The following is a 144,179-nucleotide window of genomic DNA, read 5'->3' as shown; positions in this document are numbered from 1 at the left end:
CCAGAGAATAAGGTCGGCTTGCCGTTCCGATCACAGAGTCGCAGAGACCAGCACCAGCGCGCCGCTCGTGCCCACAACAACCGCTTCGTCGTCGTCGGCACCAAACAAGGCTGTCGCGCGGCGCTAGGCACGTGGCATTATTCCCCCCCGTGAAAGAAAACATCGTCCCGATGACAAGTTGAGGGGAAGAAAAAAAAATGAGGTGAACTGTACAATAACGCAAGGTTTCACTTGCAGGAAGCGCTCAGTAGCGCGAAAAGTATGGCTTTAAGCGCACCACATGCACAATTTCAGGCCGCTGGCGTCGAACACTGACGGTCACAGTTCCATCTGGAATGACTTCGTAATTAACGTTGTTTAAGCGGCGCAGGACTTTATAGGGTCCGAAATAGCGGTGGAGTAGTTTCTCGCTCAAGCCTTTGTGGCGCACGGGGGTCCACACCCACACTTGGTCCCCTGGTTCGTAGTGGACTTCCCTGTGCCGGAGGTTATAGTGGCGAGCGTCGGTGGCATGCTGCTCCTTGATGTGCAGGCGGGCCAGCTGACGGGCTTGCTCGGCCTGTTCTGCGAAATGGGCGGCATCGGGTTCGACCGCTTCTTCCCCGCACGGGAGCACCGCGTCCAACATCGTGCGGGCCTCTCTGCCATATACGAGACGGAACGGCGTAAACTTCGTGGTTTCCTGCGGCGCCGTATTGTAGGCGAAGGTGACATACGGCAGGATCTCGTCCCACATTTTATGTTCGACGTCGATGTACATTGAGATCATGTCCGCCAAAGTTTTGTTTAGTCGTTCCGTTAATCCATTTGTCTGAGGGTGATACGCCGTTGTGCGATGCTCGGTATGGCTGAGAGTTAAGGTGTCCCGCAGTAGCCGAGCTGTAAACGCCTTTCCTCGGTCAGTAATGATGGTCGACGGTGCACCGTGTCTGAGCACAATGTCGTTCATAAAGAATCGAGCAACTTCGCCAGCAGCACCTCGGGCAAGGGCCTTCGTTTCGGCGTAGCATGTTAAGTAGTCTGTGGCGACTACGATCCACTTGTGTCCGTTCGAGGATAAAGGAAATGGGCCTAAAAGGTCCATGCCCACTTGCTCGAAGGGTGTGAGGGGTGGTTCAAAAGATTGCAACATACCGGATGGCTTGAGCGTGGGTTTTTTTCGCCGCTGGCATTGTCGACAAGTCTGTACGTAACGTCTAACGCTCGGAGAAAGATGTGGCCAGTAATAGTTCTGCCGGACTCGGTTTAGGGTGCGTGTAAAGCCAAGATGCCCTGAAGTTGGTTCGTCGTGGCAGGCCAGGCGGATTTCGTGCGTTAGATCAGCCGGTATGACTAGGAGGTATGTTTTCGCACTCGACGTAGAATTCTTCTTATAAAGCACCCCATTGCGGAGGCAATACGACGACAACCCCCGAGCAAGATACCGGGGTATTGTAGGATGCCCACCTTCAAGATGGTCAATAATCAGTCGCAGCTCGTCGTCGGCACGCTGTTTGGAGGCGAGATCGGTTGTAGTGACTGCTCCGAGGAAGCTATCGTCGTCGGTGGCATCTGACGAAGGAGGGCCGACGGGCGCGCGCGACAGGCTATCAGCATCGGTGTGCCTCCGGCCAGACTTATAAATAACATCGAAATCGAACTCCTGTAGGCGCAATGCCCAACGTGCTAAGCGGCCACAAGGATCCTTTAAGTTTTTCAGCCAACACAAGGAGTGATGGTCAGTGATGACACGAAACGGTCGGCCATAAAGGTACGGGCGGAACTTGGCAGCGGCCCATACTACCACCAAACATTCTTTTTCAGTGATGGAATAGTTACACTCTGCACGGGAAAGTGCACGGCTGGCGTAGGCAATTACTTTCTCGACCCCGTCTTGGTGCTGAACTAGAACGGCACCAAGGCCGACGTTGCTCGCATCCGTGTGTAACTCTGTGTCGGCATCATCGTCGAAATGTGCCAGGATCGGGGGTGACTGGAGCCGGCGTCGTAACTCGTCGAAAGCCATCTGATGCTCGGCGCCCCAGGAAAATGATGCGTCATCTCGAGTTAGGAGAGTCAGAGGGCTGGCCATCTGTGCAAAGTGTTTGATAAAGCGACGATAATAGGAGCACAGCCCCAAAAACCGTCGGACTGCTTTTTTGTGGGCGGGGACGGGAAAGGCAGCAACGGCAGCAAGTTTCTCAGGGTCAGCTCGGATGCCATCAGCACTCACGATGTGCCCAAGAAACTTCAATTCGGTGAACCCGAAGTGGCACTTTTGAGGCTTGAGAGAAAGGTTGGCAGACCGGACAGCTTCTAGAACAGTTCTCAGGCGGCGCAGGTGTTCTGTGAACGTCGGTGAAAAAATTATCACGTCGTCGAGATAAACAAGGCATGTCTGCCACTTAAGACTTGTGAGCACTGTGTCCATCATCCGCTGGAAGGTGGCAGGAGCACAGCAGAGCCCGAATGGGAGGACGCGGAATTCATAGAGCCCATCTGGTGTTACGAAGGCAGTTTTTTCACGGTCCCTCTCATCAACTTCAATTTGCCAATAACCACTCCTGAGGTCAATGGAGGAGAAGTACTTGGCTCGGCGAAGTCGGTCGAGAGAGTCGTCAATCCGTGGCAGCGGATAGACGTCCTTCTTTGTCATACTGTTAAGTTTCCGATAGTCAACGCAGAAACGAAGTGTTCCGTCTTTATTTTTAACGAGGACTACAGGCGACGACCATGGGCTGCTTGAAGATTGAATGACGCCATCGGCGAGCATCTCCTTGACTTGCTGTTGAATAGCGTCTCTCTCCCGAGGAGACACACGATAGGGCTGCTGATGGATGGGTCGAGTGCCTTCATGCGTGATAATCCGGTGTTTAATGACCGACGTTTGCTGCACTTTAGATGAAGACGTGAAGCACACACGAAACTCCAGCAATAGATCTTGGAGTTGCCTCTTTTCAACGGAGGAAAGGCTAGAACTGATGTCGACAGCGTGTACGGCATCATCCGGTTCAGTACTAGGCGTAGCTTCCTCTGAAGCAAAACATTCGGCGACTTCGTGCAGATGGTCGACGTAAGCGATGACAGTGCCACGGAACAGATTTTGATGTTCATTGGAGAAATTGGTGACAAGCACCTGCGTCTCTCTTCCACGAAGGAAACAAAGACCTCTTGCCACAGAAACTCCCAAGGCGAGTGAGAGGGAGACATTAGGCTCAACAACCCGGAGGCCGTGATGTGGCTCCTCACAAGTAACTCTGGCGAGGATGCTGGCACGTGGTGGCACTGTGAGGCTATCATCGGCGACTCGCAGCGTGGAGTGGGACCCGCGGTACTCATGCCTTTCAGTGGCCAGTTTGGCGGAAAACATCACCAAGCGGTTCGGTAGATCTATAGTGGCACCGTGCTCACGAAGAAAGTCGATGCCAAGAATAACATCACGAGAGCATTCGCGTAGAACAAGAAAAGTCACAACAAATGTGCAGCCTCGCACCGTAACCCGGGCTGTACACATACCCAGTGGTGCAACCACATGTCCGTCTGCCGTCCGTATGTCTGGTCCGTTCCATGGCGTCACCACCTTTTTCAGTGTCCTTGTAAGCCGCCCGCTAAGGATAGAATAATCGGCTCCCGTATCAACTAAAGCGCTGACCTCCTTCGTGTCGACGATAATAGGGATGTCCAGGGAGACCCGGCCAAGACCAGGGCCTGTCGACGTCGGTTCGGAGTGAAGTGAGCGGTGTGGCGGCGGAAGCTGGACGGCGGTTGGGTGGTCGGCGTCGGGACAATTTAAGCGACACGGCGGTGATAACTGGTCGGCGATGCGGACGACGTCGGGGCGATCTGGTCTGTGCGGCGAAAACTGGACAGGAATTCGGCGTTCGACGTCGGGGCGAATGGAGCGGTGCGGCGGTGGAAGCTTTACGACGAATCGGTGTGCGGCGGCCTCGCCCCCAAAGGTCGCCGGAGCTAGTTTTCCCGATGAGGGCTCGAGGAACCATGGCGTCCAGCGGTATACCGTGGGCCAGAAGGCGAAGAGCGACGAGGCGAAGGCGAGCGCGACTCGCGACGAGGAGAATGTGGCAGACTACGCTGGCGGGTGACGTACTCGGCGATGTCCTGAGGCCGCTGAGCAGGCCGTGGACGAGGGCTGTCGGGGGAAAATCCTCTAAGGCCCATCTGACGATAAGGGCACTGCCGGTAAAGGTGACCTGCTTCGCCACAGTGGTAGCAGAGAGGGAGGTTATCTGGAGCGCGCCAGAGATCAGTCTTCCGGGGCGCCTGGCGCCGATCTGCCCAAAGGGGCAGCGGTTCGGCAGCGTGCACAGCGACCTGAGGTTGCGTGTAAGGCGAAGAGGTAGGTAGCAGGGCTGGGCGGCGTGCGACATCAGCATAAGTCATCCGCTGGGTGGGGCCCGGGGGTGGTGGTGGAACGACTGTAATTGTCGGTGGCGTGAGTGCGTTCTGGACCTCCTCACGGATGATGCTGGCCAGGGAAGCTGCACCAGGAGTAAATGATCCATGAAGTTGCTGGAGCTCCTCGAGAACCACGGTGCGAATGAGGTCGCGAAGGGAGCTCATATCTTGCCCGGGATTGTAGTCGGTTAGGTCAGACGGCGGTAGTGTGGAGATGGAATTCAGCGGCCGACCGTACTGGCTGCATCGCTGCTGTAGCAGTTTCTCCATGGTCACAGCTTCAGCCAGAAACGCCGCGACTGTGGTGGGCGGGTTCCGCACGAGGCCGGAAAAAAGCTGTTCTTTGACGCCGTGCATCAGGTGCCGCACCTTCTCCTCACTCATGGACCGGTCGGCGCGATGGCAAAGGCGCGTGACGTCTTCAACGTACATTGCGACCCCTTCGTTCTGACGCTGAACTCGAGAGGTTAGGGCACGCTTGGCATTCTCTCGGCGGTCAGTGTTGGCGTACGTACCGAGGAGCTGGCTTCGGAAGGCCGGCCACGTAGAGAATGTGGCCTCGCGGTTCTCGAACCATGTCCGAGCAGCGTCTTCAAGGCTGAAGTAGACGTTCCGCATTTTCGCAGCGTCGTCCCAGCCGTTAAACGTCGCGACCCTTTCGTAGTGAGCTAGCCAGTCCTCGGCGTCTTCAAACTGCTCACCATGAAATGGTTTAGGGGTGCGTGGGGTCTGAAGGATGAGACAGGACGAAGGGATGGAAGGGACAGTCATGGTACGGGCGGGCGGTGTCGTTGCCACAGCTAGGGTCTCTTCGTCAAGAGCGAAGGCCTCGGGGGGCAAGCCTCGGAGCCGTCGGCTGGTACGATGAACAGGAGTGGTCACGAGAGGCGGCCGCGTAGGATCGTCCGCAGGAGAAGGGATCATCGATGGCACCTCCACCAGTGTCACGACTGAAGTCACAGGGAAGGTACACGTTGCCGAGGACCAGAGAATAAGGTCGGCTGGCCGTTCCGATCACAGAGTCGCATAGACCAGCACCAGCGCGCCGCTCGTGCCCACAACAACCGCTTCGTCGTCGTCGGCACCAAACAAGGCTGTCGCGCGGCGCTAGGCACGTGGCATTATGTTGTAGACAGTAACGACAATTGTGATGATTTCTCACCGGTACCGAAACACCGATAGCCTTTCGTCGGCGCCATGTTTTTGGCTGCGTAGATTTATTACCCTTCCGCCTTCCTCTGCTCTCGATGCAATTGCCTGGGGTGATAAATTGACGTTGGTCATACATCGCTTTGGACGATGTGTGTGCGTGCTTGCGTCTGTGTGTGTGTGTGAGAGAGAGAGAGTGTGTGCGTGTGTGTGTGTGTGTGTGGTTCCTTTACGGAGGAAGAAGAAAAGGCAAAGGCCTTTCGACTCCAACCTAACGGACTACTCTCAAAGTAAGCAGACAGACAATTACGTAAGTCTATCGAATTTGAGTCCGGGAATGTTTCTACGCGTCGAGACGTAAAACGCCTGCTAAACATCCGCAAAACGCATGTAATTTTTTTTTTTTGTACGGCTACAGCGTATTGAAAGAAAATGTACTTTTGCCGCAAAAAGTGTCTAGAGGTATTTTTTTTTAAATATGCCCCATTTACGCAAGTTGCATAAAATGTGACATTTAGCGTGATCGAGAGTAGACAGTGTCAGTTTCGTTCAAGGCAAAAGCGTTATATGTCTCATTAGCACAAAACCGCCATAGGTTGGTGTGTATGGCATGATATTCCTCACTGACGTTACCATGCTCCGGCATGACGTCAGCATTAGACATAAGACGGTGACGTCTAGAGCAAATAAGAAAAAAATGAATTTCATGGGAAGGCGCGACAAATTTAACAAAATTCGTTCAGATTGCAAGCTGAGCATTAAACCCATAGGCCACAAAAACTGCTTACTTCTTGGCTAACCAAGGTGAAGCTAGTGTATGTGCTTCCTTACCACTCCATGCTAATGAATAACTGTGTCATTAGAAATGAAGGAATAGCCGCCGCGGTGGCTCAGTGGTCATTGCGCTCGGCTGCTGACCCGAAAGACACGGGTTCCATTCCGGCCACAGATGTCGAATTTTGATGGAGGCGAAATTCTAGAGGCCCGTGTACTGTGCGAAATTCTAGAGGCCCGTGTCAGTGCAGGTTAAAGAACCCCAGGTGATCGAAATTTCCGGAACCCTTCACTGCGGCGTCCCTCATATCCTAAGGCGCTTTGGGATGTTAACGCTCCATAAACCAAACCATGGTAATGAAGGAATCTTCAGCAAACCTTTCAACAGATCTTGCGATGAGACAACGCTTTCGCATTCGAAGCACGTAAGCAATCTTAAGTGTTCTCTGTAACTTTTTAAAATCTCAACACCTTTAACCCTTCTTAATTCTTTACTTCACGGTACGCTCCAGGACTCGACCCAGTAAAAGACTGCTAACGTGTTTTTCCTTGTTACTACCTAACATTTAGGCACATGCGCGCGCGCATTGTTTCTGCGGCTAGATAAGAACTCCCAATGACATTTCTTTTCCAGATTTTAGTTAGCAGTGTAAGGGCCATTAATTTCATAAATGTGCAAGTTGCACCTTACTCCTCTGAAGTACATAATAAATCATGCAGCTCATGCATGGACAAATTATACATGCTCAAGGAAAAAATGTGCCTTAATGCATTTCAGATAAGTTGGAGTAGTGATCGAGTCGTTCAGTAAACGTCCGTCCTTCATTTTAAGTATTTTAGCGAAGCCTCCGCTCTAGTCAATGCGCTGAAGCCGCATCGACTAGAGCGGCCGCATTGCTTAAAGAACGGAATGTCAGACTAGGTATAAAGATGTTGATGAGAGCTGCGGATGCTATGATGATGCAACAAATAGAAATTCTGCACTTGTCAAACGCAGCATTCGAAACCATAATCGTGGATTATGTTTTTGTGCACGCATTCAGATGCTAAGGTGACACTGAGGGCCATTCGATGTTAGCCTCTATCGATAGACTACGGCTTTATAAAGAAAAATAAAACACCCTCATTGAAATCGGACGTCCTGTTATAAAGAAAGGATCAAAAAACGAAATGCATCGCATCTGGCTAATTTCCCTCGCATGCTGCGTGCGGTGACACTAAATTTGAACACGGAACATATTGGCTATGCAGCACCACCATAAACACTAATATAACGGCCACCAGTCCTTGTCGGTGCAGACGTCAGGATTTTGAATCGATTTGTGGGAAAATTTATAAATGCTATTTTTTCTGCGGTCAATGCGATCTGTGCTGCCGAACTGATGTTAAGATACTCAGAAAGATCAAGATAATCTATTCTTGCTTAGCTCAACAAATTTACAGAGCTGCCCTGCAGTGTTCCTTTAAGTTGATTTGCCCAGCATTGAATAAGCAACCGATACGATTTCGTATAAAAAGTGAAAGGCTGAAAAAGCAAAAAAATTCAGCATATACAGATAATTCTACCCTCATAGATCGTCATTGTTGCACATATCCAAAATATCTTTGTCAACGCTCTTATATCTCTCTCGAGATCTAATCCGACCGTGCTGTATTATAATTCCTGCCTTCGGCGAGGTCACATCTTCGCAGATTTGTGAACCATGAGGAATTGTGGTGAAATAGTGGATTAGAAAGATAAGATAACATTCCGAGTGGCGGCGAGCTGAGACGTGATGAGAAGCCATTCGAAAATTTGCTACGACAAGGCGGCCGCTCCCAAAGCAGTGCAAGGCTTAGTTGGAGATCAATGAGAAGGGCAATTGTTTTTTCAGGAGGGGTGCCATCGCAGAAGATAAGGGTAATTACGCCGATAATAATTTAGGAGATCAGTCTGAATCTATCCTGCACTTACACAATAGATTACTTGCCCACAGACCAGTCACGTAACCCTTCGTGATGCTTAGTCAGCACGCTTATAGGATTCGCGGGCTTATCCTGTGCATCTTTGTTGGCGTTTTTCTTTTCGGCTGCAAAAGCCACTGGTGACTACTCTCATAACGCTGCCACTTTGTGACGACATACCAAAACGTGTGGCGATGTATGCGTATTATTACAGCATCACTTCTTTTCTAAGGCATTAGGCAAAGTGCAAGACACAGCAGCCCCTTTTTAGGCAAAAGCGTGGCTGTAAGAGGGCATGCGCCTTTTTAAAGTGACAAAGATAAAGAACCGATATCTTTGCAGAGAAGAGGGAAGCGCGGTGAGGGGGATCAGCACGGCTTCAGCCTGGACAGCTTCGTGTCGCTGGCGGGTTCTACTCTTAGGGCGATGAGAAGCTCTGGAGTTGACGCACAGGTGAGATACTGACGGATGGATCCCCAAGAACGATCAATATTACCGTCGTCACGCTCTAAAACTTTATGCTCCTTGCTCCATAGAGCCTTCGCGTTTTCCGGGGCAGACAGGAGTGAAGGCATTGTTGTATGCATGACTAAGTTTTCAGTTTTTGGTGAATGCTGCCCACTAAACTTTGGAGGATAGATAATAGAAAAAAAAAACACGTTTTGTTTGCAGAACAAACGCGATCACGCAATATGTGCACCCTTGAGCGAGCGCTGCAACAATCCTCCCTCATCTTCGGAGCAATCACCAAAGGTAGCGAAGACAAAGGCATACAGGTTAACACACGTGAGGAGGAGCGAAATGTATGCTTCTATTCAGATTCCCAAAACTGGCAGACCAGTCTTACCAAGGATTCTAGCCCATGCACATTTCGCCTTATCAAATGCATGTAGGTCCAGAATTGCCCTACTCTCCTAAGAAGCTGAGACGAAAAGCGCTGACACGAGATGCGCGTCATCATGGCGTTGCCTTTACACCTTCCTGTGTGGAATAGGGTCTGCCGCAATATTTTTGTGCGAATACATTCTTTACATCAAAAACAGTTTTGTGGTATGAGCTGTTGACATTTCATGTATTCTTCTTTAAGTAAGAAATTTCTTTAGCGCTGCAAAAACTTCTCCTATCTTGTGCTCGAAGTTCGCTTCCATGGCTAAGTTCCCGACTTGGCTTTTCTCGTTGACCATAGCCTAACGAAGACAAATTATGCGGCTTACACTTGCTGCACTGTATTCCCTTTACAGTCCTTAAACACTTCCCCTTTGATTTTGGTAATGAAAATGAACATGAGGAGAAAAAGAAAGGTTTTGAAACGCAAGCACGAGCAAACGCGTCAATGTTTGCTGTCTGTCGCTATCGCGTTTCGCAAATTACGTGTTTTAACATGCACTTATTGCATTTCTTCTCGTGATATAATCTTGAGCTCGAAGAGCGATCGATGCGCTACATGTGGGAAGGCACGTGGCTAGAAACTGGAATGTAAAATACGACAATTTTTTAAATTAATTGCGAGCCTGCCGTCTGGAGTAATTTCTCGCGGTTTTTCTCGCAAATGCAGAAGAATCTTCTGAAGTCCGAACTGCCATGATGAGCAAAAACAAAACAGCGCCGACGTCCCTGGAGGAAAACCCTTGCATTCGTCTGGCAAAGAGAGAAAAGAACCACTCGCTGACAACGAAGTCATTAGAGAAACAAACGACTGCCCGCACTTTTTTTTCCCCTGTCTCTTGGGAGCCCGCCGCCGGTACAGCGTGAAAATAGAACTGGGATATCCTATGTGCATTTTAACTTCTTTCTCAACTCTTACAGACATTTCCCACTGCTACGTGCGCACGTGCTGTCTGACTTCTCTGGACTACCGAACGAAGAAAAATGGCGAGTAACGAAGCGAGCAGAACTTTCTTTACCAAGTGCACTTTTTTAGAGGTTGTGTAGGTTTTTGTCACGGCTGCCTTGACGTAGAGGCTGGCGGCGAGCACAGTTGGTGACAGCCGGAGCACAAGAACACACGAACCAGAACACAGGTCCGCCAGCAGCAGCGTCGTCTTTGGCACGCGGCAATCGCACGTCAACTTTCTCTACGCTACACTACCTCCCCCTATAAAGAAGCATCGTCCCGATGCTAACCCGAGAGCAAAAATCAAGCGGCGCAAAACCCCACAGGGGCCCAAACATCTTGCTGGCCGATGTAGAAGGCAGTGGAAAATGCAGCCGATTATCGCGTGTAATACGGCTTAAGCCGGACAACGTGCACAATTTCAGGGCGGGAGGAACGGCGAGACGACGGTCGCAGTCCTTCGAGCAGCACCTCGTAGTTCAGCTCACCCATGCGGCGAAGAACCGTATACGGGCCGAAGTAGCGCTTCATGAGTTTCTCGGAGAGACCTCGACGCCGTAGCGGCGTCCATACCCATACCTTGTCACCAGGGTAAAAATTGACATCACGTCGACGGAGATTGTACCGACGAGCGTCTGTATGCTGTTGGTGCTGGAGACGGAATCGAGCGAGTTGCCGAGCTTCCTCCGCGCGCTCGCAGACTGGACGGGCATCATCGACTACGTCGACTGACGGCTCGTGTGGCAACATAGCGTCAAGCATTGTGGTGACCTGTCTGCCATGCACCAGCTGGAAAGAGGACATACCTGTCGTCTCCTGGACTGCGGTATTACACGCGAAGGTAACGTAGGGTAGTACCTCGTTCCAACTGCGATGGGAGACGTCTACATATATGGCGATCTTGTCAGCCATCGTCTTGTTCAGCCTCTCCGTCAGCTCATTTGTTTGTGGGTGGTACGCCGTAGTTCGGCGGTGGCTGGTGCAGCTGAGACGGAGGATCTCCTGTGTGAGCTGTGCCAGAAACGCGGCACCCCGGTCAGTGATCAAAACGGCAGGGGCACCATGACGGAGCACAATGCACTCAATAAATAACTGGGCGGTCTCAGCAGCCGTCGCAGAAGAAAGTGCTCGGGACTCGGCGTATCGGGTTAGGTAGTCAGTGGCTATGATAATGTACTTTTTACTCGATTTCGACGTTGGAAATGGGCCGAGAAAATCTATTCCGATTGTGTGGAACGGAGCATGCGGTGGGGCTAGCGGCTGGAGAAGACCAGCTGGTCGTGTAGAAGGTCTTTTCCGTCTTTGACACTCTCGACAAGTTTTGACGTAGTGACGGACGTACTTAGAAAAGTTGCGGCCATTTATACTTCTCTCGAATACGTGAAAGTGTTCGGCTGTAGCCAAGGTGACCAGCAGTAGGATCATCGTGACAAGCTTCAGGAACCTCGTCGCGCAAGTCTTCTGGCACAACAAGGAGCCATGACGTCGGGCTGCTGTCGAAGTTTTGCTTGTACAATACGCCGTGCAGAATCCGGAAAGTCGGCAGAATATGCAGGAAAACGCGGGGCACCACGTCTTCGTAGCCTTCCAGGTGTGCAATCAGCTGACGAATCTGGGCATCATTGCGCTGCCGAGCAGCCATACCTGCCGTGTCCAATGCCCCAATGAAGCCGTCCTCGTCGTCATTATCGCCCCCTGGCGCCGGATTCACGGGGGCTGGAGACAAACAGTCAGCATCATGATGTTTGCGGCCGGATTTGTAGATGATGGTGACGTCGTATTCCTATAGCCGCAGGCTCCACCGAGCAAGGCGGCCTGCGGGTTCCTTGAGATTGGCGAGCCAGCACAGGGAATGGTGGTCGGTAACGACGCGAAAAGGGCGACCGTACAGATAGGGCCGGAATTTGGTGATCGCCAAGCTGACAGCGAGACACTCTTTTTCAGTTGTCGAGTAATTGCCCTCCGCCTTCGAAAGAGCTCGGCTGGCATAGGCAATAACCCGCTCGGCGCCGTCCTGGATTTGCACAAGCACTGCCTCTCGACCTTTGTTTCTGGCGTCCGTGTGGAGTTCAGTGTCGGCATCGATCGAAATGGCCTAGTATAGGAGGCGCCACAAGGGCATGCTTTAATTGGCGGAATGCTGACTGCTGCTCCTCGGTCCACTCAAAGGCGACGCTATCCTTTGTAAGACGGCAAAGTGGCGCTGCGATCTGGGCGAAGTTGCGAACGAAACGACTGAAGTACGCGCAGAGACCGAGAAAGCTGTGGACAGTCTTCTTGTCGGGTGGTGGAGGGAAGGATTCTACGGCAGCCGTTTTCTCTGGATTTGGCTTCACACCCATTTGGCTGACGACATGGCCTACGAACTTCAGCTCACTGTATGCGAAGCGGCACTTCGAAGGCTTGAGCGTGTGTCCGGCGGTTAGGAGAGCTTGAAGAACCGCTTCAAGGCGCACAAGATGGTCAGCGAAAGTGCTGGAGAAGATGACAACGTCATCCATATGCACGAGACACGTCTGCCACTTCAGTCCGGCGAGCACAGTATCCATGACTCGTTGAAATGTCGCGGGCGCTGTACACAGGCCAAACGGCATGACCTTAAACTCGTACAGCCCATTCGGTGTTATAAATGCGGTCTTCTCGCGGTCGCGCTCATCCACTTCAATCTGCCAGTATCCACTCTTCAAGTCGATAGACGAAAAATAGCGGGCATGACGGAGACGGTCGAGAGTGTCGTCGATGCTAGGTAGTGGATACACGTCCTTCTTGGTCACCTTATTGAGTCGCCTGTAGTCGACGCAAAATCGAAGGGTCCCGTCTTTTTTCTTGACCAGTACTACAGGGGCGGCCCACGTACTGTTGGATGGCTGGATGACGTCGTCGTTAATGATTTCGCGCACTTGCTCTTGTATGGTTTCCCTCTCCTTCAAAGAAACGCGGTATGGCGGTTGGCGAATCGGGGGTGTCGCGGTATCGACAATAATTCTATGCTTGGCGACGGGCGTCTGGCCAACTCGGGATGTCATCGCGAAACAGTTGTGGTATACATGCAAAAGTGAGAGCAGTTCGCGTCCGTGGGAAGGCTCAAGCTTGGGATCGATGTCCAGGGGCAACGTTGTAATTTCACATCCAGCGCAATTTTGCATGCGCCTTGAAATGTTAAGCCTTCCGTGGTGAACAGAGCTCTTTGAGTTTCCTCATTGCGAATGCCTGCGACCAGTCTGTCTCGCAAGGCATCCTGCAGAAAGTCTCCGAAATTGCACTTCCGAGCAAGGTGTTTTAACTCCAGAACGAAATCTTCTACGCTCTCTTGCTCCAGTTGAACTCGGCGGTTAAACCTGCACCTTTCAGCAATGACTGAAGTTTGCGGGCTGTAGTGATTCTTCAGCAGAATCTTGATTTCAGCGAAAGTCTTTTCACCGGGAAGCGCTGGAACTACCAGGTTTTTGAGGACTTGATACGCCTCTGCGCCAAGTACTGTTATATAAACTGACAGTTTCTTTGCCTCCGAGACCTCATTGGCGCTGACGAAATGTTCAAACCGTTCCAAGTAAGAATCAAAATTCTGGACCTTGGGGTCGTACTCATCGATTCTGCCAAGACGCGACATCGCTTCGGTGCACAAACGTAACAACGTAAACGTAACAACGCTTCGGTGCAGTTACTTATCGTGTCGATGTCTTGCTTGGTGCGTAGGATCCGTCGTCAGCTGCTTGCCCCTGGCCGCCAGCCACTTGCAGTCCGCGTTAGTGGCTTCCGATGTGCGTCGTCCGATCTTGCCCAGACACGCTTGGCAGGCCAGTCCCGACGAATCCCATCCTCGTCGCCAGTGAAATAACTACGACCAGCATCGACGAAGGTCCAGAACTAAAAAACGTTTATTGCCAAGAGCATGGTGTTCTTATAGTGCGCCGATAGCGTGCCGTGCGCAGCTTATCAGCAGCACGGAATGACACGTCAGCGGCTCGCTAGGTGCTCACGCTATCACAGATACGAGCGTGGAGCAGATCTTCAGCATGCTGTTGCCGATGCTGGTTTGCAAATGTGCGTACCAGTTCGCTCTTGCATATCTCCCATGATGTTAGCGACAACTCGTGGTTCTCGAACAAGTATTTCGCTGTGGCATCTAAGGAGAAATACAGGTTCTGCAGATATTGGTCGGGTAATTATGTCTAGCTACCCGTTCATAGTGCTGGACCCAGTCTTCAACATCATCAAGTCCATCGCCACGGAACGGGGCGACTGATCTTGGGGTGACAGGCACGTAGACGATCCTCGGCGCAATCGCGGAGTCGGTTTGTTGTAACTGGGACGGCATGGTGGCGTTGGTCGTCCTAGATGTCCTCGATCCCGCGGGCAAGAGTCCAAATTCCGGCGCTTGGCCTTGCTGCCGTCGGCTAGAGCGAGTCTCTGTTTCTCCCGAGGGCTCCACGAAAACCCGACGGCCGGGACTTAGTACCGGGCTCGAATTGCGAGGCGGGGTGTGTGGCATGAGATGCGCACCCAGCACCTCCACCAAATGTCACGGCTTGCTTGACGTAGAGGCCGGCGGCGAGCACAGCTGGTGATAGCCGGAGCACAAGAACACACGAACCAGAACACAGGTCCGCCAGTAGCAGAGTCGTCTTCGGCACGCGGCAATCGCACTTCAACTTTCTCTTCGCTACAGTATATCTTCTATGGTTCCAAATAATTATAAATGCTTTGTGACAAGTCTATATGGCGAAGGAAAAAGAGATAGGCTTATAGGCTGCAAAGTGCAACCACAGAGCGGTAAAGCCACATGTAAATAATAGTTAACAGCAATAAAAGGGCCTGCAGCATTCGTGCACATTGGCGACGTAGTTAGCTCGAAGTAGAAGCGATCTGCGTTCTGCACTTTTTTTACATTGACACTGGCTTAGCTCGTTTACGTTAGGATATACGTAGTGAGAAGTACGTTTTCCTGGCTGAGCTTGTTGTGGTCACCGTATGTTTAGCAATGAGAGACATTGGGCTCCATCTCTGCGGCTATGCGCCTTCTATTGCGTTCGGCAGTCTGGCACCTATGTTTGGCAAGCTGTTCCTCTATCAGTTAGCCTTCTCACGCTCATTCTCTCTTTGGTGAGTATCCAAGTGCCAGGCGACAACCTCAGGTTCGGAAGAGTAAACCTTCTCTTGTCTATACCGCCGTTTAGCAGCAGCTGGAATCTCCTTCTCTGCATCCATGTCAAACGTTGTGATACAGCCGCCCATTACATCTACGCCTTTTATACGCAATGCTTCCATGCGAAGCGCGGTTCGCGTGACAGAGCAGCGTGCGGCGAGGCGGTGACGAAGCGCGCGACGCATCTGTGGGGCCTCTCTGGTTACCTTGGTATCGGCGCATGCGCACAACTGCTCATCCGCGTGACGTCACGCGCGGCTCCAACGGTGGAGTGCGCGCGGCCGCAGCGTCGACGAAGCGCACGCCGCCCCTTTTGTTAACCTCCGGTTGCCATGATAACGGCGCATGCGTACAACTGACCTTTCCCTGCCACCGCGAAATGCTCGAGTGGTAACCCAGTGTAGCTGTCGCTACAGAATCGCTGTCATCTAAAACTACGCTTTTCCAAAAGCATTCTTTGTGATCCATCATCATATATTGCTTCTACGATCAAAGGTGGCAGCGTCTTGCAATTTACAAGCGCTTTTTGAGTGAAAATATCTTTTGCGGATTTTATGTTTTTGACACATTTCAGTAAAACGCTTCATTGCGACACTCCTTGAACATACTACGCAGTAAAATGAGTCGCTGAATGAAGCGTGCATAAATTAGGTTTAGTGCGAAACCACTCACAAGTTTACGATCGCCAACCAATAATCTTGACATCTTCGTATCATGTGCCGTTGTCCAGCAACAGCGACGTCACTTTGAGGACGTTAAAAAGGAAATCAAATCAATATCCAAGACCGGGAGACCAACCCACGGCCACATGCACTGGGCGAGAGCATTAGGCTGTCGCCGCAGCCGGACACGCCTCTTGTTAAACTGCGGTATACTCTCGCGCTGGGCATTGCACTTCATCGTCTTTATCAAGTTTCATCTGTGTTCTTGCATAGGTGGCTCCCGTGTGTTTCGTGTATGTGTGTGTGTGGGGGGGAGGGGACTGTATGAAGGAGAAAAAACAAGGAGAAAAGATTTGTATCGAACTGTATTATTGCATCAACTACTGGATGAAATTGACTCGGAAAGACACAAAGGAAAGGACTCTTCGGTGTAAGCATATTCCGCGTTCCTTTCGATGCCACATGCTTCGTATCAGTCGAAAAATAAGAGCCACAGCCGAAGAAGCGAGATTGTTAATCACGCTTCATATTGTGACTAAGTGATTCATCCTTCTCTGTCAACAAATTAGTTACCCCTCCCCCCCCCATTCAGTACTAATCAAAAGACTGAAGTCTAAATTCAAGTTGAAGTCAGTTGTGTTATAATTGAAAACCAAGACAAAATCGCAATAAAGGGATGTGACGTGACGCCTAAGAATATCTGCGCTCCTCTGGGCCCTACAAAATGTTCTCTGAAACTGTGTACAGCATAGAAACTGATGCTTGCCCGCTGCCCTAAACATTTACGTCACAGGTGCAGCCCACATTGGTACTGGTGCAAACCAACTAAAAAGTATAGTAGGCAAATACTTGCTGCTGAATGCCGTCTTTTCATTCTAAAGAGGTGTCACTATATTAGTTACGTGTCGCTGAGTGCGAAGGAGAAATTTTTGTGGCTGATAATGGCTTTGTGCTTCTCAAATTTAAAAAAAATCGGATATGCATTTTGAGAAGAAATACTAAACTTATGTTGGTTTTCGCTGAGAATAATGAAAGCTGCGACTCATTGCAACGTCATTTCTTACCAATGATCACTTCTTTTGCAGAATCCCGGAAATGCTCTGCGAAACGTTGAACTTCGAGCGACAATGTAAACGCGATGAGAAAAATGAAGTGAGAACTAGGCAGCAGAGAAACGTTAGTTCTTTTTAAAACTTGGTTGGGTACATAAGCATTAAATTGCAAAAAATACAGTCCAGATACATCAAAAGGCGTTTTTGAAATGCTGAAGCATTTTTTTCTTAAGTGTTATCGAGAGCAGATGTCCCATCCAGTGGCAAATACGGCGAAATGTGTCTTACCTGAACACTTAAAAGCTAATTGGTGTATAAAGTCGGACGCTTTGGAAAAGTGAGGAGCCGAAGTGGTTCACTCATAGGCCTTTTCACGGGGCTTTCCTAGCATCCTTGGAAGTCCCAATTTCCAGAGAACCCAGAAAAATTCTGAGATGCTGGCTACGTATAACCAGCCTCACAGAATTTGCCTCAAGGAAACCCCAGGGGCGCTTTACTTTGACAAACACTGTACACCAGCCACCTGAGCGCCAGATAATTAAGATTAAGAGGTTGTCTTGTAAATCTGGACCGACATTGCTTTCTGCAGTACTAGCGACTTCCAACATTGCCTAACCTACGGAGATTGGCTCCTGTGGAAGTTACTCAATCAGCCAGGGCTCCTGAAAGTTCGGACGGTCATTGCCACTAAGTGAGCCAAAACAAGACAGCGGAGGCCAATTAAGTACGCCAGGTGGAGAAGGCACCGAATCACCTTCATGTAATCAAGATATACGCGGTTGAAGAGCGACAGCCTTTTGTTAGGAGAGCAGACAGTTGGGCGACTTGGTTGATGTGCATACTGAAGAAGTTGGCGCGGAAGACAAGCGAGACAATCAAGCTCTCGTCTTTGTTTGTCTCGCTTGTCCTCGTTTTTCGGCGCCAACTTCTTCACCCTTTTGTTACACCGTCCACGGTATTTTCTCAAGTTCCCTCGTCACCTTCGTATGGTGGGATATTGCGACCGCGGCGTCTACCGCAAGGCTTGATTAGGCCTTATCAATGTTTGTGTGCTTTGATTGCCACTGCATGTGAGAAGAAGCCGTCGTCAAACGCCAACATTGCTGACATGAACGGATCGACACACATTTTTATAAAGAAAAAAAGCGCATGACTGCGACTGTGCGAGTTTATTTACATTTTATCGCTTAGCCAATCGCACTTATTTGCGTCCAAAGCTAGGAGTGAAGTAAATTGGTTGGAAATGTCTCGAAGTGTGTTTATGAAAGAGAAGTGGGGATACGCCCGAGTTTCGCGAGGCCGGCTTGGAAGCAACGCGAAAAGGGAGGTAAACCTTTGAAATGGCCACCAGTAAGGAAAGACGACATAAGTTCTACCTAAATTTATTAAGCTCCGAAAGGTTACAGGATGTTCTGCTTAAGAGATAAAAAGCAACGATTGAACACAGTTTGTTTCTTTCAAAACAGTCCTGATGAGGGGGTTTTTCATCATCGACCCCAGTGGTGAACCTGGACGGATAATTACGGAAATTCATAATGAGGGGATGAGGGGAGGAGGTAAAGTTCAGCCTAGTCGTTTTAAGACATTATTACCCGCTGAAAAAAAAAATCTTAAATTTCTGAAGTGCTTGCACGCACCACGATACAGATACCATGACAGAGAGCATAAGAAAATTTTCCGCAGTCTGTGATGATAAGAAGTTAAATGGTGTCGGCACCTCATATAAATGTGCACATCCTCTCTACACTTTTTTCACGGTTCACATAACGCTTATTGTGGCTCATTTGTACGAGAAGTCATCATACAAACAAATAAATACTTCTCGGGGCTTTCAAAGCGTTCATCTATGCAAAACAAGAAAACGAAAACGCATGTTCCGCGGAGCCACGCAGGCGCTTATGTAGAATGAAGGGGTGTTAATCATGACAACAGTTTCCTTTCGTTACGCATGCCCGGCTTGAGAAGGTTGTGCATGACATGTCGAATAAGGTTCGAAATGTAACCGGGGCCATTTCCTGCCCACTGTGTCTAAGCAGTAATCTAAAACAACAGAGATAAAATTAAGCATACTCTTGCGACATTGTGACTGAAGTGGATGAAAGACAATGCCAAGGTTAACGTTAACATTAAGTAAAAGTCACAACATAACATGTACAGCATTTCCCCAAGGCATGAAGTCCAAGGCTTTTGCTTCTGGGGCATAATCTGTGGCTCTTTATGCATTGTATGCCTTCTAAATCTCGTGAATGTGAGAAGCACTTTCATCCACACTTCTCTGCAAGTTCGTGTTAGTACCAATGCTGCTCCGAGGGTCCACCTGCACGGCTTAGAAAGAAAACCTTTGGGCTCCAGACTTTTCACAAAGGTTGTTTTACTCGAGCTTCCGTAGCATTCATTAAACAATATTGAAACGGCTTATAGTTTCTTTGAGTAATTAAACACTAAAATGTATCGAACATCCAATACACTTTTTGAAAATTATAAGAATAGTCGCATATATTTGGAGACAAGTAATATTAGGTTTCGTAAGGCTAAACACTACTTGCCATGTTAGCAGAGACAGCGCAGTGAAGGACTGCTGGTATTGCTTGTTTTCGGCTAATCGTTGTTTTGCTGACACTAAACATCGGGCTCACCAAGAAATTATATGTTCTAAAGAATGCCATGCATTCTTTCAGCAAATAGTTCCTGTAGCGCATAATGGCAATTAAGTATTCTAAGATAACCTGCACGTTCAGAAGGGAACGTGAAAATGAACAGTTCACCGCGTTTTAGCCATGCAGCTCGGAAAGCACACTCTAAAACGTGCTATAAATAAAACGTGATGCCCGCTATTAATATTGCCGCGAAAACGCACCACGTTGTGAAACTACTGACCTCAGCCGTTTTCCACGTGAAAGCTTCTCTCGGCTGTGCAGCTGGTGCACACGGCACGTCAGGCAATGACCCTAATCAAAAGAGCAAAAGAGGGATCGCAAGGCTGGCGGTACTCTTGAGGGGGGGGGGGGGGGGGGGGGGTAAACCTGAGGGAAATTTACGAACGATTAAGCGATCGCAACGCGCTACAGCTAGAAATAAAAGTCATTTTTTTTCTGTGAAGCTTTCATAGATGAGCTATTGCTTGTGTGTTTGGTCCTTCGCCCCATTAGGTCGGGAGGCTCCGTTAAGCTGTGCACGCGCAAGGCTCGCTGCACTAACTTTCATGTTTGTTCACGTGTCACTGGCGCCCGTTCTGATCTCTGGCAACTTGCGTTTGGCGACAGGTGGGGAAGTGATTCCAAAATAATCTGCACAATACGAACGATTTAGGAAGTACAGGCTCGTGAGCACAAGGATGTATGTTTTTTCTTTTTTTTTATTTTCCTGAGTCGCACTTCTTTCTAGCCCTCAAACCCATTATTCTCCGTTCAAAAGCATTACGCTTAAAATTCGGTAAAAATATCGAGTGTCCACAAGTAATTACGCACCGAGCTTATTATATCAATGCTATGTGCATGTCTTCATCAAGTTCTACGAACCTGATTGGTTTCGTTTAACACCATTGTTTATTGAGGCTTCAGTAAAACTTCTTTTTGGGCTAGTTGGTGCATTTTGAACCAAGTGAAAGGAGCAGCGCAAAGGCATGCAACCACACCAGTGTCTCTTGTCCTTTCTTCTTGTGTGGTTGCATGCTTTTGCGCTGCTCCTTTTCCTTGGTTCTATTTATTGAGAGTTGCGAGTAGGTCAGGCATGTTGCTCATCCAAGCATCCAAATGATGATGTAAAGTCGCAACTCTTTCATGTGGGAGGCCTGCTTGCTGGAGCAGTCATAGCGAGTGCGATGACAACCCGTCTATCATTGGATTCTGAACTTGCTTTATTCTAGCCAAAATAGTATTCCAGTGAACAACGCAGCTTTTTAATAGTGCGTCAGCTGCATCAAGACATAGTTCAACGAACAACGAAGAAATTATTCGCCACTTGCCTTGGATGGGTGATGCCATCTGTTGAAAAGGCGAAAAGTCCGAAGCGCTGTGTTTTCAACAATTCGAGTAAACTTTCCAGAAAACTTGCAAGACGCTTAACCTTCACCTTCTAGAGTAGAACGCGACAGCCTTATCGGGCCGTAACCGCTAATCGGCAGTCGCTATCGACCGCTAATAGGGCAGTCGGCGATAATCGGCAGCCGCACCAGGAGAGGGAGCTTTGATGCGCTTTCTACGCACACAAACAGAAGCGCAGCGCCCCCCCCCCCCTCCCAGCGGGCTCAGGTACGGATGGATTTTTCCGGCAGACAGACAAAGCCCAAAGTCGAAGCAATAAGGCGTCACCACATGGGAGATCGTTCGGCTGCCACTTCTCTTTTTCATTGATTACCGATGCCCGAATCAGAATTTACTCATCAGTACATCAAACATACACACGTGTAAAGAAAGTACAATGAACCGTCCCACAAATCGTATTAGTCTGTTTCAATTACTGAATTACTTGGATAATACTCTCACGCAAAACAAATTCACACACACACACAGTACAGACTAGGAGACAACGGAGGGGCGCGTTTTTAAAATTTCAAGATGCTAAACCTCAATACTAATTAGCATACGAACAGTTGATTATGCAAGCATTAGTGCATGTCCATACGGCACCACACCAAGTCAGACAGCACAACGCATTCACCACATCCACCTCTCTCCCACTTGAACCAACGAGCGATTTTGGCGCTCGTATTAATAGCAGCGCAACTATCCGTGGTTTCCCCCTGGCACAATGTGAAACTAAGTATTTAGCTTATGGTGATGATGTCGCCATCTTTTGATGCGACAAAAAGACACATGAGGCATTACAGTTCAATTATCAGCTGCGGCAATTACTGCAGATAAGTACTAAGGATTTGGTTTGATTTGGTTTGCTGATTGTGGTGCGATGACAAGTCAATTTGGCGGCATAAACTGGGACTTCGGTGCCCTTCCGTACCTGGCAGCGATCTGCACCTAGTTCGCAAGAGTGGAGCCTAGTGGGACTCACAAAAAATATACATGAGGCGACAAAGCCAAGCTAGGGTGTGTAGTGAACTCTCAATGTTTGCTCCGGATCAGGTCCGCAATGTTTTTTTTATTTGCAAAACTTTCATATGTCCTGTTTGCTCTCCATTGCGCAAACGAGAAAAGTGCAGGTGACGAACAGAATATTCGCTACCTTCGTATGCCGCCTCCAATGGGAGCCCATGCGACTGGACAACCTGTTTCTTTCTCTAGCGCCTGGTGGAAGAGGCCTGGTTCACTTATTCGTGCATCAGCCTATTTCTCCCCTTTTCTTTATGTCAAACTGGCAAACCACACCTTTTTAATAGCTGTGCCTAATGGAATTGCAATTAGCAGTCTAGTGCTAAACAATTCGAAGGCGTTGGGTTCTTCTCATCCATAGGTGTTTTCGAACCATCTCATCGCGTTTGAGTAATTAAAACAAGAGCGGCGCAGGAAACACAAACGCGTAAATCAGGCACCCCTTGGCATGTTTTAAAGTAACGCTAGGCCTGGCAAGAGGAGATGTCAGTTTGTGCACAGTAATGACTCACTTAATCAAAAACACTAGACCTGGACTGGCCTGCTCGTCAGCCTCTGCCTATGCCGAACTAAATGTTCTGAATGCTACCTAAAGCGTATGTCCCCAAAGTGTTTAACGTAACAGTGGATGCTCTATTGTAGTTCTCTATTCTACGCGATGAGCAGCGCTTCCGTGGCTTTGTTCAATCCGACCGGCTAGGCGAGCCACAAAAGGCAGGCAGAAGTCAGAAGTACTAGCGCATCTGGTTGATTATCGCTGACTGCCGCATGGTCGATTGCGATGAGCGACCGGCCCTCCAACGAGCGTGTTTAGCTCAGCTATATTAAGGACATACCGCTATTGTTTCGCGGCTGGACCAATGCCGCTGACGGTGCTCATCGGTTTTCTTTCAGCAAACTGTTCCTTGTGCGTCACGCTTGAGAGCAACAAAAATATTACCATGCTAAGGGAAGTGACACCCAGGATACAAAATGCAACACAAAATCCTTAGTTCTGCCCTGAATAAATATAGTAGATTCGCGAATTATGTCCGCCTCACGGTAGGATCTAATATTGAAGCGCGAACTTCCCTACGGTAGGTAAAGCCGATTTCTCCGTGCGTTGCCGGTTGACCTTCAAATGGACCGGAGTTCAAATGCTGCTATAGGCCTTACCATATTTGGTCCACCATGGTGTCGCATCTCTTGACCTTTGACTCTGACCTTCCGACTCGCCGGTAGAGGGCGGTAGAATAGTCGCGTGATGTTGCGCGATGGAAAATGCCGTTGTGACGTCAGTCTGGGGGAATATATAAGCCGCACCGTTACTAGGGTGACCAACCTCTCGCGATCAACCATTATTTTAACTGCCACCTGCCAGGGTGGCAGGGTGGGCGCGCTGCCTATTCAGTGTGCGGGGCGCACTCATCGTTACAGACTCCAAGGCACGTCTACTTGCCCGATACACCACAACATTCGCTTTCTAACCAGGTTTAGCACCAGTTAAACAGCAGCTAATTTTCGCACTCTATGGCTTTAAAATTGAAGTCAGTTAGTTCGTCAGTAACTAACGTACTTCCAGACTAAAGAACTTGAAAATGCATGATAGTTTTTTCTATACATTTTCTACCTTGCAAAGAAAACTTTATTCAAAACATGTTTTCCAAGAATAGAACGCCATTATAGACAGTAATGTACATCTAGACTATCCTTATACAGAGTCAGCCGAGTATAGAACAAGCGTGCTTTTTTGAAGAAGGGTACGACGGACTGCACTGGCTCACTACGCCGCAAGGCGAGACTTTAAGCACACATTCAGCAGAACCCGTTCAATTCATCAAAGGTTGACTCTAGCTAATTACCCCAAGTGCTGCGGGCCTTTCCTCGAAAGCCTCCTTTTCATCTTCCTCCGCAGGGCTCAACAAACGAAGGGGACAACAATCCAAATGTACAAGCGACAATGCCTGCCTGACCTGCTGTGTTGATTTCCATCAGTCACTCTTAACACCTTCATGAACTTTGCAGCGTAGCTCGACTCTGGGCAAAGCTGACCTGTTACGGGATCTCATCGTATCGCCCCAGCGAGTTCTTCAAATAAGCCGGCGGCGTCGACCGCCTGCAGCTTTTTTTTTATGTGTGTGATTGTACGGCTTCGCCCTTGAAAGCAACTAATTGCGCGAGCCCCCTGGCTAACTCGTTTTGCATGATAAACTTTCTCGTGTAATTACGGAGTCAGATTGCAGTGTTCTGCATGAAGTTGGCGTGAAACTCTCCGGTGAGTTTCGCGCCTAGGGATCTGATTGCGATCACTGCGAGTTTTTCTGACGTTAGAAAGGCCGAAGCCACTCACTGAGGAACCGCGCGTGATGGCGTTGAAGGTTGGTTCGTTTGGTTTTGTTTGGTTTAAGGGGGTTGAACGTCCCAAAGCGACTCGGGCTATGCGAGACGCCGTAGTGAAGGGCTCCGGAAATTTCGACCACCTGGGGTTCTTTAACGTCCACTGACATCGCACAGTACACAGGCCTCTAGAATTTCGCCTCCATCGAAATTAGACCAGCGCGGCCGGGATCGAACCCGCGTCTTTCGGGCCAGCAGCCGAGCGCCATAACCACTCAACCACCGCGGCGGCTGAAAGTGGGTTCGTCGAAAAGTTTTAGACATTTAATGGTTTCTAATATGTGAAGTAAATTCTCTCTGAAGTGTACAAGAGTGAGAAACGCAGGCATGCCTTGTTAGTTTTACAGGGGTAAACTTTTAGGTAGAAGTATCGTAGAAACCTTCACGACTGGTACCAATGAGGGTTCGATAACCAGCGAATTTTTTACTGATCTTGAGTGTTGAAGTGTTGGCTGGCACTTTTGTCATCACATGCCAATAGGCTCTTATTATGATACATGTATTTAACCCACATTGGCTAGCTCTTCGCCCGTGAACTTCACTAGTAGTGGTGCGTCTATATGATAGTATTTCATGCTCTCGCTTATGAATGAGAAAGCATACCGACGTCACTCGAGGAGCCGATGGATATACATGGTCTTTCAGAAAAGCGTGCCACTACATTTTAAAAAATAGGTTTTTGAATTATAAGGGTGGTTTTGGCGGCAGGATATTGTCAGCGTCGGTGAACGTCCGAAAACAGGTGACTAAAGTTAAAAACTCAGCCGGTTAAAAAATTTCTGATAAGTAACTTTTTAAATATCACAGTAAGGCAACTGTCAGCAATTAGGTATTTTTACCCGTGGCGCTGTGGCCCAGCAAATTTTGGCTATTTCACCTAGTTACATACAATGCATTGGTTGCTTTGCCTGCATGCTTTTCGAAAGCGCATGTATTTTGGAATGATGCAGCCAAAATTTGTTTGGCCGCAGCGCCTAGAGTAGTCGCGTTTTCGAAATTCTATAAACTGATATGCTTATTATTAAAGACCGGTTAAAAATGTCTAACTGCAATCATTTGCTAATTGGGATTGCTAACATGTTAATTATCAGAAAGCATTTAACCAATGAACTAGTTAATTTTATTTATCTCTTTTCTAATGTTCGACGATACTGGTATTATTCTGCAGCAGAAGCCGCCTTCGTAACTCAAGAAGCCCATATTTTTTTAATTAGTAGCGTGCTTGCCTAAAACATATATTATATTGCTAATGGGAATATATGCCCCATTTCACTACAGTCGCAAACTTCTTGTGTGACAGTGAGCACAGGCGACAGATTGCGTCGTAGTAGAGAGGCAGGGGAGGAGGTGCAGGCCAACAAACGACGTGGTGTGGAGTCGCCATCTCCTAAACTTTGTATAGAGTGCACAGAGAAATAAATTCTCTGGAGAAGAAACTTGTAAGAACAAAGGTCTCTATAATTAGGCAACTGTTTCGTCGGGAAGATACAGCAGTCGCTGTAAAGCCACACTTCGCTGGTTCAGTCAAACAGGGCAACAGATTTATTCACAGCTTTTGATGAGGATTAAACACAGGAAGGGTGTTGAAGAGGTTAAAGAGGGAATAGCAGAGAGCTCAAACCACAACACACGCCAGCACGATAGAGACAAAAGTGGACGTAATATCGTCATTATAATCATACAATAACAGCATTCAGCATATATCATCGATTATTCAGATAACACGAGCAAAAGAAGCACACACAGTATGCACATGGGGAAAGAAACTTTTGCAGTCAACGTGGATCATGAACTGGACAAATAACGTTGTTGTACTGCGCCAACAGGATGGATATATTTACAGAGTGAACTTCATATGCTTGCGGCAAAAACACCTTTATTCAAAATGCATTGAAGTACAGCACACCATAATATAGGACAATAATTTCATAAACACAGAAAAACAAGTCCTCTGTCGGCGGCCGAAGCCGTCTGCCATGCCCGTTTAAAATAATCGCACTCAAGTACATCAACAAAGTAATATATTTGTAACTGTCAGGGTTACAAAAAAAATTACGTTTTGAGAAACTCTTGTCGAAAGAGCCTCCTGCTTGTTTTATCGTAAACACTTTTTCGGCTGTAACCAGAAAATATTTATTTTTCGAGTAAGTTAAAATATCACTTATGACCGGGTGAGGCAAGCGATTTCTCCTCAAATGGTACACTCTCCTTTGGACTGGCTACCATAGAGGAAAGCCTATATTTTATTGGAGGCACAAGCTCGTCCTCAACATTCACGTAAAGGCAGCCGTACAGTTACAATGGAAAGCTGCATTACTTTGCTGGAATATAAACAGCTGAATAAAAATTCCTTCAAATCCCAGCTTCCTCTATGGCCTCATGTCAGCACTTACGCGGATGCTAATGTGCATGTACTCCTTTGAACTGTAATTTTCTTTCGCAAGCAGCCGTGCCTCGATTCAGTCCATTACTTTGTACAAATTTCCGCAGCAAAATTTGCTCTCCAATGGGAACAGTGCTTATTTCCGCAGGCTCAAGTTCTATAGGGATAATAGCGGTTAAAAGGAAGGGAAAGTTAATCAAGGGCATGAGGTCGTGCGTGTATGTTTCGTCTCTGTGTGCACAACGAAGAATGTAGCGACAGGGCTTGATCTCTTTTTTCACAGCGCGTCGTGAGAATACTCGGCACTGAACAACAATAAGAAATATATATATATATATATATATCTTCAGTTTAAATGCAGGTCACGTGGTGCGCGACAAACAGCTAGACGGTAAACGTGTGCACGAGATCACACACTTTCTTAAAACACTCCCACACAAGGCAGAGCTGGCGGGTCCAGAAGCTGCACCGCTAGTCTTCTTGCTGGCTCCGCAGTGTCGGAGGTGTGAATGAGTCGAACACAGACGCACATTCAAGAACACGCACACACGGCACACACAGTTGCACAAGCGAATGTGCTCACACATGACGAACTTCCAGTAGCGCGGAAGCGAATGGCAGATCGCAAAATATCCACGCATAGACACAGGGAGAAGTTTCAAACAGGCACGTCCGGAGGTACAAGCCATAAATATTTAACCGCTGGTTACACTCTGTTAAGACTTAAAGGAGGTAGTAAAGGAAGTGTTCCGCAATGAAGCGTTCAGTCCGCACGGTCGTACGAGAAGTTTCATCTCGAGAACACTGTTCCAGGTCCTCGCATAGTCTCCTGAAAGCAACAGGGGTTTAGTGCTCTGCGAGGACATTAGGGGTACTAAGAGCTACAATGGGAGACGAGAAAAATTCACGGTGCTGAAAATAGTTGCTCTATATTCTGTCCAGTACTTGATTTTGTACCATGATTTGACTAGGCGTGCAGCACTGCCAGCGCTCCAGCTGCTTTACAAAAAATATTGTAGATCTTCGAAACGCCTAGACAAGCTCACCATGCCTCCAATGATGCGCTCCTTGGTAAGCTCTTTCCTTTTGTCAAATACACCGCACTTCTCTACGCAGTCATATGTGACGGAATGAGATCGACTGAAAAAGTTTTAGTAGCATTCACAATTTCTCATCTTATTTGAAAGACGCTGTGCGTGCAAGAGCAGCCCTATGTCTCCTGGCAGAGACTTATTTCCTGCGCCGATTTAAGGATGCGATCTTCCGGAGTTACATTTATTCTGCAAAGAGTGGTATTGTAAGGACAAGCATTTAGTTTGGTATAGGGGAAATAATTTCGTTGGAAGCTCAAAGGATTATGCGTTTTCTGGACCTAGCTACCCTCGCTTTCTATCACTTTCCTATTCGACGACCATCCTAGGGAGTTCGAGCAACACTACTGTAGCTCCTGAAGATTCATAACAGAAGAAGAAAAAAATGCAAATAAGTCCCATCTTACGGCAAGTGCAACTAAAAAAAGGTGGGTTACATCTCCAGTAAGCCTTGTTTCCTTTTAGTACTGAAAGCTTTTCGGTCTCTAGGCTTTCCAACTGTGAGAGGTTTTGTAGCAAATCGAAGAACATTGTGCAAAATATGCATCTCCACTACAATACCTGCTGCTGCAATCTTAAGGCTTTTTAACCCTTGCTTCCACAAGTTCTAGGCAATGCGCGCTCCTTTCGAAAAATTGCTAGCACTGTGGCTTGCAAGTGGGACAGGAAATGCAGTGATCGGGGATGTTTTCATATCATTTCCTTAGTATAATTTCATAATGAAAGGAAAGCATTACGCTGTTTCGAAGTTCCTGTTGCGCTACTAAACACTGGAGTTAACTAGAACAATCAGGACACCCCAATTACTCTTTTAAGAAAACGTTGCTTGATCTGTTCTTTCAATATGAATTCCTCTAACTCAATATAAACAGTTGTTTCCTTGCGGAGAAATTGTGTATGGGTGACTCTTACAACTGGAATCCTGTTTATTGGGGGAACCGAAAAACACTTTTGATTCTTGGCCCCCATGGAGCCGTAAAAACACCACACTGCAAAAATTTACCCATATATTCGCGGACTTCCCCGAGTTGATGCAAAGTTAACTTAAAACTGCAAAAGCCACAGATAAAGATGCCACCAACAGTTATTTAGAGACCGAAAAAAAAAAACGCTTAGCATCAATTTCCTCCTAGCACCCGCCTCGGCTTCAGGAGGTGGAGGGTTCGACTCCCACTGCCGGCCGGTAACCCACCGGTTTCCTCAAAATGGGTACAAGCTATGGCCCGGCCTGGTGCTCGGCTTGCTAGGGCTACATGGCTTGGCAAAGGAGCTTGCGCCTTGAAATCCCGTCCTTGTGGGATTGGAAGAGAGACAGCGCTAAGTCGGAAAGCTGAAGCGTGGCCTTGTGGTAGAGCATCCGCCTCGCATTCGGGAGGTGCTGGGTTAGATCCTCAGTGCCGCCGGGTACCCACCGGTTTTTAATGGTTACAAGATTAACGCCGGCTCTTCTGGGGTGAGATACTTGGAAAAAGGGTCTTGACCACAGTTGCCCTGACGGATCAGCGATAAGTTCCGCCGTCAACAACGTTAAATCCGCCTCGTGCGGTAGAAGCCCAAGTCGGACCACCGGAAAAACCGGACTTGCCCAGGACTGCAGTGATACTCGGAATCGCTTCTGACGAAAGACCTTAGTGTTGAATTTGACACGGGTTAGAGCGTACGAGCTTTGTGTCGAACTCTTCACTTGGGAGTGAAACACGAACAACCTTTGCAGGCTGATTGTTCAAAACTGAGTTTGCCCCCGAAGGGGCGCAGCGGGGTTGGCGGAGCCTCCTCCAAGCACACACCCCTGAAGAAGCCGGGCACCGGGCCGGGGGTTGCTTAATTGTACCCATTTTTACCGCCGGGTGTCCGGCGGTGGGTTTCGAACACACCACCTCCCGCAGCCAAAGCGAATTCATCCTGTGAGGAAGTTACCTATTAAACTTCACTGTTAATAATCAGACTCAAAAGCATAGCAACTACGACCGAAAACCATTTTCCTAAATTAAGTGATTATTCTCACCGCTAAAACCATTAGCTGAAGTTAATAATTATAATAATAACGATAATTGGTTTTGGGGGAAAGGAAATGGCGCAGTATCTGTCTCATATACCGTTGGACACCTGAACCTCGCCTTAAGGGAAGGGATAAAGGAGGGAGTGAAAGAAGAAGGGAAAAAAGAGGTGCTGTAGTGGAGGGTTCCGGAATAAATTCGACCGCCTGGGGATAATCAACGTGCACTGACATCGCACAGAACATGGGCGCCTTTGCGTTTTGCCTCCACAAAAACGCAGCCACCGCGGTCGGGTTCTTTTGCCGTTTAGTGTACTGTTGCACGATATAGTAATATCACGCTGGGTTGATCACTCTGACTTTTGTGTAACAGGATAAGAGGCACCTTTTGATGTTTTACCTGACCAAATGCGTTCAACAGACGATGATATACGCCATAGTTGTAAATAAGGAGAAACATCACCCACTACCGAACACCGGAACTCTTACGGGAGCCTGATTAATGCGAGAGGTGGGGCCGCGCAATATTTACTGAAATGTGGCTAGAGGGTTCTAGATATTAAAAGCGGTTACTTAAGGCTGCTTTTCTATGACCTTCCAGCCTGTAATTTTATATAGCATGTCCTGCAAACTGAATTATGAAAACACTTTCTCACGGTGGATGATTACGCTTCAGAAGCACCCAGCACATTGAACGCCCAGTGTCGCGGTTTGATTTTGACAAACAACTAAGGGCCAGACTGCCCGCTCTTTCTTAATGTTCTCGTCGGCCTTACAAGTGCATCTAAAAGCAACTGAACCTCCAAAACAAAGATGCGAATTGAGTTTTAATTCACTGCTTATTCATTTCTTGCAGATTCTACAGTCGCTCAAACGTCACATTTTATTTGAACCTTTGATAAAATTGTAAAAACATTCTCTACTGATTCAAGTGAGCCCTAGGTAAGCTCCTGCAAATCAACTGAGCCACCATTTATATCGCTGGTCAGGAATTACCCTATAGCTTAGTTCTCTCGGACCACCCAATAAGGGGTCGAAGATTGGTGTTGGAAATATACTGTTCAAGCACTGTTTCGGAAACATTGCATGTAGGTATTAAAACATTGCTGCAACGCGAAAAATACATCCAGACAAACAGAAGTCTATATGAAGCACAGGTCTAAAAAGTTAAGCCTTCTTTCTGAATGTTCTTTTAGTAAGGACTGACTTAAACAATTTAAAGCACTTGGCGTGTGGCAAACACACAATACGTAAAAAGCGCCGATATTCTTTCCGAAGTCTGTGTTTATTAAAAAATTACCGCTCATAGTAGTGGTACACCGTTCGTAGCCAATAGCGATTGTATAAACACGAGCGCAGAGACCAGAGGTATTATATGGGTATAGCCTAGTTATTATGTGTCGAAATGTCATTCACACGACCTTGTTATGTACTTCTTCTGGAGTGCTGACAAAAGGCTTTAAATAATCCTTTCGCTGGTTTTTTCAATAAAATATATTGTCAACATTGCAACGAAAGTTCTGCCAACACTGCTGGTTTGGCGGGTGCTTGGAGTGTATGCTTGTCGTTTCAGAAAGCTGAGATTTTCGGTCATAAAATTTGTTCTACAAATTGCTTCGCAAGTAAATAATTTCAGACTTTTTAGGCAAGGTTTTTGTACCAACATGTATCCAATTCGGTCTACTAAGATTTAATTGAAACGCAGAGCGTAATTTATTAGGTGAAATCAACTGGTGCTCATTAAGCTCTGTTTTTCAAAGTCGGAGGCCTACTTATTTAGATGCAATAGCCATTTTTGTAAGAGCTGCCCCTTCGCGAGTTATCTGGGCCTTGCCGAGTGGGTTTAGGCTCTGCCTCAAGCGGCGGTCCTTGGCGGGCAGGAAGCGACAGGACGCCTACAGGATATCGTTCGATATATTGGACGCCCTCGTGATGCACGTGCCCGTGGTCTCGCGCTCCGTCCGCTCCGCGTCGTCCAGCGTCCGCGTGCGTGCCAAGCACGAGCCACCGCCGCCGCCGACGCCTCCGGCGCCCGTCCGGTAGCAGAAGATGACCTTGCGGAAGCTCTTGCGGAAATTGTCCGACAAGAATGCATATAGGAAAGGGTTCACACACGAGTTGGTGTAGGCGAGGATCTGCGACGCTATCTGCACAACGATGCGGGGAGGGTTCATCGGCCTGCCGTAGAGGTCGACGCTCTTGAGGACCAGCACGACGTGCACGGGACACCAGCAGACGGCGAAAACGAGCACGACAACGACGACGAGTCGGGTGACGCGCTTCTTGGAGCGCACGCTCTCGGCACTCACCCTGCCGCCGGGAGTGACCCCCAGCCACAATCGCTTCAGCATGAGGACGTACAGCACAAAGATGAGAGCCAGTGGGACCACGAATGAAGACATGAAGAATGATATCTGGAAGGCGGCTATGTTGTAGCCCAAGTCGACACGGAAAGTGCAGGACGAGTACGTGTCTTCGATGAAGACCATGCCGTGAGAAAACAGCGCTGGGATGCAGGCCACCAAGATGATTATCCACGTGAAAAGGATCGCCAGGTAGGCGTTCCTCTCGGTCCTGATGGACATGGACGTGATGGGGTGAACGACTGCCAGGAACCGGTCCAGGGACATGAGGACCAAGGTGTAGATACTAGCGTAAGCACACACAATCACGAGGTACTGCACAATCCGGCACCACGTATCCCCGAAGGGCCAGTAGTTCAGCGTGTAGTCCCAGCCTGTGAAGGGAACACAAAAGACGATGAACAGAAGATCGGCCATGGCGAGGTTGATGATGAGGATGTTGGTGGTGGAGCGCATTTGTGGATTGCAGAGTACGACAACAACGACGAGGGCATTGCCGAAGAATCCTATGACAGCGATGGCTCCGAACAGGATTGGCACTGTGATGGCCAGTACTTCTTCGACCATCTTCGTTTCACCGTAGTCATCGTATTCGCCTCTGTCTTGTTCTAAAGATGACGCTCTAGAAGCATTTGCAGCTCCATAGTCTTCGCACTGCTGTCCAGTGCCGTTACAGGGAGGTACGGTGGAGAGGAATTTCGTTTGACTAAGGATTGTTAGGATTGTCGTGAAGGCCGCTACGGGGTGTGGTGTGGGGCTTGTGAATGGAGTCGAAGCCACCATGGCACCGCTTTTGTTGGCAGCAGTAGTAGCAACCGTTGACAGCAAGCTCGCAGCAGTCATCGTCATGGCAGGTCGCAGCTGTTCACCTTTTCTGCTAGGTTCCGAACCTCTTCAAAGCACCATCTGTAGAGAAAAAAAGTCGCAAAACATCGATATTAGGAAAACTGCAGCAACGCTTTTCCGCACAATAACCACCCTTGACCATGTATGCTTCCTCGAGTTACCCGCACTTTCAACCACCTCGCAATTTTTTAGCGTAGTGAGGAAATGGATTTTTGTTTCCAAATATTAACACCGTCCGATTTATCAGTTCTGTAGCTTAATATAAGAAGTTGAGAAAATAATACAACGCATTCTCTAAGCTATGCTGAACTTTTACCTATGACGTTCCATTTATTGCATTATCCAAAACATAGCCTAGCAACCCAAAGAAGTGTTTATCGCTCACTAGAACACAAGTTTGAACTCAAAAACCGTTCCACACTTCATGAAACCTTACCGTTCACACGAACGCTCATGGAGGCACAGTACTTTGCATAAGAAGTTCATTTGAGTACATAGTTACAGAGGACACCAAACTAATCAAAGAAAAGGCATGAAGAATCTTCATTGAAATCCCACTTCAACCTTAAACAACAACGCTAGTCCGCCCCAAATTTAACAGCACTTAAACTGACGTAATATGCAGCTGACCACCAAAGAATAAACATTACGTCTTAGCTCAACTACCGCATATACTGGAAACACACTGCTATTCTAAGAATGAAATATTAATACGGGAGACATTGTTATATAAGGCACATGAAGGGATTGTGGAGATGAAAGAGCAAGATTTTGCTTTCACCTCCAAGTTTGCTTTCCAGCTGACGAATAATAACAGAGCTGTTACCTTCGTTTTCGGAGCACGCGGTCCAGTGACTTCTGCCCCCGACTGTACATTTACGAGGCATTTAACGGCTGCTTTTCGTACCACCATCACGGAAAAGCCATCTAAGCCAAGCGACCTATCGTTTGAGTACACAAGTATCAGAAGCAATGAAACAATTTTTTTACCACCTGCTACGCCCCAAGAAGTGCCAAATATTATTCCTTTACCAGACACATATTGTCTAGCCGGCTCATCATTGTCTCTCTTTGCCTTTCCTAAATATGTTTTTTGTTAATATTTATAAGACCGTTGCACATATCATTAAGAAGTGCAGCATAGATCGCTTTCCATTGCAAAGAGAAATTTCCAATCTGATACGAAAGCAGAACAGTCTGAGGAAAGTGGTGCTTGAAATATGTCATTCCTTAAAATTTTTTTCTCTCATAACAAAGTAAACTCTGACGGCACTGAGTTTTCCATTTCATAAGCATTTGAGCCGACGTAACTTCTACGCGAAATAACCTTATAGCTTTGGCTTCGCTAATTTATAAAGCGGGTATACCAATTCAAACAATTCATAAAAATATTAATTACTCTGATCTTAATACTCACATTATAATACTCATATTACTAGTCACAGACGACATGATTCTGCTCAAACACGTGTTCAAGCATTTCCGTTGTGTGTTCGTTATTGCTTAAGTGCGCAGGAAATAATAGTCATTAAATTCGAAAGTAAGTGGCTTTGCTGTGTCATAATACGCCAGATAAAGTAATGTATTTTGCATCGATATAGGACAGGCAGGCTTAACGTTAGAAAACGTACACCAACGACGCGACTGCTCAAATTTCTAAGCGAAAAGAAATTTCGAAAAACTTGATTAGCTTCAAGCAGAGGAGTTGGCACTTGTTTAATCTGCATACACTGAAAAGGAGCCCAATGTTTTCAGCACACTAAAACGAAGGAAAAGTGGGGAAGTAGATGTATAGAATCTTAGGTTTGCTGTCGAACAGGAGCTTTGTTGGCTTTTATAACTAAGATGGCCCTTACAGAGAAGCAGAAGTAATAACATTCCTGATAAACTGTATTGTGAATTACACAAGTGCATGCCAGCCGTCAAAGCTTACAAGGAAGCTGAACTCACTACAAGTTTTTATTCCTGAACTTGAAGCGACGAATCTACGATAGAGCACCACGTGGTATTTGCTCTGCATATTGTATAAAAACGCTGCTTAAGATGTGCAATGATTTTTCAATGAGCTCATCATGCCGTATACAAAGTGACTGTGTACCTAATAGCGCCATCTTTGTTCTTTGTGGCACTCACAACAGTGTGCATACGAAATGAATGCAGGGTATTGGCAATGCAAGCCGAATCGGTGAACAAAATGCGCCATCGGCTGGATATATGTGTAGTTACACAGATGACAATCATCCGATAGAAGGCAGTTAAGCATTTCTATACGCGCAGAGTTAGCATCCGATGCCACGTAGGCGAACAAAATTATTGGAACTGGTCGTCATGAAAGAGGTGAAGCAAGTTAATAGCTTTCATGTAATAAATACGCGTTAAGTTCACTTCTTTGGTTACCATTACCAGGAGCAAGCACTGGGACGAAAACAATAAATTTAGAGATATTTCTTTCCGAAGTTATCGGGTAAAATCGGGGTTTTTGAGAAGCACCTTTGCTGAACAGATTGGGCTGAAAAAAATATATCAACTAAACTATAAGAAGAAAAATATCAACTAATAAAAACATAACATGCTTCGTTTATATGTATTTGTTATTATTACTTGTGAAATTCCAAATGAGAAAAAGTTTATTGGACGCTGGACAAGTAGTCTTAACGAGGTGAGTAATATAAAGTATACGGCCACAGTGGCAACTGTTGTGGTTGCAGTCTCCTTAACGCTTTATTAAGTGCGAAGTTCAGGAAAAGAGGATCTAAAGGAACGGTTCAAGTACCTCGATATATAAATCACTTTAAAAGACCTCACTAGGTGGCAAAAAAAATTAATACAACACCGTACATACCATTTAAAACTTGAAAGAACAGCCCAAATCCGCAGCACAAAAAAATAGAGAGAGGCATGCGCGGTGCTCTCTTAATCGGGGTGCCCTCTTAATTCAATTCAAAGGCAAGACACGCCATAAAAGAACAAAACAAAAGCAATTACCAGGCAACAAATAGTTAAGACCGAGTAGGAATGGAAAACGTACCAGCAGACTGCGCTTTACATTTAGAAGAGAAATTTTACGGCCTCAGATAAACAAAGCAAGTCCAACAAGTGGAGATTTTTTTTGTTTATTCCACTAGACTTCGCCCTTAGAGCAGCATAGCCTACTTTTTTTAACTATCTTTCACTCCCGTTATTCACTGTAAGGAAAAAAATAAATAAATAAAATACCGTTTTGAAGCTGTCAAGAACGGCTGCCTTCCTGTATGCGCCCCAAACAGTGAAAATCGAAGAAAACTGCTTCTGGGTGCGGATCTGGAACGGCGCTGGGCGAGGACGGCCGTGATATTGCTCCCCGTCGGTTCAGCGAAACTGTTGTCCAGCGAGCGCCTCGTCCCCTCCCCCCTTCCCCCCTTTCGCTTTCACCGTTCCAACTTTCCCCAGAACACGCGACATCACCGTCTGGCCGTATTACCAAAGTTTTCGCTGTCCGGGGACGTTAAACTTGTTCCGCTCGTTTTTTTTTTCTTTTTGAACAGAAGTTTCCCGCGCAGCAGCAAAAGAGAGACATTTATATTACCAAAGCCAGAACCGTCCGTTCTGCTTCCCTATTTTCTTTAAGTTTGACAGAAACGTAGGTGCGGGGGTCTGGCATCCCTTACAAAAATGGCCTATAGAAAGTCTATAGATCATTTATAGACTCTATTGCCTTCCTATAGATATTTCGTTCTGTGTATTCATAATCTATAGACTGTCTATAGACAAAAGTCTACCGAAAGTGCATGGCCATAAATCTATAGATTGTCTATCGACTGTCTATAGCATTTGTATTGCCTATAGACTGTTCTCTAGGGCTTGTCTATAAAAAGTCTATAGACTTTATAGACGGAAGTTTATACACAGTCTATAGAGTGTCTAAAGAAATTTTTGTACTGGATAAGGTACACCTGAGCGCTCGCTTAGTGATTGTAGTGTCACGTAGAATTAGATTTTCCTTTTTTTATGACACTCGATGATTTTTCTTCACAACATAACAAGCAAGATATTTATACTGTTTAAAGAATACGTGCGTCATGTTCACTTTAATCGTTATTTCGCCACACATGGGTAGCATTAATTGCAACAGGGCAGAAAATTGAGAATGTTGTTAAAGTTAATTGGTGGAAATTAAAGCGCTAAGAAACAACCTTTGTGCCGTTGTTTGCTAGCCCTTGAATTTTACTCACTTGGTAGCATTTGGTACACTTGCGTCATGGCTAAGTGATTCGAAATTTGATTCAGAAGTGTAAGTGTTCTGCTTCTTAATAGACTGCAAAATATTGTGACCAGCCAAGTCGGGTCTTTTGCGGCTGCAGCAGCAGGCATTTAAGAAAGCCCAAGCTGTTCACCGCAGATTGAAGCCAGAACTGTCCTCCTGTGGTAGTTAGGTTTTTGTTAAGCCGCACAAAGACACAGCACTCGGCCGACGTGGCCATAGGCCTCAATATTCGATTTTATTCCCTTTGTTTTCTTGATCCTGATATTGGTGAGCTGCCTTATTTTCTAAACATTTTCTCGAATTTCCTGACAATTTTATAAACCTGGGTGCCACCATCTCTTATTACTTTGCGATCAAAGCTATATCTTCAGTATCTTCTTTCGTATCTTTTGCATTCTTTGTAGAGAGAACACCCGTGTTCCGAGCAGCGGCTTCCGCTTTATGGGGAGAAAGCTTGGGTTTTTATTCTTAGAAGATGCTTAAACTTATTTCGTCATCAACGTCTGAAGAAACACAGACGTGCCTTTTGCACCGTATTTTGTGGACTTTGCTGACCACGGAACCACGTCAATTTTTTTTTGTGCGTGCATCCGCAAAGAAATTTTAGATGCAGCCACTCAAAGCGTATGTGCCTACCTTAACTGTCTTGTTAAGCTGGTTACATAACGAAAGAACCCCAAAACAAATGAAAAGTGTTTCCGCAGTGTCTACGAGCGCTGAATGTCAACCTGCATCAAACTAAACTGTGTTGGTTTTAGCATTTTGCATTGTGGTGCCTATGATTACAAATTGCTGAACGGGATACGGCAGTGGCTTCGGTGTTTATCTCATTAACTAGATATGATCCGGAAATCTTGAGTGATGTATGGATGGTATGGACAAACCCCCGTGCGGAGACTTCCTTTGTGAAAAAAGGACTCGATAAAACTGTATTTCTTCCTCTCAGAAGCCTGGTAACGCCTCCTTTTACCAAATGTTATTTTTCACGGCGCATTCATCACATTAACAAAGAAGGAGCAGTTTCTGCTGACAACAGATGCCGACATCAGGCGGTGGTCACCGGCATTTTCTTCGTCCTTGTCTTGCGTTTCTCTCTGTTGTAATGCTAACATCTCAAATCTTGTTGACTGACATAACATATTGAGTAGCTACCTATAAGAAGAGCACTTTTCTCAGGAGATCACCTATTGCTATACCTGATTAGATACCATATCGACGTCCCCCATGTTTACGGAGCATTGCGCCTAGTCCCTGTGGAGTTAACGCTGAAACCTCGTGCGGGCCACACGCCTTAAGCAGCGTCTCTCGCTATGCGCTTATGAAAGCAACTCACGTAGAGAAACTCCGGTCTAGACAAGCCTACATGAGTCGGAGAAAACTTACCAGAAGACTTCTCGGGAAAGCAAATAAATAAAATGAAATGCTTTTAGTTCTTCGCTGCGCCTAATGGGCATGCCTCCGTGCGGAGGAGACCCCATAATGTCTCTCTCTGCAGTCAAGCAAAAGAAAAAGAACACTCTGCCTGAGTCTTTTTCCTTTCATGTCGACCTGAGTGTCCTCTTTTTTTCAGTCGTCGCCTATTTCGGCAACACTGCGATCATCACCGCCACTTCTCAGGAGTCGGCTCCACAGACAATCGGCTTGAGTGCACCCCGGATGCCTACCATGGCAACCGGAGCGACCTCATACTGGCATTACAGCACCGGCCTGGGATCACCTGAGGAATGCGATAAGGAATGCGAACGCGGTTCTGGTCCCGATGCGCGAGAGAGAAAAAATACTATCTCTTTCCTTCTGAGTATCTTTCACTTGAGCGTGTACTTCACTGTCGGCTCGCCTAGCTGGAATCTGCTGCCGTAATCGCTTGCGCTTCTGCAGTGCTCCAATTTCCTTCGCTCGAAAAGCAGCGAATCGCCTGCATGAGCGGTGTAAAGTTCCTTCAGCGGCAGCTTGAATTCTTTTCTCGTAGTGCCATTCCAGACCATGGTCGCTCAATCTCTTGAAGCCCAACAAATAATCTGTGAAGTACTAAGCGAGGGCGCTTGTCATGGCCATATCTATGCCGACTTCAATCAAACCATTCCGAGCGTACTGATTGCTCTCTCTTCCTTCCTTTATCGTCGAAAGTCGATATTCTGCGTAATGTTACGTGTTATATGAATCGCGTATTATGAAAAGAAGGGATAGTGCAATATCACTGCTTTCCGTCATGTGCCCTGACGTCAATATGTATGAGCATGCGAGAGCGCCACAGCGCCAAAAAACATATCACAAAGTAAATAACTCTACCCGCACACAAGAACTTACATGCAGTATTTCTGTACCGAAGGTGGGCTGACGCTCTTACAGTGCTGTAACCGAAGCAATATCTTCTGTTCACAGCTCTGAACAGGGCAAGACAGTGAGTACAGGCTGGAGCCACGATTCTGTTGTTGTTGCTGTCCTCCAGAAGCTAATGGCACGTACCCACTCCCGGGGACTGGCCAAGACACAGGTTGCTCAACTAATGAACACGCAGTTCTTAGCTGCTTCGTTCGCTTTGTTTTGTTTTCAATCATGCGCCCGTGCGCACAGAATGTCACGTCTCGCTCACACCCGTGCGCAATGATTGAATCATTGAGACGGGGCACGAAAACTTTCTAACTCTCGTACTCTGCCTCGACTGGTTTCTCGTTTCTATGAACTGTGGCAGAATTTCGCGGTTGCCTCGGGTAGTTCTCTGCGACTCTGTAAAGTGCCTAGACGAAAACAGCGGCACAGAGTCGCACCTGCGCCCTTAAGAAGATTTCAGCGGTCATTGCACCGATGAGAGCTCCCAGGTCACCAGGAGAATTCCAGTTTGTGAAGAACTGTAAAGAAATTTCGGCACGGTAATGGATAGCAGAAAATTATTGTTTCTGACACACACCATTTGTGTCTTATGTCTGAGACCAATATTGCGTCCTTAACTCTAATTTCGCTACGGTGATTTCTTTGCTTCAGGACGTCAGCGATTCAGCAAAATAGCCCAGTGCGTTTCCTATTATACAGATTATTATACAGATTGACTCATTCTTTCCTAAAAAAGTGCTTTTTATATCATGGAAAAGGCGTTAGATCTCTTGATACCCATAATCACAATCAACTGCTTGCGAAAGTAATTAGCCGACTCATTCATCTATATTGAAAAGTAAACATTACCGGTCTCCTTTTAAGTGAATTCTTCCTCCTTTTATCCTCTCTTTTTTCCCTTTTATTGTTCTTCCCTTGTGCGCGAGGCCTTAAAGGGCACCAGCAATAACAGGCGGCCAAGCGGCTGTTTCATTGCACAAAGAAAAACTAGCGACGACAGAAATTGTACTATAGGCAATACATTCTATAGGGTATTGCAATAGTTTTTGGTGTTTGTGGACCATGGTGCAGCCGACATGGTCCACGAACGCAGAGGTAGCCTACTTTTGTATTCTGCAAAAGAGCGGACCTTCTGCCTTCTAGATATGCTCCGAAAGGTGGCGGCGTGAAAGCGGGCGGTGATGCCTCATCAGAGCTACCTGCTGTGCTCGCCAGGCTGCAGCATCGTGGGGGGCTCCGTTCGGCACAAAAGTCCCCATCGCAAGTTTGCGGCAAAAATATAAGCCTTTTGATGCAACCGCACACGAAAACAGACTCTAGCCAGCAGCCGAGAGACGCTGCTGTAACCAAGGCCTACGCATAAAAGAGAAGCGCCCGCAAAATATTTCCGCAGCCTTCCAAAGTAGACGCCCACCTCTGAATCTCCTTCTCACGAATGCGCCTTGGAGAAAATAAGGACAGCCTTATTCCGGGGCCTTAAGCCTGAAGCACATTCTCGTTTCGACGTGCGGAAAGTCCTGTACGAGGGCCGGCAGCGTGGGAGCTGCAACGGCAAGACGAGCTACGCACATCAGAAACACGGCAACCGGCGAGTAGAACTCTTCGCATACGCTCGCCGCCTGATTCCTTAGAAGGGCATCTCTGCTTTCCTCAACGTAGCTGTATACATTTCGCGTGCAAGATTTCTCCGATCATCCGTGGGGCAAACAGAGAGCGAGGAAAAGGTTTCGTTCTTGCAGCATGCGCAGAGAATTTGTGCCAACACCATTTGAGCCTAAGTCTCGCTGCAAGCACGGCAGGCGCTACTGCCTTGTTCTTCGTGGTTTTTGGAACATCTTTTTTTTTCCTTTCATCTACTCACCGATTCCGTGCTTAGTGCAAATCGACGTTTCGTGCCGGCAGCTGCCACACCCGGTAACAGCATACAGATGCCGGGTAGAGTGGCGTATCTCGGCCACTGATGTTTTTTCCGTGGCGAGCAGACCCAGTCTGAGGGCAAAAAAAAAACGTTATTTTTTTGCATTGGGCCCGTGAGGAAATAGAAACCATAGCTATGGCGTCTTCGCTTAGGCCGAGAAGAATGCTTCCAGACTGCGAGTGCGAACTGTTGCGTCATAGATGTGACCCCTAAGCGGGATGTGGAATAAGGTGCTTGCAGCGCTGTGATACATTAGGCGATCAGTGATCTCAGCTATATTGCATGCCATACTGTGGAGTCAGGGTGATGTGATCACTCTTCGCTTTCTGCCTCGCTCAAAGCGAACGGTAGTAAACATGAGCGATTAGATTGATTATATGATCTTATTGTAGAGTTTTAAGCTGAACTGCGAGGATTGATGGCACTATAAGTCCACCGAAAGCTAGGAACCGGAACCCTCACGTTACAAATACCACTGCTCTGCTGGTTCATGTCCTGAATAAGCGTATGCATGAACAAGGAGCTGCGGCTGCGAAATGTAGTGCATGGTCACCATGGTTACTATCGTGAAAAATGAATAACTGTAATGAGGTGACAGAAGAACGCGAAATGGTCATGTTGTAAACTATGTTGCCATTAGGCGAAACAGACTTAGCAGTGCAGTATTTCTACTTCAAACTATCTTGAACATGAGCTTAGAAATTAGTAATTATGAAATCATAAAACCTTAAATCTGACGTAGTCTAGAGAAGCATTGTATTCTAAGCAACGCACAAAATGATATAATTCAATTTTTCAGTCACGTCTAGAAGCTTAAAGATGTGAAAAACTTGTCGGAAAAAAAGCAACTTGGAATAGTTAAATCGATCTCAGTAAATCTGAAGATAACAAAAACCGCGCTCATTCCACATGCTGGTGAGAACACCTCACAAGGAAGCAACTGATAAATTACAACATCACTTCCTTCATATTATTTTACATAACGTTCCACTTGTGCTTCGCTACTTCGAACCAAGTTCGGGCAATATCCCCCAGGGTACAGCTGTAACGCAGTTTGTGTCGACAAGTACATTCACGGTCGGCGATTCAAAGACCCCGGCCGCATAATTGCGTAAGTAGAAAAACAACCAAAATCATTAGAAAACAAAACTTCCGCAGGATTAAATCTTGGCACTCGAATTTCTACCGCGACGTGAAATTCAATTCCACCAATCGCCACGCCCAAAGGTGTGCTGACTTCTGATTATTTTAGCAGATTCAAGGCAGCCAATGCTTCTTTCCAAAGACAACGCGCGTCAAGCGAGCTCTTTTCACTTATTTAAAGGTCACTGTTTTGAAAACGCGAGACCCGAGGCGCGAAACTCCCGGACTCCTAAATTCAGTTATAAATGTTGCAGTGGCCGGACCATGCGAGGCATTTCGCGAAAGATTCATTTATTTATTTTCTATTTTGCAGGACGTGACGAAAGGAATGTAAAGCAAAGCAGCAGAAAAGCGGTCGTTCTTGTTGTAAATAATAAATCAATCCTTTTTGTTGAAAATGTTTTGTTGCAATGAGAGGGACACTACGACACAGCAGGATAGAACAGGGTACGAGAGAGGATATTAGAGGGCAGCTGTTGGTGACTTCAGCGCATAAACGAAGTAATATTAACAGTCAATCATGTACCAATAGGTATAACACGTATATTTACATTGCCCATGCTTCCTTGTGCGAGTTTTAGATCATTAGATTTTTAATAATAATAAATATAATTGGTTTTTGCGGAAAGAAAACGGCGCAGTATCTGTCTTATATATCGTTGGACACCTGAACCGCGCCGTAAGACAAGGGATAAAGGAGGGAGCGAAAGAAGGAATAAAGAGGTGCCGTAGTGGAGGGCCCCGGAATAATTTCTACCACCTGGGGATCTTTAACGTGCACTGACATCGCACAGCACGCGGGCGCCTTAGCATTTTGCCTCCATAAAAACGCAGCCGCTGCGGTCGGGTTGTCTTCCGAGTCTTTCCGATGACAAATGGACACCACTGGTCGCTGCCGGAAAACCCCCAGAGATTTATAGGAGATAGATGTACCAGCTAGGTCACAAGACCTTGTGGCCTCGTCTCAACCTGCCCACCGAGAGGTTGCCCTAGGTCGCACATGTCCCACCGGTGGCAGCGCCTGCGATCGCAGGGCAGTCTCACATCGCTTCACCGCTGTACCACTGCGGCAGGGCTGGTACGGGGACTCCCAGGAATCTGTGAATGTTAAGTGCGGAATGACCAATTGTGCATACATGGGCTTTAACCCACGAGCTATAGCGTCACACCCTTAAAGGCTGGTTCACATGCAAGCGAATGAGCGATTGAGCGGCGCGTCGAAGCGAAAATTTCGAACTGTTTGGAACCTCCCCGCCGTGACGACTAATAATTATAATTGGTTTCTGGGAAAGGAAATAGTGCAGTATCTGTCTCATATATCGTTGGACATCTGAACCGCGCCGCAAGGAAATGAATAAAGGAGGTAGTGAAAGAAAAAAGAAAGAGGTGCCGTAGTGGAGGGCTCCGGAATCATTTCGACCACCAAGGGATCTTTAACGTGCATGACATCACACAGCACACGGGCGCCTTAGCGCTTTGCCTCCATAAAAACGCAGCCGCCGCGGTCGGGTTCGAGCCCGGGAACTCCGGATCAGTAGTCGAGCGCCCTAACAACTGAGCCACCGCGGCGGGTAACAGATTTTTTTCAAAATTTATAACCAAGGTAGGAGTAAAATGATGGCACGGACATGAGCGCTATCTAGTATACCATTCGTGACGACGCCATTAATTCCGGTAGCCAACAATAAGTGTCTGAGAGGCCACATGATCTGTGGTTATGACCGCACCTTCATCTGCGCTGCACCGGAAAACGAGCCATTGGCGCTGCGCTCTTAAAAACTCGGCAGATGAATATTTATCTTTTCTACTGTCTTTAGTGACCGCGGAACTGATAGCGCGGTGTCGACTGGAACGTTTACGTCAACTGACAAGAGATAAAAAGAGTTCGCCACGCCTTTTCAGTAGGAAAAAATATGAATAGCTTTAGGCATCAAATAGTTAGAAATAAACACTACAAAACCCAAATGGGAGAGCAAGGCGGTCATTTAAGAAGGTGTGTTCATTGAGAAAAAAAAGTGTTATGATTGGCTATAATACAGCGGGACCACGGGAAGAAGAAATCTAAAAAAAGTAATCCGCGCGAACGTCTTGTGTGCTGGCAGTGCGATGTCATTACAAATTTTCGCTACCTTTACAGGAATGACGTCACTTTCGGCCTTGTGACATTACTACCATACATCCAGTGATAATTATATGCTCTGGTGACGTAAATTGCCTTCAGCCAATGGGAGTTATCCGGTCTGATAACATCACTTCCCGCCAGCCTGTGGACGAGGTTTATGACTGAGGACACATTTACTACAGATAAGGCTTTCAATTTTATCACATTAAAAGCATAAAGGAGGAGAACTTTAATAATCTAGAATATAAAGCAAGGACGCATGCGTGCGACAGCAACGGCTTGTGGCACAAAGGACGACGCCCTCAGGAAATGCAACAGCAGCAAGCATGCATTTATAGTTCATTTCTTGTCTCACCACCTTCAGTTCGCTTTCATCTCTGTCAGCTGCGCGAGGATTAATACAGTCTAAAGCCCGGCAAAGCGACTGCCTTTAATACAGCATTTGCACAGATTATGTTCGATCGTGTCAGAAATGCGATACGCAACGCAATCGAAAGCTGTCACCTATACTAAACGGCAATGAGCATTGCTTTTCCAAAGCAAAGCTGTTCCGCAGGGGACGCAGGAAAGCTGCTTCATGCCACGGCAAACCTAAAGTAAACGGAGCCCTAGTTTAGAGTCAAGGAAATGCACGCGTGAGCTCGGCATCTCTATCATATTCTAACACGCATCCGGGATGTCCCGTGCAAGCTTTTGAGGTCTACGCGCTGCGTAAAATCTCAGCATCCACGCTGGCATATAAACAACCTCCTTTGAGAAGATCTTGCGGCTTCGCCCACGTAGTATTTACCTGTTGCGGTTCCGTGCAGTTTTAGGCAATCTTAAATTATGTCCTTTGAATTGCGATAGGACAATAATTTGGCTCTTAAATTTAGGCATTCTTAAATTATGTCCTTTGCATTGGGACAGGACAAAAATTTAGCTCCTAAAATACCACACGATATCGTACAATGTCATATCAAAGCCTATGATGCTATACTACGCAATACTATAGCATACCATACATTGCAATACATTAACATACCATCGCAATTCATTACATGCCTTTACAACAGCATGCTCTACCTTACCATACCGTGCTATATCATACTACGCCATATCATACAATGCCATGCGGCACCATACCAATCTTTGTCTTGTACAAGATATGAAGGCTCTACAATGAATTTGACTCTGTGATAACCATAAAGAACCGCAAGATTTTTACGTAAAGAACGCGATTGCCAGTTACATACGATTTGTTTAACGGATTGCAGATTTTCTTTTTAACAACCGAGAGGAATACGTTGATGCGGCCTGTGCAGATGGACTGTATAGCAAGGCGAACGTATGTACGTGATACAGCTCAGTAACTGAAAGATAAAATAAATCAAATAAATCGATCACCTTTCGTTAGCTTTAAGAGGCAGCCTCATATTGCTAAACGTGGTTGTAGTTAACTAGACGTCCAAAATATGTATTTGAGAACTCGTTGATTTGGCTTTCTTGCATGGCTTATGAAAAAACTGGCGTAGCTCGCATTTTTAATGCATCAGATATGAACGCCACCTGTGTATTTGAGGTTATAGGAGAAGGTACATTGATTTCGGCGTCCAGACTACGCGCAGTGACGGCAATTTATATTTACCCAACCCAAAAAGAAAAACACCGCCTTTAAATGGCGTATATTTGCCCTTAGAAATTTCGACCCACATTGCCAAATAAGGAAATTAAAAACAAGGCTCAACATTTTTGCTGAGAGCTTTCAATTGCCCAATATAACCTTGCCCCAAAATCCAAAATAAAGAAAATTGAATGGGTACGTTTGCTTAAATAATCGTGTAATTATTCAGCTGTCTCATGAGTATAACGTCCGCTTTGCTCTGCAGTATACCTGCATAGACCGCACCGATGCATCTCTCACGCTTTTTTTAAATAGGAATCTCTAAACGGTTAATAGTAAACATCCTGCTTACGCGTTGTAATTACAGGGGGCAGCAATTGTAGGCACGATTGGTTGAGCGGTACCATCAATTGAATTGGTGCATTAAATAGTTTCAATGGCCAGTTAAGATCATCTAAACCGGTGGTTGGTGTTGTTCTCTTTTACACCCTTTTCTCTGTTGAAATCTGTCGCCAATTCTTTGGTGCTTTCAATAGTGTGCCAAGACGTAATTCTTTGTTGTGGTCATTCTGCAACCAGTGGTCATCGGATCGCTATAGTACGTAAGTGGCAATTAACGAATAACCTTCCTTTTACCAGAAGGTAGGCCATAAGCACTCGTGACTACTATACATATGCATTGCACCGTCTACTAACCTTTCATCTTTACATCAGCGCTGCGCCCAAGGCGACATTCGCTTGCAGGGGAAAAAAGAAAGCTGCTGCCTGTTTTGCAGTGAAATTATATTCCGAGTCATTTTCAGTGCATAACAAAAAGAGTCCTGAAAACATAGTTTATGCAACAAAAAAAGTTACACTGCAGACATTACGTAGGCTTTCTAACCGCGAAAAGGCAGAGGCTGACCAAATTAGAAATGTGGAATTGTTGGTCAAGGGTATTGCGAAAATTAAGTGAACGCCGCCATATGGTGCATAGTGGGTTTAAAAAACAAAACAAAAAAATCACTCACGACGAGCTACCAACAGCAGCAGCTTTTCATCGTCTAAGAAGCAACTGCACAGGGCCGTGGCAGCTTTTTTTCTGTGCGCACTAAAACAATGTACAGTCCATAGGGGAACATTGTTGAATATCCTACGCTTCCCTTTGCTTTGCGCAAGCAAGGATCTTTTCCTTCGAGGCTAATTAATCTACACGAAGGAAAAAGCAATAAACAAGTGCGAATAGCTGCAGTTAAAGTTTCAGGCCGAAACACTGTTATCTTCTTTGCAAGCAGCTACTGGGCGCAGGCCACGGTCTCTTTAGGCGGGTTTCGTTTAAGCTCGCCCAGGGTGACTCTAATTCCGCATAGCTGAACTGTATACACAGTGTGGCGCGTCCATAGAGTTTGGTGATTAAATAAAGAGGGGAAAAAGAGGGCACCGTCTATGCTACTTTCGTATAGAGCACGTCGTATACAACGGGGATATGTAGAAGATGAGGTTTCGTATTTGGCTTGATTATTGTTGACCCTCAACCGAGGATTCTGCCCCCGAATCAGTAGCTGCGACGCGATGCTTTGTTGCGCTTGGAGATTAAATTAGTTTAATGAAATTAGTTTAGTTTCACTTCCTTGATAAACTGACCGCGAGTTTAAGGCTGGTGTGCAAACTTTCACATCGTTCCCTGGCGCTTTACATCGCAAAAAGAGTCACTGTGGCGGACAAACCCGCGTTTGAAGCTTATTAATAGCCAAGCTAAATACGAAACCTCGTCTTCCCGCGCGGCCAGCTTTCCCTTCAATAATATTGAGGGGATGTATGGGCGCGCTAGTCCGCCATCTTACTCTCCAAAGCAACAAAGTTATGACGGTATGCCACCCTTGTTGCATCTAGGGTCCGTTACAGGCGCCGCCATTACAGCGGTTGCTTCCTCAAATCGCTCCTTTTCGGCTCCCGAACTCCTCATTATGAGGGAACTACAACTACATTCAGTTAGACAGCTTAATTATCTGCACGAAAAAGTAACTGGACCGGTTATTACCAAATTACTGGACGTGTAGATAGCTGGCGCCATCTCCTGGTCACTGCAGAAGTAAAAAACGTCGCCTTTTTGAAAATAAGAGGAAAATTTTCACAAAACTTCGGTGTTTTCCCGACGCAAAAATACTTTGTGGCAAACATGTGCACTGGCTAAAGAAAAAAAAACGCAGGCCCGCAAAGGGCGAGAAAGTAATGAAAAAATCGACTTCTGTCGGCTCTCGATTCCTATCTGGAGCGGATGTGTTGGCTTCTTTGCACGAAATTGATGCTTTAAATTTACGGAGTAAGTGCGAGTGACGCACTGAAACCAAATTTGGAACTGCAGCCTTCGTATTACGCCCATATAAAAACTAGTGGCTCATTATGAGCGACGACGCTGTTTTCGGTCAGAAAAAAACGAGACCAATAATTTCGGCGATCTTTCGATCACCTCTACAGTTGTTTGCGGCCGCGTCATCAGGCGCGATCTGCATGCTGTGTTATACGCTGCGAGCCATGAAAAGCCAGTACAGACGCTTGTAAGCCGAACGGTCATAACAGCAACTGTGCCCTGCACTTGCATACGCAGCAATTCTGGAGAAAAGCATTTTTGAGCGGGACAATGTTTATAAAAGCAATTTTTTTCATATAATATAAGATTTCACTATAAGAATCAATATATCCGCAGATCACCCGACGGCAGTCTCGTATTCTTTTCTATTCACGTTTTTGCTATCGCCAGAAGCGTCCCCCATTGGTTTTCAGTGGTAGTTCTAACTGTTCGATGCGATCGCTGGAAACACTTTAAACGAAAGATTTTACTATATGTCAGAATAATGGCTTATTACCTTCAATATTTCCGTAACAGTGTCTTACAATTTTCGAATTTTCAAAAATTTTCCCGGGAAAAGCTGGACTTGATGTTCGCCGTAAGAGCGGAAGGAAAAATCCTCACCCTTCCCTTCCAGTGCGTGACGTAGTGCAGTCAACTTCGTACTGTTTTCTGCTTATTAAGGCGAAAGACTAATATGGCCGATCTGAAAAGAAACTCTGTGCCCGGCGCGCAGGGTAAGTGGTCCACAAAACCCCCAGGGACGTCATCAGTAAAGATTAAAGTTTCTGTCGAAGGTGCAGGAAATTTAACTAAGGACCTTGACACTGCGAGGCGAGAAGGCATACCATAAGCCACGATACCGCATTTGTTCTCAGAGAATGAAGGTGAAAGTAGTGTAAACGTTACATTACAACTGCATGCTAATAAGTAGGCGTTATTAGAGAGCAAGGGAAAATATAAATAAAAAAATTTTGCTTTCGTCTTCAAAGCCCGTAAGTGCATGTTTTTAAGTTCCAGCCGAAATTTTATTGCTTTTATTTTTTTATTGAATATGTCAAACAACTGATTATTTACTATTTGATTATCTACTATTTGTTTATTAATTTTTTTTACTGAGTTAGTAAGTGGCTTCCTTACTGATGAATCAATTCAATATTTTATTTATCCAAACTTGCATTACTTTGTGCAAAATTCATGCGCATTTTATGGGCGCTTATATCACCAGTCAACCCGATGTGTTCTGGAACGAATTAGCAGGTGAAGCCACCAGAATATTCTCCTCGCAACCAAAAATATTGCATGAAAGCGGTGGGCTAATACTTGGCTCGAGAATAGTGCCGGTCTTCAAATCGTCAAACCGCTAGCTTTGTTCTCGCTATGGTGCTAAGGCCATAGGTTTATACTTATCCAGCTGAGCTCTTAGTGCTTCCTTACGAAAAGGAAAGAAAAAAGAAAAAAGATCAATTATTGATTTTTGAGAAAAGGAAATGGCGCAGTAGCTGTCTCACTTCTCGGTGGGAGCCTCGGTCGAACCGAGGAAGCTTGGAATTAAAGAATAAACCAAGAGAAAGATGACTGTAGTGGAGCAAAAAAAAAAATTTCAACAAGCTCTCATTCTACCGACTCGGACCGTTCATACTGATAAACCGCTTCACCGGGTCGGCTCAATAGCAGCAGATTCCTCCTCTTTCATTAAGCAAATTGCCATTTCGTCTTCGCTTGCTTCATAGGCAATGAGCACCGCTATCTTAACCTTCACTAGGCGAAGCAATTTGTTGTTAAAGCTCCCAAGACGTGGGTCGGGTAAGATTCCGCTGCTTATGTCGGATGGAGCAGAGAATCAAGGCCATCCATCCGAAGCAATTACTTTTCCGCGTGAGAACTAACTGGTTCTAATGCGAGTTTTAGCTCAAGACGTACAGACCTTATCTTTTATTAAAGTATCGTCCTGAGCGTTCGGTGGCATTCCATGTGTTTCCCTGCGGTCGATGATACGCGCTTCTTTCCACGAAACCAACGTTCGCCCTAATTGCACAGCTGGGGAATCTTAATCAGGCCTTGCCGATAACGCCATCACAGCTCAGTCGCCTGCTTAGCAGGCAGTGAGAGTAAGCGGCTCGAAATATCATTTAATTACATCTCCTACGCGGCCCTTCAGGCATTCTGATTTTCGTAGCGCTCTTTCGTGTTCTTTTATTTTGCGAAACCTACAAAGCTACGCTACTTGACTTCTTTGTGATGGTTGTGAATGTCGGCTGCTGGAGAGAGTGCCTTTTATTTTGATCGGAACACACTTGCTGCAAAACGAGATGCAGAGTAAATCTGTTTTCGGACTCAGCTAGCCGCCCAGTAAGAGTCCTGTTCGCGCCTGTGCTCTGCGCACGAAACTTCTTTTAAAAAATATATAACTGAGGTTTGTTGCATTTTGGCCATTTGCTGTTATTTTTTGCTGCGTTGGATTTTAAAAAAACTAAAACTTGCTCCTTTATCTCTTCCCTTACGGCGCGGTTCAGGTGTCCAAAGATATATGAGACAGATACTGCGCCATTTCCTTTCCCCAAAAACCAATTATTATTATTATTATTATTATGACGTCGTTGCTAAGAAAATGAAACTAATTAGTTAAAGAGCTGATGTAGCCGACGTTCTTAGTGTCGCTGCAACACTGCATGCGAGATGGCGAATAAATGCGATGGCAACATCGACCACAGGACAAGCCTCGCCGTTAGCCGCCTCCGCACGCAATTACGGTTACCATTGCAACCACGCAAAGGCCGCAGATGAGCAGGAGTAGATCTATTTTAGACTCGCGCACTACTTATAGTTGCAAGGCACGGTACTGGCGAACCGAGCTCATAAAGATTTCATAGACTCTGAAGCTAAGCTGAGGGCACAATTTTATTTGTGTCTGAACTACCGGTGACAGCGCCTCTTTGGACATCAGCTTATGTTGGAAACGCGCGAAGTTGCTTATTAGTGTTGTTCTTTGTGATTATTCGAATGACTTAAGCCGCAGAGCAGAAGTTCAAGACAGGCCAGGAAGGTTCATCTAAAACACACACATTAAAGACACTTTGGGGAGAAGTCTATGCAACTTTCTTTCGTAGCAAAACTGATTCTTTGCCTCTTTGTAAGTATAATATTGGTTTTCGGACGGCAATAGATGCATTTATTACCGAGAAAAGTGCATTTCACGAATTTCCCCACTACTGGACCCAAACTGGTGGCGGCGACCTCCACTACGTCACCTTTTTCTCTCTTTCTTACTTCACTCCCTCCTTTATCCCTTCCCTTACGGATCGATTCGGGTGTCCACCGACATACGTGGGACGATCACCGCGACATTTCCTTTCGTCAAAAAAGAATCTTAATTTTTTTCACTAAAAAGCATCTAGATGACTATTATGAAGTAGATGACGGAGTAGTCTTGAATCTGGAATCCGTGCTCAGAAAATTGCGTCGACAGATAGCCCTTTACTTGGATAATTTCCCGGTAATGAAGAGACATGTATTTATTTTTGGAGTTTCCTGCTACACAAAAGCTTCGGTTCCAGTGAATCCAGCATCTTCCTCGTTAGAAACTGGTCCCCTGTCCATGTAGGGAAACTACAAAATGTCCTCCGCGTCTCTTCCAGCAACACCACTCAACATTTATTTCTATTTTAGCTTGGGAACCCAGTACGACAGGTTACAGACTGGAGCCAGTGTACTGGTAATTGCTCAGCGTATCGAACCGAAAAATTTCCAAACAGCTTTGGAGAGCTCTGAGCCCGCGAACTGCCACCGAATGCGATCTTGATCGTTTCTTGCACCAATGCCCTTTTTGCCTTCGAAATGAGGTCTGAACTGAAAAGCCACAGATGACTTCCGCGAATCAAGGACGCAATTCTTACAAGCCTTCTCAGGCAAGTAAGGTTTTGTCCCCGTTGCTGTCTTCTTGATTGGTCAGTTCACGTGCAAGCGACTCAGCAAATGGAGCGCTTGAGCGGTGTGTCACTGCGAAAAATTGCCAAATTGTTGAAGCCTTGTCGCAACGGCTAGAAATATGTTTTTGCGTCGCGCCGGCAGAAACCACAAGCGCTTCCGCTTGTATGCGAAGCATGCTTTATTCTGACGTGATCGGCGTTTACATGACTGTAACGACTCCGGCTTATTGGGATACTCTATGAGGCATAGAAAGAGCTTTTGTAGCTGTACTCTTCACAACACTCTCCTGTTTTACTGGGTCAGGGTCAGAAGATGCTTTATTAGAATTTTACATATCGTTTTAATTTGCTCTCTGGATTGAATGTTTCATTTATCATTCCAATTTGATTACTGTAGACGACGATAAGAAACGACGCCAGAAACACTAAACAGCTTCCTAACGAAAACAACCAAATGAAGCGGAGAAAATGTTTCAGTTGGTACCAGGATGAAACAATGTTTTCTGTATGTGTACGCATTCAGTCTGCTCAAATAGAGCATGATGGGACGTAGCGTTTACGCTACCGAAATTACAGACTGTGGCTGGGAACACTGCAAAGCATTCCAATAGAGTTCTGAGTCTTTGCCCAGTCACCTACTGCCATCCTTTACACGCCACTCCAAAACATCATCCACCGAGGCATCCTTGGAATTCCTTCTTAGTCTACATTCTCAACTATTATTCTCAAGTCATATGTAAGGTTCAAAACAGCGTGATACTACTAACCCTAACGTTTATAGAAATATTGCGAACTTCTGTCGGTAGTTACGCATTTCTAGCTATAAACCATCGTTTAATCGTATAAAACTACTTCCCATATTATTTATCAAACCAGGCAGGTATTTTTTATTGATATTTAATAAGAACAAGCAACCGCTATTTACTTAAGCGCGTCGTTTTGTATTAGCCTCTAAGGCCACCGTCAAGGTACTCGCAAGATGGGTTTTCGGCCTAAGCACGTCCACCTTGCATTTTTGTTGCCAGAAGAGCTTAAAAGAAGGATAAAATAGTATGGCCCTTTACCACATGCCACTTTCCAGGTAGGAAAGTGCTTGATGTGCTTGTGGAAAAAAACGTAATTTTGTATATTTTGTCTCCATCTCTCTCTTTCTTACACATACAGGTATGTCCTGTGTTTGCCTTCTAAAACCGATCATGAGACATAAAGAGGCGTTTTGCCAACTTATTGTACCTGAGCCAAATTGATGTTTCCTTTGCATACGTGTGTGTCTCCATTTTCATCCCCTCTAAATCATCCAAGATCTGATTCATGTCGTGCAGGTTAAAAACGGAGTCAGTAGGAGCCTCAAATTCCTAGAAATGGCAACATACCCGCTGTCAGATGTATTTCAGGGCCTGCTCTGAGAGGCGCGCAACGTCTCAGACACCATCGGGCGAAATATCTCTAGGAAGCAGCTCGATATTTCCGAAAGTTTTCCTGCTTCAAGTGATTGTGACTACCAGCACATGGAGGCTCCGCACAGTCTTTACCGAGTTGACGCCGATTTAAGTTAGTAGCTTGCGCATCTGAGGTGCATATGCTTGTTGCATGCGTCATTAAGAACCATCTGGCCGAGCTACCGACAGTTCAAGCGCACGTAGCGCTCATCCCCTCGCATTCGGCGTCATTACCATGCAGCAAAGGGATGCGGGCTCAATATCAAATCCTGCGTATCTACTCATCGCCTGTATGGGAACAGCAGTTCGCCTGTCATCATCCCGCAGCTTTCATGAAACTACAATTGGCATTAATTTTTGAGCCACCCGAATTCACAATCAACCTTTCTCGTTAAAACGACTTGTGACTACAGCGCGTCTCGTTTTCCATTCCGGTACCTACATTGATCCCAAAGTCCACGCGTATCGACTAAATTGCGATGATGGCTACTCTTTTGAGATTTTATTCATACAGAATTGCATTAAAAAAGAAGTGTTTCTACACACGGCTCTGCATAAACTGTGGCGTGGGCGAAATCCACAGCGTGGGCAAAATCTCCACACCCGATCCCGGTCATCTCGTAGCGACTAGGAAATAGATGCATAACATCCAGAAAGGAAGCGGCCCGAATTTCTCCTCTCTGTTTTTTCTCTGCTTAACCGACTTCAGGCGAGAGGTGACTCGGGACGTGGGAATCCAATAAAGTTGCTGTCGTAACATACTTGACACACTTGACACCTCTGCAGAAAAAGTGCTATTTCTGGTGCACTTCGAGAGGCGACACAAGCTCACATTGTGTCTTTCTTCTGGGAACCATGACCAGTCATTTTTTGATGCACTGGCCGCTCCATCGACCTCTGAAATGTACCATGCAAAGTGAGAATGACGGGTATTTGCGGTTATCCTTTTCATTCACGAACGTTGCGACAATCATATTCTATTAGGGCGCGTTGTTGGGCCAGTTGCTTGTATTAACAAGCGTAAAATAGGAAGAGACAGGATGCACGACAAACAGGAGAGCGCTAGAGTCAATGCCAGTTGCGTGACAAGGACCGCGCATGTCATCACTCCAAGGTGACTCGGCGCTCTTTTGTGTCAGGTACGGGACGTAAATGCTGGAAGTGGAACTACCCACTAGACGAAGATTCTGGTTTGCTCACGAAGGGAAAAATAAATTTAACAGCAGTTTTGCGAAAATTTTCCCCGCTCCCTACTAGTATTCTACTAGTAAAACATTCTTACGGGCTAGTTCGTTCATGTAGAGGGATGTCAAAGGTACAGTCTTTGTTAAAAGTACACAGTCCAAGGGGTCTGCTTCTGAGCCCTACACTGGGGCTCTTGCATAGTCAGGAGCATAATAATCTTAAGAAGGTGGGAAAAATATAAGTTCTTAGCCCTCCCAAGCTTGAAACTGTCAAATGTGCTAAATGTCCCCGCTGCACGGTTTGAAAGCAAACCCGTCGGTGTGTATATTTTTGACAAGGACTGTACATTGAAGACTTAATGGAGTTGTCCTGCATCAGTATTAGGTACCGCGCTCTAATAAAAAAAGAGCAATACCATCGAAAACAAAGCTTTGAAAAGAAAAAAAGAAACCAGAAAGGAAAGGCAGGTGTCGCTGGTGTCGACAACGATATTATTGTACGGATCCTAGAGGCTACGCTGTGCCATCATTTCCATCGAAATGGTGGCAACACATCTATTTCGGTAAGAACTAGACAAGTTTGAATTGACTGCAGGAAAGGATTTTAAATACATTTTCCTTGCCGATAAGTACAAACGGCAATATAGCTTTAAACGACCAGGCCATCAATTTTTACTGGGATTTACCTTTGCGTGCAGTTTTCCGAAGTGTAATTTCCAAGCTGCGCTCGTACGGTTTTTACCATAACTTGTCCTCGTGTTATTTCCAATGTTTTAACTGTACTTCCGGGGCACTGTACCCTTCACAGAGGGTGTGATTGTGTAGCATTTATTTGCTTTCTTGACGGCTTGCACTGAATGTTTGTTCGTACTATTTGGATAGTAAATTAGGAAAGGAAAAGAAACTAATGATAATGAGAGAAAGCAAAATGATAAGCATTCTCTCAGGTGAAAGGAAGAAGCAGTCACTGACCAGAGTATAAAAAAACGAAAGACGATTTAAAACCCGTACCGGTGTCTTCTGGAGAAACATATAACGTAATGAGCGATCCTACAAGCCGGGTATGGGGCCTTGGTTACTTTTAACAGCTTCTTGGGTGGTATTTTAAAATAGGCTCTCGATCAGCGGGCTAGTCGCCAGGTTCTTTCTTTGGATTATACACAGGCGTTTCTCTACTCAATTAGCTGGCCAATGTCGTGTGCGTGCCTGACGTTCTTGTAAGGAACTTAGAGGCAGCCGTATTCTTACGCGCTTTCATTTGGTACAGTTGTCGAAACATGCTTCTGTTCCGAAATATTCACTTCCAAGTTTTCAGCTAGATCCGCGTATTACGCATGCAAGGGGGTGTCGATCGGCGCGATAACCCCGATGGCATTACGTGTAAAAACTGCGAACTGTTTCCTTTTGCTTCTGTCAATTAAAATGGAAGAAACGCCCTACGCAGATGCAGCGTTAAAAAGAGGGAGGAGTATCAGCTCGACTACAGTCGCACTGCCTACGTAAATGCGCTAAATTATTGGATTCTTTGGGGAATAGCTTGTGGCCCGCGTGCTCTGGAAAAATTCTACTAAATGCAGTACCCTAGAAACCCAACTACATTTATGTTCCTAATGCAAACAGTCGCTCTATCCTTTCGCTAAGAACGTAATTATTGTATTTTAGTTAATTACATTAGTGACGGTAAGTTAGTGAAAATTATCATCTCACTCTGTATCCCCCTGGCCGCTTAAGAAATGCGCAGAGTTGAATTTCGTGTAGTAAATCTTAGCGCCGAATTGTAAGAAATCTGCAAAGCTTAATTTTGATCACCTATATATACAAGAACATTGCCAGCTTATAATGAAGGGGCTAATACTAAGGCCCCGACAATAAGCCATCTTTACGAACTTAAAAACTCACAATTCCAAATTTACTTTATGTACTTTTTGTATAGAGCTTATCTTCAACAAACCACTTGTTCTTCCCCTGTCCTTTGTAGCAGCATCGCTCTTCGTACATTTTGTTTCTCTTTTGGCAGTACAGGAGTACATTGCCGCTGTCAGTGCACAACCGCTTGTGCCCGGATGTGAGAGTGAGCAGAGCCCTTCCCTGCAACCTAGCGCGGTGTGTGCGTGCGCCTTTATGCAAGACATATGCAGCATATATGCTGCATATATGCTGTGGAAGACATGCGCTCCATGGGCTGCATGTCGTCATGCGAAATGAGTGGCACCCGGTGCAGGCGTAGTCTCTTCAAACGCAGACCACTCCAAGCAACTCATTGTATTATGACATCATAACCCTCCGTTCGCACCCTCACTCTTCTTTTACTTCCCTTTCCCCCTTCCCCAGTGTGGAGTACCAGGCCATGGTCACCTTACCGCAGGCGGACCTCTAGACCTTTCCTTTCATTAATTACTTCCTCTCTCTTGTTTATCTTCCGCCAAGCTGCTGAGCCATTAAGACAGCTTTCAACGTTTTATCACTACCTGAACTCCAGCAACAGAATTAGCAGTTACTTAAACTTCTCGTTCTGTCTTAACACCCACTGCCTTTTCAACCGCGATTCAGCCCACAATGCCCATGGCCTACGCAGAGTGACACGTGAGGATGTTAAACACTGTAAACTCACCCCTCTTTTGCTTAATCAGCTTACTCTCTCTCTTTCTCTCCACTAATTTTCGCCGGACTGCGCCTGAAATTGCATTTTCGCAAATTTCTCCTTGTCATAAACGTATGCATGCCAGTATTGAAACACACCTGTGCCAGAATTGCAAAACAGGTAATAGAAACGTCTCAGCAAAAGAGAAAAAATTCCGCCGACTTTCCAGTTCCAACCGTCGCGTTTCAATAACGCTGTTCAATTAAACCGCACAGATTAGCAACCGAAGGCATATGCTGACTTCTCAAGTTTGTTTTCAATTCCAGCGGTTGATACAAGCTTGCAAAAACTTGACTCCCACGCTCTCCACGGCGCGAGAAGCGAGCTCTTTTCATTATTTAAAGCCGACGTTTAGGAACGGGAACCAGAAAACACGTGACCCTGTAACAGAATCACAAATTTCCCGCAGGTGGCATGTTGAGAAGCCTGCATTTAAATGCAAGTTGTAATGAAAAAAAAAAGAAGACCGTTTAAACGGAGAGACGCCAAGACAGATGGCCATGCTTTTGAAAGAACACGGCGGCAAATTTTCTTTTTATTTTCGATATTGCTAACAGGCAAAAGCTGTTACAGTCTCAATAGTTTTCAGCAACTGCTCTTAGTACTAATAAATTTTATGGCTCTTGCAGGCGGTGATAACACTTATCCGGCTCAAAACGGCGCAATTATTGTCTAAAAATCTAGATTTAAAATTTTCGTTGAATGTTTAATAATGAATCTACACAATGATACAAGCGTATACAGCGAGAACTCGTTACCTCCAGACTGGAAAGGGCTCCGTAATTGGCGTATGAAAGTGAACGGCATTGTTGTCTAACCTCAGAGATAAGCGCCAAGAAATGTGTCTCAGCGCTGCCATGCGAACAGCAGTAGTATATCAGCGGTACCTATGTGCAGTCCCGACTGTTTCTGTTTGAGAAGCAACAGGGCTTAATTGAATCCTCAGGACAAGCATGCTGTTATGCTGTTATCGGCCTGTTGTTATCGGCTTGCAAGACGTGGAAGCCTTCGGAAAGGCGCACTGTAGTGGTCACAGGGTGATTGGGTCTCGAATTAGCCTACACTTGAGGAGGAATGGAAGGAACTAGTGACGCGGAAGACCATTAAAGGGGCTCTGAAAGGGGCTGTCAATAATGCTTCGGTATACCTGACATGTTAAAGCACGCCGCTTTGCAAATATTCTCCATCAAGAATGTTTTAATGTGTCATGTGGAAGCCGAGTTATCACTAGTCAAAATTTGAATTTCCGCGTCTTCGCTTCTTCCTCTCTCCTGTCGTCACTTTTTGAACGCCGAAATGTCGGAGCTCTTCCGACGGCTTCACTCACTCGCTGCCTCTGCGGATACTGACGGGCGCGGGAATTTCTGGTAACCAATAACCAACAATACCCAATAATAGCAGTCCGCTGCTGACATAACGAGCGCTACACGAAGCGTTGCGCAAGCATTCATGAAGGGGAAATCCCGGCACCGCTGATCGCCGCGAGGACCGCAACCGGGAGCTTTTGCAAATATATTTTTAATTATCGACTCGCTTTTGAGGCCTTGTATGAGGCATGAACGCTCGGTGCCCAGTACTCTACATAATGGAACCAACTTACAGCCAACCTCAAACACCTTTTTCAGGGACCCTTTAACGAGTCAGCGGTCAGGGGGAAAGTAGAGGAATTCAGGATCTCGCTGCAGGACAGACGTTCGGCTCTAACTCAGGTCGACGACGTTAATGTCCAAGCAAAGAATGATAATCTCACAGCTCTCATTACAGAGAATGCAGGGCCAGTTCGACAGGATAATAGCAAGCTCTCTCAGGAGACGAAAGCTCTGATTAAGAAACGCCACACCGTAAAACTTCGTGCCCTACAGACAGAATAGAAATGGCAGAGCTATAAAAATCATTCGACAAGCATAAGGTAGCCTAAAGTGGTGAAGTGATAACTAGGCACAGCCAAAATTAGATCTCTGCTTTAAGAGGCAGAGGGCAATGTCATTAGCATTAAGGATAAGATAGTTAAAGTAGCTGAGGTGTTCTGCACAAACCTATGCATTAACCAATGTAATCAAGATGTAAATGAGAAAGGCAGTATCATACACCAATGAGACATCCCGTCAATAACGAAAGTGCAAGTAAAGGAAGGCCTAGGAGCAACGAAAAAGGGGGAAAGCAGCTGGTGAGCATCGGGTAACACCAGATCTGCTAAGGGACGGTGGGGAGACTGTGCTGGAGAAATTATCCACCCTTAGTGCGCAATGCCTAATGATCCCGAGCGTATCAGAAGCTTGGAAGAACTCTTATATTACCTGAATCCATAAATAAAGGAGAGGTCAAGGACTTGAAAAATGACTGACTAACCCGTTTACCCTCCGCGCAGTATACGGTCTTTACTAAGGTAATCTCTAATAGAAGTGCAAAAACCTTAGACTTCATTCATTAAGTGTAGCGTTAGGAGACATGAAGAAGGAAGGGTTGTTAGGAACCAAATGCGGGTTAATGACATCTTAGTCGAAATAAAGGTAAAGAAATGGGCTTGGACAGTGCACGTAAAGCGAAGGCAATATAAACGACTGCAGTTCAAGGCAACGGAGCGCATTCCAAGAGAAGGCAAGCGTAGCAGGGGGCGGCGGAAGGTTAGGCGGACGGATGAGATGACGTTTGCAAGCAAAGGGTGGATGGAGCTGAGATATGGGGAGGCCTCTGCGCAGCAGTGGGCGTAGTCATGCTGATGATGAAGATGGTCGCGTTCGGCACCATTGCAAGCATGCCTCTGCCCCTTCATACATGGGTCATGATTTGCGGAGCCGGCGAACGCGCTAATTACTTGTTGCTGAGGCCGTATCATTAATTTTGAACAGTTACACCGATGCTCTCCCGCACACTATACGTGACTGAGAGCCGGAGAAGACATCACCTAATTTCGCCGCGGACGTTACCGTTTACACTATCAGCGTCTGTATCGTAGTACGAGCGCGTTCCTGCTTTCTTGATTTCCGAAGGACCTATTGTTTTAATTCGATAGCTGGCATGTTGAAACTTGAAATTTATCATCGAAGCTATAGAGTTGAAATATTTGTAAGGCTTTAAACATTTATTACCTGATTTAACGGAAATAATTTGTTCAGAGTGAGCGTCAGTCTTCTGCATGATTAAAAAAATATAAACTATTACAGAAAATAAAAACTCCTTTTCATGAATTATATACCAAGCGGCACGCCAATTTACAAACTGCTGCCACTGCAGAAATGGCGTGTCCGCTGAGGTAAGACCCGTAGCATGAACAACAGAAAAGAGCAACTTTTGAAAGCTTTCTGTAGTATCTATTCCATTATTTTCAGCGAAAGAGGTCGTATTGCCCGGTAATAAACGAAGGCAATGTTCCGCTCGTACCACTGATGTTAGGGAGCAAAAAAAAAACAATATTCAAATTAGAATCGCTATAATATACCGGCTTGCGGATCGAATTCTGAAATGTGTTTGCAAGCAAAAACAGAACGCATCTCCGACTTCGGACACACCTTGTGCCTGGGTAGGGTAGCCAAGACGTCTGTTAATAAACAGCAATTTTAAAGAGTGGTTTCTTGATGGGCAGGTGCTTGCAGTAGCTTCAACAATAAAGTTCTAGTTTTTTTGCGCAGCAACGTCGGTCTAGATGTCGCTCAAGCATTATCAAGGTGAACAAAAAGCCCGCGGAGGAAGCGAAGTACAATTAAAAGAAGGGAACAGTACTGGCTGATGCTGCTTAACGGTGAGGAACACCTTGAACAGAGTTCGATCACCAGTGCCGCCGGGTTGCATACTGGTTTCGCAATGAGTACAAGCTTTATCCTGTTCCTGTAGTCGGCTTCTCTGGGTGAAACGCTAAAAAAATAGTGACTTACCCATACTTCGGCCCTCACCAGGAACACGAAAGTCATGGCGCTCTTTCGCCAGTATACCCTTATTCAAATAGAACCATAGAATCATTGTCATCTTCATCAACTTTGAAATTAACTGCAACAACGTGCACATAAGAAGGAGCCTCTTTTCCAGGGAGCCAGCACGATTCACCGAAGGCGTGCTGCGCACTGGCTTCCTTGGATGCGAAGTCCATTGTTTTTTTTGAGTATGTGTGTGTGCGTGTTGTTGACACTCATGCGCCGTTAATTTATATTTATAGCAGTGCATCGGCCCCTGCCAATACCGGCCTCAGAAAACAACGAGCGACTTTTTTGCACCAAAGAGTTCCTATAACTCCATGGATGTAGCAAACAAAACTAAAAAAGAATATCTCACAATGTACGGGAACACGGAGGCGTCCGAGTCCTTTGACAGACGTCACCTTTGATCTCGACGGGGTAGAAATGGTATTTACATTCCCCTGTTCCGCATCAATATTTGAAGCGATGTTGCAAAAGCTCCTCCTCGTCAATAAGCTCGAAATAAAAGAAGACAGAGGAAAAAAACTAGTGCATTGTCAAAGAAATCGAGAAGCGGTCGACAGAAGAACGCTTTTTGATCCCGCCACGACGGTTTGTGAAGAAACCTGCGCATAGACTAAACTCAATTTCCCTATTTTTCGAACAGCGTTGCGCCATTCAACATTTTGTAGCGGCAATCGTATTATTGCGTCCGCATTTCTGTGTAAAGCGGTTAAAGTAAATTGCCATAGACGTGCATGTGACATCCTGCATTCTTGTTTTGCTTCCCGCTCTTTCTTTGTTTTACTCAATCTGCATTCATCATTGTACAATAAAACAGTTATAATAATTGGTTTTTGGGGAAGGAAATAGCGCAGTATCTGTCTCGTATATCGTTGGACACCGGAACCGCGCCGTAAGGGAAGGGATAAAGGAGGAAGTGAAAGAAGAAAGGAAGAAAGAGGTGCTCTAGTGGAGGGCTCCAGAATAATTTCGACCACCTGGGGATGTTTAACGTGCACTGACATCGCCGAGCACACTGGCGCCTTAGAGTTTCGCCTCCATCGAAACGCAGCCGCCGCGGTCGGGTTCGAACCGGGTACTCTGGATCAGCAGCCGAGCGCCCTAACCACTGAGCCACCGCGGCGGGTACCATCATTGTACTGTAGAATATCTGTGTTGTGCATTTTCAGCTCGACTTGCGCTCACTGAAGAGTTAAATTCCGCATTTACAACACGAGGCGGGCTTTTTCGTATTTCCTTGTAATTCGGAGGAAACTGCTGTGACTTGGACATAAATTCGTAATTTTGTTCCTGAACAATTGCTGAAGCTTCAAATGCCCCAACTACAGAGAATCCTTGTTTTAGTATGCTCCCGCAATTCTGACAAAGTACACGCCAGCAGGCGGAGCCAATAATCTACAGAAAACGCAGAGCACTTTAAGGCACTGTTGTAAAATATGTTCCGGTGTCCGCCTTCCTAGTGTAAAGAAGCTTAATTCGTGCACACTAGGAATGTAGGTCGGCAACGATAAAAATAAATAAATAAACGGGATGTGTGGTGGCCCAAAACAGCAAGGCAAAACTTAGGGGAAAAGAGGGGACTTTGGCAGTTTTGCCAAGTTTTCCTAGCTGGATTATTACTCCATAAGCTTTCCGCTTTCGCAAAAATCCGCAACAAATCTCCAACTTATCTCGCTGAAACAGAGCTGAGACCTATAAGAGAAAACCTCGTGGAGGCAATCTTGAAATCCGAACACGCAAACACAGCGCTTAGAGCAAGATAGAGAGAAAAAGAGAGAAGAGGAGGGTTTGTCGAAATGGGCTGCTGTTAGCATCCTGGGTGCTGCCCTCTGCTCAAGGCCCCAGTGGTTGTCGCCACCGAGCGCGCATGCCAGGTCAGGCTCCGCACAGACATAAGACAGATATAAGACATAACACATAAGACGTACACACAAGCAACACCAGAGTACCCTAGAGGTAAAAGGCAAATAGAAAAAAAATTCACGAATCGTCGCAGAAACCGCGGTAATATAGCCGATAAGATGCGAAGGAAAAAAACTATGAAATGGCATAAATAAGATGAGCACAAATACTTATTAAACAATACGCTGTAATAAGAAACGTCTTGCGTTTCTTGTTGCAGCGATTTGAATTTCTCAGGTAATGCGGCAGAATGAACCGCACAGATTCAAAGTGGTTCAAATGAGATGACTACAACATCTGGCGGCCTGCCTGCCTCCCAACCAGCTAACCCGCCAATCAGTTTTGTTCGTCTGTCAGTCCATCTGTCTGTCTGCAAAGCCACTGGAACTTTTGCACAGTACAGCATTTTTACTCTCCACTCCTACGCATTTGGGCCCGCCGCGGTGGCTCAGTGGTTAGGGCGCTCGACTACTGATCCGGAGTTCCCGGGTTCGAACCCGACCGCGGCGGCTGCGTTTTTATGGAGGAAAAACGCTAAGGCGCCCGCGTGCTGTGCGATGTCAGTGCACGTTAAAGATCCCCAGGTGGTCGAAATTATTCCGGAGCCCTCCACTACGGCACCTCTCTCTTCCTTTCTTCTTTCACTCCCTCCTTTACCCTTCCCTTACGGCGCGGTTCAGGTGTCCAACGATATATGAGACAGATACTGCGCCATTTCCTTTCCCCCCAAAAACCAATTATTATTATTATTACTCCTACGCATTTGGAGGGTACAAATTAGAGCTGCGAAGCATTTCCCGTATGCTATCACCTTTTTCCTATCGTCTCTATCTGCTCTCAGAATATCCTTATTTGAAGTGAACTGCCTATTTGGCGCACCCAAATTATGACATTCTGAACTGGCACTTACAAGAAAGAGAAAATGCGAATTTTTCAACTCGTTTAAGAAGCTCCTTGACCGTCTTGCAGGCCCCAAGTCCCGCACTCGTCAGAAGAGCGCCGCAGTAGGTAAATTAGCTGTAAAAGCCAGTGATATCTCTTCTGGAAGCATTGGCCTAAGGTATAATGTTCTAGAACAATAAATTAGCTATACCTTTCTAGTACACTGTACCTTCCGGAGCCTTGTACCTTCAACACCTGTGCCGCTATGAAGAGGTTGTGATGCTCTGAAATTTTTCCTAGTCTTAAATTCTAGAAGAGTGATATATATTAAGAATGGCGACATATTCCATCATCCTGGTATCAAAAGAAACCATGATATCAGGGAATGACATCCCTTTTGCATAGGGAGCCATTGTGGACACAGCGGTCAGAGTTGTTCCTCGATCAATGCCTTCAGTTTCTGCCCCTTGAACTCAATTTTTTTTTCCAGAAACTTTCTGGTGTGGTGTGAGACAGCTTGTTAGTTTGGTTTATGGGGGTTTAACGTCCCAAAGCGACTCAGGCAATGAGGGACGACGCAGTGAAGGACTCCGGAAATTTCGACCACCTGGGTTCTTTAACGTGCGCTGACATCGCACAGCACACGGGCATCTAGAATTTTCGCCTCCACCGAAATTCGACTGCCGCGGCCGGGATCGAACCCGAGTGTTTCGGGCCAACAGTCGAGTGTCATAACCACTTAGCCATCACGGCGGCTCACAGCTTGTTAGCAGTGCGCAAACTGCATGAAAACATATGTAAAACAATTATTACCGAAACACTACCTGCATGGATTGGTGCCGCCATCTGCTATAACGGCAAGACTCACAAATGTTGCCTCATGGCTGCCCATTTAGGACGAGAGCGTTGCTCACAAGGTTGCTCAGTCTTCGGTGTTTGGAGACAACGAGGGTAAAGGGCCGAGGTTCCTGCTCCCAATACGCCGCCGCACTTAGCGCCTAACCCTCCCAACCGCTCGCTCTCTCCTGCCTGCTGTGGCTCGGCACGATGGGCTAATTTCGATTAATTTACTGTACAGTACATAGAATTGTGAGTAGGACCGCCATATTGCTCCTCCAAGCTACAAAATATTGAGGAAAAGTCGCACCTCTTGCATGCACTAGCCGGACTTGATGCAATGGTTGGAGCGCGTCCTGGCTCAATCCGCTTGATTCTGGTTGCCGAAGTTGCTTTATTCCAGGCACATTAGTGTTGCGTCAAACGAAACAGCATGCGAGAAAGGCGCCGACTGCACCAATACTTATCTCCATGAGTTACGAACAGAATAGTAGCTCTGTGGAGGATGGCTGCCACCACCTGTTCTAAGCGCCACAAATCACAAACATTTTTTTAATCAACGGCGAACACTTGCGATAAAATTGCGTGGTATTGATCAGAAAACGTCGTTTTCAGTGAACATGTGCACTAGGAGGAAATAAAATGCCGCAAAACATCAGAACAGTAGGTGTACAAGTGGACTGTAAGCAATAGTCTAGTGCTAAACAATGCCACGGTGTTAGCTTCTCCTCAATGCATAGATACTTTTCAACGATGTGGTAGAGTTTATCCAACGGAGACCCAAGCGGCGCAGAGAAGAGAAACACGTAACTCTATGTATTTTCACACTGAGTCTAGTTCCGTTCCACAAATATAAAAAAAGAAGGAATGCTGAAATGAGCTCAATAGCGGCCTTTCTGCGGCCGGCCCTTTGCTAGGCAGAATGCAGGCCAAAAGGAAAGTTCCCTGCGGCTAGAGCAAAATGCCTGTATTTCCCCTAGGCAAATGACACTGTCGAAGGCAATGAAAAATCACAGCTTCAGAAACTGTGACGTCAGTGAAGGTTGGCTTGCACAGCATTACTGATTTTTAATGCTGCCACGAGAACTTCGACAGTCCCGTGCTTCTGTACCGGAAGTGGAAGGAGACGATAAAGCATGCGAGGGCAAAGGTGTGTTGACAATTTCTTCTATTGGAATGAGCGCTGTCTGCTGGCCTGTTCTGATTAGTGCGAAGCAACCCTTGTCCATCGTCGACTGTTATGCAGCAGTGCCCGAAGCAGCGACCAGTTGTTTTGTACGCTACACATAGCGCGGGTGACATCAGAAAAGGGCACACATCAACGGCCTGGAATGCCGCCACTCCGTTTCGCTGGGCGTTCCTACTTCATCTTCGTCCCTGAACGTGATTCACTCTCTCATCTCGCCCTCTCCACTCCTCCGCCTCTCAACTTCTGCACCCTCCGCCGGCAGCTCCTCCTCACCACGTGACCAACCACGCACCACGTGACTAACCACGTGGTGGCGTCGCCACGCTGAAGGCTCGCAATGCTAGCGTAATGTAGCTGAAGTGGCCTTTTATTTACCTCCTGCTTGCTTTCGTTACCATGCCGCATCTTCGGGCTGCTCCTGTAGATACTTATCATCAGACTCCCTTCTTGGCTCCAATAAACATCATTATTGTTTTATTGTCTTACGTTGGGTTCTCAATGTAGGCAAATAGAGCCTGAAATGCCTACACGTTGTATGCTAGGAATTCAATAAAACCTAAAGCTGTAAACTTCTCAAGTGAAATTACCTCACTGAGGGCCAATGCATGACCGCACTGTTAACACACATCAGGGGAGAATGAACACACAAAACAGCTCTGCAACGTTGACTGGAGCAGTGTGTCGGAAATATTCTCGTCTGCACACTTCTTTACGTTGTTGAAGCGTGTTTCCAGAGCAATGTCAGCTGTACAAAGTAAATGGTTTATGGTTTATGGGGTTTAACGTCCCAAAGCGACTCAGGCTATGAGGGACGCCGTAATGAAGGGCTCCGGAAATTTCGACCACATGGTCAATGGGGTTCTTTAACGTACACTGATATCGCACCGCACACGGGTCTCTAGAATTTCGCCTCCATTGAAATTCGACCGCCACGGCCGGGATCGAACCCGCGTCTTTCGGGCCAGCAGCCGAGCGCCATAACCACTCGGCCACCGCGGCGGCCTGTACAAAGTAAATAGTGTGAAGTATAGTCATGGAAAAAAACATTCAGGATGTGGTTAGGAGAAAATATCTATTTCTCCGTTTCGACATCACATATCTATGTGGAGCTTTTCTGCTACCAGAATTGAAAGATCATTTGATGTCTGCCGTAACTTTTCAAGATTTGTGCCGCCGGTTTGTCAAGATAACTGAAGACCTCCAATTCCTGATTGGTGATTGTACAACTCTTGAAAAAAACCCTCGGTTGCACCTGCAAGGTGCGCAGTTTTATCAATATTGAGCTGCGGAAATGCTAGTGCGGCTCAAATAGCCCGATGAATTTCTAGTTACCCTAGAAGGTTAAAGGAAATAAGCCTGTCTCTTTCCCGAGCATATCCTTTCCAGGCTGCGTATCTCGCACAACACAGCGACGCGGCAAGTTTTATTTGCTTCATCATTTGCACTCTGTGCACTATAGAGACGTTGCTGCGCCACTGCTTGCATCATTAAAAGGCCTCCACCTAGACTGCGATCAGCCTATGCCCTGGCAGCGGTTATTACCTCGCACCCAAAGTCATTACCAAGGGTCTAACTACCCACTTACGCTGAATGACAACGCTAAACCATAATCACTGCGAAACCCGCACGCAAACACGTGTGCTTATCGCAGCCTGCAGAGCTGCATCTCCGCTCAGAACAGCTTAAAACGTGCATGAAAGTACCATCGACATAAGCTCGCTTTGCTTTTTAATTGACGATGCAAATTTCAGGCTGAATTAGCTTGTTGAAAACCAGCTTCTTAGTCTTGTTGTGTTTTGTTTTGGTTTCACTGGAATTCACTTTCCAAAGCAACTCAGGCTACGAGGGACGCCGTACTGGAGGCCTGCGGATAATTTTGGCCACCTGGGGTTCTTAAACGGGCACTGACATGGCACAGCACATGGGCCTCAAGCACTTTGCCTCCATCGAAATGTGAGCGCTGCTGCGAGGATGAAACCCATGTCTTTTGGGTCAACATTCGAGCACCACAAACACTGAGCCATCGTGACAGCTTTTTTTGTGTGATTGGTTCTCGTAACTGTGGATTTGCGGGCGCTGAATCACATCGTACATGACAAGCCAGTTTTGTCTGCATTATAAATTTGTTGGTCAGCAGTTAATGCTGATGCAGCTTATCCCTCTTGATGAGGTGACTACTACACAGGGAAAATTTTCATACTTTCAAGTTTTTGCGAGGAACATCGCTATTTCTCAAAAGAAAAAGAAATGCCGCTCTTCCGTATGATTAAGGATGCAAGTGTTCTCGGCTGTATAAAGCCAAACATTGGTGGTTTTTCCAAAATCTTGAGTTAATAATCACATAACACTCTTCTTAGAGTGCCGTCACTCCGGTACAGCAAACTGTTTTTCACACCAGCAAGTAGAGGTGTTTAAAGAGAGGAGAAGCAAGGAACGAAACTGGGTTTCGACCAAACGATGGCATCACGACAGACCGTTCTATGATACCACGAATTCGGTAACAAAACCTGTTCTGGGCGTGTTGATTGACTTAACTGGCCAGTGCAGGAGAGTGCTTGGGTTATTGATTGTCTGAAGTGACGAAAAACCAGTTACCAATTTTATCTTCAGCAAACAGAGTGCAAATATCGCAGGTCGTGCAAACAGTGACTTCAAACACGGAATGTTGCCCGCAGAAACCTATTCGATTCAGGTCATTAAATCGGAAGATGTAGAAATCATTTGAGCAGAAAGAAAACACTGCCCCGCCGTTAAATTTGGCAGAAAGGACTACAGAACTGAGGAAAATGCACCGTGATAGAGAAAGAGAGAGAAACAGAAGAACGGAAAGGCAGAGAGGTTAACAAGGTGATGCTCAGTAGGCTACCCTACACGAGGAGAGGGGAACAAAGGGAAAAAAGGCGAACAGGAAAAGAAAGAGCGGCAACGAAACGAGGTTTTCACTTGTTCGTCGACCACTATGACAAGGGGGCAGGGGGCGCACATTTAAAGCTTAAATTTTACAGGCGAGAACTCACCCCCGAGTCCTTTAAGAACGTTAAGGGCGCCTTCACCGCTTTTCTTTGTGCCTAAATTTTAAACAAAGACCCCATAGTCTTGGTTTCTGTAAGAGGACTTTCACTGTTCTTTGGAAAGTGAGTTTCTGCAAAATCAGGCGACGCAGAAAAAAACGTAGATTCGCCCTTCAAGAACCCACTCCGTGATTGAACAATGCTTGCAATGTGTTGTTTTCACGAATTGTTCTCATAGCATTTCCTTATGTAAACAAAACAGCATGTTTGAGCCTTTTAAAAGTACTCAAGCTTGAAAAATTACAGCGGGCACTTAAGATTACTTATGTGCTTTGAATTCTTAAGCAGTCTTTCTTATGTGCTTTCTATTTTCCCCTTTATTTTTATTTGTTGGCTTCCTTTGTAGCGACACACGTAATCAATGGCATACAGCCGTAAGGCAAGGCGTTTACTAGACTTCCCTTTCGATATGCAAGAATGAACGCTTTCTGTGGCTTATGGGGAACGTGTTCGCCTCGTAATCTTAAAGTTATGAAATCAGACCCCCACACCTGACCACAGTGACGTCATCTGAGGTTTTGGTACAGACTGCTGCCGGTCAAAGATGGCACGCAGTTTCGTTACCGATGTCGCATGTGATGCTTTCGCTTTAAAACTGACAAACGAAGCAGTCACTCACATCAATGCGGAGCTGCCAAAACACGCAAAGGTAGCCGTTTTAAAAACTGTTCACCCCTGTTCCTTTGCATGCCTGGCTTGAGGTGGTTGCTGAAAAGACGTTTCATATTTTAGCAGGTTTTTACTGGCTCTATATTTGTAATTACTGCTCGTTGTATACGAGGATTAATTAGCACGCGCGCAGTACCTGAACTCGCTTCTAAAAAAAGATTGATTTCAAGAAGGATGAGCTGTCTCGCCCAAGATTAACGCGTCATGAGAACTCATTCTTGGACGGTGCAGTGCAGACATATAATCATTCAAGTTTGCCTCAACGAGGATATAAAAACAAAAGTCATGTTCGGGCGTTTTCATACATTAAGACAAAAAAATCTCATTAAGTTTCTACTTTTATTCACGCTGCTTTTTTGTGCCCCTCCCCACTGCCAGACGTTGAGCGGTAGAGAAGAAGAATGTTTGGCGAACCGTTTGCTCGAGCGAAGATTGGCTAAACTTGCTGACCGTAAAGCGTAAAATTCCTCTTTTGGAACTTGATTGGAAGCGACGGGCTTGTAGCCGCAGCAGAATAAACATAAAGTCTAAGTTTTTCCGTCAAATAAAGCTGCTAGTACACGAACGAGCATAAAACCAAGAATGATTAGGTAAATAGCGCGCATCTCTCTCTAGACACGTGCGTTTGATTATTTCACTGTATATTCTTTAGGACATTGCAGTTTTTCTTTATACATGCACGACGCCGTAGTCGAGCAAAAGGGACGAAGACAGAACGCAAACAAGAGGTTGACGCCATGAAAGAGAATATGAGATTGGAGTAGCTGTTTCGAGGAAGTGTGTGTGGACGCCAAGGAGTTCCCTTGGGTGCCCGACGAGTTGCCAAGGCTGGACTTCATTTGCTGTCACACTCAATCTAAGAAAGTTTCAGCGTCAACAACGTCACGACGGACGTTGCCTGCTTGTTTTGGGACGACCAGAAAAGGACAGCCGTGGAGTAAGGACGCCAGCAAGCAGCGAATATTGCCAGGCTTTTTTTCCCTCTTCCTAATTGACTTTAGTCCACAGCGCGAGTCTGACGCAGAAATCCAATAACGCCTTCAGCGCCCCCTCACGGCGCCCAAGGGCGCCAAAACACGCCAAAACAAGGACGTAGTTGGTGCAGCGCACTTCGGTAGGTGTCAGAGCAGCCTCTACACATTGTGCTTGTCTTTCTCCGACAATAAACAGTCATTTTGCGCTCCATTGACCCCTGCACATCGCTTCCTGTGCATTCCGGCACAATCACGGGCCCATGAAGATTTACCCCTTTTGTTCGCCCAGCGCTGCTAGAAAATGTTCGTACCCGGCAAATTACCCCTGGGACGAAGGTCCCTCTGTGTCCAGAGCAAAAAAAAAAAAGAAAGCTACAGAACTCTTGGCGAAAACATCGTATATATATTTAATTTATGAGTTTGTGATTGTTACATTTATAAAGGGCGATATTTCACAACCCGTGTTTTAATTCTTTCGCCCCTGGGTATCCCCACGTGCTTTATTGCTTACACTTTAGGCAAAGTTAATGAAAGCAGGGAAAGGAACCTGGATAAAACAAGGCGAATGAATAAAGAAAGAATGGTTCATGTAGACAAAGGAGCGGCACTGCCAGTACGTAATTAAGGCATGTGACGTCCCATGTTTGCTTTTAAATGTCAGCTTCACTGCGGGCTTCATGAGCCGCAAGTCGACAATTAGAGTTGGTTAATAGCTTATGATAGTAATTAGAACCGTAATATCATATTTTCTGAACACAACCATTCAACGAGCGCTCTATTATTCTGCAAAGAAGCGTAGAGAGGAATATGCGGGAGTTATTCTGTTTCTTTACTTCAGTTTTCATAGCTTGCTTAGATGCTACTGAAACGACCTTTATTTCATTTTTTTTCATTCATTATTTTGCAATTTATGTAAAATATTTGAATACCCAGTCATGTGTTTTGTGAGCTGCGGCTCGCAATAGGCAGGGCAATTTTTCAGAAATTGGCGGAAATTAATAATTCTTGTTCTTCTGCACCGGCTTCGTTTAAGTGAATTGGGTACAGATAGGGAGATTTTGAATGAGGAATAGCGAAAATTCGCGAACCTGATTTTTACTTCGGCACTTCGAAAGAGCATTGGATGGGACTGTAAGTAGACCCAGCCTGTATTTATTCTACAGCACAATAAATTTTTGTGCTTTTCTTTACGCGTTTTAGTTTCCTTTTCTGCATTACAATTGAATTTGGCAGTACATATGCTCACGCGTGCACAGTAGACATTTAATCCTGTATTATGCACTCACGCATAGCCTTCACTAAATCTCTTCAGTAACAGGCGACCGAGCACTTAGGGCCTTTTAGGGAGTTAGTGAAGGTGTCATGGCTTGAAGCGAGAAGATCTGAGTCCCTTTCAGCCTCCAGAGATTCTGAGGTTTCGAAGTTGCCTTAAATACCCCCCCCCCCCCCCCCCCTACAAGCCTAAGAAGCAGATGGCCTGCATACTTTTTAGCGGGACGATTATTCTTACGTATTAATGTTTAGTCACAAGATATACTCTTATAAGGTTGTTCAACGTTGCCAGATGCCCAAAGCATGCGAATAAAGCAGCGAACACGTCCGCATTTTGTGTGTACTCAATTCCTCAACGAAATACTTCTCAGTAAAACAATTAGAAATTGGCCCTATGTTTGCTTAAACCGAACTAAGTTGCTTAATAACTTTGCGTGCCCTTGGTAGGTAAGGGCTTATTTATGGTGGAATTGTATCCTTGATGGAAAGTTACGTCTTTGAACGACGTGGGCTGGGATTGCTTGAAATATTCTTGATACTCCCACTTTAAGCACAGCCTCTCAAGCGCACCTTTGGCTATTCCAGGCCCTTATTGAAATGTGGCTTCATAACATAAAATAATATAAGAGAAAGCAAAGCGACCTAGTGTGGAAAATACTCGATGGGGCGATATACGACGCCAAATAGTCAGGTTGCGATGACAAAATTAAAGATCATTGCGCATCATCAGCGCCAATGAGCATTATCTGAAACAAATTATTTGTTTTAGCGTGATCTAAGGAGATCCGTGGCGACGAAAGATATCGCAAGCACCACTCCCGGCAAATTGCGCTTCCGCCATAACCTGCAGCGTATTTCATCAATTACGTCGGTGGCTGCCGAAAGACCGCGACCAACACAGCTCAATATCCATACAGGCCATCACGGGCGATATTATCCAAAGCGTTATCGCGAAACGGCTGAACCCTTCCATGCCTCGTGTGTTTTTACTTTCTGCTCGTCACTTTCCAGCCTAGCGTACGGGACCTTCATCATTAGCCAAGTTCTCTCATCATTCCGAAGCGCTCTGGCGATATCGCGTTGCCGCTTTCGGAGAATTGCCATTAGTGGAACGGCGGAGTGGATAGTTGGCCTCATAATATAATGGACCCGCGGCCGGGGCTTGATCCGCACTCTAGCCGCTGACCGGGGAAGTTGATAGACGTCGGCACTTCGGGAGCTGATATTACTGCGCAGAGTGCCTTCATTCTAACCCCCTAAGCTCTTACTAGAGTCTCCATTTATTACTTAGCCTCGGGCGGCGCTAAGAATGTGGATATTACGGCTGCGATAGGTTCTTCTTGTCACGAAAAAACACACTGTGTAAACTTCCTAGTTCTTGCGACGTGATTTAATGAAGAGATTTATATGCGCCTCGCGCAGCTGTTTCGTTAAGTCGCCGTCTAGACATGCCTGCTATTTTTCTACTCTTTCTTGGTTGCAGCGTACTGTCCCTGCGCCTTTTCATTCTTTCTGTTTTTGCGAAATTGCCCCAACTAGTGCAGTCTAGATACCGCAAGAACGCAGCTTTATGAAGCGGCCACACTCTCCTACCCTCTCCTACCTCAGAGCTGCGATCATTAGGAGGATTTTGAGACAAGCGCTTCTAGTTCTTGGCTGCCTCCACGCGGCTGCTGGCTTTGAACTCCAGAAATTAGAGCGCTGACTTCATCCGTGACATAAAAATGAAGGGAATAACAGAGTGAATGCCGAAAAAATAAATTATATAGGACGTAAGGCTTAGCGGCCCTGCCTGGCGCTGTCATGAATTACTGACTATGTTCTTTTAGAATCTGTGAGATTATAGAGCGTATGTGCCTTTTTTCCTGCTAGTTTCTGTAAGATATAGACTCGGTAAAAGAGCGATACCAATATATCATTCTCCAAGATTTAAAGTCAACGCTTGAAGACGTGAAATTTCCGACTGCATTCGTGAAGCCACCGGTGACATGGAAGAAAACGTTATTATTGAGCTTTGCTTCACAATCTCAAAATTTGAGGACTATATTCATTACTTGTTTGAGAAACCTATTTCAATGAGGCCCACAAGTTCTCACTTCGCTCCGAAACTAGGAAGCTTCTGCATGTGCCTGATTCTATGTTCTAGCTTTCGAAGCTCTGCTATATAAAATTTGTGTATATGTTTTCTCTCCCCGTGATGACCATCGTCGTTAGAGGGGCATTAACAGTGTGAATAAATAAAAAATAGGTTTTCGCGAAAATGAGCCTTAACCCATGGAGGTGCTTCTGAATTGGAGTATGGTGTTTCATTTTTTGCGGATTGCCACTGGAGACGCAGGTTTCCACTGGAGACGCAGATTTTCACTATTATAAAAGAAAACTTTTCACAACTTTCTTGATCCACAGTAATGACAGATACCGCAAGTTTTAAACCGCACTTGTCCACAGGCTAAGACTGGACGTTAATCCAACTTGAAAAATTTACTCTCGGCTACCCCTGTAATATTGAACTGAGTTCGGCAACTTCCCGCAGTCAAGCAACAACTTCAAGTCATGTGAAATGCTTCCTTCGATTTGTTCAAAGATTGTGTTAGAACGATGTCGACAACTTTGATATGTAGCGCTACGGAGCCTCGGATTCTTAATGATAAACATAATAAACGTTCGAATTCGAAAACAAAAAAGAAAACGTCTAAAATTGTCTATTTTAGTAAAGTAAGTCCACAAGAGTTAAACTATTTCCTTAGCGATCGCCTACTTATTTGGCATCCCTCCAGACACATGGAACTAAAGAGGCAGACTTGCTGGAGGCGCCGGGGCAAAAGAACGAATCGGAAAGCGCGAAAGCAAGGGCGAGAAGTATGCCTCGGCGACCGTAATAAAGGAAGCTCTGAGGGCAGAGCGGAGCGTCGTAAGAACGCAGGAACACGGGGTCAACAAGAAATAAAAACCAAAGTGCGCTGAGATCCAACGCTAAGGAAAGAAGTCCGATGCGTCGATAGCAGCAATGCGAGCGCCTAAAGCAACGCTGCAGGGCTGGCGCGTAGTCGAATCGCGCTATTATCTCGTCCGGGCCGAACGTCAGTTTCCTATTTCTGACACATTTGTTTTTCTCGTTCATCTTCGTCACAATCGCGCCGGTCCTTTTGGCGCCCGTTTACCGCGTTCCTGTTTTCCTTGCGTTTTCTTCTTCCGTTCTTCCGTATCGCGCCAGCCAAAAAGAAACAATGCGGAGAGAACAGGCATTTTTTTTTCTCGCATTACCTCACGCTTGATCGATCCTATTTTTTTCGCTTTTTATTGTCTTTGGGAAGTGAGATATCGACACGAGACTAAAATCGTACCTTATTGGCACCTTCACAGGCCATTAGGTCTTGTAACTCCTAGTGCTGTGTTCGCGGAGATTCCTTCGGTCTGAGAGAGAAGACAAACTATTTTCGCTTCTCTCTATTTTTTCTGTCTCTTCCTAACATCCTGGGACACGCCTTCTAGCCGGGACAAGAGCTTTTTGCGGTGACATCCGTATTTTGGACATTGACATGCCTCTAATGTAAGATATCCTTTCAGTTAGTCTTGTAATGTGAAAAGAAATGTTCGAATTGTTTTGATTGTAGCGGATAAAAGTAAGATCCCTTCACAACCCAATGTTAAGGGTACATAGACAAGGAACGACTGCGTCTTTACCAAAGCTGTTTTTAACAACTACGTAAAGCTCAAAAATTGGAATTCTATTTGCGTGTCTCCTATTGCCTAGCAGTTCAGACACAGTATACGGGAGAGCAGATAAATTCAAAGACATTTGTTGCTAGTGCACCACGCACTTAAATATCCAGAAGCACGTTACAAAACTTTCGCGCTTTCTTTAACTGAGACTTCACAACCTGTTTTGATTTACCGTAACGTCAACATTAAGGAAGCCCGTACAGTCAAGATTAATATACATTGTTCTTGTAATCTCTTTTGGTTTTTTTATTAGGATTACGTAGAAAGCGTAAGTTGAGGGCGTAAAACTAAAGAATAGTTCAAAATCTTTAGGCTTCGATTGGGCCAATTAAGGGACTTGTAGTTTATTGTAACAGAGGCAGCAAAGGCCAGCGTTGAATTGTCGGCAATTAGAAATACATGCGGCGCTAGGGAATTCGGTGATTCCTTGATGTAGAGTCTGTGTGGAACGCCTTGCATTCTGTGTCAAAAATGCTGCTCCGGTGAGTGGTCTTGGCGTAATACATCGTACCATCGAAGCTGACCTTGGCAAATATAAGGCGATATTTAGTGTCTATCAGAGAGGCATACCTGGTCGTGTGCTTCACAGACGGTTACGTTTGTCAGTGGTCATGCCTGAAGTGGTATCGTGCATAATAACCACACACGATACAATAAAGCATCACCAATGTTGAAGGCGGTTAAGGAGGGTTTATAAGTATTTTCTCCTCTAGAAACGTGCGATGAGCATTAACTGACCAAACGCAGCGAAAGCGTGCTCCTAAGACCAAAAACAGCCATGTTGAAGCACCCTTACCACTAAGAAATATAACTGCCGTCTTCAACGTTATACTTGAAAAAGTACAGTGGCTTCAGATGGTAATTATAATTTCAAGGTGATCAGGCACAAAACATCTCGTGATCGTTTATGCCTTGAATTGTCCAAATTAACACATTAGGTAACTAGGATACAGCGCCTAATAGCAAAATAGGGGTGAAGAAAAGTGCTCTTATGCCTAAGAAACGTACGGAGCATTTAAAACTAATTGCTCCGAATAAATTTTTTAAGAGCTAATCGGAGCAATGGACGGAAAGGGGGGGGGGGGGGGGGGAGGGGGGTAGGCGACCTGCGCACGTTATGTTTTGTTGTTGATCGCGCTCCACACAAGCATACCTACACAAACATGAAGGCTATCGGCCTGCTTCATACTCAGGATCTCAGCTTGATCACTAGATTCCAAGGAAAGGCAAGCGTAGTAGGGGGCGGCAGTAAGATAGGTGGGCGGATGAGAATTCGAAGTTGGCGATCATACGGCGGCCGCAGCCGGCACAGGATAGGGTTAATTGGAAAGACATGGGAGAGGCCTTTTCTCTGCAGTTGTCCTAATAACACTGATAATGATGTTGAATGAACAGCAAATAAAAGTGCGTTATTTCCGTTTGTGCTTCTAGTAACAACTTGTCAATCGTCTTCTGACAATTACCTACCGATATTCAAGAGAATCACGTCTATGCTTTCTTTGATCCAGTTCTGACAGGTGGTTTGAAAGATCAAGCTGTATGAGAGATTGGCAAATCTGCCGGAATAAAGTGATCGCAACTGGTAGAGTACAGGATTATTTTGAGAGATATGGCGATATGCTTTTCTCGAGTAGTGGACAGTGAACGCAGTAAGGTTGATGAATTAATTGACGATGATGTGATCAAAACAAAACCGAACATAATTGCGCTGATTAGCAAGCTAACAGGGACATGAGCTAAAGTATAATGATAAAATTTTAGCCGAAAAAAGTAAAGCTGTTATTCTACAATATCTCATTTCGCGCGGATATTTTGGCATAGGATAATCAGGATTTAGAGGAAAATCCAGCTAGACTAACGAAACCTAATTAGCTTTGATGCATCTCTGTCTACCGGCGAGATTCCAGTTTATATTCTGTAAGCAAGCTAACAGGGACATGAGCTAAAGTATAATGATAAAATTTTAGCCGCAAACAAGTAAAGCTTTTATTCTACAATATCTCATTTCGCGCGGGTATATTGGCATAGGATAATCAGGATTTAGAGGAAAATTCGGCTAATCTAACGAAACCTAATTAGCTTTGATGCATCTCTGTCTACCGGAGAGATTCCAGTTTCTATTCTGTAAGCCCCGTCAGTCGACCCTGTTTAAATATTGCAAGCTCGAAGATCAGCTACACCGAAACCGTATTCATTCTTCTGGGCAAGCTCAGTTCGCGATGCATTCCCGCTCCGAGGGCGGACAAAGCAAGGCAACTGTATTATTCAAATAACGCACGTGGGTAGTTTGAGGAGCTATACTGGGTTATTCTATTTGTTTCAACAGAAGAGAAAACGGTAAATGTATTATGAGGCTACAGTGAAGCTCGTTTGGCATTCCGTTCACTTACACAGGAGGCCGTTATGCTCAAGTTCTTTTTTTTTTACCCTCCTGAGCAGGGCAAGAAAGGGCCAAGTCCTGATTTCTGTATTACGTCCGACAAATGTCACCGGAGCACAGAACATACGTTTGCAAGAGTGCTTTCGACCTTACTAGTAGTAAGAAGAGTTGTATTCAGCCCATATTCACTCACCGAGGCACTGAGCAGAGACCCACATTTAGCCTGCGCCCATATTTTGTGACGCAGTTCTGAATACATGATTTAGCTAGATCTTGCTCAGGTGCGCGCCTGTGCGCGGTTTATAAAGAAGGGCGTAGGTGCTCGTGCCGAGAGAGCGGTCTATTTTTAATGTGCAGACAAGAGCTGCCGCACAAGCCTATTTGCAATTCGACTAGCCTTCGCTGCAACAAGGGTTCATATGGTGCGCCGACATACGCACTTACTGCGTTTCGGTATGAAGGTAAGCAGTACAAACTGCTAATATACCTGTAAGAAGGTTCCATTGAAAAAAAAAAGATTGAAATAAAATGTAACTAGTAGATCTTTTTACTGGGCTACTTGATACAATCTGACGTAAGTGAAACAATGAGAGTGAAGAACATTGAATGCGAAACAACGATGAGACAAGAAAGAGAACTGAACTCATAAGTGAGTTTTATTGAGCGAAACGTAGAGAATATATAGAAAATGAGTGGCAGTGGTAATCACATGCAGTCAACGTCACTTGCAGTGAAATGCCATAAAATGAATAAAAGACGATGAAATACTGAAAGGAATGCATTATGAGTCTTTGCAGTGAAAAGATACTAAAGGTATTTTATTCGGACTTACAGCATTTGTCAAATGTTCCAAGTCCCCTCAGATGGCAGTTTCCCGCTATTTCACTTTACTCGGCTTGAGGACAGTCTGAGTGAAGTTCTTTTCCACCGCAAGGCAGGCGTTTTGTTCGTAGATTCTTTTTAAAATTTCTTCGTGTTTCAGTCTTGTCACCTTTCTTTTTACGTCTTTTGTCGCTTTTATGGCCCTTTACACCATGTGACGTTGACTGCATCTGATTACCAGTGTCATTGCTTTCCTATACATTGTGCACGTTTCGCTCAATAAATATCATTAGTCAGCTCAGCGCTCCTTCCTGTCACATCTTTGTTTCACCTTAAAGCACCTTCATTGGCACAACTTCGATTACGACAAAATATAACAAGACACAAATAAAAGGCCGAAAAGGGCCGCATTGTCACCAAGGAAGCGACCAGTGGGCGAGCTGTCGCGCAGTCGTTCAGGCACTGTCATCTCTCGGCGTAATTTAGAAACATTTTTTTCAGCGGCAGATTTTAACTGAAGGAAGTGTTAAACATATTTGATTTACACCAATCGCGCGCGTGGATACTATATTTCTATCTCGTCCCACCTTTCAGATATGTGCTTTTTAAACGCACTTGTCTTCCAAAGCTGCTTACTGTAGTTGCCACCTTACAGATGGTTGCTTTCAATAAAATTGCAAGATCAGCGAAAGATTTATGACGCTTCGCTGAGGATGTGTGAAACGTCGATGTGGATGTAAAACATCATGTCCACACCAGGCATCCCGCTGGTTGGCCAATATTCCTAACATTAAGTAGAGCGAACGTGTCTGATGTCTTTTTTGACAGCGTTCACAGAAACCAGAATGAAAAGATGAAAACACACCTGAAGCCGTTTGCGCATGACCTCCAGAAACTGGCACAGTGACTCACGACCGGAGACCTCGAGTCTAAGGCTGCCATGCGTTTTCAAGCTTTCCCATGCTCCCAACCATGTGCTCATAACTTGAAACGAAACTGCCGCAGGTCGTTCCTGAAGGAGCCGAGCAGGCTTCGCAACGCCGGGGCATGTTTAAAATAAAAAAAGTTTTGTTTGGGGGAGATGCGCCACAATATACTGTAGGTTAGAAATCTAACACTTTCTTCCGGTGTTTTTCTAGGTGAAGGGAGGGTTGCACGAGTGACGACACTCTTTAAGCTTCGAGAGGATGATGAACTTGGCAAGTGCAGGCCGGTATCAGTTTTCAGAATGTTTGTGAAATTCTACGAAAGAGAGTTTTATCAGAGGTTATCAGCATTTCTCCCCCTAAAGGCAGGGTAGCTTCATAATATCTAAAAAGCCATTAGAAATTGAAATACATCCAGCAGGCATTGCTAAACCGTTAAATAATTAATCAAAATTTTGAAAGAGAATGAACACAGTAGGGTTATTTTTAGGCTTAAAAACTGCCGTTCAGTCCGTAGATTGCGACATTTGGCTCATGAAGTGCAATAGCGTGGTTAAGCGGTCTGAGTTCCCTAATAGATGGCAGGTTGTAAAAATGCAACAGGTCTCATCTAGTTCAGTGAAGCAGCACAAAGGTGTCTTAGAAGGTTCGAAGTTGGATCCTTTGCTCTTCTTCTTACCTATAAATGACGTTATGAATATATGAGGTGCACAAGGAACAGTAATGTATGTGGAAAGCAGCCCTCTGTAGTTTCATTCTCCTGATATTGATCTGACGGTATCTAGTGTAAGAGCTACGAAGGTTTGTTTTCAGAGTGGTAAGGAAAAAGTTTTGGAGGTTAGCTACCACCACATACAACCTGTAAGGATTTTAATAAAACTCAGAAAAACTGTGTAGTTTAAAGTGGAGGTGGTATTAATCGAGTGAGGGGTGAATAGGTTTCATGCACCGTATTCCACATTTATTCACGCTGGCTTTGAAAAGAATTGTGATGAAATATTCGTTTTGATTAAACTTCGTTGCGGCCATTGCTAGCCAGACGACAAGGAAATGAAACGGCAAAATTATTAGTCTTAAAGAATGAATCCTGCGTATGTGTAAAATTGAGCGATGTTTCTGTGTAAACTTTGGAGCAGCCCCGCCTCTCTAACAATATTGCCGCACTTAGTTTAGCCATCACGCTACCGGCTCCCCCGTGCGGTCTGTCTTCGACCTTTGTCGCGCGCCGGACTTCGTCCTCTTCTGCTCGGTGCTAGGCCCTGCCGGCTACGCTCTGCGCAGTGTGCTCGCCAGGTACTGTTCTGCCAGGGATTGAACGTCCTACCGGCGTCCGTGACATTTTTGGTGCAGCTGCTGGGTACGATCTATGTACGAAGAGGTCCCAGGAACCTCCAGCGCTCAGCCACACCCCCTGGACACGACACCTGTCCACAAGTCAAGCCGCCGCTTGAAAGGCTTAGCTCCCGAGTACAATCCCCTCGCCGCGCCGTCCCGCAAGATGACCTCTACGGTGGCCAGCCAGACCTTCCAGCAAACTGTGAGTTCGCCACCGCTGCTTCTTCATTCGCCTCGTACGCCCGCGCCGTTTCATGGTGACAAGTTTGAAGATGTGGAGGACTGGTTGAACGGGTATGACAGGGTCTCTGAATTTAATCTGTGGGACGAGGACCGCAAGCTTCGGAACGTCTACTTTGCCCTCCAGGACGCGGCCAAGACGTGGTTCAAAAACCACGAGTCCGCCATCCACACCTGGCAAGACTTCCGGCGCCAGTTGCTGGATACGTTCAGCAGAAACGAGCGGAGGGAGCGTGCTGAATTGACCCTGCAATCGAGAGCGCAGCAGCCAAACGAGATCGTGGCGATGTTCGTGGAGGACATGACCCGGCTTTTCAACCGCGCTGATCCTTCGATGTCGGAAGCCAAGAAGGTGCGCCATTTGATGCGGGGCGTCAAGGAGCAATTGTTCGCTGGGCTCGTGCGCGATCCTCCGGCTACAGTCGCCGATTTTGCAAAGGAGGCGGCAGGCATGGAGCGCGCCCTGCAGCAGCGGTTTGCGCACTACGGCCGTTCCTCAAACATCACTGCTGTGGAGTGCCACATGCCGAGGCCCGGGGATGAGAACACCTCCCTCCGAGAGCTCATCAGGAGCATCGTTCGCGAAGAGCTGCAGAAGCTTCGCTCTGTGGAGCAGCCTCCTAGTGTCACCGCCATCTCGGAGGCTGTCCGTGACGAGATACGCCGCACGGTGCAGCCCACTCCACCGCCGCCACCGCCAGCGCCCTATGTGATGACATGCAGCGAGACATTGCGAAGTCCTGCGCCACCACCGCCGGCGTTCTACTCTCCTGCCCCTACCGCGCCGTTCCACCGATTCCCGCATACGACAGCGCTGCCAGACGACCGCCCACCCGTCACGAAGGCAAACATGTGGCGAACGCCGAACAACAGGCCCCTGTGCTTCCATTGCGGCGAAGCAGGCCACATCCGACGTCACTGCCCGTACCGCCGGATTGGCCTGCGCGCCTTTTCGCCCGACGCACCCCTGCCGCGCTATGGTGAACGACCCCGCGAGATCGATCAGTACCTAGCGGCCAACGTCCCACCTGTACCCACTGCCCAACGTCAGTCCAGGTCACCGTCGCCTCGACGGTTTTCTTCACCAGTTCGCCAGTCCTACGTCCGGCAGTCCTCCAGCCCGCGCCGGGAAAACTGAGGACGGCGACCCCCGGAGGTAGGGCCGCCGTCACCGGACATAATGACGAACATCCTCCGCTCACCGACTTTAGCATGCGACCCGACCTCCGACCCCACGCCGCGGCTACCTTTCGACGCCCAGAGACGCCTTCTTCGCTTGACGCCTCAATTGGACAATCTGAACGACCCTTAAGTCCGACGACTTTTCGACGAACGGAGACGCCTCCGCTTGACGCCCCAACCCGACCGCGAGAACGATCCCCTAGTCCGACCTCCCTCACACAGCGTATTTCTGACGGTGACCAAGCTTCGGCTGAAATCTCGGTCATCGTTGATGGCCGCCGCGTGACTGCTCTCGTAGATACCGGCGCCGATTTCTCCGTCATGAGTCGTGGTCTGACGCTTGTCCTGAGGAAAGTACTGACACCTTTGCCTGGAACACACATCCGGACAGCTGGAGGCCATCTGGTGACACCGGTTGGCGTCTGCACCGCTAGAATGGAGATTCGTGGTGTCACCTTCACTGCCTGCTTCGCTGTGTTGGCTCATTGCTCGAAGGACCTCATCCTCGGGTTAGATTTTCTTCGGGAACACGGTGCGATAATCAACCTCCGCGAACTTGTCGTGACGTTCTCACCTCATTGTGCCATAGCCGACAGCAGCGAGCCCGAAAGGCCTGTTTTTCGCGTGTTTGATGACAATGTCACGCTACCACCACGCTCCAGTTTGTTTATTACGGTGGAATGCTCCAACCCACGCACTCCTCACGGGGTTGCGGAAGGTAACCTGTCGTTACTGCTGAGTCAACAAGTCTGCGTTGCGCGGGGTGTTACTTCCCTCCGCAGACTGCGAACGCAGCTTTTTGTTACGAACTTTAGCGCCGAATACCGCCACTTGCCGCAAGCAACCGCCATAGCCTATTTCGATGAAATTAGTGACTCAGTCTCCCACTGCGCCTGCTCCCTCAACGATACCCATGCATCGACGTCTGACGCCCCCGTTATGACTGACGTGAACCCCGACCTAACCGCCGATCAGAAACACCGCCTCCACATGATCCTCGACTCTTTTCGTGACTGCTTTGCTACCACTTCTAAAGTTCGACAAACATCGGTCGCTAAACACCGCATTGTAGTGGATGAAGGCGAGAGGCCTATACAACACCACCCCTATCGAGTGTCTGCGAAAGAACGGGAAGTGATTCGGAGGCAGGTTGAGGAAATGCTCCGCGACGAGGTTATCCAGCCGTCAACAAGCCCGTGGGCTTCGCCCGTTGTGCTGGTCGCCAAGAAGGATGGCACTCTCCGATTCTGCGTCGACTATCGTCGCCTCAACAAGATTACTAAAAAGGACGTTTATCCGTTGCCCCGAATTGATGACACGTTCGATCGCCTGCGTCATGCCCGATACTTTTCCTCTCTTGATCTACGCAGTGAGTACTGGCAGATCGAAGTCGATGAACGTGACCGTGAAAAGACCGCGTTCATAACGCCTGACGGTTTGTACGAGTTCAAGGTGCTCCCCTTTGGCCTGTGTACCGCTCCTGCCACCTTTCAAAGAATGATGGACACTGTCCTGGTTGGCCTGAAATGGCAGTCGTGTCTCGTCTATCTTGATGATGTGGTTATTTTCGCTGCGACTTACGAAGAACATCTCAAACGCTTGAGTGCAGTATTGACCGCCATACGATCAGCCGGTCTAGCTCTAAAACCCGAAAAAATGCCACTTCGCGTACCAACGGCTTAAGTTTTTGGGCCATGTTGTGACACCTGAGGGTGTCAGCCCCGACCCCGACAAGACGGCTGCTGTAGCTGCGTTCCCGACTCCCACTGATAAGCGAGCTGTGCGCCGGTTTCTTTGCCTCTGCGCATATTACCGACGCTTCGTGCAAGACTTCTCCAGGCTGGCTGAGCCTCTCACACGGCTGACAAAAGACGATCAGCCTTTCGTCTGGGCACAGGAACAGCAGGACGCCTTCGAAAAGCTCCGCAAACGCCTACAAACAACGCCCATTTTGACGAGGAGGCGGATACAGAACTTCACACCGATGCCAGCAACATTGGCCTCGGTGCAGTCCTCGTCCAGTGGCAAGATGGCGTTGAGCGTGTGATTGCTTACGGCAGCCGCACGCTGTCTCGGTCCGAGGCCAATCACTCAACCACTGGAAAGGAGTGCCTAGCTGTTGTGTGGGCGATAACGAAGTTCCGGCCCTACTTGTATGGTCGCCCGTTTCGGGTCGTGAGTGACCACCACTCACTGTGCTGGCTCGCGAATCTTAAAGACCCCTCGGGCCGGCTAGCTCGTTGGAGCCTTCGCTTGCAAGAATTTGATGTAACAGTTGTCTACAAGTCGGGCAACAAACACAGCGATGCAGACTGCTTGTCCCGTGCTCCTATCCCGTCCACCTCTGATGACCTGGAAGATGACCCCCTCTTTATTGGTGCTCTGACCACGTCCGACCTCGCTCAACACCAGAGGGACGACACGGAATTGCGGCCACTCATCGATTATCTTGAGGGTACCGCCTCGTTACCGCCTCGTCTATTCGCGCGTGGCTTGTCGTCGTTTTGCTTGCGAGATGGCGTCCTCTACAAACGAAATTACGCCCCGACGGACTCTGGTTACCTGCTCGTGGTTCCAACGGCGCTCCGCACTGACGTTTTGCAGGCATGCCACGAAGAGCTTCCTTCCGGCCACCTCGGGTTTTCTCGAACGATAGCACGAGTTCGTCACCGTTATTACTGGCCCAGGCTTTCTGCGACTGTCAAGCGTTATGTACGTACTTGCCGCGAGTGTCAACGTCGGAAGAAACCACCTTTCAAGCCGGCTGGCTTGCTCCAACCCATTGCTCCGCCGAGAATTCCTTTCCACCAAGTCGGCATGGACTTACTGGGCCCATTTCCTACGTCATCATTGGGTAACCGGTATATTGTGGTTGCCACCGACTACCTCACCCGGTATTGTGAGACGAAAGCCCTTCCCCGCGCCACTGCTGCTGAAATTGCTGACTTTTTCATCATCAGCATAGTCCTCCGCCATGGCGCCCTTTATGTTGTTTTAACTGACCGAGGCGCAGCGTTCACGTCCACGCTTACTCAGGAAGTTATGCGGCTCAGTGGCACAAATCGTAAGACCTCAGCTTACCATCCTCAAACCAACGGCCTAACCGAGCGCCTCAATAAGACTATCGCTGATATGATTTCTATGTACGTCGACGACGACCATAAGAACTGGGACGAAATCCTTCCGTACGTCACGTTTGCCTACAATACTGCCCTTCAAGAGACGACGGGGTTCACGCCATTTCGTTTGGTACACGGTCGTGAAGTCGTGACTATGTTGGACACGATGTTGTTGCCCGATATTGCCCGCCCATCCGTTGCCGACGCTGATGCATTCGTTCGCCATGCAGAGGCTGCCCGCCGGCTGGCTCGGCAACGAACCTGCGTGCGGCAAGAAGTCGATGCTCACCGCTATAACCTCCGTCACCGCGAAGTCATTTTCCAGCCTGGCGATCAAGTGTGGGTTTGGAGCCCCATCCGTCTGCGCGGTCGCTCCGAGAAGCTTTTGCGCCGTTACTTCGGCCCCTACGAGGTACTCCGCCAACTCAGCGACGTTACGTATGAAGTGCGCCCGCAAGGGAGTGTTCGTTCTTCCAGACGCCCGCCGACATCCGAAATTGTGCACGTCGCAAGACTCAAGCCATACCATGCCCGCTAGGACAACTCTCACCACGTTCGGTGCCTGGGATTCTGTTAACACCAAAACGTGGCTCCCCCTCACTGTCAGGCATCGAGTCGATGCCTTTCCAGAGGGGAGGGACAATGCCGCACTTAGTTTAGCCATCACGCTACCGGCTCCCCCGTGCGGTCTGTCTTCGACCTTTGTCGCGCGCCGGACTTCGTCCTCTTCTGCTCGGTGCTAGGCCCTGCCGGCTACGCTCTGCGCAGTGTGCTCGCCAGGTACTGTTCTGCCAGAGATTGAACGTCCTACCGGCGTCCGTGACAATATTTTCTGCTGCGAGCTTAACCGACTCGCTAGATGAAAATTCTCAAGGTTATGCACGAAGGAAGAAATTGGCACTGGCTTAGCTTCGTTATGCCAGAATATACGTTGCGAAAACACGTAGCATGCGCATATACGCACTGGCACGTAGCATATACGTAGCATAGCTTGGTTAGCTTTGGTTAATCTTGATTGCAAGTCCAGGTTAGTCTGGTTGTCTGGCTAGTTGTTGTCACATGATTCGTCACGCGGTGGTCACGTGACCAGCCGCGTGGTTGGTCACGTGGTGCGGTGCGACCTCGGTGGGAACGCGATTTCGTGGCCAATAGAGCTTTTGCACTAAAATGTATGTGCAGTAGGACGGTAAAGAGCGTTACGGACGTAAATTCCACCAAGCCACGCAACCGACCGCTAAAATCGGAGCAAAAGATGGAAAATAATAACCTGTCTTGCAGCGAATAATTATAATTACTTCAGAATTTTGCGGAAGTGAGTAACATGGTAGAAAGTTCTTGCGGAGTATTTGGTTAATTTCAGTAAAAGTTAGGGCAGCGAGAATAAGAGAGGACAGGAGACATAGGAACGAAAGCGACACCACGGGCGAACACTTTCAACTGCTTATTGATGAGTGCAAGCATATGCTTTATAAGCGCGGAACCGAAGCACGCAAGCACTTTTCCGAATTCCCACAGGTAGTGATAGTTTTCTTTTCCGGAGCAAACAAAAATACAGAAAACAAAGTCGCATCAATTCAATTCGATTGATTTGTTTTCAAATTGAGGTTGAACGCCACCAGGAGAAAAAGATGGTTTATGACAGCTTGAAAAGTACCTGGGGGCCCAAAATTGGCACCAGTGGTCACATTACAAACCGCAGTGCGAGCTCACATCTTCAAATTTTTTTAAAACCAATCCAGGGGGCAATAATTAACAAAACAACCGTTATTCATAAAAATTTCAAGTAATTAGTGCTCTGCCTCAATTCGCATTGAAGAATGGGAAACATTGCGGATTTCAACATTTCATGATTTATGTATGATTGAGGAAGGCCAGATAGAATAAGTGGGCAATCACACATAATGTATTTAGGAGCTTCATTCCAGATAACCAGATACCACAAAACCAAAAAAAAAGAAAGAGAAAAACTATTTTTTCATCCTGTGTTAATGTTCACCTATACACTTGTTCTTTCCAACCCTTGATGATTGGTTTTACATACTTCATAGCATGCATCCTATGACCATCGCCATGCTTCGCTGTAAACTGTTTTTCGGGCTCGAAAATGTATCCTTTTATTTGGTTTTATTGACGACCTATACAATTGTTCATTGTCGTTTCCATTCTGTCATATTTGGTTTTACATATTATTGCCATGCTTTTGCTCTATCACCATCGCCTTTATTTTCTTTGATTGTTGTTCTTCCAATCTGGTATGTCACCTCCAGTTTTATTCTTCCATTCACCTTTATACAGGGAGATTGCTACTTTTGATTCATTTTTAAATTTGCTCTGGCATTAGGCTCCTAGCGACATGATGTATACACGGATGTTCTGTACGGCCTTCTCGAATGATGCAATTTTGTTTCCTGTGTTTTTGCTTACCAAAGGAAAGAAAAATAGATCAGTACTTGTTCGAATTGACAAAGGTTGCTGCACGCTTCGGTCCTGCGCTTATACAGCTTTGCTTTAACTCATGGATAAACATTTGGAAGTCTGCGCCCGTGCTTCGTTTTTCGTTCCTATGTCTCCCTTCCTACCTTATACTCAGTGTGGTAACATTGTTCCTTCTAAACAAGCATTATCCTGAATTTAAAAAATTCAAAAGGCAAATATTTTTTTGTGACAGTTACAGTGACCCGCTTTCATTTTTCACATCAGTGAAAGTTAACAGAACTGTTCTTGTTGAATTTATTTTTTACTAGGAATAAAAGTTTTGCATTTTTGACCTCCTTCTCGTTTCTAATTTTTTTTTCATGATTTATTATATACCACACAACGTTCATTAAGAATATTTTTGTATTTTGTAGTATGTTTGCTTAAATACTGAAGACTTTCTTAGATCATTACAAGAGTCTGCATTTAAATAAACGCTGCTGCGATTTATGCCGCATCGGTGTTCTGCCTTTTTTGTATGGTAGTGTATGTTCAGGTTGTTGTGAAAACTGAAGATTGGTGTTTGAAGAAAGGAAATGGGGCAGCAACTGTCTCACATATCGTCGGAAACGTGAACTGCGCCGTAAAGGAAGGAATAAAGGAAGAAAGAGGTGCCTTAGTGGAGGGCTCTGGAATAATTTCGACTACCTGGGGATCTTTAACGTGCCCTGATATCGCCCAACACAAGGGCGCCTCTTGCGTTTCGCCTCCATCGAATCACGGCCGCTGAGGTCAGGTTCAAACCCGGCTACACGCTGTTCCGAATGCATATTTTTGTGCGTAATAGGAAGCCATCATTTTAATGTGACAGATGTGCGTTTATTCTTTACATTTTGTACATGAAGTGAGCTGGGACCTTCGTCCGGTATCCGTAATCAAAAGTTCCAGCCTCTCCTCATCATGCCCCAACGACGAAGGAGATAAATATAAAATTACTAAACAGAACTCCGGCACTACTTGACTAATGATCCTTCTGCGACACTAATTTTCCTTCTACCATGATCATCTTTCGTCTCAGCGTCTCTCAGGCAAGACGACCACCTTATATCGATGGACGTTAATGGATGACTTCCGCTGTATCTCCGTGGCTTTGGCTTTCAGCTGTTGATCCCAACGTCGTGGGATAGAATCCTGGCCTTGGTAGCCGCATTTTAATGAACCAGAAATGCAAAAATGCTCTTGCGGCTTGCGATGTATACGCACATTTAAAAACCCAGGTGGTGTAAATATAGCACGAGGCCAACCTCTACCACTGCTCTGATCAGCTCTTTGTTGCTTAAGCACACAAAACCCAAAAATTTACTATCTCGCATAACTGACTTCGTGTGACGCGAGATCCCACGCGTAACGAACGTCTGCCTTATACTCTACACTTTTACTTCCCACTACCACGTGAACACCCCATTACTGGTTGCAACCCGCGGTTACTCCAACATTCTGGGGAAAAGGTATCGCTGCCCAGTGCTAATAAACAGGCAACGGCTTTTGGCACCATTCCAGCTGTCGACGAAATATGCATTACGGCAAGGATCAACGTCCGTTCAAGTTCTATTTGCCATGAAGATATGGGGACACATAATTAGCAAGCGAATGCGAGATGCTCCGCGGTATTCCTTCCCGACAAGTTGGCTGCTGTCCGGTTATAAAAAATGCATTTCCGGTGTCTTGAGTCGGGTTTCAGGAAAGCTTTCCTATCTGTCTCTCTTCATGAGGCTCAGTGAATTAGGTTTACTAAATTGCTGCTTTACTTGAACACCGTCAAATGAAAGCGCCAGTTCAGCTATTGTTGTTTTGTATTGAAGCAGTCTGAGTAAAAAGTATTGCTGGGAAGCGCATGGCCCTGTTTCTTCGCCGGTATGAGCGACTCCTATACGACATGTAGAAGGTAATGTGCTCAAAAAAACAGCCTTCTCTTCCTAAGGAGTTCTTGGAAAAAAATTGTCAGCTATGGATAATAGTATTAAAGAGCATTTATTTTAAATGATAGCTGGCTATTGGCATCTCAAAAAATACATCGTTAAAAAATGCATTTTTTTGAGGAGCTAATCTTTTTTATTTCTTCGTTGTTCTTTCATTGACTAGGCCTGGAATTGGTGATATGACAGGCTTTAGGATGCGCTGCGCGCACAGAAATGATGGCGAAATCAGATAAACAGGGGCAATGTATATTTAGTCTTGGCCCTGCGACACCAGTGTATAAATTATTTCTGACCTACTTTCCTCGTATAAGCGGAAACAAGAAATCATACTGCTATTTTTGCATGTACTCTCAAAGTGTTGGCCTGTTTGTACATCACTTTAGCATTAACTTACCAAGCATGACAGGAAAGAAATTTCATTATACTGCACTCAGTCTTTCTTGGTCAGAGGTCGGAAAGTTCTGGAGTTTTGCAGCATTTTGCTAAAATAAAAGACTGCTGCCTTTCAGAGAGGGGTACTACGTCTAAAGCGATTTAGTGCTATGAAGGCTCTGATCTCTCTTCGCCAAGCCCCGCTCAGTGCTTTTTATCTTGTCTGAAGGTCTCTGAGCAGCCAAGAAAGAAGAAACAGGAAGTCATCAAGGCGGGAGACAAGGGATTGATTACGGAGAGAGATCGTTTCGTAAGAAACTGCTAAAGTTCTTTCGGTCGGCAAGTCGGCGGCTGAAGATATTGCAAGGTAGAGATTGCTGGACGCGGCAGAGCGCATTAGCTCGTTTCATCGAAATGGAAATTTTCACTTCATCGTTGCAAATTTTTCGCGATATTCGATCTGGCAAAACTTTACAAAAATATTTTAGAGAGTCTATAGACTGCCCATAGACTTCTGTCTATAAACTTTACAGACTCTCAATAGGCAAACCCTTGAGAACAGTCTATAGACCATACAAATCCTATAGACAGTTTATAGGCAATCTATAGATTTATGGCCATGATTAGTAGAGTGATTAGTGATTGGTATCGTAATTAGTAGACTTTTGTCTACAGACTCCTATAGACGATGAATGGACAAAAATAAATATCTAAAGGAATGCAATAGAGTCTATAAGAAATCTATAGACTGGGTATTGACCAGTTTTATTATGGAAAAAACCAAATCCGAATTCCCGGTGAGTGATTCCTTTTTCCTCCTTAGCGAGTAAGAACTATAGATAACAGCGTGCACTTGTTCCGAAGATTTGAGATGACAGTTAATAAGGGGGCAGTACTTTTTTTTTTTTACCACGCTGAAAATAGTTGGACATTTAACGACTGAATATTGAGTGATACTTCTCAAACATTGCATACAGAGTTTGTTCTTGGGCGCTCAAACCATCAATAGCCAAACATTAAGAACCGCCCGCAGCAAGAAGCCCTTCCGAAAGAATATGGAGAGTAAAAAAAATGAGCAAATATAGTTGGTGTCTCGGGTGAAGTACTCACAAAACTTTGAAAGTCGAACAAAGGCGTACGTGCCATGGGTGGTCCACGATGGAGGAGTAGTAAGAACAAGTTTATGAAGTGGTTAGCAGAGACTAACTCAGTGAGGAAAGCCATGCAGGTCAATGGGACAAATAGGTCCCATTTTCTTCACCCCCATTTAGTGCCAACGGAACAATTAAGTCTCACTTATCCCTTATTAAGTATTTTTACTAAAATTATGAAATGTGTAGAGAACCGTTTCTGTGCACCATCTCTGTTTCTGCAACAAAAAAATTAATCAATTTCGGAAAAAATACAACTTTCCCACTAATGTTTAATGTCACGTCACATCATTATAACAACCGTGAGGTATTTATTTCTCGTAAGTATGCTCTAGTGAACATTTTGAACTCTGAGAATGGCAGGAATCTTATATAACCAGCTTAATTGTGACTTCGCGATTTACATTGTACGTTGTTGAATTTGTATAAGTATGCTTTATATCCAAAGAAACTAAATTTTCATCACAGAATCGCGTTCTATAGCCTTTCTAAGGCGGGACATGGAAATGTTTACCTTTACAGGAAGTGCCGTGAATTTATTTTTTTAAGAAGACGCAAAGGAGGGCAAAATATATCGCTCACCTTTATCTGACAAAGCTATATCAAGGAATCCATCCTTGCAAAGGTGATAATCCTTTTCTTTGGGACGGCTTGGATACTTGAAAGCTTGCCGAACAGGAGAGATCAATACTCCGCGCCACGCGAAACCTAAACCACTGAATCCACCGTTTGATGGCCGATGCGTGATGAGTGTCAAAGTCACCAGTAAAACTTTGTAACCGGCGCACAAAGGCTCTTCAGTTCACTCTTTTCTGTGAAGCCGAAAAACGTGCCTTCAGGCCAACCATCAGCACTCGCATCACTCTAACTAATGTCGTCCTCTTGGTTTCAGCGCCGCCTCCTAAATTCCAATAGAAGAGCTCAACTTTAGCACGGCTTGATGGAATTAGTGACGCAATTATCTCACGGAATGCTTCAAGGAACTGGTAATGAAAGTTCACTTGTGGCCTTTCCTGTATCGCCTCGTTGTCTTGTTAATTCGCTCCTGATGCTCTGAAGTAATTTCAAAATTTTCAAAAATAGCCAAAATCTTCGACGACTGTCAAATCGAGATGTAAAAAAGGACAAATAATTGCACTAGCACGTCAAATCTGCCGCACAAGACCTTTTTTCACTCCGTCGTTGGGTTGCGATTAAAGCGGCGCCTTTCGGACTCACACAACTTTTCATCCCGTAGGGCAACGGTGAGAAAAAACAATTCTGAGTGGCTCCAGTCTGAGTCCACGAAAAAGTCACGAACGCTTCGCGGGGATGAAACTGAGCACTGACGACGGAAATAGCACTGACGGTAAGAGTTCTGCCTGCCTATTGCTTGACTCCGAAACAGAAGGTTACCGTCTCCTTGTAATCAGAACTTGACTCCCTGTTTGGCGCAATACGTCAAAGATATTTGCAGCAGACGATGCAACTTTCTAAGACCACGGATTTCTTTTTTTTCCAAATAGTTGGACTCTAAACATTTGAGGACTTGTGGGAGCACACGAAGCCGGTAAATGTAGAATCCTGGAAAGGTATCGTCCGAAGATCTGCAGGAAATGACGTAGGCAGTCGCCACGCACTGTCTTATGCACTCTCACAGCAAGGTGAAGGTAGTCGTGATAGATTTAATAAAGGTGCGGTCTGGAGACAAAAACTGGAAAGATGAAGTCACCACAATGGTAACGCAGAAGTTCAACTGTCAGCACAGCACCAAGTGATGTCTTCGATATTTGCCACTGAGCGCAGTCGAAGAACGTTAGGAACTTGGGACACCGTTGCGCGGTGGTTTCAACATCTTTTAAGACCTTTTAACCTCGGCAGTCATCCTCGCAGACGCATCACACACTTGGCATTGGGCCACCGCTAACCGCTCGGCAGAAAGTATTCCAGAAAGTTTTCAATGCCAAAAGTTTGTGGGGTCGTAATATGTGATGCAGAACAAGATATACTTCACAGGAGAACACAAATCACTGATGACAACTACCTAATTCGTCCACAGCAGGAGGCCAGAAGAACGGGCACTTCTCATGTTGCGTCCGTCCCACCACCAACCAAAACGAGCCAACTTGTTGCTTCACAGGCTCCAGAGACGCACTAGTCCACGGAAGAGCGCTTGAAAAATTAGATAGTACTGAAAATGCTAAGAGCGCTGCCCGGAAAATAAAGCCGAGAGAACGGACGAGGAGTAAAACAATGACAAAAGCGACGAAGTTTTTTCTCTACAAATTTCAAATCGAAGCGCGCAAACAGTTCGCGGAAAATTGACCCCAAACCTCCGACCGGAGATGATAAGCGCACCGTATCGACCAAACCAAAGCGTCGGGCTTCTCACTCTACTGGCCTGGAACTCGTCTGGCACTCGGCACAAACACTTTGGCGCCAAACCGCACGCGCCACTGCTTGCTCCCGGTGAAAGCTCGCTGACGCCTTGCGAGCGAGTGACTTTTTGAGCCAATGGGATCCGGGCCGGCGTCATGCTTCTGGCCAATGGAGACTCTCGTTGCACAACCTCGGCGACAGAGGCTGTAGGGTGGCGCCATCTGGTGTGAGGTAAAGAACGAACGGAGCACATTGAAGGCGCGTGCTTCGATCGAGCCCAACTGGTATCGCGGTTCCAGCAAGCACGGACGCTATTCACTACGCTTTGCCGCCGGAGGCATCAAAAGTGGCGTCACTTTATGTGGGTAGAAGAAACTCGTATAAGAAAATACGGGTGCGCCTATTGATATCAAAGTTTACGTATGTTATGTTGGCGAATAACAGTGTTCGTAAATGTACTTTTAATATTTTCACTGCTCGCAGATTGTCGACGTTTTCGACTTGCGTGCAGCGCCATAACGATTATCTTAAGGATATTACAGCTACAAAAATAAATAAAAAGGAACAGCACAAATTTTCTGTGAAGCTGTAAGATGGAAAGTGCACGGTTTTAGGAAAATTAACAACAAACGGAGGGAGGATAATGTAAATGCGCTGTTTGAGATTATCCAGAGCTATAAATGTAATTCATGACAAGTTATAAAAAGCAAATTCAATCAACTGCAGTTTTTTTAGAAGCAGAATATAGTAATATCGTGAGTTTTATTACCAACGATAACCGCTAGCAACCGAACATATGCTAGAACAGTGGAAGGAAGAAAACGCCAATAGGATAATTTGCGTAAGACTCCATGAATATTATAGGCTATATCTATGCTCAGGAATTTATTAAGCACACAGTGTAAATAAGAAAATATTGACACAGGTGATAGAAGAGGAGGACGAAGGGAACTCAGGCGATAGAAGCAGAGGACGAAGAAAATCTTCTTCCTGCTCGTGCTCGCTCTACCGGCTGTGTAGCTCCTTGGTCCCCGAGTGTTTTTTGGTGTACTATTCGTTACAAATCTGGTGGAGGTGCTGGGTACGCTTCCAGACCCGCGCAGCCCACCTGTGATCACGGATCTCACCCCGGTCCACCAGCGCCGCGGCCACCGCCTGCGAGGAGAGTCCCCAGAGTTCGGACCCCTTCCGGCAGCCACCAGGACGACACAGCCTCGGACGTCGGAGGAGCCAGCTGCCATGTCAACTGAGAGTAGGCTCCCAGCTCACATCCTGTGCCAGCAGCCACAAACACCCCCGTCTTTTCATGGCGACGTGTTCGAGGACGCCGAGGACTGGCTCGAGACATTCGAGCGTGTCGCCCGTTACAACGGGTGGAGCGATGAGCGGAAGCTCCACAACGTGTATTTCGCTCTCGAAGAGTCGGCGCGGACATGGTTCAAAAACCATGAGGCTTTGTTTCCATCCTGGGAGGCCTTCTGCCGCAACCTGCTCGCCACGTTTCCAAACGCCGACCGCCGGGAGCGAGCTGAAGCTGCGCTACACTCGCGCAACCAGCGCCCGAACGAGAGTGTCCGCATGTTCTTTGAGGACATGACCCGCCTTTTCAAGCGCGCGGACCCCTCTATGTCGGAAGACAAGACGCTTCGCCATTTAATGCGTGGTGTCAAGCAGGAGCTATTCGCGGGACTCGTGCGCAGCCCACCGCGCACTGTGGCCGAGTTTCTCAGCGAGGCGGCCATCATGGAGAAGACTCTACAGCAACGAGCCCGCCAATACAATCGTGACGTCAACGCCTTCGGGCCAGACACCTGTTCTATGCATCTCGGAAGCGCCCCGGACGACTTACGCGAACTCATCCGTTCCGTCGTCCGGGAGGAACTCCAAGCCCTTTGGACGCCTTCTAACATGCCATCCTTCGCGTCGCTGACTGACGTCGTCCGCGACGAGGTGCGCCTCGCAGCCCAACAACAAGCATCTGAGGCACCCCTCCAGCTTGACGCAAGACCCACGTACGCGTCTGTACTCCGTCAAGCTCCGACGTCGGGCTACACCATCAATGCCGCGGCTCCATCAGTGCGGCCACCGGGTCCCCCTCGTGACCCCGCTCTGCCAGCCTACGAGCGGACGCGTAAGAGTCAAGTGTGGCGGGCCCCAGACCGTCGGCCCCTCTAATTATCATTGTGGCGAGGCGGATCACCTCTATAGGGCGTGCCCGTACCGCCGCGTTGGCCTGCGGGGTTTCGCCCCGGACGACCCCTGCCCTCGCAATGGCGAAAGGCCACTTGAGATAGCCTCTCACCTATTGGAGCGGCAGAATCTCGTCACATCCGGTCGCCGCGGGTCTCGATCACCGTCCCCAATGCGCTACCGTTCTCCAAGTCCCCGCGGAGCGCAAAGCTATTCCGGACGCCGTTCGCCCAGCCCACGCCGGGAAAACTAATGCCGGCGGCCTCCGGAGGCAAGGCCGCTGCTGTAGGGAAATGTGAAGATCCTCCGCCACCATCACGCCGATACGCCATTTCGCCGGGGGCAGGTCGCGACAGCATCCGACACGCTACCTCCGATTTGTACGTAACAATTGATGGAGTCGACGTCTCCGCCTTACTCGACACCGGTGCCGATTACTCCGTAATGAGCCGTGCCCTCGCCCAAGAATTAAAGAAAGTTTTGACGCGATGGTCTGGGCCGAGCATTCGTACTGCTGGGAGTCACCTGATTACCCCTGCTGGCAAGTGTACTGCAAGGGTCGGCATCCGTGGTTTTCTGTACGTCTGTGAATTCGTGGTACTGTCCGAGTGTTCGAGGGACTTGATCCTGGGCCTCGACTTTCTGCAGACGAACGGCGCTGTCATTGATCTGAACGAAGCCCGGATCACGTTCTCGACGAAACAGGCCGTGGCGCATACCGACAGAGATCCGGGAATCAACGCTCTGCGTATAGTCGACGATGACGTGATGGTGCCACCACGGTCTAGCGTCCTGATCCTCGTGAGACATGACTTTTTCCACGATTACGAGGGTATCGCGGATAGCCACCTCCCGCTGCTGCTCGCGAAGGGAATAGCCGTCGCTCGAGGCCTCGTCCAGTTGCATAACGGTTGCACTAGTGTCCTACTCACGAACTTCGCCAACGAGGTTCAGCACCTCGCCAGGGACACGGCTGTTGCCTTACTTCACGAAGTTACTGTGTTGCCTGATTTATGCGCCGTCGGGGCCAGCCCTCAAGACGAGGCCGCACCATGCCACGCCCTGCAGACCGTGAAAATCAACCCGGACTTGGCACCTGAGCAGAAGAATCTTCTGTCTGCTCTTCTAGCAGATTTTGCAGATTGCTTCGCCACCAGCTCCAGGGTCGGTCGTACACCTGTCGCCAAGCATCGTATCATCACAGACGAGGCCACGCCGCCTGTATGCCAGCGCCCATACCGTGTTTCTCCTAAGGAACGCGAAGCCATTAAAACGCAAGTCGATGAAATGCTTGCAGACGATGTTATTCAGCCGTCAACAAGTCCATGGGCGTCGCCCGTGGTCCTTGTCAAAAAGAAAGACGGCACCTTGAGATTCTATGTTGATTACCGGAAACTAAACAACGTGACCAAAAAGGACGTTTATCCGCTTCCCAGGATTGACGATGCCCTCGACCGATTACGTGACGCCAGGTTCTTCTCCTCATTAGATCTCAAAAGCAGATACTGGCAGATAGAGGTGGACCAGAGAGACCGAGAGAAGACGGCTTTCGTGACTCCAGACGGTTTATACGAGTTCAAGGTTTTCCCGTTTGGTCTTTGCTCGGCGCCGGCCACGTTCCAGCGTATGATGGACACCGTTTTATCCGGTCTGAAGTGGCAGTCTTGCTTGGTGTACTTGGACGACGTCGTCATTTTCTCGCCTACCTTCGATCAACACTTGTACCGGCTGCGCATCGTGCTTCGAGCCCTGAAATGCGCGCAACTAACGATCAAGCCCGAGAAGTGTCATTTTGGTTTCACGGAACTTCGCTTCCGGACCCCGACAAGACTGCTGCCGTCTCCAGTTTTCCGCGCCCAACCGACAAGAAGGCACTTCGACGTTTTCTGGGCCTCTGTTCTTACTACCGACGCTTTGTGCCCGATTTCTCCAGAATAGCTGACCCGTTGACAGCACTGACTAGAGACGAAATACCCTTTCTGTGGGGAAGCGACCAAGAAGAAGCTTTTCAGGAGCTCCGCAACCGCCTACACAGCCCCCCGATACTCGCCCATTTCGATGAAGACGCCGCCACCGACATACACACCGATGCCAGCAATGTTGGCCTTGGGGCGGTACTTATCCAGTGGCAGGACGGCGTGGAACGCGTTATCGCTTACGCGAGCCGAACACTTTCGCGATTGGAGGCGAACTATTCGACGACAGAGAAAGAATGCCTTGCGGTGATCTGGGCCATCAGCAAGTTTCGTCCATACCTGTACGGACGACCCTTCCGTGTTGTCAGCGACCATCACTCGTTATGCTGGCTGGCAAGCCTTAAAGATCCGTCCGGCCGGTTGGCTAGGTGGAGCCTCCGTTTGCAAGAGTACGACGTGACTGTCGTTTACAAGTCGGGCCGGCAGCACCAAGATGCGGATTGCTTATCACGCGCGCCCGTGAACCACGCTCCGCAAGAAATCACCGAAGATCTTCCTTTCATTTGTGCTCTTAGCCCATCCCATGTGGCTCAGCTTCAACGAACGGACCCGGAGCTAGCGCCGCTCATCGAGCACCTGGAAGGTCACAGTGGTCGGGTTCCGCGTGTTTTTCGTCGTGGCCTGCAATCCTTCACCATGCGAAATGGCGTTCTCTACAAGCGCAACTTTGGAAAGTCCACCAAAACATTTTTACTCGTGGTGCCCACCAGTTACGACCTGACATCTTGAGCGCTTGTCACGACGAGCCGTCCGCCGGCCACTTGGGAGTCAGTCGCACGCTGTCAAGGATTCGGGAGAAGTACTATTGGCCCAAATTACTTCCATCAGTGCAGACCTACGTGCGAACCTGCCGCGACTGCCAACGCCGGAAGTCTCCACCCATGAAACCAGCCGGATTTCTTCAGCCAATAGCGCCACCGAAGATCCCTTTTCAACAAGTTGGAATAGATCTCCTTGGCCCCTTCCCGAAGTCATCCACTGGAAAACGGTGGATCGCTGTTGCGACGGACTACTTGACACGTTATGCTGAGACCACGTCGCTTGCGAGCGGAACTGCTGCCGAAGTAGCCGAGTTTTTTGTCCACAGCATCGTCCTGCGTCATGGCGCCCCTGCGGTCATTATTACTGACCGTGGGGCAGCTTTCACAGCCCGCCTAACCCAGGCTGTGCTGAAACTGACGCACACCAGCCATAGACGTGCGACGGCGTACCACCCGCAGACCAATGGCTTGGTGGAACGGCTCAACAGAACTCTGGCCGACATGCTTTCCATGTACCTGGATATAGAGCATAAAACCTGGGACCAAATTCTGCCATACGCTACATTCGCTTACAATACGGCACTGCAGGAGACAACGCGGCTCACTCCCTTACAGCTTGTCTTCGGCCGTCGAGTTACTACTACGCCGGATGCTATGCTGCCTGTTGACCCCCACTGCGAGAGTGACCCTGACCTCGACATCGCCACTTTTGTGCAGCGTGCGGAAGAAGCGCGGCAACTGGCAAGACAGCGCATACACCGTCAACAGCAACTAGACGCTGGCCGCTACAACCAGGGACGGCGCTTCGTTGCCTACGAGCCAGGCGACTATGTGTGGATTTGGACGCCCGTTCGTCACCGCGGGCTGTCTGAAAAATTACTCCGTCGATACTTCGGCCCATACCGTGTCCTCCGCCGCATTAGCGACGGCACCTACGAAGTTCAACCCGCCACCCAAGCCAGCTCATCCCACAGACGCAAGCTTACCGACGTTGTGCACGTCGTTCGTATGAAGCCGTACCACGACCGACCCCCCGATTGAACTTGAGGCTGACCGCTGTGCCCTGTTCTATGTTGTGATCCTCGTGCCTCACCCTAGCACGCTCGCTTTCTGCTCGTCACTCTAGCGCACGATGGCCGCATCGGGGCGATGCTGCAGGGGAGGGAGCAATGACACAGGTGATAGAAGAGGAGGACGAAGGGAACTCAGGCGATAGAAGCAGAGGACGAAGAAAATCTTCTTCCTGCTCGTGCTCGCTCTACCGGCTGTGTAGCTCCTTGGTCCCCGAGTGCTTTTGGTGTACTATTCGTTACATGTTGTTATCCTTGTTGTCTTTTGTTAGAGTCTTTTTTTTAATTGGTTTTTGGGGAAAGGAAATGGCGCAGTATCTGTCTCATATATCGTTGGACACCTGAACCGCGCCGTAAGGGAAGGGATAAAGGAGGGAGCGAAAGAAGAAAGGAAGAAGAGGTGCCGTAGTGGAGGGCTCCGGAATAATTTAGACCAGCTGGGAATCATTAACGTGCTCGTGCTCGCTCTACCGGCTGTGTAGCTCCTTGGTCCCCGAGTGTTTTTTGGTGTACTATTCGTTACAATATGCTTACCGCTGAAAAATGTCAATCGAAGGGTGCTGTCAATGTACTGAATTGAAATATATTTCTTATTATGTACATTCCTAGCTTAGAGAATGAAAATGAAGGATCACACACTACAGTTCACAGTGTTACTATACACGCTGAATGTTCGTCCGGTACGATAAGCTGCTCGACAGAAGCGAACAAGTGGTGTGAAAGACTGATCAACTTACGGAATCTTGCAATCGGTTCCGCCTTATTAAACAGCCTATGCATTGCTTTATGAGCCCATTCATGCATTCTGTCAAAACGGTCGTGACGTTCCAGACTCGGCAACAATTCTTTGACAAGTCTGTAGCTTTAATGAAGAAATTCAAAACGGCTATGCAAGGTCCTTCCTCAGGCTCTCTATTGGGGGCAGGCGTTTCTTTGATTATTATGCTGACCCTTTTCTATTCCTTTTTTTATTTTCTGTTCCCTCTTTCAACCACTATACTCTAAGGAAAGGTTCCAAATGATCCTCAGTTTTGCTGACAAGAAGAGCTGTTTTTTTTTTGCCAGTTTGACGAAGCGGGCGCTGCACGAAATTACCATTACGAAGTGGCGATAAGTCGGAATTTTAACTTGTCATTCAGTGCCTAAAGGGCATGACATAATCAAGAGAATAAATATTTTACAAGCAATGTTTGAGTAAAATGTACGTGCGTTTATGAATATCATAAAATATATGTCATGTCTGCATCAACGGTTCCTTCCAGTAAAGGAACTGGACTTGCTGCTTTATGGGGGTTCTGCATTACTGCAACCTCTAGGATACCTGTAAAGCGAGATAAGCTGCAGCTCCGTTGTATTCCGGCGAAAAAAAAGTAGACAAATACATTACGCAATGCATACACCGCAGAAGTTTGCTTGCGGGAAGTACACTCCAATTCTTCGAAGATCTAAACCAGATTGTGCCACTTCAAGCTCATCAGCAACAAATAGAATGTGTATCAAATATAGTATGAAAAAGTATTACCCTTCTTTGCTACTTATTCATGCTCTGGATGTCTCCATCCTTGAGCGCTCATTCCTTTTCGCATAAAATTTGAAATTGTTTGAAAATATGTTTTTCCGTCTTTATGGCTCCATGCGCATCTCTCTTTCCGGAATATGCAAGTAGGACTCGCACAAAGGATATTTTTTTTTTGCTTTACCGACTTGTGGGATCAAAGGTAAGAAGTGACTGTCTGGGGAGCACTTTCGAAAACAAAGAAACGTGTGATCGTTAGGGGGGTTATGTAAAACTTGTAGGCATACTCCTTCGAGGTGCAAATTTATAGACATAATTTGTGAACCCGTCCGTGCAGAGCTTCCGTTCGGAATCGGTGCCACTGTAATGAGTTGTTTAGGCAATGTTTAGGCGATGCGTATTTCTGTAGCATTACAAGCGAGCTATATGTTTTTAACGGGAACTTAGCGTTGGGTGGTTCGGGTTGCAGCGCGAACACTGCTACAGTCTATTGAATAGTAAATCATGACATTACCTGAAAAGGTGACTCAGTTTCATTCCTTATGGACCAGCTCTGCCAGTGCCATGTTCCTATGTATATTTCTCGGCCGTTCCCCTCTTTCGTGCCAGGTTTAATGTTCTCGCATATTCCGAAATTACATTTATTTCTCGCGATTTGCTTTCAAATACCTTGTGCGCTCTTCGACGCATCGCCACAATCTCCAATCTAAGCCGTTACATTACAACGACTGCACTTCAGTGCCACTTCATCTCTCTTTAAGTTTTCATGTTCTTTTGTTCCTTGCAGAAGTGACGCCCCGCTTCCTATCCCTCTTCGTGAGTGGCTAAATCACTGAAGCACTGAATGTGGAGAGGAGCGAAGGGCTGCAGACTGTGGCGTTGATTCATGTAATCAAAACCGCGAATAATGAGCTTTGAAATATAAGCATTTGTGACATCGAGGAGTAGGGTTTCTTACGCAGGTTGATGTCGTCTTTTGATAAAGCTTAAGCTAATCAAAAATTTGAATTGTGGCTAATGTTTCTCTTATTAGCTATGATTGGGCGTCAAGTTCACGAGAGGTCCTTGCGACATTTCAGCGATGCAATTAAAAAACTATGCCGCAAGCTATTTCACAGCTTGCCTAAGTATTTAGGAAGATCGCGGTGTTGAGTACACTGCAGACTTTCGCGAACTTCAATATCTGCAAGGCACTTTTTATGCCCAAAATACAATATTAGTACAATATTAGTAATCAGTGAGCAGGAATAAACAAAAAACCTTCATTATACTTCTCTGACACTCTTTCCTCGCAAAGCAACAGATCAACCAGGAAAAGACAACTAAGACGTAATGGTTCGCAATCCAGCGCAGTCAGTTTTGGTTTACTGTTTGAGCACAGTGAAAATACTGATCCACTAGTATTGGCAGTAGCAACAATCTCACACTCTTATTTGTTTTTTTTGTTTTTTGTTTTTCTTTGCTTCCTTCCCTTTTCGTTCTTCGTGCCTTCCACCTTCGCCCTCCTTCGGTTCGTCTTTCCTCCTTGCTGGGCTCTTCTCTTTTTTTCCGGCTCTCCTCCTTTCTTTATTTATTCTTTTATTTTTTACATCTACTTTTTTCTGCCCGCTGCGCTTGCTCAGTGGTTATGATGCTCAGCCGCTGACCCAGAACACACGTGTTCGATTTCGGCCGTATCTGTCGCATTTCGATAGAGCTGAAGCGCTAGACGCCCGTGTACTGTGCGATGTCAGCGAACGTTAATAAATCCGAGGTGGGCCAAATTATCCGTAGCCTTGTAGTACGGCGTCTCTAATACCCACAGTCGCTTTGGGGCGTTAAACCCCATACACCAATTCTCTATTTCATCGTTTAGTTAGTGCTATGCACATTTTGATCAATGCGAACATTTTCCTGCAATTAACACGATCCGTACCCGTAACCCAGCCGTGGACTAACAAACTGCGGGCAGCTTCAGATCTAAACAATAAGGGCTGCACAAGAACGACTAAAGGCATATATTTACATAACGCCTCTGAGGAAAAATTGGAAAATCATCTGTCATGAACGAAATGGAATAAATGCGAACCTCACACTATGTTCTTCACTGAAAACACTACTGCTGGGAAGACGTGATGCAAAGAGAAAATAGTTCAAGGATTTTTGAGCATAAGAAATACCAACTTCTTGTGTGTCCTGATTAAACTTTCTATTTCTGAGAGCAGATCAAAGCTAGCCGTCCGTCCATTATTACTGAATTCTCTCGAAGGACATGTAATGAAAATATTAACCGTGTGGACTGTTAAATCGAAAAGAATCTCATGTGACAGTGGAAGAGTAACTATGGGAAATACATGTGTTCCTTTAAAGACAACTCTGTTTAGAGGATCGCTGCGGGTGTACAGATGATACGAGAGCCCTTGAAACCTAATTCCGTTTGGACGATGTTCCCATCACGCAGTAAATTCCAGCCGAGACGGCCGTGCAACACGGCGGATTCTTTGAAGGCTCGCCCGAGGACTGTTGATGTCAGCACTCGGGCTCAGTGAAATGTTTTCGTTTCTCTCTCCGCACTTTATTTTCTTTTGTTTTCTTTCCTGTCATAATCTTTTATTATTCTGTTCTTTCCTACCTTCTTTCTCTCTTCCCTTCCGTCCTTGCTCTCGTCCATCCGTCCGTCCGTCCGTCCTTCCTTCCTTCCTTCCTTCCTTCCTTCCTTCCTTCCTTCCTTCCTTCCTTCCTTCCTTCCTTCCTTCCTTCCTTCCTTCCTTCCTTCCTTCCTTCCTTCCTTCCTACCTTCTTTTTCTCGTCCCTTCCTACTTTCTTTCTCTCTTCCCTTCTTTCCTTCCCTCCTCTCGTCCATCCGTCCGTCCGTTCGTCCGCTTGTCAATCCTTCCTTCCTTCCTTCCTTCCTTCCTTCCTTCCTTCCTTCCTTCCTTCCTTCCTTCCTTCCTTCCTTCCTTCCTTCCTTCCTTCCTTCCTTCCTTCCTATCTTTTCAGTTCAATTTCTTTTTTCTTTAAGTTTAAATTTATTTTCTTGCTTTCTTCACGCAGTAAAAAATTCTCTACTGTTATTAAAAATCTTTCCCTCTCTCATTTTTATTTTTGCAAGGACCACGTCGTAAAAAATAAATATATGCTGGGAAGTAAATAAACGTATTTTCATACCTTCCTCCTTTCGGCCTCCAGGAATAAATTACCGTCCCTATGAAACTGACAATACGCGGACGAATGTGCAGCGCAGCGAAGCCTGAACACTTTTCAGACCTTCTCCACTTTACTCTACAGAAACACTGTCATATGCAGGGCTCGTCGTAGAGTGCAACAGAGCGCCTAAACGAAGGCCAATGTGTCAAGCCTTATTGACCATTGTGTATGCATTGTGCGAGGCCGACCTTAACGAGCCTGAGTCGGAGAAAACAAATTAGGTGGCACTGATATTTACTATCTCTTGGAAAACATTTGGATCCTTGGCAAATTCATGGCAAAATTGAACGATTTGTCATTGAAGAGGGTTAAAGAGGGCTCATGAGAAATTCAGAATTTCGGGCAGTGAGTACACTGCATATACGCATGCTTGCAAGTTCACGGTAGCTAAGACGTTCGCATGGGGATCGACATATTCATGTCATTCTCAAATATCCTTCTTCGTTTTAGCTATCCACTAAGCTTTGATTTCTTGCAGTTCCTCTTCATCTTGAGAGTCTTTATAAGCGTTGCGTTCTAATGTATGCTCTTTAAACACATTTCCAAACATAGATGATACATTCACGGATAAATTCTCTGCTCAGAAAGGCTGCACAGCAGCCACCCACATGTTCTGATGTGCTTCTGCTTCCGTAGCCTTTCACAAAGCTGCACAGTTTTAGTATCCACCGAGGAAGGCTTGTAACAGGGGCCACGGCGCCTCTTTTCTTGTCTTAATATCCGCATCTGTGGCCACCAGACAGCGTGATAAATGACGTTGAGAAACGTAGGCTGCTCTCGCCGGGTCACGCTGCTTTCCGCACCACAGGATCCCAGCTCAACAGAGAAGCCTCTAATTACAGTCTAGCGCGATGATATGGATGCTAGGGCAACCACTAATCGCTACTTCTGTGTCACACGCAGCAGTTTTCTGTCCTTATTTCTTCCCTGTTTCCTTTGCCTCTTCCTTTATTTTCGACTTTTATTCCTCGCTTTCTTCCTTCCCTACTCCCTTCTTTCTTTCTTTGTTCGTTTCCTTTATTTCTTTCTATCTTCATATCTCTTTTTCTTTCGTTCTCTCTTTTATTCTTTCTCTCTTTCATTGTTTCTTTTTTATTTCTGTCTTGTTTTCCTTGTTCTTTCGGCGTTCCTTTTTCTCTTTCTAGCTTTCATTCTTTTGTTTGCTCTTTCTATAATCATTCCTCTCTTTCTTTCATTCTTCCTTTCCTTCCTTTCTTCTTGTTCCTCTTTCTCTCTTCTTGCCTCTTTTCCTTCCTTTCTTCCTTCCTTCCTTCCTTCCTTCCTTTCTTCCTTCCTTCCTTCCTTCCTTCCTTATTCCCTTCCTTCCTTCCTTTCTTCCTTCCTTCCTTCCTTCCTTATTTCCTTCCTTCATTTCCTTCCTTCATTTCCCTCCTTCCTTCCTTTCTTCCTTCCATCCTTGATTCGTTTTCCATTCTCATTCATTCTCCACCCTCTCCTTGCTAAGATTCATGCAAGTAATGGTGCTAAAACTAGGCGCGGTGTTCACAGGGCCCGCAGAGGGAACATCGCTGAGTTTCCCACCATTTTATGACATTCCGCTTCAGAAGAGTCGTCAATTTGATGAAAATGATGATGGGGGGGGGTGGTTGTGGCTATGCGGCATGGTTGAGAAAAGGCACATTGGCTCACGCGTTTTTGGTTCGAAAAAGTTGAGGTCAGAAACCCTGAGCAATGATCCTCCAGTTTGTTGACAATCCTTGCGCACTTTGGTTTAAACAGGACAAAAATGACACAAGACTCAGTGATTCCGAGGGCCTTTATGTAAGCTCAGTAGGCGTCAAAATTTTATTTCATGCTTGTGCTGGACAAAATAATTATTGCACGACTGCAGGGTCACCCAACGCCCTCGGATTATTTCCAGCGAACTGACCATTCAAGCACATTACACTTACATACACGTTAAGCTGGCTGTCTTCAGGGCGTCGAAATATTTATTCTTTCTGCACTCCGACGTTCCCTGACTCTATGTTGCCATTTTTATCCTTTTTCTTCTTTTCGTTCTATTTCAAAAACAGGCGCAAATGCAATCCCCAGAGACACTGCACTCAAATGAAGTGATGGAGAACCGAAGCGCAACATTCTCTGCCGTCCCTTTTTCGGCCGAATCAGAATTTCCCATCACTGCGTCATGTAGTTCTTTGCCCTTTTTTTCCCTCTCACTGGCTGACTGAGCGGCTGAGTGCCGTGGCCTGTTAGACTAAAGTGCTCCATACCCAATCTTTGGAGTTTCACAGCTAGTCTGAGTGCTTTTTCTAGCCATATTCATGCAAAGACGCTTTCTGAGTAATGCATTCCATGTCCAATCGGGTCTGCTCATAGCTTCCCAGAGTTGACGACATATTGGGGCTTAGCTCGGAAGTTGTCGCATTTGCAAATGTCGCGCAACTCACCAGTTTCCAGATTTGTCATTCGCAGAGCACGAAGATGGCAGGATGGATTCAAAGACAAAAAAAAAGGCTGTGGTTTCATTGGTCCCGCATTTCTGGGGCGTCGTTCTGCAGAAGTAATGAAGCGATCTCACTTGTGCAGTTTACGGTGGGAAGGATTGGAGATGTCGGGAACATTTCCATTGGATGAACACTGTCTAGAAATTAATATTGCCCTATTCGTACTATTATAAGAGCTTCACTAGTTATGCCAAATTTAAGAACGCATTACAACGCTATTATATGGTTTTCTCTTTTATTACTGATATGTCATCCGGCTACATGCATATTTAAATTCCTTGCTTGGGCCTATGAAATGACTGTTCAAAACGATGAGTGCTCAATTTTTAAGCAACTTTATGTAATGAATACTCGGAATGAAGACAAGAAAGAAAAGCATAATATAATAATTTTAAGCACATGCTCGTGCATGCAGAAAGGCCTAGAGGTTTAAGTAGGCGTAGCGGCAATCCTTTCATTTACATGCAAAAGCGGCTTTCCTGATTTGCTGAAACAAGTGAAAACACTTACGTAAAAGATATAGTGCGTTCTTTTTCTGAGATAGGCTTCCTTACAAACACTCCTATGGTTATGCTGAGCCTTGCGTTTCACATAGTGCAATTTCACTCCATGTTGAACATTTTAAACTTCTGTGATCTGGGAGATCAGGAATATTATAGCACGGAAATGAAGGGTTGCATTCTAGACAATATGTTAAAACTATCGCTCTAATGGCGGTTCAGAAAAACATCTGTCGACATATACGCGACTGAATACGGTGCAACACAGAGACCGGTAAGCTTGGTTTCTACATACAAAGCTGCGAAAAGCGTGGAAAACCAGAGCTCTAGGGAAAACGGTAGGGAAGTGGGGGCAATATTCGCCGGCTGTCGCCTTCTGTGAGACGACAGAAGTCCTCTTTTTTTTTTCTCTCTTCTAACTAGATATGCTACGCTCTCGTCAAGGATGAGTTCTGGGCGTGCGTTCAGGCGCCTGATACGAAATCCAGATTATGCAGGCCGTGCAGGTAAGCATGTAAACCATAACGCGTTTGCACTCGCCTATAAGGAAGGGCTTCATAGTTAACGATGTAATGCTAAAGCTACACAAAAACTTAATTCGTAATGCAAAGCAGCTGAACTGAACGACAACGTTACTGAGCAAAGAAATTCGAGCGAAGATTTATGTACTAAACCAAAAACATAAAACAGAAAGCCGCTTGCGCAGGACATCTTGTGGGTTGTCCAATCACCGTGCGTAAAATAACAGCACTGTCGTCATCCAGCTACGCAATGAGAAAAGACAAAGAATGGCTTTGTTTTGTAAACGGCGCGTTCGCGGACAAACGCTTCAAGTCACTATAGTTTGACTAACATCCCGGATTTTTTGGTTCCCGATAAAAGCGACTAAGATTTCAAAACGACCATGAGTTCTCGAATAACATGCCCAACCGATAACAAAGGCGCGTGCCATGAGGGCGCCTAGAGAAGTAGGTACTTTGCTCTTATAAAGTTTTCGCCGACATGAATGTTTTGGAACAGGAAGGTGCCTACTTGCGACCGTATAATATTACGCATGCTTTCGAGAAATGTGCTCGTAACGTAACATGGCGACTTTTATGATTGGTGGATTCTAATGATTTCTTCCTGATGCTGCTGATCACGGACACTTACTTCTCGCACATGAATTCCAGTTGTCAGTGGTACGATTGTTACCTCAAGCTACTTGAGTGTCTATAAGGCTCTGGACACTTTATATTTAAAAACAGAACGCAAGTGTGCACCGCCGCGAGAAAAGTCTCAGGCTCTGAATGACATCAGCTTTCTGAAATTAGGACTTAGTTTGTGAAGACCTGGCTGATAGCGAATATAATTTCCTCATAATTAAATTTCCAATGCTTTCCACCCTTTATCCGCCCGCAGAAATTACTCTGCACAGTTGGTCGCAAGAAATAAAAAGGAAGAGAGTGTTAAGTTAGGCAAGAACTCTTATGTTTCATTTCACTAACAATGCGGCCCTCTGTTTCCTTTGATCTCTTCATTTACACGCACGGTAAACATTTGAATTCGACATGTTCAATTGGCTTCGCACAAACACATAAAAAAAGGAAGCACGATACAATCAAACTTGCAATGTCCTCTATGAACGAAACAGCAAGTGATTTCCTGCTGTCCATCCTCCAGACAGAAACGCATTCTAGCAGCTAGGATATTTATGTAGGATTTTTTCATGCAACGGTTTGCGGTATGTTGAAAAAATCGGTTTGGTTTGCTGCTGACGAGCCTGCTGACGTAGTGAATATGAACACAATATTGAACAGGTGAAAGATTTCTCTATACAATGGATAGTAAACCCCCAAATTAACTGCGCATGAAACAAATGACGCAAAACATTATTATCGGTGCGATGTTGGCGTTAGATGATCGATTAAGGAGGCTCGGCATACGGAAGTGCGTACGCCGATCGGGAATTATTGATCGCTCTCTGCTCGCCTGTGGATAATATTGCTTGTCTCTACGTGAGGACGCATCGAAACCATAAGCAATAAAATTGAAGAACCGCAATCAGCGTGGAAGGGAGGAAGGAAGGAAGGAAGGAAGAAAGAAAGAAAGAAAGAAAGATAGAAAGAGAAAGAAAGAGAAAGAAAGGAAGGAAAAAAGAAAAAGAGAAATAAATGAAGAAATAGAGAAACAGAGAAAGAAAGAAAAAAGGAAAGAAAGGACGAAAGCGACGAAGAAATAAAGGAAGGAAGAAAGAGAGGAAGAAAGAGAGGAAGAAAGAAGGGAAGGAAGGAAGGAAGGAAGGAAGGAAGGAAGGAAGGAAGGAAGGAAGGAAGGAAGGAAGGAAGGAAGGAAGGAAGGAAGGAAGGAAGGAAGGAAGGAAGGGAGGAAGGAAGGAATGAAGGAAGGAAGGAAGGAAAAAAACATTTATTGTGAGGCGAACAGTAAACAGCGATCGGTACGCAGTATTCAGTTTTGTGTCGGCTAGGAAGAAAGTTTTATAATTGTCTCATGGAGCTTTCCGGTTTGTTGTTGGAATTCCGTACCCTTTCGATTAAGACAAAAAAAAACATGAAACCAGTTCTATACCACTTCAAACAACGCACGGCACCATGACTGCGCATTTTCGTGCGCTGAAGATTTAGAGTGAAGTGATTCATTCTTGCAACTCGAACCTGTAAGCTTGCTTTACTGTTGAAAGGCTATTTAGAGACCTAAACGGCCACAGTTCCGCACCCGCCTGCAGCTGTGGACCCTGTATATGCGGAGACTGTACGCAAAATCCTAAGCTCAGGTCATTTAGTTTAATCGAGTGAAGTCATTTCTAACTCGTGCAGCGGAGCTCTAGGTGGCGGGTGTAATCTCGTTTAGATGCAGGCGAAACGAAAGACGAACGTGTAGTCTTCCATGTCAGTGCATCTTGAAGAATGTCAGGTGGCTGAAATTACTCCACAAACCATTGCTAAAGTAGCACGCACGATTCTGTGGCTCGCTTAGCGGGCGAGAAAACGATGTCCGGGCAAATTTTATGTGCGTTATGGCTGTTTAGCAAAGACGCGTTGCAAGAGAGGCGAAGAAGGCTCTGCATACAATGCAAGGACCCGTACAGAACATGAGCCCCAAAATGAGCGTATGCATTCCGGCTTGGGATGTATGTTTCACGCTGCGCGCCTTGCCATTGGCTCAGAACGCAGCACTTCTTCGGAAGTCTGTTGTATCGCCTTGAGAAAAAAGTGATAGTAGTAACATCAAATAAAAACCAATGACACTAAACTCTGCCCTAGTTATTCTGCCCTCTTTACTCAGAACACATGTGTGAGTGCAAAAAGTAATGGTTGGGGTCTGTTACGGTAATGCACAGCCTACATTACAGATAGCAAACAAAGGACAGGGCTGAAGAGAATTTTGAAGCTGGTATTGTATGTTCTGCTGTACTTATTATGTACTTATCAGAAACACCTTTCGTCACACGGCATCTCATGCACAGAAGTACAAAGAGTATGGTGGAGCTGCCATAAAAAAAACGTAAACCAATAAGCTCCTGCCTGTACCACTAAAGTATCACAGGCTTAACCCAATCGGAATATAAATGAAAAGGCCCGAAGGCAATGTTGTGCTTTTGCCACCCGTAGGTGGGAAAATAAAAAAAATGGGGTAATGCTACTAAGCGACCCACAGCCGGGGGAGCGGGCCCGGGGAGACTCCCCTGATCTCCCCTGGGACGTAGCGGAGGGGGTGGGACATAGGTTGTGGGAATGGGACTGAGGGAAGGGTTATGGGTAATGTGATGGGAATGGGGACAGCGAGATATTGACCCTCATTTTATCATCGCTCGACTCCTGTCTGGCCAGGACAGGGAGGGCGTCGATGTTCACCAATGGTGCGGCTCCACTCACGGGATGCCCGACCACCCAACGACGCAATAGCTCCGACACGGAGACAGGGAATCCTAACCCGGGGCAGCTGCCTCGGGCTCCTCCACGACTTTCAGGGGTCCGGTTCGGACTTGCGTAACGCTGCCCAGCTACTAACCGTCAAGTGTTTTTCGCGGCTTTTCAGACTCCGGAAGTATGTGTGGTGGATCCAGCCAATGGAATTAGACTCCCAGGGACCCAACTGTGCTTCCAACCAACCAACCTTGCACTTATTTCCTCCCCTGGCTTGCTCCACACCTACTGAGGAGGGAGTGTTCAGGGCCGGGCTGACCGGGCCACAAACCAAGAACCTGGCCGAGGGTGAGATAACCCGGGCCTACTCCACCGCTACTCCACAACATCGACGGTTTTTGCATTGGTCCTACTAAGGTCCCCCTTACCTCGGCGTCCCGCGCTCTAGCCTCACAGCCCCGCGGTCAGCCATCCCTGGCTGCTTCCCCGAGGACATCGCTCCCAAGGAGCCCTTCTGCTGGAAACCCCCGCGCGGACCTGGCCTCTCCGTGGCCAGAAACCGACGCGCCAGCCGGTAGCCACGCACGCCCCCGCGTGCAGAGGCCTTTTGATTTTCGAGCACTTTTTGAGCCCAATTCCGTGAGTCCAACCTGATTATGAAACCAGGCCTGCCTCCGCACAGGCATCGGACCTCACGTGCGCGACTGGCCCACTCAGTCGCTTGGGAGTCGCTGCCACTCCCATGGGGTTTTGCATCCCCAGGGGACGGGCCCCGGCCAGCCCATCCCCACCGCTGGCGTTGCACCGGAACAAAGCCTAGTAGCCGAAACTACACCGGCCCGTATCCGGTGGCAGGGGGGGCCACGGGCAGGCCGCACAGTCGGATTTGCCACCCTGCACAGAAGTACAGTTGGTCTTAAACTCCCTATTTTCATAAAAGGCGTATATATAGCTGTATATACTCTCACGAAAACAGGCTGAATTCGAAGCATCGCTGTACCTCTTAATCTAGAATTTCTGAAAATACACAGGCCCACACAGATCTATGTATGAGTAGCATAGCCACGCAGCTCGGCTTGTGAGCGGCTATGCAATCCGCCCCATGCGGTGTTCTGTGTTTGCTCACAAAGGGTAGCCAGGTCTGCTGTGTCGGCGCGCTTAAATATTATCCGAAGCCACATCTATTACTGGGCCACTGAACGCAGCAGAAACCGACGGGGCGGAGAATATTTCAGAACGCTTGTCGAGCATGTATCCTCGCATGACCCCGTACCTGCCAGTCTGCATGCCTGCCAGCTATTACGGTTGGTCGGAAATTTATCGCAGCAATTCGGCCTCTTCCGACTGATCTCATAGCATGAACGCGAGACGATATTTGTCTCTGGGCAACGACGTTTTCTTTCACAGCTGCTTGTATCTGCTCCCGATGCTATACGAGGCTAGCGGCAGGCCATCTTGGGATGCGGCCTAAACGTTTGTTGCGAAAATTAGCGTTGAAGATTTACAAATATCGATAGGTGGTAAGCACAAAACTTACCGAGGCGGAACTTTTCCTCCGTCTTACGGATGAGCGGTCTTCGCGTTTATTAGCCTCGCCTATTTCGTGAAGGGTGCAGTCATGCTTATTTTTTCTTTGTGTTCCTAAAAAAGAAATATTGGAAGCATCGTTTACGTTCCTTTGGGATGGCTATAGTGTTTTATACTTTCCTTTTACTTTCAAGAAAACCTCGGAAACTATCATAAGCGTGGCACGAATTACTCTGGCTGAAACAACGAGGAAGAAGAAATCTTTTGATGTACTTTCTTGGATAACTGTATTGCAAGGGTGCCCAGGGTGATTATCTCTTTTCTGCCCACTCCAACCGACTTTAACTACAAAGTCTCAGTGGAAGCTGTATAGGCTTTTTTTTACCCGTATTGATGATCTGGGGTGGATTATAAGCATTAATTATTTCTTTATTAAAAATCTACTCTAATACAGGGGATTCCCTTAGGCATGGCAGTGCTAAGGTCCAACACACGATCTCCTAGTTCTCGACAAGCGGAGCCTTCGTGAAAGACGAGAATGCTCGAAAAAAAAAACGCTCTAAACAAACTTCATTTCGTCCCTAAACATGTTAGGAAGCGAAGCGACGGAGGCGCCCGGTAGCAAATGCGATCAGTCTTCTTGCCGTGCATGCGACTCTAGGAAAAGCTGACAGCTGGTCAGCGCGAGCGCCAAAATACGGTCTCTTCGTAATGAATGGGCCTCGCATTGATACCAATGGTATACGTTTCTGGGCAACTCTTGAATAAGCGCCGCTGACTGCGTTCCATCCAGACGGAAATCGATAGCGCCATTCCGGTCTTGACAGGAACTATGGCGTCCAATTTCATCGGCGTTGCAAAAAAAAAAAGATCTTGGTATAGCTTGCTGCCATAAAGCAGAAACTCCAGCTCTTTCGCCTTGCGAAGTGGCGAAGAGGTGAAAAGGGCTTTAACACCCCTATAGACCAGTGCAGTCTTTTTCAGGGACACGCTTACTGCATAATCAATCACTAAACACTTGCGGCTTGAAGGCAGACAGGCCGTTTGACGTTTGCATGCTTCATTTATCAGCTCATAAATGAGAGGGCTTCAGAACTGCACCTCCGCAGAAAACCAACATCCAGTCGCCTTTTTTTTTTAGCGTATTACCGCTGAGGGTTAAAAAAAGCGCATATAATTTTTTTTTTGCTTCTGCTTTCTTTTTAAGCACCCGCTGCATCTTAAAATCCGAAATTGTTACTGCGCGTAGGACAGCTTCCATGTATTTCTGCATGCATATCAGCTAATATTGTCGGGCTCATTCGAACGATATTTTTTTTAAGTCTTCTCGAAATAAGACGTAATTTGCAGCAAAATGCACGGCCAGTACCAAGGTAGGCCAAGGACAGAAATAGGCTTAATTTATATCATGCTCTTTCTTTACTTAGTTTTTCTTGAGCTGTGAATGTTTTACTGTAAGTGCTTTTTTTTGTAAAACAGAAGCGTGCACAATGGCTGCGGTGCGCTTGACGTTAACATTTGCGCCGCAAGGAATGATCATTAAAGACTGTCTTACAGAACAGTTCTTTATCGAGCAGCAAAAATCGCTAAAAGTGGGAGTTTAACTTCATTAGAAATAATTCAACTGATCTTAGTATTACAGTGTATATAAAATTCCTCATTTCATTAGGTGCGCCAATTCAGCGTGAGAGATTTCAGCAGGTTCCTGTTCAGTGGTAACAACTTATAATTAGTTTATTGAACCCTTATTCTCATTATTATGTGAATGTCTTTTAAAGCAATAATATAAAACTGAAACGTGATTGAGAGCATCCAGTTTTACTAACAGAAGTGTATTCCAGGTTGTTCTCTAGAACTGGTCTTGTCACAATAACCAAGAAGGTTTCTAAGGAATCCGTCCTACCACGGTTCATTTTCCTCGTGTATGTGTAGTTTTCTCCTTTCATTATATTGGTTTACATATATTATTATTGCAAGGCTTTTTTTCGGTCTACAAAGTAAAGTTTCGTTGTACCTACTCCAACTAAAAAACATCTTTGAATGCACAGAATCCACTAAGAAATCTAAGATCGTGGACATCTGCGTGTCTATTTTCATAGCTGCCCAGTTATTGAGGCAGTAAAGTGCGAATAATGTTTGTGTGCGTCACATTTCTCTCCCGTGACTAGTTAACCTCAGGCTCATTCTGGAAGAAACCGCTTTAACAATGGACGGTGGCCTAATTTAGGCGCGCTTTCGCGTTGTTCATCCGGCTTAAAAATTTTCACTCCGATGTCCTCCTAGTCGCAAGCACAAAACAAAAAGCATGGCTCAAAAAGGCTTTGAGCTTTAAAAATAAGCATAACTGCAACTTGGAGTCTACGAGAAGCGTTATTGCTAAAAACGGACGCGAGCAACACACACAAACGCGAACAGCGGGGCGCCAACCCTAGTAATTTTTTACAAAGTCTATAGACTGTCCATAGACTTCTGTCTATTAAGTCTGTGGAGTCTCTATAGACAAACACTTAAGAACAGCCTATAGGCAATACAAATCCTACAGACAGTCTATAGACAATCTACAGATATATGGACATACACGTTGACCGTACTTTTGTCAATAGACAGATTATAGACCGTGAATAGACAAAAAAAATTATCTATAGGGAGGTAGTAGAGTTTATAAAAAGGCTATAGACTGTCTATAGACAATATTTATAAGGCAACGCTCTGCCTTGTTTGCATTTATCTTCGTGTCACTTATACCAGGGGAGCAACAAAAACACGCTGGATTCTAGCGCCTTTTATTTTAACTAGGAAGGTACTAGAGTGATAAAAAGAAAAGCGAAGAGCCAAGTGCGTAGGAGCATGCTCGCAGTATTTACAGCGTCGAAAAACGGATGCAATTCTTTTAGAAAGGTGCGTTAAAACGGCAGCAAGTACAGATAGTAACGACTGCACAAACTCAGATTGCCAGGGCTCTTTTGAGCATTTAAAAATGTTTTCTGCAACCGTTAGCAAAGTAATTAAATTGTTGTTCACCGTGTGCTAAGCACTTCGAGGGCGCCATCTCTTTCAAGAATAATTTTCTCGTACTAGATAAAACCGCGAGCCGTTACGGGGTTGACAGCACATGCAAATTGCTTTCCTACTCATGCAGAAGTGGTTCTCCCTGAAAGAACGGGTCCTGTGCGTTGCAGAGTATATAATGAGCGGGGCTGTTTTTGTTTTGCCCAGAGTTGCGGGGAACTTTGTCTTCGCTGCCTGCAAGGGAGACTAGAGGCAGTCAGGTTTTATTGGGAGTCATGCTAGGCAGACAAAATGAAGTACAGAACACATTTCAACAAGTTTGAAGATAGAAGGTAAACCCCATCTCTGAGTGGTTCAAAGTATTACAGGGAGAAGGGGGACGCAGGCGAGAAATCTTTCCTTATTCCCCGACAGCAGTAAAAGAATAATTCCTGCGCCAAACGCAAATTTTATTGGCCTTTTACGTCAAGGAAAAATATTGTCTTCAGCATCCTGCGCCTAAAGCAACTGAACTAGAATAGTTGGCATAATTTTCGGATATCATTATGTGGAAGATTCATCAAAAAATGTTTCTTGTGTCAAGATTTGTGAAGAAAAATTTAACATCGACTTGTGGCTCTTATTCTGAAGCAAGTTTCACGAACTGAATGCATCACACACTGGGAAATGCTTTGTACTGACACGTGCCATTTTTAATCCAGTTAGAATCCCACGTATCATCACCATTATCTCCAGTCCGGTCATTGCCTCGGACAGTGCGTTTTATGTTTTAGTTGCAGTGAAAATATTGGCGCGATAGCTGCAGACCCAGTAACTGGGCTCGGCAGGCTGCATCCTGCTGTGAGCGTGGAAAAGAGAAAGAGCGCGTTCCTTTGTTCAAAAAGACGTAAAAAAGTGGTGACAGTTTTTTTAGGCTTAGTTGTGAGTCAAAGCTGTGTTTATCTCCCACCCATCCTTCATCCTGCTGCACGCCGGGTCTTCGATTATGCAAAACAAGAGCTCGAAGAAAAAAAAGTTACCAGTGGCTTAACATGGCTAACACTGCAATTCAGCGAAAAGCAAGCACGCTTGCTAAGCTTCTGATGCTCTTCCATGGCAGCCCCACTACACACGCCAATACAACCTTTGTCCGTTAAGTTTCGAGACTGATTCATTTTCTTCTCTAGAAATGATTCCAGAAAACAAATGTTGATGCATATGAGTAGCTCCCTGTTTTCGCGCTACCCTGAGCAGTTTATGTTAATTGCTGTGGCAGCCGCTATATGTCGCTACATGTTGAAAAATACATTGTCTCTAGTCGTCTGCGCATTCTACTGTGAGTGAATGTGGAGTGATGGACGCCCACCTCGATAGCGTGTAAACATAAAATAGTGAAGCTTGGCAAGACAATCACACAGCCAATCACACAGACAATCACAGCTCCTTCGTGTCGCTTACGGCAACGAGATATTATCGCGGGCGCGAGTTTTCGAGTTGCACAAGAAGTTCGTTTCGGGGAGAACGTCGGTGGTAGACGACACAAGGCAGGGGCGCCCTTCAGCCTCACGGAATTATAAGAACGTGGCTTGCATCAGGGAAATCGTACAGCAAGACCGCACCATTACAGTCTGCATGCTATCAGATGCTCTCGACATTAGTAAGACAACGTGCCACCAGATTTTGCCTGAGAACTTGGGAAACGAAAGCTGAATGCCAGACTTGTGCCGCACTCCATTACACAGGACCAGAAGGACACGCGGGCATCAGTGAGCGCTGATCTGCTATGCGAGGCAGAGAAGGATGCTGCATTCATCGACAGCATCATTACTGAAGACGAAACATGGTGTTTTCAATACGATCCTCAAGCAAAGAGGCATAGCGCCGAATGGTGGCCCACAAGCTCTCCGGCGTCGAGAAAGGTGCTGCGACAGAAGACCAAAAGAAAGACGATGCGGATAGTTTTTTTCGATGCAAGGTGTGTCGTACATCACGAGTTCGTCCCACAAAGGAAAGGCGGTGAATCAGGAGTTTTATATCCGCGTGCTCCAACATATGCGTGATGCACTGCGACGCCTTCGCCTGACTTACGGACATCTGGACAATCGAGCCCTCTCCACGATAACCGAAGGCCGCACACTGATCTCGCCGTGACAAAATTTCTCGCCAAGCACAGCATTACTGTACTTCCCCAACCGCCATACTCACGTGACCTCCCCCATGCGATTGTTTCCTGTTTCCTCTTGTGAAGAGAGCCCTAAAAGGTCGCTGGATGCTTAGCGTGGAGGTCATTCAAGACGCCACGACAAAGTGTCAAGATATCTTGGGCGGCTGCGGTGTTGGTTGGCGCAGAAGTTACAATTAATGGGGCCAACCTGCCCACCACTGCACTCTTCGTAAGTTTGGAGGGTGAGGAGCGACAAACTTCTCCACCCCGCGTGCGAAAGATTGTGATTCGACTGCTGACCGGCGATAGGGGCCACGCCTGATTAGTCGTTGACCGGAGGCATGAGGCGTAGGCAAGTTCCGTAGCGAATTAATTTAATTAGGCAAACAACAACCAAGTATTACAATATGCCCGACAAGGTAGTGCCGTACACTGACGTGACGCAAATAACACAAGCACCAATTGAACACGTTAACACAACAATTAACACAAAGAAATAAACATCAGGGCGATTGCTATACAAAAATGTTACGAGACGGAAATACAGTACAAAGGATTACAACCAGAAACACAGAAAGCAAAAATACAAAGATAAAAGAGTTGAAGTGAGTGGTGAGAAACGATGATTTAGCTGCGGAGTGGCAAGGTCCGGTCGCAGGGAGCGTCGGGCTGCGGTTGCTCGTCGCGGGGCTGATGGGGGCTTGCGGATACGGGCGAACTTGGGCCTCGCGTCTTCGGGACCACCGTCGCCGCGCTCTACGCGTCAGATCTCCGCCTAGGCTCCTTGCCGACCACTTCCCTGGCTGACCTCACTCACGACCGCACGCACTGAAATCTCCAGACCAACTGCCAGCGCGCGGCGTTCCCGTCGCCCCCTTCGCATGGCAAAGAATGAAAAAAAAAAAACACAGGAAAACAAAAGACTCTTCAGGAGCCACGCACAGAGGATTGCAGCTCCCTCCAAAAAAAAAAGAACACACGAAGGAATGTCGAAAGAATTCGGCACAATGCCTTAATCCCACGAGGAGTCATTGGGGGCCGCGAACAGTGCCGGGGCATTCAATCCGCTTCTGCTGTTCCCAACACGTGCAAGCGCTTGCCACCTGTATGGCAACAATGCTAGGAGGAGGGGGGGTAGTTTTGAGTGACCCCTCCAGCGCTATGGTGAGAATGCCGTTCCCCCGCGGGGGAGGGGGAAGAAGTCGTCGACGCCGCTCCGCGACATGTTTCTGGGAAACAAAGGTCAAAGCTGGACAGGGCAGGCACGAACTTTGTGACACAAAGGAGCTGAGAGCACTGCCAAAATAACCGATTTTCCAACTGTTTCCAAGACCTCAAGAAGTATTGGAAGCTGTGTATAGACTGCTAGGAAGTCTATTTCGAAGGGGTGCTGCACAAATGATTTCAATGTTAAACGCATTTTTTAATGGAATCAGTCTCGAAACGTTACGGACAAAGGTTGTATATATATCCACACGACCACGTGGCTATGACGTGGTATCGCATGGTCTTACGACTCCCCAATCGGATATCGTCACGTGGCTTCACCCATCGGATATTCTTAAGGTCAAAGGTTAACCCAGAGGTCACCGAATGTCAAAGCGTTGAGGTCAACTCAAGGTCAAACGTCAAAGGTCAACTAAAGGTGATGGGTCAAGGACAGAGGTCAAGGGTTCGACACCATAGCCGTACCACATACGGTCATATACGGCTAACGTGATTGGGCTGAAGATCGTTCAAGATCATTCTGCGGCCTTCGCGACGACTGCTTCACCTAGCGTAGTGATGCTTTCCGCTTCAAAAATACAGCTTCTCCATCGCTACATCTGGAAGATCTGTAATGAAGGTCTCAAAACTGCGCATATGCTGCAGTAACACGCGGTACTTCCACATAGAGTCCGAAATTGCGGGTTCCCGTTTTTTGAGTAGCGAAAAAGTACTGCTTTTATGGGTGTTAGCTTTTATTTTTCCATTGAGTTCTCTAATTCCGTTTATCCGGCTGGACTCCCTTCAGTAAAATCCAGAATGGCTCTCGTCTCACCTGTAGTTATAGAAAAAATGTCTGAAACAATGAACCTATATAACAAAAAAAACTTCTTTCATTATTCACTGCAACGCACGGAATCTGGTCTTTCTGAGAAGACCTCTTCTGCGTCAGTCGGAAACCCATTTACATGTTCTGTCAACCAAGTAACGGCCTGCAGTCATCTCTGTGTCAAAAAGGACAAAAAAACAGGAGTTTGGAAACAGAGTGCACACGCAGTGCTTAGTCGACTGTGAATAACAGTTTCATTACTTTGCTAGCGGTTGCCGACATCTTCATACGCTCTAAAGCGCTCTGGAACTGTGCTATTGAGCAGTCGTTATTGCCCGTACTTGCTGCAGCAGGAACAACTCATTTTAAAGGAACGGTACGTGCTCTTCGGTGTTGTCAGGATATAATATAAATTGTGTATTAAATCTTCCAGCTGAAACAGCTTGAGTTCAAATTATATAATATCGCAATACGAAGAAGTGCGAATTGCGTGGCACCGTAGCGCTCCGCAGCTGGCATTAGTTTCGTGGCGCTGGTACCTTTCTAGAAAGAAAAGAACGCTAGACTCCAGCGTCTTCTTATCATGGTTCCTGAAGCATAACGGAACTAAATGCGAACCACGAAGCACGTAGGCGCCGCGTGATTGCGTTTGCTTGTATATTTCCAGTTAGTTTCTTGAAATTACCTGCTTAATGATTATAACATGCAGTCGCAGTTACTACAAATTAAGCGCATAGTGTTTGTGAGCAATGTTTTTTATGTTCCTTTGTGGCTACGACTCAGTGGAAATGAGAGCTAAGAATTTGAAGCACGCTGAACAAGGCGACAATTTGTCTAAACGAGGTCTGGTTGAATCGCTGGAGATAATTTTTTCCAAAATTTGGTTGTGGGCAACTAGTTATGGTCTAGAACGAACTTCGACGCACACAATTACTATTCGCATTCACAGATTCCTTAACGGCGTTCTCTATTTCTCTAGGTTTGGCATCGCATGAGTGATTTACAACAACTTCGCTTTGCGTGGAGAGAAACGTCTGCACATTTCTACAGCATGTTGCTTAGAATGTTTGAACGAAAAAATAAATACACGCGTGGAAAACAAAATGTCGCCGAACGCAATCCTGACAAACTTACCTGATTATCGTGACAGTCCTTGGTTCTGGAGGAACCGAAGAGAGTAAATGTAACACTGGAGGCTTTATGTCAGGATCTAATCTTACATAACACCTTCATCAGGCAATCGCACGGATGCGATTATAAGTGTTCATTGCACTAAATATAAAGAGTAACGAGTGAATAGAATATTATACAAATCCCTTTCGTGGACTTTGAGTGGCAAATGAACTGCAACCTTTTACACATAGCAACAATACACAATGAATGCAATGCTTTCTTTTAATGAACTTTTATTCCTCCTTGCAACATTCTGTTGCGCACGATAAAGAACTGCTTTGCAAAACAGATTATCAGGAATATCGGATCAGCGAAAGGCCTGACATTAGCCGCATGCACACCCGTGCACGCTTGCGCTTCTTAAACAACAATTACAGGCAGCCATTCTAGCAAGGCCCTGATGCTTGAAAAACACCAAGTTATTTAACGAGAAAGCCTCGCTTAGGGCAGCAAAAGTAACGAAGGACTATTTTATATCTATGACATCTCTTGGTACTGGCCTCATTGCAGTAGTGGAAAGAAGTGAAACATGACGGTGGTTCTAAAATAAAAAGGAAGAGGAGGGGGTATGAAGTAGCATGACAATTGGCACTAATATCAACAAACACTTTGAAGCCATCGTAAGCACAAAAATAATTTTGGATGTGAACATTCAGTCGGCTGCTTATAAGAGAGCGAGAATGAAAACACAAACCAATTTTTTTACACTCGGCCTTAACGTAATAAAAAGTAGGTTAGATGTGGATTTTAACAGCGAGAAATTCTGCAGCCTGTTCATATGTCAACCTACAAATGGTACAAAGCAACGACAAGCGCGCTATGCTGCTTTCGTGCCATTGTGGTTAATGATTGATCACGCAGTGCTGGTGCTCGATGCCGCACCTGCACAGAGAGGTGTCAGAGGACACGGCTGCCTTTTTCATGTCTTCGTCCCGATGGAAGGCGAAAATGCTGGGGCTTTTTATCTTTCTATAGGGTCACACTCTGCACAGTCCTTCGATGCACCGTCCGCGAAATTGGATGACCTCTTTCTCCTAAAGACCGGGAGACGCTATCGATTGCTTCCTTTACGCAGCGCAGTTAGCGGTGCGTGCATATCAAATGCCCAAAAACAAATTCTATTGGCATAAATGTGCTGAGGGGTTTCTCGCCTTTGCTACAATCGTATGGAAGGCACAAAGACCTATCGTAATTGCTTGCGTGTGTCTCCGACATGTCGCCGCCTATGAAGCTTATTGACGAAAAAAAAGTGCCTAAGCTGATTTTTCCCGGCCAATATTTTTTCATTACTAGTGCGCTTGTGGCGAGCTGATGCATAATGGTTTAGCTTTCGACTTGTGCACACCAATTCCGCACAAAGAAAACAAAATGCCGCCACTGTGTATCAGAAAATAATTTCTTCGCTTCCTCGAATGTTATCCGGGCATGGAGTCGTCTTTTTCATCTGCTCACAAAACGAACAACGAGGTCAGAATATTCAAGCTCAGTTCTTCGTCATTCAGGAAGTGTGGCAACAGTGCCATTGTTTAGCCCTTGAAGATAAGCAATATTCTGCACTGTCATGAAAATTTGTTAATTTGTGTGCGTATTTATTGAGAAGTCCGTATTTAACAAGAATAACAATAGTGACTTAGATAATTTAGAATTTAATGTACGCCGCAAATTTCCACTCACTGAGTTCCAGACTCATCCTTAAAAATATATAGTTTCTGCTCAAATAAATACTTTCGTTATTATGCGGAGCTGTTTCCGCGATGAAAGACTAGCTACAATGTCATTTAGCAAAGTATTGCACCGCCTGGGAGTAGAAAACAAAAGGAGATACAGCAACGGAAAGCACTTTCCGAGTACGCAGTACAGCTTAGCAACATCCATAACTATTTCTTGCTCTTACAAAGCCATCATTTATCCTGAGCACAAACTGGTACCACCATTTTTTCCAGGCAGGATTTAAAATGCAGCCTTTGTTACGTCTTCTTTGAAACAAAGCTAGAGGCTTCAAAAAATTCTAAAATCACATGGGCAGTAGTAAACGCCGTGCAGCAAAGAGATAAACGATGGCTATTTGGACTTCATTTTCAACGCGATTGACCGAAGTTACATTTTATAAAGTGCTTATAGTTTCAAGGACTGTATTATAAACGGCCAAGACCCGCCTTCAGTATATATTCAAGAGTGAAATTTCCCTTTCTTGTTTGTAACTACAGGCAAGTTATGAAAACATAAAACTGAGAGAGTTGAGAAGAATGCAGCGCTTTCCGAGGGCCCAAACAGGAGGAGATCGGCGATTACAACTGAAGCGTGCGTGTGAGCGTTACTTAAAATTTCTGTAGAATTTTCGGTCATAATTAAAAAATATGCCTTCAGCATCCGAGGATCCTGCACTGCACACTTGTAGCCTGACGAACCACTCACAACAGTCCTAACAGGCATCTCAGTTAGAATCGATTTTCGGAAAAAAATCAATCAATAGGATCTCTCCAACTGCCACTATGGTTCGAAAAGATATCGATATATCTTGCTCAAGAACTATGTATTGAGTGAAAAATTCTTTGCAGTTTAAGGTATGAAACTGGCGCCACCGGCTCTCCAGGGCAGTCGCCCTAACAAATCAGATAGTCCGGACGGCTAGCCTACGGCAGGCCTAAAGTGAACAGATCAACAACTCGAAGATAGAACAGTTTTGGCAACAAGATTAGGAGAACCATCTAAGGTGGAGTAGATCTGTAAAAAAAATCGTAGTTACTCATTAGCATCTTGTCAAGCGCATCCATACGTGTACGAAGGCAATCTTTACAGCTTCCACTTAATATGTGTATTTTAAGTAAGTTAGAACCGACAGAAAAGAGCTGATAACCCCGGATGCACTTGAGATGAAGAATAATAAGGCTTGCGATTTTTTACGCGAGTGTCCCAAGGTGGTCGAAAATTTTCCGGAGCTCTCCACTTCGGCATCTTTTTCTTCCTCTCTTCTCTTAGTCCCTCCTTTATTCCTTCCCTCACGGCGCTGTTCAGGTGTCCGCCGATATGTGAGACAGATACTGCGCCATTTCCTTTCCGCAAAAACCGCATTTCGTTTTTTTGTACGCGAAGGCACCTAGCGCGCCTGTAATGACTCGAGTGACCAGCGCCGGCGCGTCCGGAAGGAAGGTAGCCAGCATAGCAACGTAACTGTTGGAACGGCTGCGGCTGCGGCTCCGTCCAGTAGCATCGCCACCTCTTCTCTTTCGGCATGGAGCAGGTGTAGTTATCGCAGGCCGCTACGTACAAAAAGTGGCCAAGGAAGCGGAGTGCTAACTCCGGATAAGAAAAGTCCCTTATGGCAGACGTTCCTCAGAACTCCAGTGCAGCAACCACCTTTTATTACGCCTGTCTAGATTGCGCTACGCCTGTCCTAGAATACATTTCAAGCTTGCGTGTACTGTCGACGACGGTATAGACTTTCTTTTTACGCTCTGATTTTATCACGAGCGTCCTGGTTAAATTGTGCATAATGAAAGTTGTGTATAACTTTACCAATATCTCCGTTTTAAAGGCTGAATATTGTGGCCCTCATTTGAACACAGTAAATTAGGGTGGTTTGAAACAGTCGCTACAAAACAGAACCGGGGTGTTTAAGTTATAATGAGGCGTTTTGTTGAACTTACAGTCCTTAAGCTATCTTGTTGGCTGGAAAATTAAAAAAGCTCACAGTGCTTTTTGAGCTGCTTATTCTCGTGAACTTACGCGAAGCGCGTACGCCACATCGTCTCCATGGTTTGCAAAAGCACTGGCATAAGTCAGGTTGCAATCCGCTTAGAAGCCTTTAACGCTCAGTGATGTTTGTTGAACGTTTCAGAGGCCAGATTGGCTGGTGTTCCCGCTGACGTACTTGAAGAACCGTTTGATATCCAGGGTCGACACTGGCACGATTACAAGTCCGTGATGTCCCAGAAACGACCAAGAAGGTGGCGCAGGGCTTCCTGTTGATCGCCGAAAATCAAGCAACGCTGGGAAAGATGAAGTCTCCTTTGTGTGTTTCCAAAACTAACAGCATTTTCTCTTTACTCTTCGCTGTCGGAAGTCTTTAGCTTGCGTATAGCGCCTGCCACATTGGCGACGGGGATTTTAGTGTATTACAATCCTGATACTAGCTTGACGTTTAATTGCGACACTTTTCGGATTACATCTGAGCTTTTGTGTTCTTTGTTTTTTCTTTGTTTATCGTTATTTTTCAGGTAGAGTTCCTTCTACTTATGTGTAATCTTATAGAATTTTGGTCTTATTGATTGTATTCGATTTCTGCCCTTGGCAAGACATTACGGCTTGTTTTTTAGTGACTTCTTCTTTTGAACGAAGTGCATTTTTGAGATATGTTTCAGAAAGCAGTGATACTACATTCTAATCTATATCGGTATTTTCCCATAAGTTTGGTCTCCTGAGAGTGCAATATGCTCTAAATAAATAACATAAAATAAAATCAATAAAAGGTATATGCTGTGCTAGAGGCTGAAGCGAGCGGTGGCACTGACGCAGTGAAAAAGAGGGCAAGATACAAAAATGTAATCGAATCGCATCAGAGTCGACTTATTAAACCAGTCCTAATTCATTACCGAATACACACATGCAGTTGTGAGGATAAATCACTTCGTCAGCGCCAGAGTATGAGACCATGGTTGACAAGCTGGAGAGTTTCATTCGTAGCTGGGTCAGTAAGCTGGCAAGGTAAAAGTTCGCAAGAAGCACTACGGCTGCAGGTTACTGCAACGCGTGCGTCCAAGTGCTCTCGGAGTGTGTTTTCCGCCAGTCTATTACGCAATTACAAGCTCGTACACAGTCCGCCGAGGCCGACTGGGGGTCCGGATACGTGTTAGGACACGCCGCGCTGAGCGTCTGTTCGAAATCGCAGACCCGTGTCTAATGAGCGTAGTTGGGCATAGGCGCGCCTAACGCAGCGAGTCGCCTCGTTGGCGCGGAAATAATGTCGTCTACCGTGTAAACGGACAGGTCACATGCGTGGTTTGCTCGTTAGCAGTGCCGTTTACTTATTCCGAGATTTCCGCGTCACCCAGTCTCATGAGTGGCGCGTGCTCAGTACGCACAAATTCCTGCTGCACATTTAGGAGTAGTTGGATAAGTAATGCGGTGCAGGTTGCACTCAGCTGTGGGCTACAACCACGCGCAAGCGTTAATTAGAGAGAGATGGAAGAGACGTTTGTTCTGCAGTGGACATAGGTCGTTCGTTTCCAATCAGTGCTGGTACGAGAGTCCTTCGGTGTAGTGCGCGCAGCAGTAAGGGCGCATTATGTCGTAACTGAAATCCTGTCTAGAAGTTATTGTAGTGATAGCTACATTACACTAGCATTTCGAGCCTTCAGCGTGGCACACCTTGAGCTCCGTAACTGCACCGTGGCTGGCCACGTGGTTGGTAGCGTGGCTGGTCACGTGGTTGGTCAAGTGGTGCAGAGCAGCTGACTTTGCAGTTCGACTGAGCGGGTTCCACTCGGCCAGCTGCAGATATCGCATCACTCCAGGTTTAACCAGGGCTAAACCACAACCAATTTTTATCCTAGCGTTAGTTAAATGCTATCCACGGTGTAAGCCTTGATTATTACAGATATATTCTTTCGAGAACAGTATACGGTCGCAGTGGGGATCAGAACATCATCTTGATAATATATGACAGGTGAACCTAGGACCCAACTGTGCCTTTATTTAAAAGGACAAGTTATACGCAGGACTATAGGACCAGTGCACAGCTGGCGCGATATGTAGCTGGGATTGAAGCGAAGCACTACGAATAAGCTTTGTCAGTTAGCAAAGCTCAGAAAACGGTCGCGCCCAAAACATTATAGAAACATATGCAACAAAGCGTTCAAGCGTTCAACGAGTTCAAGCTACCCATCTGGAACCAGTGAAGTTGAGGCTACGTCATGGTAAATGACAAGCTATTTTGTAAGCAAAGTTCTTTGCACTCTAGCTGCTGTCATGAATGCCCTAAAATTTGTATTATTTCTGCATGAGGGGTTCCAGAAAATGCGTGTTTTTGAACTACATGCATAATTTTATTTAGACTGCTAGTAGCATTTGAGTCTTGTGAGAAGTGTTATGGTTTGTAACATTATTTTTCCCAGCAATAATTAGACCAAAAATTGAGTCGGCAGCGCGTATTTCCCATTTGACGCTGTTACGGACGTTCACTTGAATCTTGAAAGTAGTAACGAGATACCCAACACTAGGCAGTTTCCTCACTGTGGAGAGGAGCTAACCTATACCGCATGGTGTGGGCATGTCAATTCAATGCCATAGCTGACCCTCAAGACCCCTCGGGGGGGAGTATGAAGCCATGGTGCTCAGCAATGACCCTGACTGCCAGCATTGGTTGATAGTAAGCGCCAACGCGGCAGCGATATCCAGTGAACCGCCGGTCAATGCTGGCCTTACGGAGGCGCTAGAGTGATTATGTGTCTACAAAAAATGTTTGAATTAATCAATCAATCAACCAATCAATCTCAGCATTTCTACATCATGCGTGTCTGAAATAGTTAATTGAGGGCTCGATACACTTGGAGGAAAGTATAGCGGTTTGTAAAGGAAGGAAATAAAGTGCTCGTTCAATATTTAGCGCGAAATTATGCCATACTCAAAAGGAATAAAAAATTTCGCGTTAGCGGCACTGAGTTCAATAAAACCGGGCCCGCATTCTAATTGTGCCGTTGAATTTGCTTTTAATACTCCTTCCACGCCCCAGTGCACGACTATTGTTCTTCTGTTTAAGGAGCATTCTAGCATCTGGTTTATCATTGGAGAATTGTGCTGGCATGCACTTGTTGGACATGTTTTCGTAGGCTCTTTTGCGGGTAGAGTTCTGAGGGCATTGTGCCGCTATAAATTTTTGGCTCCGACCACCCGAAATGAATATAGGAACTTATAAGTCGTTACAACATGTTTCCAAACGCTAGTGACGAATCAACAAAACGAAGTGTGATGTTGACAATAAATTTCCTATTTACTTTGAGTGATAAAACCGCCATGTAAGTCGTCTGTGTTGTACTGCTTACTTGTATACGCTAGAATAATTACATTGCATTATGCTGAGTAAGTCCTACAAGAGCCAGTAACTGCAGTTTGCACGGTCCAGTGCTGTGGAAAACATAAAACTATTTGAGCCGCAGCAGCTTCTCGAAAAGAGCCAGCGAATAATTGCTACTCGTTTCTACATATAATGAGGAACGCTGGCCTGAATACTGAGAAAAAATTCGCATGTTTCGACTGAATGATTTCCGGTGAGTTATAATTTAAACGATCTTGTTTTCTTAAAAAGCAGCTTGACGGTATTACGGACATTAAAGGCAGTGTGGGACAAGTGAAACATTGCTGTACGCGAAGGGCGGGACGTCCACTACAAGACCGCATATGTAACAAAGGAAACAAACGTTTATTTTGGGCTCGATTCTAGTGTTACATAATCAATTAGGAAAGCGCGACAAACGCGTGTGGAGACGCCGTTCGTGAATAATTGATCGCTGGCTGCTTGCCTGGGGAAAAAATGATTCGTTCCGCCTCGAATACGATTCCAAAGTTTGAACAATAAAACATAAAAAAGTGCAACTATCGGCAGAAAGACTAAACATTTATTTATATTTCTAACAACACGATATCAGTTTCGCGTGCTCCAAATTCAAAGCTTCTGTACTTTGATGTGGCGCTTTCCGGTCTTGCTCTTATAAGGTCTATTTGTAAATGTTACGTGGCAAGTCACGCGTCTGCAAGGAGCACTGTGCCCGCCCGTGAGTAGGCTGTACGCCCTGTGCTAAGTGCAAATATCTGGTTTAAAGCAGAGACGTAATTATTCAAATTACAAGCACTTTCTTGCGGCCATCTCAACGTGCACGTCGCCGATATCCAGGCGCTTTCTAACAGGTTATTGCTAGCTAGCAAATAAGTGTCATAAGGAAACTGAGGACGGCTTTTCCTGCATTGCGAGAGACACAAGGTAATTTAATGAAAGGAAATTTGGAGAGGCAGAAAATTCGCTGGCGTATTCCAGTTTACGCCTTTTCCTTAACGTTTGAGACACTGCCAATCGCTCACAGAGCAGCATGTTGAATGGTATTTTTGGAGAACGAAAATAACGGTACCTACCGCTTTAGAACTGTGGCATCTACATAAAGCCGCATTTCCTTCCCAGCGCTCTGTACTGAGAACGGTGGCGTCAATGCATTACAAATTAAAGTTTGGGGTTTCTTTCGATCAAACTGTTTCCGTTAAGGGCAGCAAGCAAATAGGAAAACAGCGTTATTTTCAGCTGGGTATTTTTTCTTTCATGCCTTGCTTAGACGGTATACTTACAAAAACGTTTCCTAAATCGCATAACGTCAAATTCGCGGACCAACCGTTTCTCTTAAGTGGAAAAATATTACAATTGCCGTGTCTGTACGCCCTACACTGCGTGATATTTCTTACGTGTACCTGCAAAGGCTGGCCGCTCCTCGTGCAGTTGCTGAGGCAAATTTGAACTGCTGTTCTTAATTCCTTGATGCCAACTTTTTGGAAACACAGATAGACGCACACTGCTTTGTGTGGCATCTCGCACATGTCATCCTACACAAGAAATGTCGTGTTAATAGCAAAACATGAGGCACAAGGTCTGCCGATCAGGGCCCTTGACTGATGACGCAGCATGGACTCTAGTCGACCTTAGCCTCGTCGCCGTTCTTTTTGCCGTTCGCCGTGCTCAACGCGGCTGATGGCCGCCTCTTCTTCGAATAAGGTCAAGATGTTTTTTTTTCAAGAACTTTAGTCGTCTTCAGCATGCACAAAAGCCGATAAGCTTATTGCAGGGAAGTCACGGATCCAGAACCGGCACCGCATACAGATGAAATAATTTAGCGTTTATTTTGCCGTTTATTTCGGCCTTCCCTGCAACCTTGCGCGGTATGTACGTGCGCGTTTGTGCAAGACATAGCCATCATGTGGAAAACATGCGCTCCATGGGCTACATTTCATCATGTGAAAGAAGTGGCACCCAGTGCCTGCGTAGCCTCCTCAAACCCAGACCACTCCGAGCAACTCATTGTATTATGATCACATCATTACCCCCATTCACACCCTCACTCTTCTTTTACTTCCTTTTTCCCCTTCCCCAGAGTGGAGTACCAGGCCATGGTCACCTTACCGCAGGCCGACCTCTGCACCTTTCCGTTCATTAAATTACTTTCTCTCCCTCTCTCTCTAGCATTTATTTTCGTCGCCGTTATAATGAAGGCCACAGTTGCGCACCCATAATCAACGTGATGCGTTAAAGGTCCCACTCGGTGGACCCTCGGGCGTCGGCGTGAATAGAAATTCCTGATTTTTCGAGAGGATTGAGACATCGAACAGCAGTTTCGCTGAAAATTAAAAGCTCGTCAAGCGGAATCAAGCCGCTGTACTTTGGGTCGGTACCTTGAAGGAACACTTAAACAATTAGGCTCACTAATTAGCCTCACGAAGAACATAAACGATGATGTGTAAGAAAGCGATATGTGATTGAAACGAGAATGCCGATGTTTGCGAAAGGGTGCACCAGGGAACCACCAAGAGACCTTCGGACACTTTAAGGCCATCTCGTCATACTCCTAAGAAACCTGTGTACGGCAAGTCTTTTATTTTGCGTCTTTAAAGACAATGTAAACATAGTTTATGCTCCTCCAACTTCTAACTATTACTTTGTTTCTGAAGGAACTCTTATATATTAACAGGAGTCTAGCACATGTTACGATGGCTGAAAGAAAAAAAGAAAACAGTCCCAAGCAGCAGAAAAACAACGTCCGACACTAAAATAATGGTGGCGCAAATTGGCATAAATATCGGGCTTACATCAGCTTTTGGGGACTGTGAAATTTTTTCTAACAATAGCCCATCACTTATGTCAAGACTGGGCGTATGCTCAGCAAGTCTAAATATTCACTGTGGGCCGTCGTCCACGCCCGGCCTGGGCCTATAATCAGCCATTCTGTTAAAATGGCCAGAGGTTCACGCCAAGACTACGCCCACGTGCAGCCAATATATGTACAATGGCCCAGCATTCGCGCTAAGGCTATGCCCATGTTAAGCCAGGCTATCAACACTTTCCCGACGCTCGCGCCACTACTATGCCCATATTCAGCCAGTCTATTAATATTGCCCAGATACTGACGCCCAGACTATACCTATATTCAGCCGGTCTTCCAATAATGTCCGACGTTCGCGCAGGAACTAGGCCCATGTTCAGCCAGTCTATCTATAACGGCTCTGCATTCGTGCCAGGACTAAGCCCATGTAGTAATTTCCCACAATGGCCCAACATTCATCCCTAATGCATTTCCAATATGTTTTAGAGGCGGCTTATCAATTGCAAGGCCAGTGAGAAAGTGTAGGCGATGAGGGATACCACCTACTTTTATTCCACACCTCTTGCTGCGTATTCTACCATTTTTTATGGGCCTCAACAGCCAAGCTTTCATGCAACACTGCAAGCAGTCGTGCGTGACGGTGCTTGACGTGGCTCTGGTAGCACAGAAGCGGCGAAAAAAAGACCTCTCGGTCCTGTCAGCTGTCATTTAAAATGGACGTCTTGCCTTCGACGATGGCTGGAGTTTGGGTGTGTGGAGAGCAGGTTCCTTTGCGGCGTCGTGGTAGACCGCCCAGCAATGGGTTTCGATAGACGGCTTTGGAACGTAAACTTGCGTCGCGCGCTAACCAAGGTACCCCTGTAATACCAATTGCGGCTGCAGCAATGCGGCGTAAACTTGAAAGTGGTGCAGAGCTACGAGAGAGAGAGAGAGAGGCTCAAGCAAGGCGGTGTGGGCCACAGGAGGAAGCTCATCTCCAAAACAGAAAGACTGAAGAGAAGTGTCTTAGGCATCGGGCATCTGCAGAAGAGCGAGCTCAGAAGCGTACAGCGAGTGCGGAATGACGAAAGGCTGTTTACACAGCGACTTCTAACGCTATCGCTTTCGGATTCCTAAGGTTTGGTTAGGAGTTTGCAAACTTTGTTTGAATGGCAGATTTGCGAGCGAATGTAGCATTTAGGGCTGAAATTTAAGACTATGCGAGAAGTTTCGCGATTGGGGAAAACAGCCAGCGCATAGACACCCCGATCCCGCCGGGCGCCTCCACCGTCGCCTCTGCGTTCAACGCCACCAGCGGAAAGAGGGCTTTTTGGAGTATGTCCGGATTTACATCATATATTTATCGCTACGTTTTAAAAAAATACCTTCGAAATAACGAAGCATAATTTCTCACGCTTTTCTTCAAAGGAATCAATGACTGTTAACAAACAGCCGCCTTTGTCGACGCTGTGTGCCACGAGAAACATAATTTCCCAGAAGTATTCCTTACACGCTGCCGCCTGCGTTGAAATTCTGCGAAACGAGATATTTTTGCTGAACGTTTTTCTTAGATGTATCTCAATAGTCTATGCTGCTGTTCCTCACTCCCAGCCGGAACCATCACCACGGGCACGCAAATAAGGGTTTTAAAATTACATCGAAAACGAAATGCCTTTTCATAGTTTCACAATCTGTTCTAGGATGAAATTCATTTTTCTTTCCGAAGAGACGATGTCAAATGTTCACTGTGAAATAAGAGATGTTATTTGAAAACTTTTACTGCTGTATATTCATTTGGGCGCTAACACTAGTTTTTATTCCCAGTCGGCCCCGGCGCCCGCGAGCGCGGGCTCCCTATGTTGTAAACATGGTGTTGGTCTATATGATAACGAGCTGAAGAAATTGGTTTCTAAAAATAGCATGTGTTTGCACCGCTTTTGCACTAGTCAGAAATGAAATTGGGAACTGCTATCCAATTTTGTATTCCGGACTAAAATATGCGACATCTATTGTCTGATCCTTGTCTCTCAAAATTAAAAAGCAACGTTGTAGTATTTCTAGTTACGGAAGCATGCTTACAGTTCAGTAGAAAAAGCAACCGCAGGTGGCCTACGATAACCTGACGATTCTCCTCGACGTATCTGTGGAACCCGCAGTAACTTCCATTTGAGAGCTTTCCAATCGCAATGTTTTCGGTGGTGTGCCCTTGTGGCCTCTGCTCGGAATGCCGTTCTAAATGGTTTAATGTCGCGCATTCTTTTACGGACGCTAAGCAAAACAAGAAAAAGCGATGAAGAGCGCACATTCTTCTCCCTGCTATAGGAAACACGATCGCCGCATTCAGGGCCAAAAAGAGCACTCAAGCATTATAAGAATAAGCTCCGGAATCCAAATGGGACAACCAGGCATCTGGCTGAAATAAAGGATGCTCGCTTCAACCTGAACAGCACCAGTTAGATTTGGAGCTAAACAAAGAAAATGAACACGGTCTTCTTGCGAAACTTTCTGCCTCCTCTTAGCTTCTATCGAGCGTCTCAAAGTCCTACACATTTTATCGGTTGCTCGGTTTCCTCTTATTGCGGCATAAATTCCAAAGCACTGAATTGGACCTGGGCGCTGTTCGGACTAGGGCTGGTTACATGCACGATCCTTGGCTGCTGTCGAAATAACCATGATGCGCCATTCTACGCTTCCTCACAAGCTCCCTTTTTGCCGCCAAAAATTGCCAGCGAAACATCATCCTGACGCACATAGCGCAGTCCATTGAAAAGAAGATATCAGTGTGGTGCATTTGGATCCTACGTTTGCCAAAATGGAGAGTTTCTGTCATGGCGCGCGCGAGTTTGCACGCTAGAAGTGGGGTCGGAAACGCAGTATTGGTGTTTATTTTTTGTCGCCACCTTGGTTTCGGGAACGGCTCTCGAATCATTTTGTGGAGCCTTCTCTACAACGTTTCCGGGTCTAAATCAGGAATGTCGAGCATCTGGCTGGTTGTCAATCATCTTATCAGCAAACTATGCGGTTGGTTACTCTGATACAATTAATTTTAGGTTCGTTTAATGCATTCGACAGACGTTAATTTGGTACACTAGCGGGCGTTCGGCTCTCTCTCAGCATTGCGCTTTACTTTCTCATTTCGCTCGCCAACGCGGCTTTGTACAAGCTTTTCCCCTTCCACTACCGTCCATGAAGAAATAGCCACACCGTTGCGCCGCCTGCCGATACTGCCGCGAAACGAAATCCATTTGAAGTCATCGGCACAATGGACCCAGGTGACACGGCAGTGCAGCGCCACGACGTACATATGCCGCAGCGCATGCGTCACTTGTAGAACAAAGGCAGAAATCGCACAGCCCAACATACCCCGAAAACATAGCTGGATGAGCCAGTTGGCGCATGAGTGTCATCCTGCTAGTCCTCCTTCTTGTGAACGCGTCCTTTTCTGCTGGATTTTCCGTGATCGTACCTCGGAATGTCCGGGACCGCCGGAATGGTGCCGCTGCTGGACCATTCTACCAGCGCCAAAACCAAATTGGAGCGCCACCTATCAATGCCCCACCAAGCTTTTTCTCCGGTAGCAACATTGATCCCCTCGTATATGGTCACTTAGAGTTACTTTGTTTCTTGCTTCTTGGTCTCATCTGTTATATGGGATATACAAAGAGCGTGTGGGCTTTTTTGCTTTCCTTCGTCAATATTCGTTGCCATCTTCTCGCACTTGTTTCTTACTGCTGCCTGCACCTTACCAGTAAGAGAGCAGTTTATGCCCAATGCGCTGCATTCTGTTGTAATTCTTGCCCTGTTTCCAATGACAAAATTTGTAACACAGAGCTATTACATCTAGCACATCCTCGTGTTCGCAATGCTGTTCGTAAAACGTGCAAACAGCACGCTCCTAAATTTAGTGCCGAAAGTTCACCAAGTAAATGCTAACCAGGTAATTGTCAGACAAACCACTTCCATCTTAGTAATGGGAGGGGGTAAAGGTACTATAAGGAAGGGTTACTACCCGACGAAGCTAGTGAAGAACATTACACTTATATACATAAAGGTAGTGGTACGAAACATTAGGAACTAATTGCAGTAAAACGAAGCGCTCGTCCTTCCTTCTTTGCTCTCTGTAACAGCTTTGCTTTTGCATTCACAGGTTGCAACTGTTTGTCGCATATATTGAGATATTTTCAGAATAATTTGTTCAATTGACTAGAAGAATTTGCTGATGTTGCAAAAAGAAAAAGAGCTTTATGCTTAATGTGACCAGGACTCAACACTGTTGTCACGTACCAGCTGTGTGCTAGCGGCGTATGCTACACGTTGACTCAGGCTCTGTGCTCATTACGTGTACTAATAATCCGAACTAATGGCCTCTATAAGGCCATTGGCGCTCACAAGTTTGCAAGAAACATCATAATTACAAAACAGAAAAGTGTCACACAATCCAGACACCTCAACTCCACGTACACAGATAATTCTTTCTCCATGCTATATATAGTCCTTAGCTGACCATTAGTTAGGGCCAGTTGCTGTTAATATTGAGCGAAGTACGTTCCTTAAATATAAACTTGTCATTTCCAAAACGATTGACATACCTAAAGGCAAGACGCTGCAAAAAATATTAATTTACGAAACCATCTGATTCCCACAGCAGTCGGCACCATTTTCCTGGCATGATTCTGTACTAAGCGGAGCAAACGGGTACCAGCCAGATAATTGTGTGCACCCGTAGGTAAGAAAAGTTTAGTAAGAGGCGACTTTTGTAAACTACTAGTTAATATTTACAAGCAAAATAGTAAAAAGAAGTCCGTAAGACTGCTGCTCACACTACCTCTCAACGACATTTTTCTTTTTAAAGTGCACAGTACCGGCGACTCACAGGGATGCGAATGGTCGGAAGACATAGCAGAGAAGTAAGCCTTCCAGAAGATAAAGAATGCAGGATAGCCAGAAAATCAGAACCCTTGTGGTTCCCCTGGATCACACAAAGTAAAGCGACCTTTTTTTGTTTTTCTTCTCTTAAAGCACTCGTGCGTCAGTAACGATTTATCTTGTTGTCGAGGGAGGGAGCTAAGCATCAACGACAGCTTAAAATACACACTTTAAAGCGACATGGAGGACGCCTTTTGTGCCTCTTTATAAGATTCTACGAGACTGCGAGCTGTCCTCGAAGCAACAAACGCACCAGAAAATGCATTACAACACGGGTAACCGAGTGACAGCGTTCGCAACTTCGAGATCTGTCAAAATCGCTTGCGAAGATCACTCATGATGAATGGGTGAGATGTCAGCTGATGCAAGCTGATGGACGGCTACAGGCTGCAGTTTTCTTTGCTGACAACTTTTATTTCACGATTGTTACTTTCCTGGCCCCTGAAGTTCATTGAAATGCAGGTTCCGCACCAATCCCGCTGTCCAATTTTGTTCTTGACATTGACAACTATTGACGCGCTCAAAGGCTGAGCTTCCACCATTCAATCCCAAAAGTGGTTCAAGAACAAATCTCTTCGCTCGCTCACTGTGCGATGTCTTGCGTTGAAAACAGCAAAAGAAAGGCATATACGGCCTCACGGTACATAAATTCGACGATCGCAAAACCACACTCACGGCGAGTCACACCAAACGACAAAGAAAAGACTGCAGAAGAGTGCGTCCCTGCTTTCTATTTACGCGGATATAAGCCTATGCCAAATCGCTTTGTTTGCTTGCTGTGCGGATTTTGACGGTAAAACAATCAAGATCTCAACGTCCTTATACACACGGCGCACCTGTTCATCGATTAGAAAACTGCCGGTTGATCACCTAATAATAATAATAATTGGTTTTTGGGGAAAGGAAATGGCGCAGTATCTGTCTCATATATCGTTGGACACCTGAACCGCGCCGTATGGGAAGGGATAAGGGAGGGAGTGAAAGAAGAAAGGAAGAAATAGGTGCTGTAGTAGAGGGCTCCGGAATAATTTCGACCACCTGGGTATCTTTAACGTGCACTGACATCGCACAGCACACGGGCGCCTTAGCGTTTTTCGTCCATAAAAACGCAGCCGCCGCGGTCGGGTTCGAACCAGGGAACTCCACATCAGTAGCCGAGCGCCCTAACCACTAAGCCACCGCGGCGGGTCCGGTTGGTCACTTCTGAACACGAAAAACTGCTGAGCAATAGATCGCTGACGCAAGCTGCAAAATGTGATACACCCGGAGGTCTACCAGCCACCCTCACGATAGTTGGCACGTGTCATGATACGGAACACAGGCTTGGTATTCTTTGTATAGTTAGCCGGAAAAAAGTGAACGGCAATGTCATAAAAATGTAATTGATTCGATGAAATTTTGCTGGAGATTTGAGCAAAGAAGTTATTCTGGATTTTAATTCACGATTTTCTCAAGAACGCAGCCACCGTTCCAGACAGATAAAAAAAAAAGAAACGTTGGCACTGTTTTTTAAGGATACTTCAGCCGTATTTGCATGTGCGCCATTTCTCTTTAATGTTCATTTAAGGCAAACATAAACAGCTCAGAAAAAAACAAAGCTGAAACCGAAAAAAAAACGTATTGTCTGCGTTTTAGACTTTTATAGATGACTGACCACTGTTCTTGCAAAGGCCTTAGCGGTCTAAAGAGCTTCGCTGTCGTTATTGTAACCCCCATGAGCTCTCACAGCTAGATGAGAGCAAGTAATTTCAGGGGATAGGGTGGCCGCAGCAAGCACAGCACAAAATTGAATGGTGACCATACCCAAAAATTCTGGACAAAAGAATTTTTCAACGGAATTTTTTCAATCTTTTCACATATTGAAAGTTTCCCTGTAACCTATAACAAACAATGTACCCATGGATCCCCTTGAGCAGGCTTGCATTTCTTACCTGTTAACGTTTTTGCTATCGTCCAAACGTCCCCATTTATTTTCCATGGAATTTTCGCCATTTATTTTACACTGCTAGATGCGAGCATTGGAAAAACTGAATGTTTTTGCTGCGTATCGATAGAATGGAACATTGCCTTCAACATTTCACAATAGTAGCATACAATATTTGACTTTTCAAAATGTTTGTCCCCGAGTGATGGCCATATATGCGAGAGACCTTTGCCCTGCAGTGGGGTAGTCAGGCTGATGATGATATTGATGACCATGAAAACTGCAGAAGTTTATCATTTGTGGTGTGAGAACACAACACGATCTTGCCATTTGCGAGTAGTGACGCGTTTGCACGAAGATCGTTATTTTTAAGGCATTCTTTTGTCATTTGTATTTTCGGATATGATCTATCCGAAAGATGAACAAATACCAACTAGCCGCTTCATCGCACTCCAGTCTACAGCCGCCCCCACAAGTTCTTCCTCCCTAGCGTTTTGTGCAGCTAAGCGACAACAAACCAACTGATCTACGTCGATCATCATCTACTCGACCGGGATCGTCATTTGGCGACCGAATTAAAGAGCAAGATGCCAATCTGCCGCATGGCTCCATCGTTATGTACGTTGAAGCAATCATTCAGGCCTGCGAAACAACAACGGCAGTTTACGGTCCTTGCAAGCCTGCCCTGAACAAAACATCACCGTTTCTGCTCTCAGAACCCCCTTCCTTCTTCTGCGTGGGGATGCTTGCGGTTCAAGAGGAACTTTGCTCTGTGGCCGCCGTTCCCATGCTACCTACGGCCCGCATTGTCATTTGCATCGACGCCCTTCACGTCACACGCGTACTACCACGTGTCAGTCGCACCCGAAAAATCTGTCAAGACGTCCTTCGTCTAGCGGCACGCATCCCGCAGCAAATCCGTATTGAGTGGGTCCCGCGTGACCTCCTGAGCGCACAAAGCAGCGCAGATTCTGCGACCCGCCTTTCGACCCCAACCTCGTCTTTGCCTCGAGTTCTCACTCTGGATGACACCACTTTTTTTTTTAACAAGAAAGGAACACCTCCGGCGCCGCGCACGTGCTCTAATCCGTTAGTGTGCGGTAACCCTCCCCCGTGGTCTTACCCGTACAGAGGAGGTTGCGCTTCGGAGGATACGGGTCGGGGTTGCCCTAACTCCAGCCAGGACACGCAAGTGGCCGCATTTCAAAGATTTATATCCCCGCCCCAGCTGCCCAGTGTGCAAGAACCGAGACTGTGAGGCGAATATCCACCACCTGTTGTGGGTTTGCCCGGCTCTGAAGCCGACGAGTATTGGTCAACTGGCGGCGGTGGGTCCCTCACCGGAAAATCCGGATTCCTATATTGTCTGGACGCAGGGCCCACATCATCGTTCACTACTTGATTTCATTAAATCATCCCACCTTTTTCATTTATTTAAGCATCTTCCTCATCTCTCATTTCTAACCTTTATGCCCTGAGGGAATAAACATCGCTTGAAAAAAAAATTACCAACTAGCCCCAAAAACACCTTTTATTCACGATCGCTTCGGCATGTCATTGTTTTTTTTCCTCCCCCCAGGAGAACCTTGAAAAGCACTGCGTTCTATTGCAGCTTATGCTTTTAATTTCTGAAGCATTGGTGACGTGGTCACGGATAAGTTCTTCGATCAGAAATGCTACGCAGAGACGCGCTCAATTCTCCGATTTGGTGGTGCCTGCCGTATCCCTCCACAATGCTGCATAGTTTTAGGCTGAGTGGAGAATCTCTGATAGTATGGACCACTACGCCTCTTGTCTTTCTCTTCGCGGTATCCGCATGTGCGACCTCCGGAGAGCGTGATAAATGATGCGGAGGGAAGGAGACCGCTGCCGCCAGGTCACGCGGGCTTCCGCACCACAGGACCCGAGCTCAGCAGAGAGGCCTCTGATTAAACACCACGCCGGCGATATGAGCTCCGGCGCAACAACGACCCGGTGCACTTGTTTCGCAAGTAGCACTTTGTATACATTGGTTTGTTTCTTGTGGCGACTCTTCACACAGTGTAACGCTGACGCCAAAAAACGCAGGGCTTGCACCGTTCGCGGAAAAATTATACCTTGCATTCCCGCTATTTTAAGATCTTCAGCTGCTGAACAGCCCCTACAATTCAAATTTTTAAGCATCGCTTTGAGAATGCGTGGCGTTGATCCAGAAGACTATGCTGGTTTTAATAGCTGTGATAAGGCAACCCGGCCAAAAGGCGGCATGGAATGTGTGTTTTTAACCTGCACAATGTGGCACAAAAGGCATAAGTTGTGATTCTCAGTATTGTTAGCGATGCACATGCTTTGAACCCTTTAGTTGATACCGTACAAATTTACTGCAAGGCCAGTGGAAATCATTGACCTTTCCTTATTTCAAGTGAAAAGATTACTGGGTGTATCTGCTGGGCAACAAAATGTAATACGCTGTTGCATGGGCTCCAGGTCGTTCGGCAATAATGCCAACAAATGTGGAATTTGGGCCCTTATACATGCAGGCATTTTAGGAGATTTGTTTTCTTTATCACAGCGCCGAAATGTTTACCATACACCCGCGTTTGGCAAACTTTTCTGCCCAGTGGACATCGGGTTTTCTTTTTTGTGTTGCCTAATATGTTTTAGCTTGTGGAAATATGGGGGGACAAAGCCTTTCGCCCCGCCCGCACTCCCACTCCGCGGATGCAGCGTTACCGCTCGCTAACCGCGGAGGGGTTCGTGCTCGAGGGACAAAGGGAAGGGACGACACAGCGTTAACACTCATATGCTATTTATTACACTTGCAATTAATACACAGAGTGGGCCAGCTAGCTACAAAACATCAACGAGGCATTCCTCGGAAATAGAAGGCTACGTAAGAAGGACTTCCGACTTACCGGCTGGGGCAGGGGCGCGACTTCGGAGGTATCGGCGGCGAACGTTTGTATGCGCCGATAATGGCGGCCGGGTTCTCCCGTGCGCGCCGCATTCTTGAGGCAAAGCCATTCCCTAGCATTTGCCGGGGAAGGCGACCAGAGCGCGCGTTTGCTGCGCTCGCTTCGTTGCCTGGAACCAGAAGTCCAGCGGCAAGGCACAACGGATCCCCGTGTGCTTGCCGCGGAAGGTGACGAGAGCGTGCGGCTCCAACCGCTCACGACTCTGGCCGGATACCGAAGGGCCTCTCTCCGGTTCCGCAGAATTCCGCGTAACCTACGAGGTGGCGCTCCCGTCGCCGTTCCCTTTCCCCCATGAGGGAGACTTCCCTCCTCGCCCAGCCGGGGGCTGTCCGTCCCGACGGCCGACGATGAAGATGGGCCGCATCGAAACGGAGGGGGGAAACAGGTTCTCCACATCCCTCCCTCCTTAAATGTCGGCCTACGATTGAACCCGTCCATGGATGCCATCGACGAAGGGGCCACGAGCGTTGCGATGATGACTGCAAGACAGCTCGTACAGGCAGGGTGCCGGGGTCATCCGATGAGCAGCAAGGTCACCGGGCACCCGTCCTTGTCCCGCGGCAGGCATCCAAAATTAGCGTGTCGGGAGGGTGTTGTTCGCGCCGACGCGCCTTTGTTGGAAGGTAGAGGGGCTACCCCCCCCCCCCCTCTCGTAGCCGCTGCAAACTGCTCGCCGGAGACTCTGCAGCTCGATGACTCATGGCCGCAAGGCAGCAGGCAGAGACCCATACAATGGACAGCAGGCCGGGGCAGCTTCTCTTGAACTCTGCATATCGCTCCTAGGATCTCCAAAAGTTTTCAGCAAAAACAATGGATACCGCGTAAACTCACCATTTGGTAAAATGCGGAGTAATGCAAGTGCCAAACAATCCTATCCGGCACCGCCCAAACGCTCGGTTCATTTGAACGTAGCTGGCTCTCTTCGGACGAAGCACATTCGCGGTTCGCTTTCCGGCATAGTAATGTTAAGCTCACTTGAGCTGCGTTAGCGTCTCTGGTTCCGCGAAATTATAAATTCGCTTCGCAGCCCAAAAAAGTAAGTTCGTTCGAACAGTCAGCTTTCTGTAGTTGAGCGAGACCTCTCGGCTCTAGCGAGGTTAAATATACAACAAGCAAGCCCGTTTGCGCGTGCTTGTGCCACGGTACGACTGTGTCCTCCCAAAAGCGACAGGCAGCTCCCGAAGAGACTTAGGCCTACTCGCTCTTACACTTCCGGGTGCCAACAAAGGGCCAAGGACAATAGCTAGAACACAACGCCACGAGGAGATACGTTTCTGCCAAGGTGACCCTAACGCGAACGGCGCCTACCGCTTCCCGCTGTGTCGCAGCGCCCCGGTGCTTTTCCTGTAATCACGACTGCAATCCAAAACAGCTGACTACGGCACCCGGCTCCCAGAGCCAAAGAGACAGAACAGAGAATATTTACAACTATGTACAAGAAAAATCGGGCCACCCTCCAGGCTTCCGCATTCACTCGCTTCTGGCTTGCTGTTCTCCGTGGACGTCTCGGTCTCGCTCTCCATGAGCGCACCTCGTAGGTTCACCTTCCACAGGTGTACCGATGAAGTGCTCATCAAAAGCTTAGCATGCACGGCAATCCTCCCATGCTGCTATTACGCTCATCTCGCTGTCAAGAAAGCATCTTCGCCTTGCTAGCAACTCCGAATTCGGTTCAGGCCTAACGCTGTTCCAAATCCGGGCGGGCATTCCACGAACCGAACTGACTGCCGTCCCTCGTCCCAAGAGCTTGCCACACGTTGGGACGCCATTGTGGAAATATGGGGGGACAAAGCCTTTCGCCCCGCCCGCACTCCCACTCCGCGGATGCAGCGTTACCGCTCGCTAACCGCGGAGGGGTTCGTGCTCGAGGGACAAAGGGAAGGGACGACACAGCGTTAACACTCATATGCTATTTATTACACTTGCAATTAATACACAGAGTGGGCCAGCTAGCTACAAAACATCAACGAGGCATTCCTCGGAAATAGAAGGCTACGTAAGAAGGACTTCCGACTTACCGGCTGGGGCTGGGGCGCGACTTCGGAGGTATCGGCGGCGAACGTTTGTATGCGCCGATAATGGCGGCCGGGTTCTCCCGTGCGCGCCGCATTCTTGAGGCAAAGCCATTCCCTAGCATTTGCCGGGGAAGGCGACCAGAGCGCGCGTTTGCTGCGCTCGCTTCGTTGCCTGGAACCAGAAGTCCAGCGGCAAGGCACAACGGATCCCCGTGTGCTTGCCGCGGAAGGTGACGAGAGCGTGCGGCTCCAACCGCTCACGACTCTGGCCGGATCCCGAAGGGCCTCTCTCCGGTTCCGCAGAATTCCGCGTAACCTACGAGGTGGCGCTCCCGTCGCCGTTCCCTTTCCCCCATGAGGGAGACTTCCCTCCTCGCCCAGCCGGGGGCTGTCCGTCCCGACGGCCGACGATGAAGATGGGCCGCATCGAAACGGAGGGGGGAAACAGGTTCTCCAC

General features: G+C 46.5%; 1 pseudogene across 1 annotated transcript; it reads right to left on the bottom strand.

The window, feature by feature from the left end:
* Nucleotides 1-25,990: 25,990 nt before the first annotated feature.
* On the bottom strand, nt 25,991-94,729 carry LOC144102057 (allatostatin-A receptor pseudogene; annotated as a pseudogene). The gene is made up of 2 exons (XR_013308161.1): nt 92,875-94,729; nt 25,991-33,116 (listed from the first exon to the last, which is right to left on the bottom strand). The product of XR_013308161.1 is annotated as an allatostatin-A receptor pseudogene (transcript).
* Nucleotides 94,730-144,179: the final 49,450 nt, after the last annotated feature.

Source organism: Amblyomma americanum, chromosome 8 (assembly GCF_052857255.1).
Source record: "Amblyomma americanum isolate KBUSLIRL-KWMA chromosome 8, ASM5285725v1, whole genome shotgun sequence".
Taxonomy (NCBI): domain Eukaryota; kingdom Metazoa; phylum Arthropoda; class Arachnida; order Ixodida; family Ixodidae; genus Amblyomma; species Amblyomma americanum.
The sequence above is the reverse complement of the archived record's forward strand: the minus strand, read 5'-3'. Positions and strand labels throughout refer to the sequence as shown.